Source organism: Salmo salar, chromosome 13, assembly GCF_965601325.2.
Source record: "Salmo salar chromosome 13, fSalSal1, whole genome shotgun sequence".
NCBI classification, from domain to species: domain Eukaryota; kingdom Metazoa; phylum Chordata; class Actinopteri; order Salmoniformes; family Salmonidae; genus Salmo; species Salmo salar.
Window position 1 is genome coordinate 79,044,302 of NC_138303.1, and position 132,806 is coordinate 79,177,107.

Sequence of the window (132,806 nt, forward strand, 5' to 3'; positions counted from 1 at the left end):
TAGTAAAATACAGATACACCCGAAAAAAAACTACTTAAGTAGTATTTTAAAGTAGTTTTAATTAAGTACTCTACACCACTGATGAGGGCAAGGGAGAGTTTGAAGACTGCAAATTTAAAAGTCGTAAAATAAACAAGCGGAAGGGGACGTCAACCAAACAAATACACATAGCGCAATGTTTGTCATTTAATATTTAATCCCGAGCGCAGGGATTTCGGTTTCCGCACGGTGCCTTTTCCTGGATGCTGCGAAAACAGGATTAGGGAGGGTTGAACGGTGTAACAGCACGCCCTATATAACACAAGTAACTGTTATGTATATTGTCACTATTGAACCGACATAGCTAGGTAAAATAAAATTACCTATTACACCAGTTGTAAAACTAGTCTTTGTAATAGCTAAATAATTAACTGAAATGGAGCGCTGGAAAGGCAGAGTAGCTCTAGTGACTGGAGCTTCGGTCGGGATTGGAGCGGCTGTTGCACGGGCGCTTGTCCAACACGGCATGAAGGTTGTCGGATGTGCCAGGAATGTTGACAAGATAGAGGTGAGCAAATATAAAACAATGTAAAAGTGAGAACTGTCGCAATCACTCATAGTAGTAAACTACAACAGTTCCTCGAATGTTTGATGTGCGCCAAATGACCAGTTTGCAGATAGTTGACAGTGGCTAGCCAGCTATCTTTTCCCACTGGATTATCTATGATACAGTAGCTAGCGTTAGCCAGCCTTCTAGCCTTCAGTAACAAATACACATTTGTGATTGACTTTGTTGGACTAGCAAATGGAAATAAATGTCACCGATTAAACATATTTTACGCAATCCTTACATGCGAGTTGCATTGATGTAATGCAATTTGCTGTCATATTCCTTGGTGGGTTTTTTTGTTTAATGACAGCGATTACTCACTGCATTTAACGTAGCATAAAGGCTGCTATTAACATTATTCACAGAATAATTCCAGTCCTGGTATTTCCTATGAAATCTTCATGCACCTTTTTAAAGAACATTTTCAATATATTTCCCAGTTATTAACTGCATAGCTAGTAGTCACTATTATTTATATCTTGTTCAGTTATACACGTTCTCTCTTTCCTCAGATTTAAACAGATGTGGCATATCTTGTCACCATTGTATCACTGTCTTCTAAAACAAATGAAGATTTGGTAAAACTACTGAACAGTGTTGTTTGCAGTGTTACAAACACACACAGTACTATCCAGATTGTGCAATAGGCTTCTTTAGCCCTCCACCCATTTTGCTGATCACATGGCCTTCTGTCATGTCAATCGTAACTGATCCAGGTTAGGGCAGAATGGTCCCCAATCCATGACATTTGTAAAACTGCACAGACACTTAGCCTAGTTCCTCTGGATTAATCAGAAACTAGTGCAGTGACTGAGCCATTACAGGGAGTTGCAACCTATAGCCTAGACCAGCCCTACCCTCCTCCATTCATAAGGAAGACTCCCTCCACTTTGAAAAGTTTGGAGTTGTTCCATTGCTTAGCTACAACAAATTATAATTATATTATTGCATTTTATTAGTCTACAAGTCACTACCTTTTGATAGTTTTGTTGATTGACAAGTTCTGACACCTTGCTTGACCACAAAACAAATAGTTAAGAATACATTACGCAATAGGATATTTGTTCTGTATTAGAATAGGCTTGGTTTTACTCAAGATTCCAGTGGCACTTTTACAACCACAGGCCAGCTCTAGTTGGCCAAATATTTGGCCAAGTGAGGGAAAGATGTCAGATTGTGTGGAGGGTGAAGACGGAGCGACAAGCGTTCAACTCCCCCTCTCTGGGACAGACTGCGTCACTTTTATGAGGCCTCTGAGCGTTGTTTGAGTTGAAGGGAAGGTGGGACAAAGCTGGCATTGTACCCCCTCTGCGATGCCCACACTGGGGACTAGCTGTAACAGTGCCAAGAAAGGTATGCTCTGACTTAAAGTCGGGGTTGTAAACTAGGGCTCTTTCACATATCTCTGTATGGTCTGGATCCTAGAGCGTTTAGTACCCTGATCTGCGCTATAAAGGATGTGTGAAATGCAAACGAACCCTGGCTGAAACGAATCCTGGATCTGCGTGAGTAGCGAGCCCAAGATCCAGGACCAGAGTACCAGGTATTGGGACGCAGCAGTGCGAGTCGCGTTGGAACTTTTTGCCAGTTGTAAACAAGCTAGCTTGCTAACGTCATGTTGAATGTGCATCTCGCAAATCACATCCTTAAACGGTTCTTTTCAGGTCTTATTTTGTAGAATTCTCACAAACGTTCTTGGAAACTGAACTCGGGGAACCGAATTTCATGTGTCCATCGCCATTCAATTTTTCTCTACTTCCTCCTTTGGTGCTCTTTTTCTTCTTGGGTAAAATGGTGTGATGAATACAATGTAGGCGCCATATCCCAAGAGTTCTGCGTTCTTTGAAGCCTGAATGAGTGGAGTTGACACAGGCAGAGAGAGCAGTAAAGGACATTGTTTCTGAGAGGGTAGAAAAGGGGTTGAAAACAGAAAAGGAGAGTATAATGAGATGGAGGGAGATGTGTGGTCGCCCAGGGCTGCCTGCAGGAATGGAGAGATGGTATACTAGCAACTTGGCTTCCAAGAAGCAGCAGCCAGGCCAATACTGAGATCATTGACATTTAATAACCCGTACTCGCATTAAACCCCCCGTGCAAATGAGCGATAGGAAACCAATCGCACAAATGTCACCATTCCGATTTGTTTTTTTTTTGTGCGGGCGCCAAGTTCCCGTTGCCCATGTCGCCTATACCTAAATCCGCCACTGGGTAAGTTAGGCTATATGGAGTACAGACTGATACTAGATGCAAGTAGAACTCATAAGACTCAGGCACAGATCTGCAAGTAGCCTAATCATGTTTTCTGTAGCCCTCTATCTGTTCCTGGCCCACATACTGTATGTAGCTACAGTAGGACTGTGGTGACCACTTACCTTGCATAATGCTATAGTAATTACCAAGGTGTATCAATATAGCCTCTTAATGAAATCCTATGATAGTAGGTTGAGACCTTATGTTTCAGTGACTTAACTAAGAAGATTCAGTAGCAACAAGCCTATGCATTCATGGATTGTATGCATGTGCTAGCCTTGCTAAGTGGTCGTTTACATTCAGGAGCTCTTTGACTGTCTCACAAAAGCAAAGTACCGTGGGCTACATTTAGGCTAGTGCATTTAGATCAGTTGTGTCACAGGCAGGGTGATGGGTTTGTTTTGTTGTTTTCCAGTCCTCTTTGGGTGTTACACAGAATGACAATTGTGATTTATTTCTTAGACCAGGGGTAAGCAGCTCTACTGAACAAAAATATAAACGCAACGTGAAAAGGAGTGGGACAACATTCCACAGGCCACAATCAACAGCCTGATCAACTCTATGTGAAGGAGATGTGTTGCGCTGCATGAGGCAAATGATGGTCACACCAGATACTGACTGTTTTTCTGATCCACGCCCCTCATTTTTTTTTTTTTTAGGTATCTGTGACCAACAGATGCATATCTGTATTCCCAGTCAAGTGAAGTCGATAGGTTAGGGCCTAATTTATTTATTTCAATTGACTGATTTCCTTATATGAACTGTAACTCAGTAAAATCTTTGAAATTGTTGCATATTGAGTTTTATATTTTTGTTCAGTGTAGATTCAGCCAGGGGCCGATTTACTAAGCCCAAGAAGAGATTTTCAAATACAATCATTTCATACCTTGATTGCATTGACACACGATCACATATCTCTTTTTTTTATTTGTGGGAATACTTGTGAAAATATTTCCTAAATTAAACTCTTTCCTTTTTATTTTTATAAACTTTGGGGGGTTGAATGTTTTTTTTAGACTCTCAGTCAGTTTGATTGGTAAATAATGAGAATAGATTCAGCCTAAGCAACAAAGATTGATGCATTTGTCCTGCTTTGCCCTGCCATGTTTCAGCAGTAGGTTTTAGTTTGCAGTTGCACCCACAGATGTCATACAGTGCACTCTAATGTAATACTGTATATGCCATTTAGCATACTAACTCATCCAAAGCAACTAAAGCTCAATTTATAAAAATCTGTGTTGGAACAAAAGCCTCAACTCCCAACACCTTGTCATTTTCCCCACACGGGCTGACAAGCGATTTATACCGGTAAGATTACTTTTGGTCCTCTGTGGCAGGTGCAAACTTAGCATGATAGCAGGTTGGGCCAAAGAGGATTCAAGATTCAGCAGAGAAATTGGGTAAAAAGGCATCCAACTCACAGTCATGACAATATAACTGGACCTTTACTGTACAGTGAGGGCATACATTTTTAGCACCACACTCTTACCAACAGTACCACGAACCACACAGGACTTAACCTATGCACTGAGACTGGTTTCAGTGTGGCTCAGGGCAGGGGCGGGGGGAGGTTGGGAGGTCAGTGAGGGTGTCTGTCATTTAATCTATGAGTGGCTGCACTTTGGGCTCAGCCGATTCCTAGAAAATGTGTGAGTGGTGGTCTGGGCATGATGCAGGTCCAGCAGGAGGATCATGGTGTCATCCTTGGATCTAGTGTGAAATAATTCAGATAGAATATTCCACTGACCTTGGCTTGAAGGGGGTGGGGGGAGGGAATAACAGAGTGGGAGGGGCCCCGGCCCCTTGTCTCAGTTGATGAGATGCAAATTAGATGCAAATCTAATTGATATAAGGCCAATATCAGATTTTCATAAACAGCCCCCCAGCCCAGTCTGTCATATTTGCCAAAGATGGGCCAGTGTACAGTATGTAAAGGTATATTTGGCTTTGCTCAGCTTGTGAAGGGTAGGATCTGATAGGAAGCTGAGGAGGATCGGTCTGGCCCTGGCCTGCTGTGATAGGAGTAGTGTTCTATGCTGCTGTGCCTGGCCTGCATCTTAAATCTGAAGTTCTCTGTGAGGTGTTAAAGGGTAGAAATCTAGGCTATCTACTGGGGTTGCCCAACTTGCCTTGAGGGAACATAGGTCTACAAATCACACAGGCAAAATGCATTTGACATGACAGCCAACTTTTTTTTTATCCTTTTACAGCACCGTAAGGCTCCAGGAGTATGGTTGAATCCTTTGATTAGCTCTGTGTTAATGTCAGCCTGTCAGCAGAGCTTTTGTGGTACATGGCCCTGGTCAGTCCAGACCACTGGTTTCACTGTACCAGGGTTAAAATGCCATGTCCAACAACATTGTTAACTTGAGTTCTAGATTGTTCCTTTGGCTCATGTTCTCTCTCTCTTTCTCTCTGTTTGACTCTTCTACAAGAAAGCAATCAAAGAGGAGCTATTTACCTCAGAAATATATTTGATTACTTAGAATGGCCTCAGAAGACTCCAGAAGAGAAACCAATGACAGGTTATTTTGGTCTCAGAGCTGTCAGAAAAGTGATGTCTCCTTTCCACAAAGAGATTCCACCTGAATCACCTGTGGATTATCGTGACAAACAAATCAGTGTATTTTCTGCTGTCTGTCATGTCAGTGCTCAGAAATAGACTCAGCAGCAATGTGGATGGATTGTGAATGGCCCTCCAATGGGTCACGTAGACAGGGATAGTGAGATGTTTTTCAGGCTTAGGTTTAGTGCCAGTTCGGTCCGGGGGGTGTAAAAAGGTGCTCAATCATGTTTCAAAGGACTGTAGCTGACACTGTAGAAAGTTGGTGAGTCTTTTCCCTGCTCTGGCTCCTCATTCCTGTGGTGTTAGATGGGGCTCAGTAGCCTGCTCCCAGATCTGTTTGTGCTGTCTTACCAAATCCTATGGTCATTGTCATGCCAAATGAGCAATCGACCATAGTAGTTGGCAAGACAACACAAACAAATCTCGGACAAGGCTTGGGGCTCAGTCAGTGGATTGTGAATAGTGTCATCTCTTTGCCCGGCCCCAGTCCACTACCCATTGTATCTGTGAGACTTTCACTGCGGTGCCACTGCCCCCCTGCCCAAAACGCCCCTCTTTTGTACTGTGTTTTCTGGGCAGTTAGCCAGTCTGAAGTTCACTTTGCTCACAGTGAGTAGTTTTCACCCAGCAAAGCAATGCTTTGAAGTGGGTCAGGCCAGTGAGGGGTGCCTTCACTCTTTTACTCACTCTGTCTTTTTTCTCTCTCTGTTTCTATTGCTCTCCCTCTCCATTCATTTAACATTCTAGCTCCTTAACATCAAGTTTGCTTTTATTTTTAAAAGCCTTTTTGGTTTTGATATCAATAAAAAGCGAGGGTTTTAGTTGAGTAGCAAAGGTCCAACACATACAGTATCTTGTAGGAGTTCTGACCCTTTTGTCCTACATTTTACTGTATGCCAAAACTACACAAGACCTTATCATATTCTTGACATAACAAATCTTTAAATGTGACCAATGTATCTCTTCATTTTATCATCCCACATGTAATATTTTGTGGACAGATGAAAAGGTGAGAATCTGTCAAGGCTCACATAGAATTATGTTATTTCGAGCAGCAGTAGTTTCTGGTTTTGGGTTTTTGTCATAGATTATTTGGACGAATCAGGATTGGGCGAAGGTGGTGCTGTCACGTCCTGACCATAGTAAGTGTTTTTTTTCTATGGTAGAGTAGGTCAGGGTGTGACAGGGGATGTTTGTCTATGTTTTGTATTTCTATGTTCAGTTTCTAGTTTTGTTTTTCTATGTTGGTTTTGTTTGGTATGATCTCCAATTAGAGGCAGCTGGTCGTCGTTGTCTCTAATTGGAGGTCATATTTAAGTTGATGTTTGTGCCACCTGTTTTTGTGGGTGATTATTTGTGAGTAGTGTTTGTTTCTCCTCTGCGTCACGGTTTGTTATTTTGTAGATTTCAGTTATTTGATGTATTGCATAGTTTTCAAAGATTAAATAAATATGTGCAACGAAACACACTCTGCACTTTGGTCTGATCCTTTGAACAGCCGTGACAGGTCCTTAAACTGGTGCAGTGATTTTTAAGCCTGCGTGTGGATGATAAAGCCAGATTCCACAGCCACAAAGTCAAATTGGCTATATCGTAAAAATGTATGTTTATAAAAAAATAAATATGGCACCCCCCCAAAAAGTAAAACAGGATATGATAAACTTTTGCGAGAGAATTACTTCTGGGTAACTGATACAATTTTACCTGTTGGGGAAAAGGTTTATTATTATTATTATGACCTGAACAAACAGCTTATTCAGTCTGTGAAAATCCACGTGTCAGCAAGTTGAGGGACCTGCAGTGCAGGTAGGGTATTTGAGTCAGTTCACCTCACAGCTCATCTGCTTATCACTAATTCAATGGCAGCAGTTTGTCTGACTCACAGCACTTTTCCACTGACTTACGATTTTCCATTGGGCTCTAAGCGATTAAACCTCTGCATCTAGTCTATCTGATAATGGGGTGATTTCCCCATGGTGAGATCTGCAATGGAAACACGTTCACAGTACACAACAACACCCTCATACACCTTAAAGTGGAATTGACAGCATTTTAGCAACATTAAATCTTATTAGAATCTGTTCATATACACCCCTAGGAAGAATATTTTCTAAAAAGTGAGCAGCTTTTGCAGTGGTCCGGACTGACCATATGATCATTTTCATAAATTCCTAGAATCTTTGGGAATGACCTACAGTGCATTATTCAGACCCCTTGACTTTTTCCACATTTTGTTACGTTACAGCCTTATTCTAAAATGAATTAATTAAACATCCTCAATCTACACACAATACCCCATAATGACAAAACGAAAACAGGTTTTTACACAGTTTTGCTAATTTATTAAAAACAGATACCTTATTTACATAAGTATTAAGACCCTTTTCTATGAGACTACAAATTGAGCTCAGGTGCATCCTGTTTCCATTTCCTTGATGTTTCTTGATTGGAGTCCACCTGTGGTAAATTCAATTGATTGGACATGATTTGGAAAGGCACACACCTGTCTATATAAGGTCCCATAGTTGAGAGTGCATGTCAGAGCAAAAACCATGCCATGAGGTCGAAGGAATTGTCCGTAGAGCGCCGAGACAGGATTGTGTCGATGCACAGATCTGGGGAAGGGTACCAAAAAATGTCTGCAGCATTGAAGGTCACCAAGAACACAGTGGCCTCATAATTAGAACGCACAGTTTTGATTGATGCAACAGTCAACGTTTGTGCTGGCCACTGTTTTTTCACAGAAACATTTTGCACAAACACACTCCTTACAATGGTATGTCCTGAACGTGACCAGTTTATTTTTGGATGCAATGTTCAGACATTCATAGAAGTAGCACAGCATGACACAATCATCCAAACCGGAAGATGTAGGCTACATTAGTCCTAGCGCTAACTGAGGAAAGATTGACTTAACACAAGTGGTCATATTTCGCTAACTCTCGGCTGACGGAAACCATAATATGAATTAGCTAATAGCAATTACTATTTACAATTAATCACATCACAGGTGAGCTCACCATTGATCAAAATAAGAGTAAAACACTTTCAAAAATGTTTAAGTAATCCGACGATGGGTAGTTTGTGCGAGCCACCATGTTTTTTTTGTTTGTGTGTCAAGCAAAGATAAGAAGACTAGGCAAGATGAGTTTGGTCTATTTGTAGTATGCATGTTGAAGTGGATGTGTCGTTTACCATTATTAAATTCACTTCCGGATGTTTACTCAAAAGATGAGTGAACCATCCCTTCACCTCATTTTGTTAGAACATCTTTGGTCTGACAGACGTTTACGTGACACCCAGAATGCATTGTATAATGTCAACAAACATGGCACCACACATAGCTGGCAAATAGCTTAGCATTAGCTCATCATAATCAGTACAACCTTCAAAAAAGTATTTTGCACACGTGTCCATTACAATCTATGCAAGATGCACTCTATTGTACTTCCACAGTTGTGCACCGGGGCCTCCCACTCCTCTTTCTATTCTGGTTAGAGCCAGTTTGCGCTGTTCTGTGAAGGGAGTTGTACACAGCGTTGTACCACATCTTCAGTTTCTTGGAAATTTCTTGCATGGAATAGCCTTCATTTCTCAGAACATGAATATACTGACGAGTTTCAGAAGAAAGGGCTTTGTTTCTAGCCATTTTGAGCCTGTAATCGAACCCACAAATGCTGATGCTCCAGATACTCAACTAGTGTAAAGAAGGCCAGTTTTATTGCGTCTTTAATTAGCACAACAGTTTTCAGCTGTGCTAACATGACCCTTTTGCAATTTTCTAATGATCAATTAGCCTTTTAAAATAATAAACTTGGATTAGCTAACACAACGTGCCATTGGAACACAGGAGTGATGGTTGCTGGTAATGGGCTTCTGTACGCTTATGTAGATATTCCATAAAAAATCAGCCGTTTCCAGCTACAATATTCATTTACCACATTAACAATGTCTACACTGTATTTCTGATCAATTTGATGTTGTTTTAATGGACAACATTTTTTTGCTTTTCTTTCAAAACAAGGACATTTCCAAGTGACCCCAAACTTTTGAACAGTAGTGTACATATGGTATGCTACAGTAGAAATGACAACATGATATACAGAAAATACGGGACTTACTTTGATTGGAACGCAAGGAAAACAATGAAGACAATGTGAGCACCAGACAGAAAATGTGCCAGGGGGAAAAAGTTTGTGCAAGACTGTGCAAATGTCTGCATACTTGATCTGCGGAAACACTGAGAAAGTGCTTGGGCTCTCTTGAAGAGAGAAGTTTGTCCGGCTCAGTAAAGCCTCAAACACAAATTTCCCACCATAATGAAATGCGCTACTTCTATGTGAGGAGGAACACACCTCAATTCAAACTGTTGTTAGAAAATAAAACGTTGACATTTTAATTTGAAATTGACAAGTTGAAACAGCCTATAGATAATTAGCAGGCAGCGTGTCTTGGTGTGAGGGCAGCACGGGTTAAAGATCCTGTTGCGTAACGATCACGTTTTGGAACAGTAAGTACATTCCGACATCACGCGCAAAAAAAAAAAAAAATCACGCTGGGTGCACCGTTAGAGATATTTGGAACTCACGCATGAAAAGGTTAAAGTTTGTTTTGATGCATAAACTGGCAATTTTATAATTTTGACCGATGTTATGACTGTCTGTCTGTTTCATATCTGCAAAGTAGTTAAAATGCTGTCAGTTCCACTTTAACAGATAATACATTAAAACCAATAGATAGTCATAGCGCTGACTTCATCCACATGTTCCTATGGAAAACTCCCGATAGCGCATGAAGCCAGAAGTATTTGAATTTGAAGCTCGCCATGTTGATGAATGGGGCTGAATGGCACAAAAAAAAATCACTAAGAAACATGGTGAAAGTGAATGTAACTAGCAAAGGATCATGGTCGAGAGAGTCAACCTTAATGTCTATGGAACCTCCTCGTAGCCTGCCAGCCCGTGATTGGTCTGTGTCAGCACGTGGTCCTGTGCGACGACAAATGTCGTAGTCAGAATAGATCACTATTTAATTAAATATCTCCATTGTATATAGCCTCTCTACTGTAATAGCCTGTATATAGCCTCGCTACTGTTATTTTATTGTTGCTCTTTAATTATGTTATTTTTCTGTGTGTGTATATATATATATTTTTTTTTTTACTTTAGTTTATATTAGTAAATACTTTCTTAACTGTTTTGTTGTTTAAGGGCTTGTAAGTAACCATTTCACTGTTGTATTTGGCGCATGTGACAAGTACAATTTTATTTGTAGCTAACTATAAAATAATTAAACGTGGGGATCAAATAATCATAATAAACTAATTTTAGAACACAAAACGGCAGTCTAAAAATATTTTAGGGCGTTCTGGCGATTTGACATTTACATAGGCTTTCTAGGGCAGACCATGGCTTTTGGTACGGTTAGGCTGCTACACAGTAGATGACCAGCAGAGCTCGTGACTTCACTTTCCAGACCGGTCACTGAGGGCCTGAACATCGTCATACACCTTATCCTGACATTTGAAACTCTTCCCCAAAACACATGCTAAGCATATCCTTCATACACATCACATGTGTTGTCGTGTGTCTTCCTGATCTAGGCTACCTTTTTCATTGAACAATACAGTATCATTATTTTATCTGCTTGGTAATACATCATACAGGCTCTGTGAAGGTATTATTTTGCTTGCAACCTTTTCCTCATGATCTGCAGAATTATAGTCGAAAGTTCTGTTACACACACACAAACACACTCACCACTGGGACCAACCAAAACGTCACAGTTGGATGTTTAGCCATAATTACAGTGATGACAGGATATGCTGTGGATGCGGTTGACCAGAAGGCCCACCCACTGTCATACCGGAGGTCACTGGGATCTGAGACTGCAACACCCTGATTGGCTCAGACAGCTCACTGACCCCTTCTCTGTGACCTCTGATTGGTCCAGACAGCTTAGTTCCCTCACTGTGCCGCGTCCTTCCTGTGGTAGTGGCACTAGTCATCTTTTGGGGAGTAGATTTTACCAACATTGACATGTCCTGCTGGAGATCTGGGTCTTGTTCATTGAGCACCAAATGGAAGATGTTTTTCAACAGAAAATGAAAACAAGTGTTTTTATTTATCAATTTCAGATGGAAGGCTACCTCACCGTTTCAGACAGTTTTCTTCAGGTTTGGTGCAAAATGAACATGACCCTGTTCTCTGTGTTCACACTGTGGAGCCGTATATATCTCTCTTTCTCGCTCGTCCACATGCAATAGGCCTACATCATTCTCTTTTTTTATATATATTTTTATTTAGTGTAATCTTCTGATTTGCTCATTTTGTAGTATGCCTTTCTATCCTATCCCATTCTTAACTCCCCCTCTCTCTTTTCAGTACCTGGCCTGGCTCTGTGTCTGTTGGCCCAAAGGCCGGCACATCCTTTCACACTGCTGTGGCTTCAGCAGACGGGATCACTGTCTGCATGGGCTCTCTCCTTCTTAAGTCTCTCAGGCCTGGTTTCAAATAGTATTTGTTTTCTTTCAAATGCTTTAGATGTGCTTGATTGAGGTTGCCTGGCGCAATGGAACCAATGAAATAGTCCCAAAACCACTCCAAGCAAATGCTCAATGTACTATTTGAACCCAGGTCTGCTCTGAAGTGCTCTTTGTGGGAAAGGTTGAGGGGAAAAAGTGGGGAGAAAAACGGTGAAGACAAAGCACCTAAGTGCCACTGAGGCTCTAAGGTTGTAATCAGAAGGATGCCTGTGGTATGGAGAGAGAGATCGAGAGAGAGCGCGTTATGGGGTGCACAGACTGAACTAGGATGCATCACAAACACACTGATACAACAGCTAGGTTAATTGAGTTAATATTTTCGATTGAAAGAGGGGGAGAAGACAGCTGAAGAAAATGAATATAGCTACAGTACAAATTGGATTGCTGCTTTGCTCTCTCTAACAGGACCTAAGCCTAGCGTATGCATTTTACTCCAGCAAGCCATCACAGCTAAGTGTATTGAGTAGACATAAATCCAATTAGTCAGGCCTTTTCTGTGATAAATTAGCCTGTGATCATCACTTAAGTTAAAGTTTAAAAGAGAGCAGATTCCATACCGCCATCAGACATTAATCATAGTACATTATTCAGAGCTGAGTCACACTCCTTGTGTAAGGAAGGAAAGGAGTGTACATAGTTTCACGCCAGGGCATATCCATTTACTATGCTGCTCAATAGCGTGTTTTTAGTGGACACGTTGTGTGCTTGGCTCCAGGCAGGAGCGCTCCAGAGGGAATACAACAGTGATGGGACAGTCATGAGGTTTGGGGGCACGCTGTTCTACTGGAGTAGGTGGGTCTTCAACTCTCTTCAGCCACAGTGATGTAGGCTACATATAGTACCCGGTCTTTAAAAGACAGCCCTTACTAGTAGTCATATTGCAGAACCATAAGAACATGACATAATACTTGCCATGATTTCCCTATGCCAGATCTGTATTACATATGCCTAGACTAAGCTATTTTATCGGTGGTTGTCATGAATGCAATTCTGTGCAAGACAAATGGATATGTTTGGACATCATATTAATCTCATGGTAAGATATGATTAATGTAGCTTAAGCAAATTGACTGCAGTAAAAATACAACATGCCAGCCAGCCTGGCTCTGTTGCGTTGCCTCCCAGGCCCACCATTATTTATAGTAAACCTCTGCTCATATCTGTAGCTTCCTGTGCTCTGTGTCAGTCAGCAGGTAGGATGAAATCCCACCATACTGGTTAGCCTGCTCCAGTGAATGAATTACACAACACCTGGCGGTAGGCCGTGCTGTCTGTCATTAGCGTACTCCACCCCCACCGTGTCATCGCTGTGTCACAGCCATTCACAATATCAATGGGCTGTTACTTTCCAATCAGAGACTAGTTTTTATACTTATTATTTACCATACTTCGTTTAATTCACCTTAATTCTTGCACAGAATCCAGTCTAGCTGACGAGATGCAATTTTCCATTTTTCTTTTCCATTTTTTTTCTCTGGACATTGATTTAGTTATCCTAATGCTGGCTATCCTACAAGGGTAAAAAACTCCAATAACTTTTGAGCGGATTATGATAGAGACATGAGGTTTGGACTGTTGGTTTTCTTAGAGGATTTAAATTGTATTTGTTTGTTCCAAAGCTTCTATAGCAATGCCTTGACAGTGTAATAGGTGTGTTTAGTGGGCTTAATCTGACTGCACATGTAACGAAAAGCGACTAACGAAAAGCTAGTGATGTTGTTTTATAGCCTAATATTGATTATCCCTAGGGAGAAAGGCAATAAAAACCTACTCCCTCCCCAACCTTTGGACCCTTCTGTGGGTGGCTGCTCTTGGATTGTGCTCAATGGCGGTAACAGGGGTTAAAGTTCTCCGTCTCATTTGATTTCTGTCATATGGTTTCTGGAGAGGTCGTTTTTGAGATCAGTGTAGATCTGCAATAAAATATCTCTGGAGGGATGGGAGATGACATGGCCTAATACAGAAGCATGTCTGGTCTACAAAATATATTCCCAAATAAATGTGTGCACTGACATGCATGATTGTTGCTGAAACGCAGATGTTCAGATGAAGGGAATTAAGTAGTTTATAATGCGCACCACATCAGCGCTCAACTCAAACAGCGATGTGTGTAGCCTACTGTAGCTGCTGGCAAAGTTCCCAGAAGATACCGACCCTACCATTACGCTTCTTTACACTGATCTGCTTGGAGGTCGGAACGCATCATGGTTACAAACCTGTTGGGGCTACAGGTTAGCAATGAACCCCGAGTCGGGATTGCTAACAAGGCTGGAAATTCAAAACATCAAAAATCTAATAATTTCAATTTCTCAAACAATCAACTATTTTACACAATTTAAAAGATAAACATCTCCTTAATCTAACCACATTGTTCGATTTTCAAAGAGGCTTTACGGCAAAAGCATAAAGTTAGATTATATTAGGACAGTACATAGCCACAAAAGTACAAACATCCATTTTCAATTCAAGGTCAGGCGTCACCAAAAGCAGAAACCAGCTAGAATTATGCACTAACCTTTGTCAATCTCCATCAGATGACACTCCTAGGACATTATGTTATACAATACATGCATTTTTTGTTCCATCAAGTTCATATTTATATCCAAAAACAGCATTTTACAGTAGCGTGAAATTCTGATTTTTTTCTTCTCTGAAATGCTTCCGGTGAACATAACAAAATTACTATTCGAAAACATTGGTAAATTATAATATTGTCATTCAAAGAATAATATATTATCATCTCGTAATTGCTACCGAATGGCCAGATCTCAAAATAACTTTACTGGGAAATCACATTTTGCAATAAACGGGGTGCTATGCTAAGAACAATAAGCTATGCTATACAGTTAGCATCATCTAATATCGATAATAACATTGTAAATATCCCCTTACCTTTGATTATCTCCATCAGAAGGCACTGCCAGGAATCCCAGGTCCGGAACAAATGTGGTTTCTTTTGACAAAGTTCATAATTTATGTCCAAATAACACCAAGTAGTTAGCGTTCATTATGCTCCCACAAAACGTGGTGGGGGGGGGGTTGTAAAATCACGCCGAAAAGCTAAAAAAAAACCTAGTAAATAATCTATTTACGTTCGTTCAAACATGTCAAACGTTGTTTAGCATTAATCTTTTGGTCCATTTTTAACGTTAAACATCAGTAATATTTTCACACAACCTATCCTATGTCTTGATAAACAATTAATGACAAACTCACGCTTCTCAGATTTATGCGCAGGCGCAAAAAATGAAGTGACGACATGTCAACTTCCTTGCATTCTAATTTGCTCTCTGTTTATCATAGACGCTTCAAACAACTTTATAAAGATCGTTGACATCTAGTGGAAGCCGTAGGTGTTGCGAAATGAATCCTTTCTCACTATGGTATCTATAAAACAATGACACTAAATAGTACAGTCACAAAATTCACATTTTTTTAAATCTATTTTTCACAGGTTTTTGCCTGCAATATGAGTTTTGTTATACTTACAGACACCATTCAAACTGTTTTAGAAAATTCAGAGTGTTTTCTATCCGAATGTGTTAATAATATGCATATCCTAGCTTCTGAGTTGGTGTAGGAGGCAGTTAAAAATTTCTCAATACTGCCCCCGAGCCCCAACAGGTTTTAAGACACCGTGGAGCCGGCGCAAGATATGGGTCGGAAAACGTACCTTAATGCAAGGATGGGATATGCCACTGTACTCCAAATGTTATCTTTATCCACACTGCTCCGTAGAGAAATTTGAAATACTGCTTTTTTTTCCGGAAAACTGCCCTTTTCGTAGCTACTGTAGCATGAGGACGAAAGTTGTTTCTGCAGGTCGCAAAAAGCAAAAATAGCATGACACGAGCTGAATTAAATGTATAAGCTTTGAAAAAAACCTTGGTATACGCTCAGTGCTCCATTGACATTTCAGAGACACGCTTGTTTTTGTGAGACATCTTTGAAAAAGAACAGGAATGCAGAACTAATATGAAAGCGTTCCCCTAAAAAGATCAATTCTACATGTCATGTCTCAAAATCGATATCTACACTGAGGGTACAAAACCTGAAGGGCACCCTGGTCTTTCCATGACAGACTGACCAGGTGAGAGCTATGATCCCTTATTGATGTCACTGGCTAAATCCACTTAGATCAGTGTAGATGAAGGGGAGGAGACAGGTTAAAGAATGATTTTTAAACCTTAAGACATGGGTTGTGTATGTGTGCCATTCAGAGGGTGAATGGGCAAGACAAAAGATTTAAGTCCCTTTGAACGGGTATGGTAGTAGGTGCCAGGCGCACCAGTTTGAGTGTGTCAAGAACTGCAGCGCTGCTGGGTTTTTACACTCAACAGTTTCCCATTTGTGTCAAGACTGGTCCACCACCCAAAGGACATCCAACCAACTTGACACAACTGTGGGAAGCATTGGAGTCGAAATGGGTCAGCATCCCTGTGGAATGCTTTTGACATTGTAGTCCATGCACTGACGAATTGAGGCTGTTTTGAGGGCAATGGGGGGTGCAACTCAATATTACGAAGGTGTTTTATTTTTTTTACCACTTATTTTTCTCTGGCCTCCGTTGATTATAGATGCAAATACCTTTTTAGGAAGTGCTGAAACTCGTTTGCAGAACTGGTTAATGTGACTTTGACTTGAAGGACCCTGGGCGTCTCATCAAGCCCAGGTACTGGTTCACCAGCCAGCCAGACCATCTAACGTTATCTCTGTGCTCCCCATAGTGTACTGTCTTTAGTCATCCTATTTAGCTTGGTTAGCCTGCGTAAGTATGCTGCAGAGCTGTCTGACGAAATAATTGTACTAGTTCTTCGAAGTATTTAAGTCATACTTACACAAACTGTCTATCTCTCTCGTCGTTGTGCACTCTCCTCTCTCATGTGGTCTTTGCGGTCTGTGTGTATCTAACCTAATTTAGCAGGCGTAAAAGTGTTTCTGTCCGAGCCGGAAACAACAGGTGCCATGGATTATGGTCATTGTAGTTAATCATCACGTTTCTGCGCTAAACTAGGTTACCATGCAGAGTTAGGTAACCTGAGACAAATCTAATTACAGAGCTCTTCCTGCATTTCCTGGCTGTTAATGCAAAAAAGGGTCAATGCAGGCAATGCAGGTAGCCATTTGATTAGCTATTTAGCAGTCTTATGGCTTGGGGGTAAAAGCTTTTCACGGTCCTTTTGGTTCAAGACTTGGTGCACTGGTACCACTTGCCGTGCTGTAGCAGAGAGAACAGTCTATGGCTTGGGTGGCTGGAGTCTTTTGGCCTTCCTCTGACACCGCCTGTTATAGTGGTCCTGGATGGCAGGGAGCTCGGCTCCAGTGATGTACTGGGCCATACTCACCACCCTCTGTAGAGCCTTGTGGTCGGGATCGTTGCAGTTGCCATACCAAGCGGTGATGCAGCCAGTCAAGATGCTTTCAATAGTGTAGCTGTAAAACATTTTGAGGATCTGAGGGCCCATGCCAAATCTTTTCAGTCTCCTGAGGGGGAATAGGAGCTGTCATACCCTCTTCACAACTGTGTGGGTTTGTGTGGACCATGTTAATTCCTTAGTGATGTGGACACCGAGGATCTTGAAGCTCTCGACCCGCTCCACTACAGTCCCATCGATGTGGAAGTGGACGTGCTTGCACCTCCATTTCCTGTAGTCCACGATAAGCTCCTTTTGTATTGCTGATGTTGAGGGAGAGGTTGTTGTCCTGGCACCACACCTGTGTTTTAATTTTTAATTGTATTTTATTTTTTACTTTGTTTTTATTGAGGAACACAAAAAGATCTGGCAGTTACAGCACACATCATATGCTCATCAGATTAGTTACATTGACATCATCTTTGAATTAAATAATTTTCAAGTATGAAACCCATTTTCTCTAGTATTCCTGACCTCTCCTCTTGAGTTCTTAAAGCAAAGGTCATACGCTCCATATGGTGTATTTCTTTAATACTATCTATCCATTGTGTCACGGTGGGAGGGTCTTTTTGTAGCCATTTCCTAGTGATAGCCTTTTTACTGGCTACCAGTAGGACCTTCAACAGGTACTTTTCTTTTGTGTATAAGTTATCAGGTATTTCACCCAAGTACAAAGAAATGAATGTTTGTTCTATGTTAAATCCCATTATTTTTCCAATGTTAGATCTTATTTCTCCCCAGTAAGTTTTGATTGCGGGGCAGGACCAAAAGATATGAGAGTGATCCACCCTTGATAGCCCGCATTCTTTCCAACATGGGTGTAGGGAGCCAGTCTGTTTTGATTTCAGTTTAGGTGTTATGAAGAAACGTATAACATTCTTCCAACAGAATTCTCTCCATGACCTTGAGTTGGTGGAGCTTTGTTGAGTCTCAAATATGTTCAACCATGTTTCATCAGTTATTTCAATGTTTAGTTTATCCTCCCATTTCTGTTTAATATAGTTTGTAGATTGTTTCTTTGAGGATTGAATACCAAAGTAAAGATTTTAAATCGTTTTTTTGTTACTCCCCAAGTTGTATGCGTTAGTGAAAACTTGGATACATTTTTGAGGTGCTCGAGGGTCAAATACTTTTATCTCCATTAAGAAATAGTGTCGAACTTGTAGGTATCTGTAAAAATGTTGTTTATTCAAGCCATGTTTTTTACTTAGGTCCTGGAAGTTCTCTAGGTCCCCATTCCTTATAATTGTCCTGGGTGATCTGATCCCTTTCTGCGTCCACTGTTTAAATCTGCTATCCTGAGTTGCAGGGATGAAGCTGAGGTCGTATGCGGGCCAACTCAGCAGTTTGACCTCTGTCTAAATGAATTTGCTTAACTACCCTAAACCATGTCTTAACAGAGAAATTAATCCACTGATTTGTCTACTGTATATTTCTATGACCATGTCATTATTTCCCAAAACTGACTGTATGGGTGTCTCTGTCAAAGTAGTCTCAATGTCTTTCCATTTGGATTCGTATTCTGAATTGCACCAACACACCAGAGGTCTCAATTGGGCTGACACATAATAATATTTTAGGTTTGGTAAGGCCATACCCCCATTTGTTTTGGTAATTGTAATGTTGTATATCTAATTCTTGGTCTCCTACTGTTCCAGATAAACCTTGATATCCGTTTATCCCATTCTCTAAACTGTTTAGGCGGGATTTCTATGGGCAGGGATTGGAACAAATACAGTAACCTCGGCAGGATGTTAATTTTGATTGTTTCAATTCTACTACTGAGATCCAAGGGAAGTAAATTCCACCTGTCCAGGTCATCATATATTTTCTTAATGATGTGCTCATAATTCATGTCAGAAAGTTTGGGTGTATCTTTTGGTAAATTTACTCCAAGATATTTAATGGATGAAGAGGTCCACTGGAAGTTATACTTACTCTTCAGCTCTTCCTGTGGGGTATAATTATATACTAGGGCTTGGATCTTGTGTACATTAAGCACATACCCTGAATATGTTCCAAATGTTTGTAAAACATCCATCAATCTAGGTACACTTGAGCCTGGGTCTTTAAAGAATAACAGAACGTCATCAGCATACATGCATATCTTATGTTCACTGCCTCTTATTGTTATTCCCTCTAAGGTTGGGTCCTGTCTTATTGCCTGTGCTAATGGCTCGATGTACAAGGAGAAGAGCGTGGGTGAAAGATTACAGCCTTGTCTTGCCCCTCCCACTAATTTTATCGTTCGTGACAAATGTCCATTTATCTTTATTCTATCAGTCGGACATGAATACAGTGATTTGATGCACTGTATCACTTCTTTGTTGAAACCATATCTTTCCATAACTTGGAATATATAATCCCATCCCACTGAATCAAATGATTTTTCAGCATCTAGACTGATTTAATATAGCACTTGTCTTATTCTGAGTAATGTGGTCCATGACATGTAGTGTTCTCCTTATGTTGTCCTGTGTCTGCCTATTTCGGATGAAACCAGTTTGACCCCCGTCAATCAATTCTAGGATTATGTCTTTCATTCTTTTGGCTATTATTGACGCATATAGTTTATAATCCATGTTAAGAATTGCAATAGGTCTATAGGAACTGCATTCCTTCTTATCTTTACCCTCTTTTGGGATTACAGATATGATATATCTCCACAATGGTGGAAGTCCCCCCCCCTCCCACAGAGTCCAGTTAAAACAGGCCTTAAGAGTTGTTAGTTGTTCTCTGAAGGCTTTGAACCAGTCTGAAGGGAAGCCATCAGTGCCTGGAGACTTGTTTACTTTTAGATTAGATATTGCATTATTGATTTCTTCAGTAGTTATTTCTGAAGTTCCGTAATTTCCGGACTATTAAGCGCACCTGAATATAAGCCGCACCCACTGAATTTAATTTATTTTATTTTGAACATAAATAAGCCGCACATGTCTATAAGCCGCAGGTGCCTACCGGTACATTGAAACAAATGAACTTTACACAGGCTTTAACGAAACACGGCTTGTAACAAAAATAAATAGGCTTTAACGAAACACAGCTTGTAACAAAAAAAATAATTAGCAGTAAGCTTTAGTTGTCTTTTTGCACTGAGTCAATTCCTCACGCTGCTGTTTCCAACATCTTATCATCGACTCATTAAGACCAAGCTCCCGTGCAGCAGCTCTATTTCCTTTTCCAACAGCCAGATCAATCGCCTTCAACTTGAAAGCTGCATCATATGCATTTCTCCGTGTCTTTGCCATGATGAGGGTGACAAAATGACTACCGTAATCAGAATGATGGGAAGTTTGAGAGCGCTCGATTTAATCTAAACAGTAAACAAAAAAATTGTTTGACCTTAACCCGTTCGGCAATTTCATTGGTCTAATGAAAGCTTCATGCCGCCAAAAAACTGAGCACGTCACAGAATGTGTTTTTTTGGAGAAAAACAACAACATTTAAAGCGGGAAAAATCCATATATTAGCCGCGTCATTGTTTAAGCCGCGAGGTTCAAATCCTGGGAAAAAAGTTGCGGCTTATAGTCTGGAATTTACAGTAAGTCTATAATTTCGCTCTGTCCCAATTGAGGGGAGATCAAGTGAGTTCAAAAAATGCCCTATTGTCTGTGCAGCTGCCTCTGGTTGCTTGTACAGATGTGTAATATGATTCAAATGCATTCTGTATTTCATCCAATTTGCATGTAATCTTCTTTGTTTTGGGGTCTTTTATTTAGAAAATTGGATTCTGTGCTTGTTGTTTACCGAGTCTCCATGCAAGTCATTTTGTTGCCTTTGAGTCTGCTTCCTAATATCGTTGTTTCAGGAACCTGAGCTTTTTCTCTACTTCTTCAACATAAATCTGGTAAATTTCCTGTTTTACCTTTTGAATCTCTCGTGGGTCTTTGAGGGTCTTTGTAATGACTATGAGATCGTTCTAAGTTTCTTAATGTTTCCTGTAATTTCAGTCGTTTCTGTGCTTTTCTTGAGAGATGATGTGGCTATGATCTTTCCTCTAATAACCGCCTTAGCTGCATCCTACAATGTAGCAGGAGATACTTCCCCGTTATCATTATTCTCCAGATAGACGTTCAAATTCTGTCTTTATTGATTCCTTGAATGCAGGATCATTCAGCATGCTTGTATTAAGCCTCCATAGAGTATTTATTGGTTTGCTATCAAGGTGTAGAGTAAGGTAAACTCCATTATAATCTGATAAATCGCTCTGCCCGATCCTACAATCCTTAAGCCTGTGTCTATCAGCATTGTACATGAAAAAGTAATCTAACCTTGAGTATTCAGTGTGGCGGGCTGTGTAAAAAGTATATTCCCTATCTGTCATGTGGATGTCACGCCATACATCAAGCAGTCCTAAATCCTGCAGTATCCTATTGATCTTTTTAACGACTAGGCTAATTTTCCTATTTTGATTTGTGCTGTCCAATTTTGAGTTTAAAATCGTGTTAACCAGAGGTTTCTGTGGCAATTAAATCAAACACCTTCCTGTAGAAGACCATTTCACTCCCCGGAGGCGCGTATACATTAAATTATGTAACTTCCTTGTTATCCAGTTTACCCTTCTATCACCCCGTTGTCAATGTGTCATTAATCATTAGCTAATAGATATGTTATTAACGTGTCTATAAATAACACATACTTTTGGCTACTCACCCTTGCTCAGCACTGGGGGAAAATAGGCGAGACATTTTACCTATTGCAATGTCAACCGTAACAACCCAATATGTCTAAACAGCTCGTGGTAACTATTAAGTCTTAAATCCGATTCAGTGTCTTCCATCTTCTCGTTGAAAATGCCTGAGCCTCTCTCGGATGTGAACGTCCTTTCGCCAAGGTGATTTCCCTCTTTCCGTGACTCTGCTCACCGACAACGATCCACGGGAGGGCCTGCTGGAGTCTTTCTGACGGTGAAGACACCATTCTCCTGGCGGTATACTCCACTGGAATGCCCCTCGACTTCAGGTCCTCAGCCGCTTCGTCTGCATGCTCGTATGTAACCGGGCCATTATCCATAAATACCAACATTTTTGCTGGGAGGAATGGTGTTTGGAAGCGAATACCTTTCTCTTGAAATGGTTTCTTGATGGGGGTGTATTCCTTCTTTCTTTTTTAGTATCTCTCCCGCGTAGTCATGATCAAAGAACACTCATTGGCCTTGAAAGTTAACAGGCTTTTTCCAGGCTGCACATAAGACTTTCTCTTTGACTGAGAATTTTAGGAACCGTACTGCTATGGATCTTGGTGGGGCGCCGCTAGGGGGTTTTGAGGCCAGAGCTCAGTGTGCTCTCTCGATTCTCAGGTCAGTGTCGTCTTCAGGTATTTCTTTGAATGGACCCTCCACGAATTTGGGCATAGTCTTTTTCTGCGCCCTCTGCCACGGAATAAAGTCTTAGAGTTCTGTCACTTTTGCCTGTATTGCGTGATGGCTTTTCAAAGACGGTTGAAGTATTTCCTTGACTGCAGTGTTCCATGTGTCCGTTTCCCCAATGCGCTGTTCTGCATCCTCCATTCTTGTAGATATGCTGTGAATTTCTTCTTTGTTTTCTTCAAGTTTCTGGTTAATGTCCTTTTTTTTTTTTTTTTTTTTTTTTAAGTTTGCACAAATCTTTATTTAACTTGCTGTAAATAACAGTAACATGCAAAACATAAACATAACATAACAGCCAGAGGGAATCCAAAGAAATTAGAGAAAAATTTAAAAAACTATTATATCAAATACAGACATATATCGAATACATTTTTTTGACATATTGTTTTGTATACGTTTTAAAGATTCTACGTACTGTTCCAAATCAGATAAAAAAATTAAGAAAAGGGGCTTTTTCTTCATAAATTTTGATTTATGGATAAAAGATTTTCCTAATAAAATAAAGAGATTTATGACATACTCACGTTCAATTGTGGAATCAGTGTAGTAAAATAATATGTCAAACTTAGTAATATCAATGGTTGTATGCAATTTGCGGCTAAGATATAGTTTTACATCAGTCCAAAACACTTCACTATATAAACAATTACAGAATAAGTGTTCAATAGATTCAGTTTCTAGTTCACAAAAACTGCATTCACTGGTAACGTCAAATATATATTTAGAAATCAAGCTATTACACGGATAGCATCTATGGATTATCTTAAAGGAGATCTCCTTTACTTTATTGGTCACCATAAATCTGTGTGGAGTGAGCCAAGCACGGCGCCAGTTTACATCAAACGATGAAGCCCAACAAAATATCGCAGAGGGAATAGACTTCCTGTAGAAAATATCCCTTATTAAACGATTGTTGAATTTCGTATCTAGTAGACCAATGCCATTCACCTGAATATCGCTTACAATCGGAGATATTCCAAAATATGCATTATTCTGAAGTAAAGTTTTTATCCCACTAGGTATAGCTTTAATAACAGTGTCATATTCCTTGCTTGAAACCTCAAAGTTGTATATTTCCATAAATTCTCTCTGTGTAAATAGATTCCCACTGTTATTAACCAATTGGCTGACAAGAACAATGTTTTTCGAGAACCATTTATGGTTAAATAACATCTTATTTCTATGTAATATTGACCCATTGTTCCAAATAAAACATTTATGAGGTGAAAAGTTGTGTTTATACAACAAAGCCCAGCACATTAAAGCCTGCTTGTGAAAAACCGCCAGTTTCACAGGAATTTTACCCACAATATATGGACATTGTAGTAAAAAATTAAGCCCGCCGAACTTCTGAAAAACAAAATGAGGTATAATATTCCAGAAGCTATGAGGATTTTTTATGTACCTTTTAATCCAGTTGACCTTTGATATCTGATTGAAGAGAGTGAAATCTAAGACATTTAGACCGCCATCACAAACCCTGTTGGTGATAACATCTCTTTTTATCTTATGTGGCTTGTTTTTCCATATGAAGTTGTACAAAAGCCTATCTAAGGTACAGCAAGTGGATTTGGGAATGTCAATAGATGAAAAAAGATAGCCCCTCAGCTTTGGATAAAAGCACCCTTCCTTGAAGACTTAAATCCCTCCCTAACCATGAGGATAATTTCTTTTTGACAGATTCAGTTACAGGGTTCAAATTAAGATCATTCATAGCCTTAAGATTTTTGGTGATCTTTACACCGAGGTAGGTTACAGTATCTTTTTCAGAGATGTTACAATCTGCTGGGTTGACAGCTCCTTTCACAACAAACAACTCACATTTGGAAAGATTTAAAGTCAAGCCTGAGATTTTGGAGAACTGCTTCACGATATCCAATGCTAATCTAGCTTGAGATACATTTTTCAAAAAAAGTGAGGTGTCATCCGCCAGTTGGGATATCTTGATCTCTCTGGACTGGAATGTAATGCCTTCAAATGGACTTTTATGAACTAATGAGCATAACATTTGAGAAACTAACAAAAATAAAAAAGGTGAAATTGGACAACCTTGTCGTATTCCTTTGTAAATGTTAAATCTTGAGGATGTTCCATGACAGAGTTTGATACAGCTATTGCCACCATTATACAGAGTTCTAATAGCATCAACAAAGAAACGACCAAATTTCAAATGCTTAAGACAATCAAAGATAAAATTGTGACTTACTGTATCAAATGCTTTCTGAAAATCCAGAAATAGGATAACAGGGAAGTCATCTAATAGATCACGATACTCAACCAAGTCTAATATCAGCCTCAGATTATTAGATATATGGCGCCCTTTCATAAACCCTGATTGACATTCATCAATCAGATCATTTAAGCAAGACTTTAACCTTTTTGCAAAGATTAAGGCCATAATTTTGTAGTCGTTATTTAGGAGTGTGATTGGACGCCAATTATCAATACTTAGGAGATCCTTGTGTGGTTTAGGTATAAGAGTAATAACCCCTTGCTTCAGAGAGGCAGGTAGTTCTCCCTTCTTTATAGCCTCCTTAAAGGTTTCAAGTAAAAAAGGTGCTATTTCTTCAAAGAAGGTTTTGTAAAATTCAGAGGTTAATCCATCACAACCTGGAGATTTGTTCTTTTTTAACTGAGCAACCCCGTACTGGATGTCCATAATGGATAAATCTTGGCAACAAGACTGATTGAGTTCTTCACTAATCGAATTAACATTCTCTATAGAATCAGGGAGATCCTTAGAGTCACTCAAATTGTTATCTAAGGAGTAAAGATTCTCATAAAATGTAGTGGTAAATTCTGATAACAACTCTCTATCCTCAGTGGTAACCCCATTAATTTTAAGTTTCCGAAGTGTGTTGAGTTCCCCTCTCCTCTTCTCCAAATTAAAAAAGTATCTACTGTTCTTTTCTCCTTTTTCAAGCCATGGTTTTCTAGATCTTATGAAAGCTCCTCTAGCCTTTTCCTCATACAATGTATCTAGTTGATTCTGTAAATCATTCAATTTAGCTTTCTCATTAAGATCAAGATGCTCAATCTCTGTGATAACGGCAATTGTCCTAGAGAGTTCAACTACCTCACATCTCCTTCTTAAAGCAAGCCGTTTTCCATAAGTAATACAGGCTGAGCGGATTTTAAATTTCAGCAGTTCCCAATATTTCCCATATTCTGCATTAGATGTAGCTAAACTCCAGTAAACAGAAATTAGATTCTTAATCACATTTTTTAAATCATCATGCAATAACAATGAGTTATTTAGTTTCCAGTAACCACCAGAGTATTTCTTACCATCATTACTGCATATTCTTACAATCAACCATATGACTTTATGATCCGTCAGGACTGCAGGCAGTATTTTCACCTCTACCGTGTTGGGCACAAGAGTAGAGGTTATCACCCACAAATCAATTCTTGATTGTAAGGAACGATCTCTATTACTCCATGTGTATTGTATCTCTCCAGGGTTTTTTACTCTCCATATGTCAATTAAGTCCAGGCTTTGGCAGAAATTCACCAACTTGTTCACACCAATGTTAGGCCTATGAGGCAATCTATCAGTCTCATTAGAATAAACCATATTAAAATCTCCACCAACTATTATCTGACTGGATGGATATTTTCTCAGAAGATTTTTAAGAATTTCTTCAATTTCCTCTAGAAGTAAGTTATTTGGAGGACTAGAACAGTATCCATATACATTACACAACACAAATAATCTGTCCATGTGGTTGATGACCGCTACTAGCCAATGTCCATTGGAGTCCATTTGAGTAAACAAACATTTCCCTTTGAAATTGTGTGCTAAAATTGCAACCCCAGCTGAATGATTTGTCCCATGGGCCAAAAAAATTTCACTGCCCCACTGATTTTTCCAATAATTATAGTCCTCTTTGCATGAATGTGTTTCTTGAACGAATACAAGATCTGCGTTGCAGTCCTTACAAAACAAAAAAAAAGCTTTTCTCTTCAACAGGTTACGTATCCCCCTGGCATTGATTGACATAAACTTCAAGTCCATATCTATAGAATAGAAAGAAAAATCCTATGCAATCTCAACTTTACCCTCTCTAAAAAGTTGCTTCATATATGTATTAACAGAATTCTTAACTTGTAAAATAGTAACACCATGTTTCAAAAGTAGAACGTTCAGTTTGCAGTGGGGAAGGAACTACCTTGTAAACCTACCGACAGAACAAATCAAATCACCCCGGTCGTATTTCTTTACCGTTGGCGAAAAAAGCTCTGATTCCCCTGTAGTATCCACCGTTTCCTTGATTTCGGGCCTGTTGTACGAGAGGCCACAATTTTGCCTTTGCTGCCTTGTCTGCTGCAGTCAAGTCCTCACCGAATCTAAGTTTTCTTTCTTTCAGAAAGGCGCTTTCCTTTGCTTTCTTCCAAACTGCATCTCTCGCTGTGCGAAAAGCAAACTGGATGATGATCGATCGGCTGACGATGGCATCTTGTTTCTTCCCAATACGATGAGCGACATCCACAGCCATATCCATATATCCATCGGGGAAGTCCGGTGCCACACGGTTACAGATGTCTCTTACTAAGCGCTTCACATTCTCATCCTGGTCCTCGGGGACACCATAAAGCCGTAGCCCCCACCTTCTCCGGTATCGCTCTGCTTCCGATAAGCGCTCTTGCATGTCTGCGATGGTCTTCTCCTGAGCAATGCATTTCTCAGACGTAGCAGTGTTTGCAAGTTTAAGCTCTTCGATACTCTTGTATGCATGATTCAGAGAGGTCTCGAGGTCAACTATTTTTGATGTGTTTTCGCGTATCATTTTCTCCAGACCGTCGGCTCTTTCGTTTACAGCATCGATTATGTTGATCTGTAGTTCGCGCAAAGATAATTCTTTATGTGTCTTTTTGGGTGCAGGACTATTGACTGCATTGTCAGAATCAACCGAATGTCCAGAATCCTCCATTTCTTCTCCTGAGGAGTCAGGTGGCGGTTTTTCTCCAACGTATGAGTGCTCAGCTAGCAACTGCCTTCTCCTCCCTTTGCTCTTTCGCACATTTTTTCCTTCCATTTCTCAAAGTTATGAATCAAATTATCGGTCAACTAAGTGTTGTTCTCTATTGTGTTTACTATAAGCCAAGTTCCGTTACATTTAAGTAAGTTTGAGAGGGATAAAAGTTAAGGTTACTCGGAGCAAGCTGAAATCTCGTCTACACTCGCCGCCATCTTCCAGCGCCTCTTTGGTTAATGTCCTTCTTGAACTATTTTCGTACATCTTCTCAAAGTTCGTCTCGTAAGCCTGTGAGCGCCTCGCGCAATTCCTCGTTTATCACCTCACAAAATTAGGGTTATTTTGCTGCTGCTAACTTATTTGCCCTAGCATTAGCCATCTCTGTTTCGTCTACGATTATATTTCTGCTGTCTTGTTACGGGCTATTGTTGTAGCTCCACGACCTTTCCCTATTTTTCCATTTTGTGTAAGAAATTATAATGCTAAGAGTAAATACTTTAATTTAGGGGGGAAATACCCAACCGATGTGCTGAATGAAAAACTAGACAGCCATTTTCTAAATTGCAACACCGGAAGTCCGGCACCACACTTGTTTGATGGCTCGTCTGAGGTCATATCAGGATTTCTTATAAGTGTCCCCCTCTTTGAAGCGGCAGCTCTAGCCTTTGGCTCAGTGCGGCTGTTAACTGTAATCAATGGCTTCTAGTTGGGGTATGTACGTACGGTCACTGTGGGGAAGACTCGTCGATGCACTTATTAACGATGCCGGTGACTGATGTGGTAAACTTGTCAATGTTATCGGATGAATCAATGAACATATTCCAGTCTGTTTTACGCCTGCTATGTTAGGTTAGATACACACAGACCACATAGAGAAATGTACACAACACAATGATGAGAGAGAGGGATAGAGACAGTTCTTGAAAGCGTGCCTTATCTACTTTGAAGAACTAGTCAAATTATTTTGTCAGACAGCTCTGCAGCATGCTTAGCAGTCTAGCCTATCAAAATAGAATGACTAAAGACTTGTAGCCTACAGTATGGGTAGCACAGAGCTAATGTTGTTTGGCTGCTACTGCAGGAATTCAAAATAACATTCATCAAATAAAAACAAAGTAATATACACAACTGAAATATTGTATTATTTCATAGTAATTTCACATTTTTCTATTGATGTCTAACCAATGTTGACAATGGAATATTTTAAATATTTTGGCAATTTAATGTTCACTGTTTTTGCATTTTGAAATTTCCATTTAAAAGCTCTAAAATCATTTTACTGTCATTATTCATAATGCATTTAATGTATTTTTTTTTCATCAAAATCGAAAACCGTGTTATTTGATTATAACCTCAAAAAGCAGTAATCTCTCAATGTTACTGGAATTTTTGTTACTTTCGGTACTTCTGTCAAATGTGTTATGTCATCTGCTGATTGAGAGGATCAAGTCTGTCTATCAGCATAGCCGATAGAGCCCCTTATAGCGCGAGAGCGCCGTGCCTTCTCCACTTACTCATCGATAGCTTTAGCCTGTCCCGAGGAACCACTGCACTCACAGGGAGTCTGAGCTGCATCACCATTTATGCTGCACAGAAGTTAACACACTTGAATCATGCAACACAGAATGTAGAAATGTTGAAACTATTTGCAAAACAATGTCCATTTACAGGCTAGAACACTTTACAATTCAATGAGATACTGGTAGCTCACAGCTTTGTAGGCTAACTTTCTTACAGCTGAAGCTAACATCAGTTCACTATTCTAGTACCTTGTTTGATAATATGCAAACCATAACGTAAAATATTGCTTATTTCAAAATTGATTGTTAGGAAAAAAGTTATACATTCAGTCAAGATCATCTTTGCTCAAGCATCAAACTGTGTGTGTGAGAATGATTTCATGGGTCTTAGAGACAGTGCACACTTTTATAAAAGACGAGATTGCTTATACTATGTAATTGTTGTTGATCAGTACAACAAAATAAGTCCCAAATGGAAGGGAAACCCATGAAATCAGGCAAAACAAGCTCAATAACTTAATGCATCCACACTCCTATTGAATATGCATTCACCTTTATTGTGAATAGGCCTAGGCTACATCTTAATTTACCCAGTTTATCAATAGACTAGAGATATACCATTCAAATGAATGATTACCATTATGTAATTTCATTGTATTATTGATTCATTAATGCATACATATAAAAAAAAAAAATGATATTCAACTCAAAAGATCAAGTGCCATTCTGTGACTTTGGCTAATACGCCTTCTTTTTTTGCTGTGGTATCGTTTTAGTATTGAGTATCGTGATGGTATTGAGTATTGTGATACTAAACCTGGTATCGATATTGTAGTAATAATTCTGTTATCTTGACAACCCTAGTGTTTGTGTAGTGTGTGTGCTACGTGCTTTATGAAACTGACCTGTAGTCCTACTCTATTTGCCCCATCTAGTGTTTTTAGCAATGCAGCCTGTATCTACAACACTGAAGCATAACTAGGATGATGTTCTTCCCTCCTTCCCTCCTACTGTTTTAATATCATGGAGTACATGGAGGTGAAGTCATAATCACACACAACGACGTTATGCTCTTCTATCCTCGTGTGGACCTAAAATTAATTTCAATTTTTTTCCTTAACCAATAAACTCTAGCCCTAGCCCTAAATCTAACTCCTAAACCCTTACCGTACCCTAATTTTAACTGTAACCCTAACCCCAAAGCTTAAAATAGCCTTTGTCCTCATGGGGTGTGGGAAATGTCCCCACGAGGGAGAATTATTCTTGTTTTACTATCCTTGTGGGGACTTTGACGGGTTTCTTTTTCTTTTTTTTGTCTTTTTTTATTATTATTATTTTTGTTCTATTTTATTTTCATCTTTTTTATTATTATTATTATTATTTTTATTTTTATTTTTTTAGATCCCCACAAGGATAGAATAACCAACCCACACACTGCCCTGAAAATTAATGATCAGCCTGCTATGCCCAACTTTGTTAGGAGAATAGATGTGGCCCCCTAGAGGGAGATGGTGTTGATTATGTAATTTTGTGTATCTGTGTCATGAAGGGATTGAGTTGCTCTGCTCACCTGCCCAGAGGGAAGGCAGACACAAATCGCTGTGAATGATTTTGCCCACAGTGTACTGCCGGCTCACTCCACTGAGAGGGTTTGTGTTGAGTGACACAGTCACAGACAGACATTTGTGTATAATTTGTTTACAGATGTCCTATCATGACCTCAGGTAAATCAGGAATTTAATTTCTATTTTTATATCTACATAGTATCATTCAAATGGCCTTGTGTCCATTACTCCTGATTTTCTATGTTGTGTGGGGGTTATCATGGATGGATGTGTGTGAAGGGACAATGGTGTGCATACATGTGTGTCACATTGCATCCTTAGCACAGAATGCCCCAGTGCTGCAGCAGTGCCCAATGTGTGGGTATTACACACAGGCCTGTAAAACAAAGTGCCTGCAAGCACGCACACACACTACACACTGTGTGAGACTTCCTGTCCCTAGCCCCTGATCACATCCCGTCTACCGCTGCTCTGCTCATTCACATCACCCCTCTTTTCTCCTGGCCAAGGCTGTGCTTCAGTTCACTGCTCCTTTTGGCAATCATCCCTCATCCTCTTCCTCATCCACACTACCCTCGCCCACTGGGCTTCTCCCTCCGTAAGAGTTGGTGTCCATGCCAGGCAGCCCAGGTACACACACAAAATAACTTCTTAGGGGTGGGGGATCAGGGCAGGGTAAAGAGGGGAGCCCCTGTTAGGATGCTGAGGCTATGATTCACAGTTTATTTTATTGCTTGTATTTGTGCCATTGAATTGGAATTCAGTTCACCCCAGTGTTTCCCACATATTAATTTAGCAGCAGCGTTTCAATCGTTGCTGGCACTCCAAAAAAATATGATTTCATAATTTTTTTAAATGTAATTGGTATGGCAAAACGTTTTCAGTAGGGGTGTAACAGTTCACCAAACCCATGGTTTGGTACGTATTACAGTTTTGGGGTAATTTTTTGGTTTTGGCACAGCGGGAAAATTGAAACGCCAACAGTTACTGAAGAAAATGTTTTTTTTTATTTAAAGATGCAATGTGTCACTTTCTGGGCGATCTGACCAAATTCACATATACTGAACAAAAATATAAATGCAACATGTATGTTTCATGAGCTGAAAAAGAACATCCCAGAAATGTACCACACGCACAAAAAGCTTATTTCTCTCAAATGTTGTGCACAAATCTCTCCTTTGCCAAGATAATCCATCCACTTGATAGGTGTGGCATATCAATAAGCTGATTAAATAGCATGATAATTACACAGGTAAACCTTGTGCTGGGGACAATAAAAGGCTGCTATAAAATGTGCAGTTTTGTCACACAACACAATGCCACAAATGTCTCAAGTTTGAGGGATTGTGCAATTGGCATGCTGACTTCAGGAATGTCCACCAGAGCTGTTGCCAGATAATTGAATGTTCATTTCTCCACCATAAGCCACCTCCAACATTGTTTTAGAGAATTTGGCAGTACGTCCAAACAGCCTCAACCGCAGACCACAGGTAACCACGCCAGCCTAGGACATCCACAACCGGCTTCTTTACCTGCGGTATCGTCTGAGACCAGCCAGCCGAACAGCTGAACAGCAAAGAATTTCTGCACAAACTGTCAGAAACTGTCTCAGGGAAGCTCATCTGCGTGCTCGTCGTCCTCACCAGGGTCTTGACCAGTTAGGCATTGTAACTGACTTCAGTGAGCAAATGCTCACCTTTGATGGCCACTGGCACGATGGAGAAGTGTACTCTTCACTGATGAATCCCGATTTCAACTGTACCGGGCAGATGGTATTGTGTGGGCGAGCGGTTTGCTGATGTCAATATTGTGAACAGAGTGCCCCATGGTGGCGGTGGGGTTATGGTATGTGCAGGCATAAACTACTGACAATGAACACAATTGCATTTTATCGATGGCAATTTGAATGCACAAAGATACCGGGATGAGATCCTGAGGCCCGTTGTCGTGCCATTCAACCACCGCCTTCACCTCATGTTTCAGCATGATAATGCACGGCCCCATGTCGCAAGGATCTGTACACTATTCCTGGAATCTGAAAAGGTCCCAGTTCTTCCATGGCCTGCATACTCACCAGACATGTCAACGATTTCGAGCATGTTTGGGATGCTCTGGATCAACGTGTACGACAGCGTGTTCCAGTTCCTGCCAGTATCAAGCAACTTTGCTCAGTCATTGAAGAGACGCGAGACAACATTCCACAGGCCACAATCAACAGCCTGATCAACTCTATGTGAAGGAGATGTAGCGCTACATGAGCCAAATGGTGGTCGCACCAGATACTGACTGGTTTTCTGATCCACGCCCCTACTTTTTAAAAAAATGTTTAGGTATCTGTGACCAACCGATGCATATCTGTATTCCCAGTCATGTGAAATCCATAGATTAGGGCCTAATTTATTTATTTTAATTGACTGATTTCCTTACATGAACTGTAACTCAGTAAAATATGTGAAATTGTTGTATTTGTTTTTGTTCAGTGTAGAAATGTGTGTTAGATCTGTCATTTTCATTGAAAGTAAGTCTAAGAAGCGATAGATCTGTGCACTAAACTCAGCAAAAAAAGAAACCTCTCACTGTCAACTGCGTTTATTGTCAGCAAACTTAACATGTGTTAATATTTGTATGAACATAACAAGATTCAACAACTGAGACATACACTGAACAAGTTCCACAGACATGTGACTAACATAAATGGAATAATGTGTCCCTGAACAAAGGGGGGTCAAAATCAAAAGTAACAGTCAGTTTCTGGTGTGACCACCAGCTGCATTAAGTACTGCAGTGCATCTCCTCCTCATGGACTGCACCAGATTTGCCAGTTCTTGCTGTGAGATGTTACCCCACTCTTCCACCAAGGCACCTGCAAGTTCCCGGACATTTCTGGGGGGGAATAGCCCTAGCCCTCACCCACCGATCCAACAGGTCCCAGACGTGCTCAATGGAATTGAGATTTACATTTACATTTTACATTTAAGTCATTTAGCAGACGCTCTTATCCAGAGCGACTTACAAATTGGTGCATTCACCTTATGATATCCAGTGGAACAACCACTTTACAATAGTGCATCTAAATCTTTTAAGGGGGGGGGGGGGTTAGAAGGATTACTTTATCCTATCCTAGGTATTCCTTAAAGAGGTGGGGTTTCAGGTGTCTCCGGAAGGTGGTGATTGACTCCGCTGTCCTGGCGTCGTGAGGGAGCATGTTCCACCATTGGGGTGCCAGAGCAGCGAACAGTTTTGACTGGGCTGAGCGGGAACTGTGCTTCCTCAGAGGTAGGGGGGCCAGCAGGCCAGAGGTGGATGAACGCAGTGCCCTTGTTTGGGTGTAGGGCCTGATCAGAGCCTGAAGGTATGGAGGTGCCGTTCCCTTCACAGCTCCGTAGGCAATCACCATGGTCTTGTAGCGGATGCGAGCTTCAACTGGAAGCCAGTGGAGAGAGCGGAGGAGCGGGGTGACGTGAGAGAACTTGGGAAGGTTGAACACCAGATGGGCTGCGGCGTTCTGGATGAGTTGTAGGGGTTTAATGGCACAGGCAGGGAGCCCAGCCAACAGCGAGTTGCAGTAATCCAGACGGGAGATGACAAGTGCCTGGATTAGGACCTGCGCCGCTTCCTGTGTGAGGCAGGGTCGTACTCTGCGAATGTTGTAGAGCATGAACCTACAGGATCGGGTCACCGCCTTGATGTTAGTGGAGAACGACAGGGTGTTGTCCAGGATCACGCCAAGGTTCTTAGCACTCTGGGAGGAGGGGACAAGGGAGTTGTCAACCGTGATGGCGAGATCATGGAACGGGCAGTCCTTCCCCGGGAGGAAGAGCAGCTCCGTCTTGCCGAGGTTCAGCTTGAGCTGGTGATCCGTCATCCACACTGATATGTCTGACAGACATGCAGAGATGCGATTCGCCGCCTGGTTATCAGAAGGGGGAAAGGAGAAGATTAATTGTGTGTCGTCTGCATAGCAATGATAGGAGAGACCATGTGAGGATATGACAGAGCCAAGTGACTTGGTGTATAGCGAGAATAGGAGAGGGCCTAGAACAGAGCCCTGGGGGACACCAGTGGTGAGAGCGCATGGTGCGGAGACAGATTCTCGCCACGCCACCTGGTAGGAGCGACCTGTCAGGTAGGACGCAATCCAAGCGTGGGCCGCGCCGGAGATGCCCAACTCGGAGAGGGTGGAGAGGAGGATCTGATGGTTCACAGTATCAAAGGCAGCAGAAAGGTCTAGAAGGATGAGAGCAGAGGAGAGAGAGTTAGCTTTAGCAGTGCGGAGAGCCTCCGTGACACAGAGAAGAGCAGTCTCAGTTGAATGCCCAGTCTTGAAACCTGACTGATTAGGATCAAGAAGGTCATTCTGAGAGAGATAGCAGGAGAGCTGGCCAAGGACAGCACGTTCAAGAGTTTTGGAGAGAAAAGAAAGAAGGGATACTGTTCTGTAGTTGTTGACATCGGAGGGATCGAGTGTAGGTTTTTTCAGAAGGGGTGCAACTCTCGCTCTCTTGAAGACGGAAGGGACGTAGCCAGCGGTCAAGGATGAGTTGATGAGCGAGGTGAGGAAGGGGAGAAGGTCTCCGGAAATGGTCTGGAGAAGAGAGGAGGGGATAGGGTCAAGTGGGCAGGTTGTTGGGCGGCCGGCCGTCACAAGACGCGAGATTTCATCTGGAGAGAGAGGGGAGAAAGAGGTCAAAGCACAGGGTAGGGCAGTGTGAGCAGGACCAGCGATGTCGTTTGACTTAGCAAACGAGGATCGGATATCGTCAACCTTCTTTTCAAAATGGTTGACGAAGTCATCCGCAGAGAGGGAGGAGGGGGGGGGAGGGGGAGGAGGATTCAGGAGGGAGGAGAAGGTAGCAAAGAGCTTCCTAGGGTTAGAGGCAGATGCTTGGAATTTAGAGTGGTAGAAAGTGGCTTTAGCAGCAGAGACAGAAGAGGAGAATGTAGAGAGGAGGGAGTGAAAGGAAGCCAGGTCCGCAGGGAGGCGAGTTTTCCTCCATTTCCGCTCGGTTGCCCGGAGCCCTGTTCTGTGAGCTCGTAGTGAGTCGTCGAGCCACGGAGCAGGAGGGGAGGACCGAGCCGGCCTGGAGGATAGGGGACAGAGAAAATCAAAGGATGCAGAAAGGGAGGAGAGGAGGGTTGAGGAGGCAGAATCAGGAGATAGGTTGGAGAAGGTTTGAGCAGAGGGAAGAGATGATAGGATGGAAGAGGAGAGAGTATCCGGGCTCTTTGCTGGCCATGGCAGAACACTGACATTCATGTCTTGCAGGATATTACGCACAGAACGAGCAGTATGACTGGTGTTATTGTCATGCTGGAGGGTCATTTCAGGTTGAGCCTGCAGGAAGGGTACCACATGAGGGAGGAGGATGTCTTCCCTGTAACGCACAGCGTTCAGATTGCCTGCAATGACAACAAGCTCAGTCCGATGATGCTGTGACACACCGCCCCAGACCATGACGGACCCTCCACCTCCAAATCAATCCCGCTCCAGAGTACAGGCCTCGGTGTAACGCTCATTCCTTCGACGATAAACGCGAATCTGACCATCACCCCTGGTGAGACAAAACCGCGACTCGTCAGTGAAGAGCCCTTTTTGCCAGTCCTGTCTGGTCCAGCGACGGTGGGTTTGTGCCCATAGGTGACGTTGTTGCCGGTGATGTCTGCTGAGGACCTGCCTTACAACAGGCCTACAAGCCCTCAGTCCAGCTTATTGCGGACAGTCTGAGCACTGATGGAGGGATTGTGCGTTCCTGGTGTAACTCGGGCAGTTGTTGTTGCCATCCTGTACCTGTCCCGCAGGTGTGATGTTCGGATGTACCGATCCTGTGCAGGTGTTGTTACACGTGGTCTGCCACTGCAAGAACGATCAGCTGTCCATCCTGTCTCCCTGTAGCGCTGTCTTAGGTGTCTCACAGTACGACATTGCAATTTATTGCCCTGGCCACATCTGCAGTCCTCATGTCTCCTTGCAGCATGCCTAAGGCACGTTCACGCAGATGAGCAGGGACCCTGGGCATCTTTCTTTTGGTGTTTTTCAGAGTCAGGAGTTTTCATAACTGTGACTGACCTTAATTGCCTACGTCTGTAAGCTGTTAGTGTCTTAACGACCGTTCCACAGGTGCATGTTCATTAATTGTTTATGGTTCATTGAACAAGCATGGAAAACAGTGTTTAAACCCTTTACAATGAAGATCTGTGGATTTTTACAAATGTATCTTTGAAAGACAGGGTCCTGAAAAAGGGACGTTTCTTTTTTTGCGGAGTTTATTTATATTCTTCGCGTTTTTAAGTTTAATTTTTGCGTCTTTAACTTTCAGTTTTGTAAACCAGCTGAAAATACAATATTTTGGGTTATTGAAAATATTTCAAGGGTTTAGATGGTACAATGATTCTCTACACTGCTTGTTTTGTCACAAACTGAAATGCAACCAGGAAATGGCTGGTTGGAAATTTGCATATCGCACCTTTAAGAAAATATAGTGTATACACTGATTCCATATAATGCCTGATGAGAGCACAATCAAGAATTTCCAACACATTTTGTTAAATGAAAACACATGATTACTCTAGAAGAAGACTCAAATAAAGTGCAATATGCGTGTGAAATCAATATGTAAACATGGTTCAGACATTATTTAGGCCTATGCTATAAGGTCTTCTTATCTTGAGAAAAATATGTGCACTCATAAAAGGGGGCATGTCTGTAGCACGGTATTTCTCGTTTCCAAGGCTGTCACTGTTAAGTAGCTCTCTGTAGCCCTGGAGGTCCATCCATCTGTAGTAAGCTCAACACAGGGTGCATTGGCCAATTCATTGACTAGAGCGGGTACTACCTGTTTGCTAAAATGGGTGCGAGCAGGCAAAATTCGTAATGTGGCTCAAGAACTTTCACCAGGTGCTAAAACCCCTATTCTTCTCAACCATTGAGAATGGGCGCATATCCACGGCTATAAACATACCTATCGCTCTTGTAATTTCTTTGGCCGGGTCAGGATCAGCTGCGAAGGGCTGCTTGAATGCAGAGGGGCGATAAAGTTTTTTTTGTGTGTGTATGTGTGTTTCTCTCATGCTCCGGTAGTAGGAATACTGGAGTGACGTCAGCGTAAATGTGTCAACAAGTTTGATGTGTTGGCAGCTGCATAGGCTATTCTTGTTGAGCAGTGTCAAGTGTCCACATACTTTCTCTGTCCATTGCCGTTGTAATCTACTGGAAACTATACATGTTCCCCCACCACTCGCCACCGTAGAGAAATCGTTAACGTTGCGCCTCACAAAAGGACAGCTTGAAATACGGCAATTAAGATTTACATTTTGATTACAACGTGCATTTAGTCTAATTGTTTAACGATTAGCCTGAAAAAAAGTTTGCTCATATTTCCTAAAAAGGCACAGGTATATCTTATAGGCCTAGTGTTTTTTTTTTATTTTTGTTCAATATTTGTTTTCTGTATTCATTCGGGTTCACAGTGCGGACTGAACCGAGGTCCCCGCGAATACCTGTAGGGTTACACCCCTAGTTTTCAGTGTAAACTTAAACGACTAAAACCAGATATAAAATATGTATTTTTCAATGGTGGAAAAACTATCCAATTGTCATACTTAAGTAAAGATACCTTCATAGAAAATGACTCAAGTGAAAGTCACCCAGTAAAATAATACTTGAGTAAAAGTCTAAAAGTATTTGGTTTAAAATATACTTAATTATCAAAAGTAAATGCAATTGCTAAAATATACTTAAGTATCGAACGTAATAGTATAAATCCTTTCAAATTCCTTATATTAAGCCAACCAGATAGCACAATTTTCTTTTTTTTAATTTACAGATAGCCAGGAGCATGCTCCAACACTCAGACATCATTTACAACACTCAGACATTAAACTTCCGGCGCCGACAGAGATGGCCGCCTCGCTTCGCGTTCCTAGGAAACTATGCATTATTTTGTTTTTTTATGTATTATTTCTTACATTGTTACCCCAGGTAATCTTAGGTTTTATTACATACAGTCGGGAGGAACTATTGGATATAAGAGCAACGTCAACTCACCAACATTACGACCAGGAATACGACTTTCCCGAAGCGGATCCTCTGTTTGGCCTACCACCCAGGACAATGGATCGGATCCCAGCCGGCGACCCAAAACAACGACGCCGTAGAAGAAGGGGCAGACGGAGCGGTCTTCTGGTCAGGCTCCGTAGATGGGCACATCGCGCACCGCTCCCGATCATACTACTCGCCAATGTCCAGTCTCTTGACAACAAGGTAGACGAAATCCGAGCAAGGGTAGCATTCCAGAGAGACATCCGAGACTGTAACGTTCTTTGTTTCACGGAAACATGGCTCACTCGAGACACGCTATCTGAGTCGGTATAGCCACCTGGTTTCTTCACGCATCGCGCCGACAGAAACAAGCATCTCTCTGGTAAGAAGAGCCTTATGATTAACGAGATGTGGTGTGATCATAAAAATATACAAGAACTCAAGTCCTTTTGTTCACCTGACTTAGAATTCCTCACTATCAAATGTCGACCGCATTATCTACCAAGAGAATACTCTTCGATCATAATCACAGTCGTGTATATCCCCCCCCAAGCAGACACATCGACGGCCCTCAAACAACTTCATTGGACTCTATGTAAACTGGAAACCACATATCCTGAGGCTGCATTTATTGTAGCCGGGGATTTTAACAAGGCTAATCTGAAAACAAGGCTCCCCAAATTCTATCAGCAGATCGATTGTGCTACCAGGGGTAGCAAAACCCTGGATCATTGTTATTCTAACTTCCACGACGCATATAAGGCCCTCCCCCGCCCTCCCTTCGGAAAAGCTGACCACGACTCCATTTTGTTGCTCCCAGCCTATAGACAGAAACTAAAACAGGAAGCTCCCGCCCTCAGGTCTGTTCAACGCTGGTCCGACCAATCGGATTCCACGCTTCAAGATTGCTTCAATCACGTGGACTGGGATATGTTCCGCATTGCGTCGAACAACAACATTGACGAATACGCTGATTCGGTGTGCGAGTTCATTAACAAGTGCATCGGTGATGTTGTACCCACAGCGTCTATTAAAACATTCCCCAACCAGAAACCGTGGATTGATGGCAGCATTCGCGCAAAACTGAACGCGTGAACCAATACTTTTAATCAGGGCAAGGTGACCGGAAACATGACCGAATACAAACAGTGTAGCTATTCCCTCCGCAAGGCAATCAAACAAGCTAAGCGTCAGTATAGAGACAAAGTGGAGTCGCAATTCAACGGCTCAGACACGAGAGGTACGTGGCAGGGTCTACAGTCAATCACGGACTACAAAAGAAAAACCAGCCCCGTCGCGGATCACGATGCCTTGCTCCCAGACAGACTGAACAACTTTTTTGCTTGCTTTGAGGACAATACAGTGCCACTGACACGGCCCGCTACCAAAACCTGCGGGCTCTCCTTCACTGTAGCCAACGTGAGTAAAACATTTAAACGTGTTAACCCTGGCAAGGCTGCCGGCCCAGACGGCATCCCCGGCCGCGTCCTCAGAGCATGCGCAGACCAGCTGGCTGGTGTGTTTACAGACATATTCAATCAATCCTTAACCCAGTCTGCTGTCCCCACATGCTTCAAGAGGGCCACCATTGTTCCTGTTCCCAAGAAAGCTAAGGTAACTGAGCTAAATGACTACCGCCCTGTAGCACTCACTTCCGTCATCATGAAGTGCTTTGAGAGACTAGTCAAGGACCATATCACCTCCACCCTACCTGACACCCTAGACCCACTCCAATTTGCTTACCGCCACAATAGGTCCACAGACGACGCAATCGCCATCACACTGCACACTGCCCTAACCCATCTGGACAAGAGGAATACCTATGTAAGAATGTTGTTCATCGATACAGCTCAGCATTTAACACCATAGTACCCTCCAAACTCGTCATTAAGCTCGAGACCCTGGGTCTCGACCCCGCCCTGTGCAACTGGGTCCTGGACTTCCTGACAGGCCGCCCCCAGGTGGTGAGGGTAGGTAACATCTCCACCCCGCTGATCCTCAACACTGGGTCCCCACAAGGGTTCGTTCTCAGCCCTCTACTGTACTCCCTGTTCACCCATGACTGCGTGGCCATGCACGCCTCCAACTCAATCATCAAGTTTGCAGACGACACTACAGTGGTACGCTTGATTACCAACAACGGAGAGTGGTGTCAGGAAAATAACCTCACACTCAATGTCAACAAAACAAAGGAGATGATCGTGGACTTCAGGAAACAGCAGAGGGAGCAGCCCCCTATCTACATTGATGGGACAGTAGTGGAGAGGGTGGAGAGTTTTAAGTTCCTCGGAGTACACATCACGGACAAACTGAAATGGTCCACCCACACAGACAGCGTGGTGAAGAAGGCACAGCAGCGCCTCTTCAACCTCAGGAGGCTGAAGAAATTTGGCTTGTCACCAAACACACTCACAAACTTTTACAGATGCACAATCGAGAGCATCCTGTCGAGCTGTATCACCGCCTGGTACGGCAGCTGCTCCGCCCATAACCGGAAGGCTCTCCAGAGGGTAGTGAGGTCTGCACAACGCATCACCGGGTGCAAACTACCTGCCCTCCATGACACCTACACCACCCGATGTCACAGGAAGGCCAAAAATATCATCAAGGACAACAACCGAGCCACTGCCTGTTCACTCCGCTATCATCCAGAAGGCGAGGTCAGTACAGGTGCATCAAAGCGGGGACCGAGAGACAGAAGCTGTTTTTCAATCTCAAGGCCATCAGACTGTTAAACAGCCATCACTAACATTGAGTGGCTGCTGCCAACATACTGACTCAACTCCACCCACTTTAATAATGGTAAAATTGATGTAATCAACTTATCACTAGCCACTTTATATGTTTACTTACCCTACATTACTCATCTCTAATGTATATACTGTACGCTTTACCATCTACTGCATCTTGCCATCTGGTGTAATTAAATGTATCACTAGCCACTTTAAACAATGCCACTTTATATAATGTTCTCATACCCTACATTGCTCATCTCATATGTATATACTGTACGCTATACCATCTACTGCATCTTGCCATCTTGATGTAATGTATCACTAGCCACTTTAAACAATGTCACTTCATATGTTTTCATACCCTGCATTGCTCATCTCATATGTATATACTGTACTCTATACCATCTACTGCATCTTGCCTATGCCATTCGGCCATCACTCATATTTTTATGTACATATTCGTATTCATTCCTTTACACTTGTGTATAAGGTAGTTGTTGTGAAATTGTTAGGTTATATTACTTGTTAGATATTACTGCATGGTCGGAACTAGAAGCACAAGCATTTCGCTACACTTGCATTAACACCTGCTAACCATGTGTGTGTGACAAATAAATTTGATTTGAAATGAAATGAAGCATTCGTGTTTCGTGAGTCTGCTAGATATTAGGCAGTAGCAATGACCAGGGATTTTCTCTTGAATTGGACCATGTTTCTGTCCTGCTAAGCATTGAAAATGTATGGAGTAAAAAGTAAATTATCTTCAGGAATGTAGTAAAGTAAAAGTAGTCAAAAATATAAATAAACTACAGATACCCCCAAAAACTACTTATGAAGTAGTTTAAAGTATTTTTACTTAAGAACTTTACACCACTGGTATTTTTCAATAAGATCATCTTTGAGAACTAACAATCACCGAAATAAAAACTAGACAGTCAGGGAGAATCTAAAATTCCCCAAATATGTGGCCAACCACCATTAATTTTATGTTTGAGTCACTCAGATCGCTTAAGAACACGGCAAAAGCCATGGCAAAATGTGTATAATTGCAGGAAATTAGCTTTAAAACATACTTTTTTTCTCTTCTCCCCATGACACGTTTTGTGAAAGTAGTGCGTACAGGGATGCTAGCTAATTAGCTCGCTATCACTACCTGAGTGACGATAGCTAGCTAGCCAAGTGAGCGTGTGAAATAACAATTGCTGACTTGGTGTGTAAACCAAGTAACTTGAGATAGAAATGCATGGCTAGTTTTAACTTTTACAGGGGAATGTAAAATGGTTGCTTCAATGATGGGGTGAAGAAACACCGCTTGTGTTATTCCAGACAAACCGAATAGGGGTTTAGCTCAGAGGTTGCTAGGTGACGTTAGCCCACTAGCTAGCTAAGGCCACCGCTACTGTAAAAATCCTAGGGGATACACTTGCACCCTCATAACTCATTAACTCTGTTGTGACATGTCTTTGTAAAACTAGAGAAATTATTTAATGTTCTATTCAAAGCTTACAAAAACCTTTTAAATCCTGGGTTCTGTGTTGAGATAATGCCTTATCTGTAATCACTGCTTCCCAGTCTTTGGCTCTCTAGGCCAGGGTTCCCCAACTAGCGGCCCATGGGCCGCTTTTATTTCCCCCACCCAAGTTTTCAGAGCAAAAAAATTTAGTATTTTATTAATTTATTGTTGGACATAAGACTGTAAAAACACCAGCAAATCAGCTCCAGGTGATTTTAATTTTGGAAATCTGTTCCAAGGTATTCCCATGCATAATAGAGATACTGTATATGTGATCGTATACAAATGTAAGCAAGGTTTGAAATTATTATGTTTTAGTCAAATATATCTGTCTGGGCTTCTTGCGGTCAATTTGCATTCTACAAATTATTTGTAATTATATTCCGGTCCACTGACCATCCACTCCAGAAAGAAAATCGGCCCACGGCTGAATCTAGTTGATGATCCCTGCTCTAGGCTATATAGAATATTAGTGTGTGTACATGCTTGTCCCCACGTTGCTCCATCCCTGCCCTGTCCTCATGAGACTGAGTGCTCTCGTCCCAAATGTCACAGCACTTTGGCTCGAAAAGAGAGAGAGGAAGAGGCTGAGAATGCCATGCAGTCCTTGGCATCATTCCTGCCTGCCACTACTGCGGCTTCCTGCCTGCCACTACCCCCCCCCCCCCCCCCCTCCCTAGACACACACACACACTCTTCCCTCATCCCTCCCCTATCGTTCTATACTGAGAGCAGTCCAGACAGGGACATCATGTGATGGGTGGCTCTGTGCCCGGTAGGGGGATCTATGTCCAGTCGCATCAGACAGACAGACCCTACATCCTAGAGGCCTGCATTGAGGCTGACCTGGTTGGGCAAATAATACCTAAATACCACAGGGACTGTGGCTCTCCATAGCTCCATGTTTAGTGGAGGAGTAAGGTTCATAAGGGTCACTTTAGTTTTATAAGGATCATCATGGTTAAAAAGGGTCATTAACATATTGCTTATTTCCTTTAGCCAGACACTGAGTCTAAACAGACATGTGTCCCTAAATGAAACTGGTATAATACCAATAATTTGTTAACAACAAGATTGCAGATGTTATGGTCTTTCTATAATCGAAAAATTCAAGTGTTCTTTGTTGATAGACTTCAGACAAGACTAGAGAATTTGTAATTGCCTGGGTCAGCAGCAGCACTCCTATCTTCCTTTTATGGAATATATCAGGATTGATTGTATGGTTGTGGTTCCTTTCGGCCCAGAGTATGTGTGAATGGGTAGGGTGCTAATTTGTTTGGGGTGGGTTTTTTTTCTTCGTTTTCTCATGTCTCCCTTATTACAGCTCAAACCAGTGTGACAGACCAAATTCATTAGGCCTATTACTAATCATTTTATTTGCTGAAATTGTCAATCTAGAAAGTCCAACACATGTTATAGTCTGTAGTTTCTTAACTTCTTATGGCTCAAATCCCGTTAACGGGATTGATTTGACAACATCCGGTGAAATGGCAGAGCACCAAATTCAATTTTTTTAATTAAAAAGCTGAACTTCTTGTTAATCTAGCCACCGTGTCAGATTTCAAAAAGGCTTTACGGCGAAAGCAAACCATGCTATTATCTGAGGATAGCACCCCATCAAACAAACACAGACAATCATATTTCATCCCGCCAGGCACGACACAAAAGTCAGAAATAACGATTTAATTCATGCCTTACCTTTGAAGAACTTCTTCTGTTGGCATTCCAATATGTCCCATAAACATCACAAATGGTCCTTTTTGTTCGATTAATTCTGTCGTTATGTCTCCAAAATGTCCATTTATTTGGCACGTTTGATTAAAAAAAATCACCGGTTCCAACTCGCGCAACATGACTACAAAATATCTTAGAGTTACCTGTAATCTTGATCCAAACATTTCAAAACAACTTTCCTAATACAACTTTAGGTATTTTTTAACGTAAATAATCGATAAAATTTAAGACGGGATAAACTGTGTTCAATAACGGAGGAAAATAAAGAAAGCGCATTCCACGTCGCGCGCATCAAAACATTAGAGAGCTGGATGGATTGTGCTCGGGGTTTCACCTGCCAAATCAGTTCTGTTATACTCACAGACATTATTCAAACAGTTTTAGAAACGTTAGAGTTTTGTCTATCCAAATCTACCAATTATATGCATATCCTTGCTTCTGGGCCTGAGTAGCAGGCAGTTTACTTTGGGCACACTTTTCATCCGGACGTGAAAATAGCGCCCCAAGCCTAGAGAAGTTAAATTCTCACATCACGTGTTTACCTGATTTGTGATCAAAGTCTTATCCCTATTTGTGTGATGTTTGTAGAAGCTGGCAGCTGAGTGCCAGAGTGCGGGCTACAGCGGCACGCTGATCCCCTATAAGTGTGACCTGTCCTGTGAGGAGGATATCCTGTCCATGTTCTCTGCCATCAAGACACTGCACCAGGGGGTGGATGTGTGTATCAACAACGCAGGCCTAGCCCACAATGAACCCCTGCTCAGCGGCAAGACCGACGGCTGGAGGAACATGATCGATGTGAGTGGACAACACACACACACACACACACACACACACACACACACACACACACACACACACACAATGTACATGGGTTCACACACATCACACACACACACACACACACACACACACACACACACACACACACACACACACACACACACACACACACACACACACACACACACACACACACACACAGCCTATGTACGCATGTCTTTCCAATCAACAACGACTGTAACAACATAGTAACCACTGTAACTGTGTGCTGGGCTGTCATACAGTTGTTACTCAACAACTGATCTGCTGTACTTGAGTGTAGCAACCATAGCTAAATAGAGAATAACTGTGAAAAACATGTGGTTGTAGAGTAGAATCAGAATAATCTTTATTCACAAGTACAGTGCATTTGGAAAGTATCCAGACCCCTTAACTTTTTCCATATTTTGATACGTTACAGCCTTGTTCTAAAATTGATTAAATAAAAAAAAGTCCTCTTCAATCTACACACAATACCCCATAATGACAATGCAAAAACAGGTTTTTAGAAATTTGAGCAAATTTATTCAAAATAAAAAAACATCCTTGAGATGCGTCTACAACATGATTGGAGTCCACCTGTGATAAATTCAATTGATTGGACATGATTTGGAAAGGCACACCTGTCTATATAAGGTACCACAGCAAAAAGCAAGCCATGAGGTTGATGGAATTGTCCGTAGAGCTCCTAAACAGGATTGTGTCGAGGCACAGATCTGGGGAAGGGTACTAAAACATTTCTGCAGCAGTGAAGGTCCCCAAGAACACAGTGGCCTCCATCATTCTTAAATGGAAGAAGTTTGGAACCACCAAGATTCTTCCTAGAGCTGGCTGCCCAGCCAAACTGAGTAATCAGGGGAGAAGGACCTTGGTCAGGGAGGTGACCAAGAACCCGATGGTCACTCTGGCAGAGCTCCATAATTCCTCTGTGGAAAGTAAAGGGTCTGAATAATTTTGCACGGCCAATTTTTCAGTTTTTTATTTGTTAAAAAAGTTTGTAATATCCAATAAATTTCGTTCCACTTCATAATTGTGTCCCACTTGTTGATTCTTCACAAAAAATTACAGTTTTATATCTTTATGTTTGAAGCCTGAAATGTGGCAAAAGGTCGAAAAGTTCAAGGCACTGTAAATGTCATATTTCATTTATTTATTTTTTGTATACATTAGCAAATATTTCTAGAAACTTGTTTTTGCTTTGTCATTATGGAGTGTTGTGTGTAAATTGATTAAAAAAAAAATAAATTTTTTTTAAAAAAAAGTAGAATAAGGCTGTAACGTGAAAATGAGGGGGTCTGAATACTTTCGGAATTTGCCCTAGTGAGAAGGTTCTGCCAGCGATATAGACACTGTACAAACTGAATACAGACAAGTTCACATAGACATCGTACAGAATATACAATATTGGAACGGTAAACATAAAACTATAGTATAATCTGATTACAGTGGGAATATGCAATTTACAGAGGGGAGATATATATAAGCAGAGGGAAGGATGCTGCCGTGGCGAATTAATACAGTGTTGTGCGTCGGTGGTGTGATGCGTAGTACAAAGGGTTTAACGAATCCACAACCACACAAACTTCCAGTGTGTGGGTACTTAAACATGATAGGCCTGTTAGATGCAGTGCCAACACACACACTCCCACTCACAAGGAGTCGTCCCATTTCCTGGCATGGAGCTACTACACAGAGGCCCACTTGTAGAAAAAGCCAGGCATAATTTCCCTCCATCTATTATGCTGGGGCTTTTCTTTACACTAATTCATCAAACTCAAGACCATTCCATTCAAGCCACTCAAAAAGTAGTCCCATCCCTACAGAGGAGCTGAGCATTTCTAACGCCTGTCCCATCTGTTGGCATGGCGGCCAAGATGAATGTGTATGCTGTGTATATTTTTAGACAGTGTAATCTGTGTGCTGTCCTTGTTTTGCCGTGCCACCCCCCCCCCCACTATTTCCTTAGTTACGCCGTTGGCGTCAGTCTCAAAGTCACATGATGGAGGAGACCGGTCAGGTTCAGATGACACAATTTGACACAGTGACAAATAATGACACCATCTCTACCTGTGTGACCAGCCAGTAACCAAACAGTATGTTATCTGAGGCCATTTTTGGTCTGTTGTCATTTTTTTTTTTTTATTACCTTTATTTAACCAGGTAGGCCAGTTGAGAACATGTTCTCATTTACAACTGCGACCTGGCCAAGATAAAGCAAAGCAGTGCGGCACAAACAACAACACAGAGTTAAACATTGAATAAACAAATCCACAGTCAATAGAAAAGTCTATATACAGTGTGTGCAAATGAAGTAAGATTAGGGAGGTAAAGCAATAAATGGGTCATAATGGCGAAATAATTACAATTTAGCAAATAAACATTGGAGTGATAGATGTGCAGAAGATGAATGTGCAAGTAGAGATACTGGGGTGTAAAGGATAATTCTTTTTTTTTAAATAACAATATGGGGATGAGGTAGTTGGATGAGCTATTTACAGATGGGCTATGTACAGGTGCAATGATCTGTAAGCTGCTCTGATAGCTGATGCTTAAAGTTAGTGAGGGAGATATGAGTCTCCAGCATCAGTGATGTTTGCAATTTGATCCAGTCATTGGCAGCAGAGAACTGGAAGGAAAGGCGGCCAAATGAGGAATTGGCTTTGGGGGTGACCAGTGAAATATACCTGCTGGTGCACGTGCTACGGGTGGGTGCTGCTATGGTGACCAGTGAGCTGAGATAAGGCGGTGCTTTACCTAGCAAAGACTTAAAGATGACCAGGATCCAGTGGGTTTGGCGACGAATATGAAGCGAGGGCCAGCCAACGAGAGCATACAGGTCGCAGTGGTGGGTTGTATATGGGGCTTTGGTGACAAAATGGATGGCACTGTGATAGACTGCATCCAATTTGCTGAGCAGAGTGTTGGAGGCTATTTTGTAAATGACATCGCATGAGTGAAGGATTCTTTGTTGCGAAATAGGAAGCCAATTCTAGTTTTAATTTTGTATTGGAGATGCTTAATATGAGTCTGGAAGGAGAGTTTACAGTCTAACCAGACACCTAGGTATTTGTAGTTGTCCACATATTCTAAGTCAGAACCGTCCAGAGTAGTGATGCTAGGCGGGCGGGCAGGTGCGGGCAGCGATCGGTTGAAGAGCATGCATTTACTTTTACTTGCATTGAAGAGCAGTTGGAGGCCACGGAACGAGAGTTGTATGGCATTGAAGCTCGTCTGGAGGTTAGTTAACACAGTGTCCAAAGAAGGGCCAGAAGTATACATAATGGTGTTGTCTGCGTAGAGGTGGATCAGGGAATCACCAGCCGCAAGAGCAACATCATTGATGTATACAGAGAAGAGTCGGCCTGAGAATTGAACCCTGTGGCACCCAAATAGAGACTGCCAGAGGTCCGGACAACAGGCTCTCCGATTTGACACACTGAACTCTGTCTGAGAAGTAGTTGGTGGACCAGGCGAGCCAGTCATTTGAGGAACCAAGGCTGTCGAGTCTGCCGATAAAAATGTGGTGATTGACAGAGTCGAAAGCCTTGGCCAGGTCGATGAATACGGCTGCACAGTATTGTCTTTTGTCGATGGCGGTTATGATATTGTTTAGGACCTTGCACATGGCTGAGGTGAACCCGTGACCAGCTCGGAAACCAGATTGCATAGCGGAGAAGGTACGGTGGGATTTGAAATGGTCGGTGATCTGTTTGTTAACTTGGCTTTCGAAGACCCTTAGTTTGGGTCTAGAGTGTCTTCCCCTTTGAAGAGGGGGATGAGAGCGGCAGCTTTCCAATCTTTGGGGATCGCAGACAATATGAAAGAGAGGTTGAACAGGCTAGTAATAGGGGTTGCAACAATTGCGGCGGATAATTTTAGAAAGAGAGGGTCCAGATTGTCTAGCCCAGCTGATTTGTTGGGGTCCAGAATTTGCAGCTCTTTCAGAACATCCGCTATCTGGATTTGGGTGAAGGAGAAATGGGGGAGGCTTGGGCAAGTTGCTGTTGTGGGTGCAGAGCTGTTGACCGGGGTAGGGGTAGCCAGGTGGAAAGCATGGACAGCCGTAGAAAAATGCTTATTTAAATTTTCGATTTTCGTAGATTTATCGGTGGTGACAGTGTTTCCTAGCCTCAGTGCAGTGGGCAGCTGGGATGAGGTGCTTTTATTCTCCATGGACTTTACAGTGTCCCAGAACTTTTTGGAGTCTGTGCTACAGGATGCAAATTTCTGTTTGAAAAAGATAGGAAAGCAAAGGCTAACTGCCTGTGTATATTGGTTCCTAACCTCCCTGAAAAGTTGCATATCATGGGGGCTATTCGATGCTAATGCAGTACGCCACAGGATGTTTTTGTGCTGGTCAAGTGCAGTCAGGTCTGGAGTGAACCAAGGGCTATATCTGTTCCTGGATCTACATTTTTTGAATGGGGCATGCTTATTTAAGATGGTGAGGAAAGCACTTTTAAAGAATAACTAGGCATCCTCTAATGACGGAATGAGGTCAATATCTTTCCAGGATACCTGGGCCAGGTCATTTAGAAAGGCCTGCTCGCTGAAGTGTTTTAGGGAGCGTTTGACTGTGATGAGGGGTGGTTGTTTGACCACGGACCCATTACGGACGCAGGCAATGAGGCAGTGATCGCTAAGATCCTGTTTGAAGACAGCAGAAGTGTATTTAGCGGGCAGGTTTTTCAGGATGATATCTATATGGCTGCCCGTGCTTACGGATTTGGGGTTGTACCTGGTAGGTTCCATGATAATTTGGGTGAGATTGAGGACATCTATCTTAGATTGTAGGACGGCCGGGGTGTTAAGCATATCATTTACATTTACATTTTAGTCATTTAGCAGACGCTCTTATCCAGAGCGACTTACAGTAGTGAATGCATACATTTCATACATTTTTTCCCCGTACTGGTCCCCCGTGGGAATCGAACCCACAACCCTGGCGTTGCAAACACCATGCTCGACCAACTGAGTCGCACGGGACCACACATATCCCAGTTTAGGTCACCTAACAGTACAATCTCTGAAGATAAAAGGGGGGCATTTAATTCACATATGGTGTCCTGGGCGCAGCTGGGGACTGAGGGGGGTCTGTAACAAGTGGCAACAGTGAGAGACTTATTTCTGGAAAGGTGGATTTTTAAAAGTATTTTATTTATTTTAATTTTATTTCACCTTTATTTAACCAGGTAGGCTAGTTGAGAACAAGTTCTCATTTACAACTGCGACCCAGCCAACATAAAGCAAAGTAGTGCGACACAAACAACAACACAGAGTTACACATGGAATAAACAAGCGTACAGTCAATAACACAATAGAAAAAGGAAAGTCTCTATATACAGTGTGTGCAAATGGCGTGAGGAGGTAAGGCAATAAATAGGCCATAGTAGCAGAGTAATTACAATTTAGCAAATGAACACTGGATTTTTAAAAGTAGAAGCTCGAACTGTTTGGCACAGACCTGGATAGCATGACAGAACTCTGCAGGCTGTCTCTGCAGTAGATTGCAACTCCACCCCCCTCTCTTGGCGCAAAATGTTATAGTTGGATGGAAATTTCAGAATTTTTGGTGGCCTTCCTAAGCCAGGATTCAGACACGGCTAGGACATCAGGGTTGGCGGAGTGTGCTAAAGCAGTGGGGGGGAAAAACTTAGGGAGAAGGCTTCTAATGTTAACATGCATGAAACCAAGGCTTTTACGGTTACGGTAGTCAACAAATGATAGCGCCTTGGGAATAGGAGTAGAACTGGGGGCTAAAGGGCCTGGGTTAACGTCTACATCACCAGAAGAACAGAGGAGGGGTAGAATAAGGGTATGGCTTAAGGCTATAAGAACTGGTCGTCTAGTGCGTTGGGGACAGAGAATAAAAGGAGCAGATTTCTGGGTGTGGTAGAATAGATTCAAGGCATAATGTACAAACAAGGGTATGGTAGGATGTGAGTTCAGTGGAGATAAACCTATGCGTTGCATGATGATGAGAGAGGTTTCGTCTCTGGAGGCATCAATAAACATAGGTGAGGTCTCCGCATGTGTGTGAGATGGGACGAAGGAGCTATCGAAGGTATTTTGAGCGGGACTGAGGGCTCTACAGTGAAATAAAGCAATAAAAACAAGCCAAGACAGCAATAGACAAGGCATATTGACATTAGAGTGAGGCATAAAGCAATCACAGGTGTGGATCGTGAGAGCTAAGACAACAACGGGTAAATGGCGAAGAAAGGGCAGAGCGGGTCAGTTAGATACATACAGAACCTGAGTTCGAGGCTGGAGCCGACATGTAAACAAAATGAGGTGCCGTGTTATTGAAACAGTCCAGGGGGCATCAGTAGTGTAGCCGAGTGATCATAGGGTCAAAAGAGTAGCAATAGGTGAGTCGGGGTGCTGTACGGTATTCACTACTACGCTGAGCAAGAAGGGGACACAGCATTTAGAAAAAGCTAACGGGCCGGGGCTAGAAGATGGTTCTGCGGCAATATCGTAACAGAATAGCCTGTTGAGACCACATCGGGCGATCACGTCGGCAGTCCAGTCGTGATGGATCGGCGGGGCTCCGTGTCGACAATATAGGGTCCAGGCCAATTGGCAAAAGGAGGTAACTGTAGCCATAGAATTAGTTGGTATATGGGCCTAGCTCGAGGCTAGCTGGTGCTTGCTTCGGTACAGAGGCATTAGCTAACAGTAGCCACTAGCAGCTAGCTAGGAGTAATGATCCAGTGTAATGATCAAGAGCGGCAGGAATCCAGTGATATGGTAGAGAGAAGCAGAACGATATGCTCTGGGTTGATATTGCGCTGTGCAGACTGGCAGGTGATTGTCCGAGCTAAGGCTGGCTGATTCCGGGGGGAAAAAGGCAAGGACAGCTAGCCGTGGCTAACAAAGACTAGTAGCTAGTTAGCTGGCTAGCTCCTGATGGAACTTCCAGTTATAAGGAATAAAAATAGCAGATCCGTACCACATTTGGTGAGGCGGGTTGTAGGAAAGTATATTTAGTTCATAGATAGAAGTGAGAATAAGATATATACGAAAAAAGACTGGCTATTTACAAGGGATAAGACAAAGACAGATATACACGTCCTACTGCGCCGCCATCTTGGATATGAGGTGTAATTTCACAAGGGGCATTGGCATTGACACTGTGGAGGACAATAACTACAGTCTTATACACCTAGACAGAATATATTTTTGTTTGTGAAGGCAGATACAAGTGCAAGTTTTTGACAGAACCTCTCCTATAGGTGAATGTCCTGGCCCTGTCCATTTGTACCCGCGAGGCCTACCAGTCAATGAAAGAGCGGAATGTGGACGATGGCCACATCATCAATATTAACAGGTAGACTACAGCTTCTTTTCAGCCTGTTAAATGTCTGTTATTACTGACATTTTATATGATTTAAGACTCTCTCAGGAGATACAGTAAAGAGGGCCTACAATTTTACTCTTGGTTTTAGACCGAAGAGAAGTGTGAGGGATACAGGATGGAGGATGTATCACATACATGCCATTCTCACTTTCTCTCCTTTTCTCCCTCCCTCGCTTACTGCTATAGTATGGGGGGACATAGAGTGGTACCTAGTGCAGATGAACACTTCTACTGTGCCACTAAATTTGCTGTTACTGCTCTAACCGAGGGGCTACGGCAAGAGCTGCGGGAAGCAAAGACTCACATCAGAGCCACGGTGAGAATAGCAGCATTATTATTCTTTCTTTTTCATATGAATCTGACAACTGTCTTATACAATTATTAGATAGAAAGTTGATTGTTTTGTGGGTGTGTACGTACGTATGCACGCTTGTGGTGTGTGTTCACCCGTGCGTGCATACGAGTGTCTGTCTGTGTATATGTACATAAACATCAATAACGAGCATGGTTTGTGCCTTCCTCTTCCATAGTGTATATCCCCTGGAATAGTGGAGACTGAGTTTGCCTTCCGGCACCACAACAGTGATCCAGAGAAAGCAGCTGCTGTGTATGAGAGTATAAAGGTAAGGCAGCTAGACTAGGAGAGTGTGGGTGGGTGGATGGGCCTACCTCTTCTCTCAATACAAATACATTAAGAAATTATTAACTAATTAGCATTTTTTTCCTATGCAGTGTTTGAAAGCACAAGACATAGCCAGTGCAGTCACATACGTTCTGGGCACCCCGCCTCATGTCCAGGTAATGTAGTGCTCTGTCTGTCGCTTCTGTCAATACTTGGCTTACTTATATCCTGCCTCTTTCTCAAGTCAAGACTAACTCCTCTTAGATAGACCAATGGTACTATACACAGAGTGTACAAAACATTTGGCTCTTTCCATGACAGACTGACCAGGTGAATCCAGGTGAAAGCTATGATCCCTTATTGATGTCACTTGTTAAATCCACTTCAATCAGTGTAGATGAAGGGGAGGAGACAGGTTAAAGAGTGATTTTTAAGCCTTGAGACAATTGAGACATGGATTGTGTGTGTGTGTGCCATTCAGAGGGTGAATGGGCAAGACAAGGATTGGTGCCAGGAGCACAGGTTTGAGTGTGTCAAGATTTGCAACTATGCTGGGTTTCACGCTAAACCGTTTCCTGTATCAAGAATGGTCCACCACCGAAAGGACATCCCGCCAACTTGACACAACTGTGGGAAGCATTGACGTCAACATGGGCCAGCATCCCTGTGGAAAGCTTTCGACACCTTGTAGAGTTCATGCCCCGACAAATTCAGGCTGTTCTGAGGGCAAAAGGGGTGCAACTCAATATTAGGAAGGTGTGCCTAATGTTTTGTGCACACAGTGTACATTGTCAATGGTCCTGACCTACATAGTCTGAAACACCTCTTTTATAGAGGACATTCATGCAGTTTGTTGAGTTTGTTTGTGTATGTAACCCTGCTTGTCGGCCTCTAGATCGGAGATGTGCAGATGAGGCCGGTGGAACAGGTGTCATAGCAACCGAGCAGGAAGGAATCAGCTGAAGGAGCAGATAGAGCCATGGTGACGACTCCTTAGCGACCCCTGCCGGGCAAGGACGAAAACAAACTAGTATTCAACTGGATTTGGAGTGACGGTATCTGTTTGAGGAGGCGTGTAGGTGGCTGTGTGTGGTGGGTGGGGGGGAGGGGGGTGTCTGGTGAGGAGAGGAGGAGAGGGTGGGCAGGTACTCTTAACCACTACTGAATTACTATGAGTGCTGCAACATGGTCTTTGGTGTATTGCTCTGAAGCCACTGCAAACTTAGGAGAGGAGGGTTGTTGCTCCTGTGGTCATATATTCTACCTGACCATCCTGACAGAGGGAAGAGTATGCCATCAATTGCATATGAATGTTTTTTTTGTTTTTGTAAGTCATAATACATATCTGTTTAAAATGATGGAAGACAACAGTGCTGTTCAATAAAGAATGATAATTATATCTATTTTTTGTATAGGTATTTTAACTTTGATTATTGGTAGATGTGGCTGATATACTGTACTCCCTAACAATAGATGCTCAATCCATTTCTACGGTCTTATGTTTTTAATAACAAGCAGATTTGGTTATCCTGGTATTAAGTCTGCTCGTATGTTTTTCAAAACCCATGTCAACCATCACTAATCAGAAAATGTGTATAAGGGACATTCAAGCACGATTATGCAACCCCATCACTTTGGACCAAGTGCATTTCCCCACTCCCATATGATTTAAATTGTTTTGCACTTTGGATCCATTTGGAGGAGTATAAAGAAAACACTGTCATCTTGTCTAGAGGAAGTAACTAACTTGAGTATACTCTCCCCAAGTGTGTACTTGTATGATATAGTAGATGTTTATCAATAAAAATGATTTAGGAATTGTCAAAGGTGGCTCCTTTTGTGCACCATTATTTGTTTTGATCATGTTAAATCTTTTCAACTTTTGATAGCAATTTACTGTCAATCTAAATAACTACAGTGTTAGTTATTCTGTTAATTGAACAAATATAAACTAGATGGCATAATCTCAGACAGGTTTGTAAACAAAACTGATGATCACAAAAACTTGGCACACCCTTTGGCTCTTGAGTCAGTTGGCTTTTTATTTTGCCTTACATAACATTACAGAGTTGTACAGTATGATTATATCTTGCCTACAATGACAATATTTACTGATTATTCTTATAATACTTATTTTAATAAGTATTATACCTATTTTAATCAGACATCATTTCCTTTCAAACATAAATGTTTTGTTTAAAATGTTATGTAAAATACTCATGACTTTTCCAATAATTTGAGTCACGGAAAGTGACCATTTGTCAGATTGCAATGGATATATTACATAATATATATCCTATTGGTCGATTTCAATAAAACGTCACAATAACATTGTGCGACAGGTAGCCTAGTGGTTAGAGCGTTGGGCCAGCTAGTTCAAATCCCTGAGCTGACAAGGTAAAAATCTGTCGTTCTGCCCCTGAACAAGGCAGTTATCCCACTGTTCCTAGGCCGTCATTGTAAATAAGAATTTATTCTTAACTGACTTGCCTAGTTAAATAAAAAAATAACATCATCCCATTTTCAACAGCGTTTTTAAGAGTGTACCGGGATGGTTGTTGCTAACGTGCGCTAATGTGACTAGAATTACGTAAGTTACAGCAAACTTTCCAGGACATAGACATGTCTTATATGGGCAGAAAGCTTAAATTCTTGTTAATCGAACTGCACTGACCAATTTACAGTAGCTATTACAGTGAAAATAGCCATGCTATTGTTTGACGAGAGTGCACAACAACAAAAAACTCACGTCAAGTGGTTTGATACATTCACCTCTGAAGGTAAATAATGTACTTACATTCAGTAATCTTGCTCTGATTTGTCATCTTGAGGGTCCCAAAGATAAAATGTAGCATAGTTTGTTTGATAAAATAAATTTTTATATTCAAATGTAGGAACTGAGTTCTACAGTTTGAACTCCTGCTGTCTCTGGCCCCACACCAACCCCGCCCGGCCATCTAGATGTGTGAACTTAGTGTTTTTCTGTAGGGAAGCTAATTATCCATCATGTATGACATTCCTGGGAGTGTGTAAACTTACATTTTGTATTAGCATATTTTTGTATGTTCTCTATAGTTATGTACTTAAATATATCAATTGACCAATTAGGCACATTTTGGCAGACTTGATACAAAATATTGTACAGTATTGCAATGCTTCACTGTATCAATCTTAAACTTTGCACACGCACTGCTGCCATCTGGTGGCCAAAGTCTAAATTGTGCCTAAATGCCTATATGATATGGCTTTTCTCTTGCATTTCAAAGATGATGATTTAAAAAAAAAATGAAAATGCATGTTTTTTGTTTGTATTAACTTTTACAAGATCTAATGTATTATTCTAGACATTAATTTCACATTTCCACAAACTTCAAAGTATTTCCTTTCAAATGGTATCAATAATAGGCATATCCTTGCTTCTGGTCCTGAGCTACATGCAGTTGGATTTGGGTATGTCATTTTAGGGGAAAATTGAAAACAGGGTCCGATCCTTTTATTTATGATTACTACTGACAGACATGATATAGGCTACATTGATTGACCACGTAAAATTGGCTAGCTAGCTAATAACAGATCACGTCAATATGGCTAGATAACAAGCAAACTTTCAAGGGATAAACTAGATGACTATATCCAAATGTTGGTTGATTTACTTGCCATCTATAGTGGTGATGACAGTAGTCCGACACAATTTACCAGGACGTGGACTTGCCGATTTTCAAGCTCTTTCCAAAAGCCTAAACTCTGATGATGCAAGCTAATGATGTTGTTTGCTTAGCTAGCTACATGTCAAATCGATAGGCACCTTCATGTATCTGAAATTACATGATCATTGATGTTTACGGATCATGAAAAGCATGCAGTTACTTGCTGTATAACTCTGATGATAGAGGTAAATGTGCACAATTGTTTTGCATGGAATAATGCGGTGTTTGTAGTTCTGACTATTAAAACCAAATAGTCGTAACATTTATGTAACAATCCCTTAAACAGCATGTAGTTGTCAATGGTTTTAGCGGAGCTGTGGGTCTCCTTGCGCCCTGACCCACAGCAGCCAAATCAAACATATTGTGGCATTTTATTGTATAAACAACATATTACATGAGGAATATTTCAACAACATGTTCCAAATGCTGCATTTGTTAGATTATTTTATTAACTGCTGTGCTGATCCATAGCTACTGCATCATACTGTACATGTTTTACTAATATATAGCCCCACGGTGGTGGTGTCATAATACCCATAAAATCTAGCGGTAAACCAGAAATGGTTCCAATAATTTTACCACCATTCATTTTTCCCACAGGGAATTTTTGAAACACTTAAAATAAGGGCTGTGTTTTGTGTAGGATTACTCTGACGTGACGTTTTGATAACCATGTAAACCTCTCTCGGACAAGGTGAATTTTATCAATATATTAGTCTCTATTACTCTGATTCGAGACATGCACTCCCTGCAAGCTCCTGCACGTTGTGTCAATGTAAAACTTGTCAATTTAAAGACATTTAGCCAATTTATTAATGACCAAATTTAGCTAACAGACAGTTAATCGAGAGTCCCATCCAGATCATTATGGCATTTCTAGTTCTTTATGATAGCCACATTAGCAGCTAAAAAGGCATTTCATTTTGGGGGGGTAATACATGCGAATATATTGATAAAAGTCACCTTGTCCCAGTGAGATTTACACAGTTATCAAAAAGTCACGTCAGGGTAAGCCTACATGAAAACACAGCCCTTATTTTAAGTGTTTCTAAAATCCGCTATTGTAAAAATTAACAGTGGAAAAACAATTTTAACCATTTCCTTGTTTGACTGCTAGGTTTTATGGGTATTATGACTCTAACTGTGGTACTCTAGAAATACATGTAATACCTCTTCAGCTGTGTTAACCACAAGGTGGTGCTCAAGTGAAAGTTAACATGCTTGAAGGGCAGAACAACAACATCTATAACTAACAGTTCTCAGACCTTTGTACTTTGGTTATCCATGGCTACATATAAAAAAAAAACATAATACCAAAGTTCAGACAGTGCAACATATGGACAGGTTATCATGTACCAGTACCCACTCATGACCAATTCCGATCTTTCAAAGCAGAGATGGGTAAGCTTTTGGGTCCAGGTCCATTTCTTCTATTTGTTATTACATAATTGACTATAACAGTGTTTTAAAAATATCTGTCATTCACTCCATGAAGGAGAACAACCCACTTCCCCATGAGCAGAAGTCCCAAACAACACCAATAGGAATGTTGTTAGACGGTTTTTGTCACGTCATCTACAGACAGTGTGGTTCCCAGTGCCACTGTGAATCAGGATTGACATCCTTAGTAAACCCTCTCCTGGCTCTCCAAGCCTAGCATAGTCCCAGAATCCCAGGCTGGTACAGAGGCCATCAATAGGGAGAGTCAGTATCAGAGGTTTGTCTGAATGTGAGGCTTCTCTGTTTCTCTACCTAAGGAGCTGATGACTGCTATGTTTGGGTATGTGTCTCCTCCCCTCTCATTCTCCAGTGCATAGGGGGTGATTGACTTTACTAATCTCTGGGGGGAGGAAGACAAGACATTATTAGAAGTCTTTAACAACATATGGATTTGGGCTAATTCTGTCCAACAACTTTGCTTAGCCATTACACCAGAACTAGGCTTGGGCAGTAGACCATATATACCATATACTGGGGCATTTGGAAATTACATTTACATTTTTACATTTTAGTCATTTAGCAGAAGCTCTTATCCAGAGCGACTTACAGTAGTGAATGCATACATTTCATACAATTTCATACATTTTATTTCTGTGCTGGCCCCCCGTGGGAATCGAACCCACAACCCTGGCGTTGCAAACACCATGCTCTACCAACTGAGCTACAGGGATGGTTTTTCAATACCATCAATACCATTGAAACTATTTATTTGAAGTGTTTCGATAAATGTTAATATTTGTAGCTAATTTTTAAGTGAATACCTGCAGTGAACTTGTGCAATATGTTAGGAGATAAAGCAGATTGCTTTCTTTGTTTCACCTGTCACATTATGAAGCTTACCATAGTTCCCCAGAGCAGTTGAGTCCAGCTGTGTATTGACAGGGTTCGCGTTTTATATCGGAAGTCAGTGTTTTTTAGCTTCAATAGAGTGATCAGGGGCATGCAACTTCAGTTTCCTTCACCAAAAATTAATTTGTGCAACACATTCGGCAGAAAATAGCTTCACTTTCATCAGATGACAACAGAAGTGCAACGCTATTTGGCAGGCAGCCACACAAGTAAATGAGCTTACAATGAAAAAGCTGGTATTATTTAGCAAAAACGATGGATGGCCATCATATTTCTAATGTTAATCATAGAAAGAATGTAGCCAGCTACATTTCCTGTTGTTAATCTTGCATTTTACCAGAGAATTCTCCAGGCCACACATTTCTCCAGGCCACACTTGCTGGAGAAATGTAGCTACTGTGAGAGCAAAATTGCAAGATTATGTTATAATACTGTAATTGCATCAAATGGTTGTTTTATGCAACAGAATAGAGGGTTCTTTTAACTCTATTGTGACTGTGTGAACTGAAAGTGGGCCTCTGGGAGATTGAACAATGACAGGAGATTTATTATGTCTTTGGGTGATACCAGAGCATGAGTTAATGTTTATGTTCTATAAGGTACCAGGGAGAGATGGCTTGGGACCAGACCCTGGTTTCTACAAAATGAGAACAGTTTTTACAGCAGATACTGTCTGCTGTGTATTATAAGTAACTTTCATACAAATCTTAACCTTGTGACCCATTCCATACATCTGGTGTTTGCAATGTAGACTGAAGGGGGTGTTTGTCATGTAGACTGAAGGGGGTGTATCTTTGTCTCAGGGCTATCAAAGAATCATCTGAGGGTGATTCATTGACCAGCCATTATTATCGTAGAGCACTCAATCAATTCACTTTATATGTGTGTGTTGTATTGACCTGCGCCCTTATTAATAAGTGAATAAAGATTTAGTTTAAGTATAACGCTGACTTGTATGATAAGTTTGTCTCCTCATTTGATAGTAAAAAAATTAACCACCACACTACACATCACTCAGAGCGCTGTCTGCTGATAGAATGCATTGGTGAATTCTCATCCAAGTGGAGAAGAGCAACTAAAGCACAAAATTAGTCTGATGCCAAGCAGAAATTACAATAAAGCATTTTAGATCATGGGTTTACAAAACACAGCAAGATATTTCTTATGTGTTTTATCTTTTTTTCTGCATAAAAAACACAGAATTCTGCATTAACGCCTCCCCTAAGTTTAACTTGCTAGTTATTCAAGTAAGTGGCTGAATTAATAAGGAGACGGGTCATCATATAGTGTTAGCTTTCTGCCATGTTTGAGAAATCTGTACAGCTTCCACTGCTATCTTGATTTCCTTGCGTTTTTTTCTCCTCTCCGTTGTCGGCCCATTCTCCGAGTAGAGCAGGCAGGCCCATTGCCCTAGCGACTCCAGACTCCAGACACCGCGTGTACACATGCTTCTCCAGAACCAGTACTTTTCTTCCTTCAGACAAGCATTCCTCAAAACTTTGTTCATTTACAAGCGAATGTGAATGAGAGACATTGTGCAAATATCCAAACTCACCAAAAATGACATTCGGTAGCGCCTACCTATATATGTATAATTTTATGAGCTGGATTGCCTGTCTTTGCAATTAGTTTATTTTCGTTTGTGTTCGTTAGCATATTTAGCTAGCAGCTTCCATGGAAATTCGCAATTATTGTGCTAATTCTGCATTCTGGTAATAGATGCCCAATGGCCTTTTTTGCATTTTTTGGTGCCCCCAAGTGTACTAAGCTGGTAATACCGTAAGTCCCGGGATGAGAGAAGGACAGTATGACAATATGAAAATCTGGATACCGCCCCACCCTATCCAGAACCTCTTGACAAGGTTGCTAGATGTTGTACTAAGGTCAAAATAATGCTATAGGTAGAGAGAGAGAGATTGATGTATAGTAATACAGTACCTCAGTGAAGGTGCCTGGCAGAACCCACAGTGTGTGAAGAGCCCCGAGTGGGATCCAGATTATGGACGCCATAGCGATGACCCAACCAATCCCCTGAGCCCACGGGGGATACACGTAGTCCTCATAGCGAGCTGGTTTAAACTGGATGATTGTGAACACCAGGATAATCTGTTGCACCAGAGGAGAGAGAGGGATGAATCAAATACCTTTATCAATTGCATTCAAAGTATACCTACTCTCAAAACCAGATGTGCCCTTGTCAATTTTTTGGACATTAGACAATGTCAACTGTATGGCGTTTTATTTGTAGACACTATAGTTCTGTTAGGGTGAATGATGATGACTCACAGTGATCAGAAGAGGAGCCACAAACATCCAGCACACTTTGAAGAAGATATTAGGCCTGTTTCCTGTCATCTCCTTTAAGTTTGCCGAAAGCCTCCTAACACCTGTCAGAATGAATTTATTAATTTCATTCCTGTAATGACTAACATGCATATGTTAGACACACACTGGTCTCACCATAAAGCCCGCAGATGGCCAGCACCTCAAAGAAGGCCAGGAACATGAGAGACACTATGGCCGTGTAGTGGTCCATCAGCTGGAATACATAGATCCCCACCTGGTCAAAGAGAGAGAGTATTTAATAGCAGCTGTAAGAAAGAACTAATCTCTTTGGACAGAACATTACATCAGTGACGTAACATATGCTAAAATAATCTGGGATGCAACTACTAATGAGTAAAAGTAGTTCCAGTGCTTTGGCATTCTGTCACTGGTTATTTAGAAGTATCAGGATTGGGTGAATGTGGTGCTTAAAGTGTGGGCAAGGTTTTCAAGCAATGATTTCAAGCTATGATTTCAAGTGGAAAGTTTTTGGAAGGAGGGGGGGCTTTGGCTGAGATTTAGCATTTAAAAAGTTGGAGACTAAGCTAGTCTTGTTAGTACCTTTTCTCATACATCTCCACCTAGAACCTAATCAAGCATCTGATGCAATTATATACGATTTTAGTTCTGAGTTTCTGAGATTAATAAAGACTTAACCACACTACATTATTAAAATATAATCCTTTTTTGGTTCTATATATAGCACGATTTCATCTAACAGTGTACAATTGGGTAGAGTATAATTATATTACCCTAAGTGCACTTTATTACTAGTCTAGTCCAATACTTGTCCTGGATTATTGCTGTGCTGGAGTTGTCTGATGAGTGTACACCTATATGGCCTAGGCGTTCACTCCAGGGTACCTGCATGACATGGGGTATCCCCAGCAGAAAGGCAGTGCTGCAGACTGCCAGAACCAGCATCTCCTTGTGTCTCAGAAACTTCATCAGGGGCCCTCCAAACTCATCCATTAGGCTGGTCACCATCACCTCCACCATGGCAAACTGAGAAATATATATACTTTTTAAAATCATAACATGGTAACATTCCGACATGGAGATACCAATATAATAACGTCTTTTAGCATATTTATTTTTTGTTCATATACAGTACACACCAGATACAAACATACACATACAAACAACAAATTACAGACGGACACAAACAACAACATCTCATCTGCTCAGACCCGCATATTCACACCCCCATCCCTGGTGCCTGCAATATTGTTTGCCACATGGCCTTAAATTGTGCCTATTTGTTTTTCTCAGTCGCCCATACTATTTCAATAAAAAATATAGATTTTTCCATTGTGTTAATGATGGCGAATTGATTGATGTCTACATTTTCAGTATACGTTTTTTCAAGTTGAGTGATGAAAAGAGAATTGTCCAGCCCATTGGGTATCTCACTACACTCCCATATTCCATGTCTGGAAATATGCAGACAGACGGATTGCATGTAAATTTACATTGTAATACTTCTGACAGCCAACTTTCTAGATCCGCCCATAACTTTATTGCATTCCTAGAAAGCATGGATTATTGAGTCCTTGTTAGTTTTACACTTATAATAAAGGCTTTCTTACTGCAACTATCTGGTAACAATGACTTGGCATTTTTTCATCTGTGTCAAAAATACATAATGCCCTTCAGTTTGAATCTTGACATTCTCTTCTCATCGTTTAATGGCTGTTTTATGAGGCCATTCGGCAGATGGCGATGAGTCTTGTGACTGTCCTTTCAACCTGGCAGGTAGGACAAACCTAAACAAACTGAAAACTCAGAATCACTATCTGCATGTGAAGGATAGGCTGTCAAGTTATTATAAAGGCACAGATTTTATTTTTTTTGTATTATTATTATTTATTTTTTTGCTGCTGTTCCTCACTATTATCTATGCATAGTCACTTTACTCCTACCTACATGTACATATTACTAGGGATGCACGGTATATTGGTGAGCATATCGGAATCGGACGATATTAGCTAAAAATGCCAACATCGGCTGGCAAATGCCAACAAATGCCAACACCCGATGTTGGCAAAACCGATGTCAAAGCTGACGTGCATGCCTATATAACGTAGGTAGATGACGTAATGACGCCACAAAAAATACAGTGCTACACAGAACAAAAGCAAAAAAATACTAAGAGCACACATCCAACAACTAAACAAGTTCAAGTCGAGCAGTCATTAGAAAGAGTAAGAACATGTCAGCGAGACAACTCAAGGGCGAAATCCATTAACGGCAAGATAATGGAATTCATTGCCCTTGAAAATCAACTGTTCTCTGTTGTGTATGATGTTGGTTTTCGCCGACTGGTCGAGCACCTCGAGCCCCGGTACACACTACCAAGTAGGCGCTGTCATGACGTTGGCCTGTGGGTAAGGTTTATGACCCCCCCATAAATACCTTTCTCCCTTCCCCTCTCTTTCTGACCCTACTGAAGGACTTGAATAGCCTGTGTTAAATATAGAGAGTCTGGGAACATCAAACAAATGGGGAAAGGGAACCATATTTTGGTAATAAAACCAGTTGGAAATATGCTTGGGAACGTAATGAGTATGGATGTCAGTTTGGTTGTCATCTGAGACATTATGACTGATGACAGGACGACATAAACTGTACCTGAGAAAGTATACACCCTCTAGTTATCAGAGTAACATGGAATTGTTATGCAATTGAAATGTTTGATATTGAAATTGTTTGTTAGGAGAATAAATGTAATTTTAGCTTCCAAATGAGAGAATTGGGTTTTCATAAGGAAAGTGCCCTGCTTGATCAGTGGCCCACCCCTGTGAAGAGACAGGGGTTATAAACGATGAAACACATCCTTCCCCCTCTCCACTATATAAGCCTTTGACGAAAAGATAACCATTGTTCCAGTACGTGAGGTCTGCAGCCTCTACGTTAGAAGGACACACGTCAAGTACAGAACTAAGCCAACCTCGGCGTGAGCTTTGGTGGCGAATGGTATGAACTTTGAGCTTATTCACTACAGAAGTGATACTTCCTAGCCGTTGAGTTAGCAGCGGCCGCTGTAGACGGGGGCTATGAAAGGACGGACGACGGATCCAGTCTAACAGACAGACAAAGATACCACCACGTATCCAATTTACCACCAGAGACATTCTTCCGAGGACAGGAAGATCTGTTGGCCAACCCGGCCAGCATCTACGACCAATCTACCGAAGCGCAGCTCAGAGTAAATATTTATTGCATTTTCCTTTTCCAAATGGGCGGTAATTTAGAATGCATAAGATAATGTATTTACAATAGCATAGCTGCTGTTTCTTTGTTCCTAAGTCTTCCCGCTCTTTCATTCAAGCCCAACCCCCTTTCCTTTGTGTAACCAGCCATCATGTATGACATCATTTGTATTCGATGTATTTGTAATTCTGTGTGATTAGTTTAGGTATTTAGTAAATAAATAATTAAACCCATTTTGTATTGCTGATTCAACTTGTTTGCCAGGGTTCGTGAAGATAGCCAAGAATTTACAACTTTCATTATGAGACTGAAAATAAGATAAGGGTTAATATTGACTGCTATCGATGTAAAATATGACTAAGTATTTTAAGAGTTTATTCGGAAGATAACGGCTCTATAAACGTTCTTCCGTGGTGCCCCGACTTTCTAGTTAATTACATTTACATGATTAGCTTAATCAGGTAATATTAATTACAGAGAAAGGATTTTATAGGTTAGCATGTCATATCACTTAATCCGGCATAGCCAAAGACACGACAGCGCTATTTTTCAGATGTTTACCTACCGGAGTTAAACAGTATTGTTGAAACGTACATCTATGAGCTACCGTAAATTCTGGACTATAAGGCGCAACTTTTTTCCCAGGCTTTGAACCTTGCGGCTTAAACAATGACGCGGCTAATATATGGATTTTTCCCGCTTTAAATTTTTTTTCCCCAAAAAAACACATTCTGTGACGTGCTCAGTTTTTTGGGCGGCATGAAGCTTTCATTAGACCAATGAAATTGCCGAACGGGTTAAGGTCAAACAACTTTTTTGTTTACTGTTTAGATTAAATCGAGCGCTCTCAAACTTCCCATCATTCTGATTACGGTAGTCATTTTGTCACCCTCATTATGGCAAAGACACGGAGAAATGCATATGATGCAGCTTTCAAGTTGAAGGCGATTGATCTGGCTGTTGGAAAAGGAAATAGAGCTGCTGCACGGGAGCTTGGTCTTAATGAGTCGATGATAAGACGTTGGAAATAGCAGCGTGAGGAATTGACTCAGTGCAAAAAGACAACTAAAGCTTACTGCAAATTTTTTATTTTTTGTTACAAGCCGTGTTTCGTTAAAGCCTATTTATTTTTGTTACAAGCCGTGTTTCGTTAAAGCCTATTTATTTTTGTTACAAGCCGTGTTTCGTTAAAGCCTATTTATTTTTGTTACAAGCCGTGTTTCGTTAAAGCCTATTTATTTTTGTTACAAGCCGTGTTTCGTTAACCTGTCTGGGCTTGCGTCCCACCCTAATCAACAGCCAGTGGAATCGCGTCGCGCTAAATGCAAAACCTCATAAATGCTATAACTTCAATTTCTCAAACATATGACTATTTTACACCGTTTTATAGATACACCTCTCCTGAATCGAACCACGTTGTCCGATTTCAAAAAGGCTTTACAGCAAAAGCAAAACATTAGATTAAGTCAGCAGAGTACCCAGCCAGAAATAATCACACAGCCATTTTCAAAGCAACTAGCATGCATCACAAATACCCAAAACACAGCTAAATGCAGCACTAACCTTTGACAACCTTCATCAGATGACACTCCTAGGACATCATGTTACACAACACATGCATTTTTTGTTCGATAAAGTTCATATTTATATATAAAAACAGCATTTTACATCGGCGCATGACGTTCAGAAAATCTTTTCCCTCAAATGCTTCCGATGATCAGCGCTACAATTTACAAAATTACTATTCGAAAACATTGTTAAAATGTAATATTGTCATTCAAAGACTTATAGATTAATATGTCTTGAATGCCATCTCTTTGCCAGATTTAAAAATAACTTTACTGGGAAATCACACTTTGCAATAAACGACGTGGTATGCCCAGAAAAAAAGTCTAGGCTATAAATGTTGGAGCCATCTTGGAACGATCAACCATCAAAAATACTATTGTAAATAATCCCTTACCTTTGATTATCTTTATCAGAAGGCACTTCTAGGGATTCCCAGGTCCATAACAAATGTAGTTTTGTTCAAAAAAGTTAATAATTTATGTCCCAATAGTGTTAGCGCGCTCTGAAGGCTAGTGAAAATGTACCGTGTGCGTCTGACTTGTCGTCAGGAATGAGCAAAGAAATATATTTAAGTTCGTTCAAACATGTCAAACGTTGTATAACATAAATCTTTAGGGGCTTTTTCAACCAGGGCTTCAATAATATTCCATTGGGACGGTTGCATTGTCTTTCAAAACGTTTCGAAAAGGGAGAGTACCCATGGGCGCCGACGTCACAATGGTAATGGTCCATCCCCTGTGACCAAGGTAAACATCCTCTCTTTCAGTCAATTTTGATAGTAGGAGGCTCAAACCACTTTGTAAAGACTGGGGACATCTAGTGGAAGCCATAGGAAGTGCTAAATGAATCACAAGCCCCTGTGTGTTTCAATGGCAAATGTTTGAAGTGATATCCACACATCAGATTTCAGTTTCCTGTCAGGATTTGTCTCAGGGTTTTGACTGCCATATGAGTTCTGTTATACTCACAGACACCATTCAAACAGTTTTAGAAACTTTAGGGTGTTTTCTATCCAAATCAAACAATTATATGCATATTCTAGTTACTGGGCAGGAGTAGTAACCAGATTAAATCGGGTACGTTTTTTTATCCGGCCGTGCAAATACTGCCCCCTAGCCCTAACAGGTTTAAAGCCTGTGTAAAGTTCATTTGTTTCAATGTACCGGTAGGCACCTGCGGCTTATAGACATGTGCGGCTTATTTACGTTCAAAATATATATATTTTTAAATTCAGTGGGTGCGGCTTATATTCAGGTGCGCTTAATAGTCCGGAAATTACGGTACTTGCTATGGGCGTCACTGCTATTAGCTTCATGACTGACATTTTGACCAGCGATGTCAGCCCCATGAGCATGCCGAGTCTGACAGCACAGTGGGTTGACAAGGATTTTGTACTGAGGAAAGCTGAATTGCATGCTCAAGAATGTGCTGGTTCTCATACCGCTACTGCCATTTCAATGGCATTTGAGAACATGTTTGAAACTTGGAAACATGAACACACTCTTAGAGCCATTCGAACAACTGACTCGAGAAATAAGCTCATCAACTGCGTATGCAGCAGATATGATACCCTCTGTCATGGAATTGAAACACCTGCTCAACAAAACTGCCGACACAGACCATGGGGTTAAAACTTACAAAAGTACTTGAGGCTGTGAACAAGCGATTCGGTGGCATTCTCGCTGAGCCTCTTTACTGTGTTGCCACCATGCTCGATGCTAGGTACAGTGAGGGAAAAAAGTATTTGATCCCCTGCTGATTTTGTACGTTTGCCCACTGACAAAGAAATTATCAGTCTATAATTTTAATGGTAGGTTTATTTGAACAGTGAGAGACAGAATAACAACAACAAAAAATCCAGAAAAACACATTTAAAAAATTTTATAAATTGATTTTCATTTTAATGAGGGAAATAAGTATTTGACCCCTCTGCAAAACATGACTTAGTACTTGGTGGAAAAACCCTTGTTGGCAATCACTGAGGTCAGACGTTTCTTGTAGTTGGCCACCAGGTTTGCACACATCTCAGGAGGGATTTTGTCCCACTCCTCTTTGCAGATCTTCTCCAAGGGACTGTAGTGACAACGAGGGACTGTAGTGACAACTCTTGCATTGAGATGCAGTGCCTTAGACCACTGCGTCCATGTGTGTTTTAACTATTTAACTGTACTAGAATGCTTAAAAGGCCGCTAAAATGTTAAATATCGGCTATCGGTATCGTTTTTTTTTGGCAAGGAAAATATTGGATATCGGTATCGGCCAGAAATGTCATATCGGTGTATCCCTACATATTACCTCAATTACCTCGACTAACCTGTACCCCCACACATTGACTCGGTACCGGTACCCCCTGTATATAGCCTCCTATTGTTATTTTACTCCTTTTTTTATTTACATTTAACTTTTGTTTATTTAGTAAATATTTATTAATATTAAAGCATTTCACGGTAAGGTTGTATTCGGCACATGTGACGAATACAATTTGATTTGATTTGATATTGCATTACTTTCTATTGGAACTGTAACTGCTGTAGTTAAAGATAGATTTTTGGTTCCTGGAATCATTTGTGACAGACGATTATACATTTTACTGGATATTGTATTCATATATTTATAGTAATTACCATAACTTAACCATGTGGCCAAACAAAGAGAACGTGACCAGGGCAGCAGGTAGCCTAGTGGTTAGAGCGTTGGACTAGTAACCGAAAGGTTGCAAGATTGAATCCCCGAGCTGACAAGGTTCTGCCCCTGAACAAAACAGTTAACCCACTGTTCCTAGGCCGTCATTGAAAATAATAATTTGTTCTTAAATGACTTGCCTAGTTAAATAAAGGAAAAAATTCATTAAAAAAAGACAACGTGAGGACAAATGCATCTGTTTCAAGTAGAGAAAAGTGTATTTAGTATCATGTGATAGTGGGTTTAGGTTAGGTAATGTACAGTTAGCTACCTGGCTGTCCAGCCCAAGGCACAGGAGCATGAAGAAGAACAGAATTGCCCACAGCGGAGCCACTGGCATCGTTGCAAAGGCTTGTGGGTAAACAACAAAAACCAGTCCTGGACCTAGATGCAAAATAATTCAGAACACACATGCATTGTTATTATGACTTTGGTGTCTAAACTCTTTTATGGAACAATCTTGGTGAAATTAGTATGCTTTGCCTCAAATACATGCACTGTAACTGGAAATGGTACATTTCCTAAATGAAAATGTGTGGTCTTGCGTCAGCTGTCCAAGTATTTCCCCTCCCTAAATGATCTTTAGTTTGCTTACACAAACTCACCATCTACAGCCAGCTCACTGACAGGTATGTTCTGGAGATGTGACATGTAGCCGAATGCGGAGAAGATGACAAAACCTGCCAGAATACTGGTCAGGGAGTTGGTGATGGAGATAGCCAGGGTGTCTCTGTGGGGAAAAAAGGGATGTGATGGATGAATCAATCCAGTACGCTGTCCGGTGTCCATATTAGGACAGCACCTGCTGAGATTGACCTAATATGGACACCGTAACAATGTGAAAATATATTTGAACTGACTTTTAACTGATTTGACCTGACTACAAACTCTCCTCAAAGTGAGCTTCTCACTTTAATATGTTGTTGTTGAAGTTGTTATAGCTGGACATGGCCATGAGGGAGCCAAAGCCTATCCCAATGGAGTTAAAGATCTGAGCTGCAGCGTTGACCCAAACCTGGAACAAAACACAAGGAATTCCGTCTAATAATGTACTGTACCTCTAATAGCACCATAAAACTCATCCACACTGATAGAATAACAATGTTATGCTAACAATCACCCTAGCTGGCAGTTAACCATAACACATCCAAGCTCTTTACCAGCAGCACCCGACCTCGACATGTCTTCACAAAAACTCCTCCCGAGCCCCTCTTCTCCTGAAATGATTTAGATCCTTATCTATGGCTTATTTAAAATCAAATCAAAGTTTACTGGAAATGCTTGCGAAATGCTAATGTTTCTAGCTCCAACAGTGCAGTAATACCTAGCAATAAAAAAGCAACACAAATAGTCCCCAAAAATAAAATGTAAATAAAGAAATTAATAAATATCAGAAAAAGCTATGTCTGGAATATTTATACTGAACAACAATATAAACGCAACATGCAACAATTTCAAAGATTTTGCTGAGTTACAGTTCAAATAAGGAAATCAGTCAATTGAAATAAATTCATCAGGCCCTAATCTATGGATTTCACATGACTGGGCAGGGGTGTAGCCCAGGAATAGGCCCACCCACTTGGGAGCCAGGCCCACCCACTGGGGACCCAGGCCCAGCCAATCAGAATTAGTTTTCCCCCACAAAAGGGCTTTATTACAGACAGAAATCCTTCTCAGCATCCCCCTCAAATGTTCCCACAGGTGAAGAAGCCGGATGTGGAGGTCCTGGGCTGGCGTGGTTACCCGTGGTCTGCGGTTGTGAGGCCGTTTGGACGTACTGCCAAATTGTCTAAAATTACATTGGTGGAGGCTTATAGTAAAGAAAGGAACATTGAATTCTCTGGCAACAGCTCTGGTGGACATTCCTGCAGTCATCATGACAATTGCACGCTCCCTCAAAACTTGAGACATCTGTGGCATTGTGTTGTGTGACAAAACTGCACATTTTAAAATGGCCTTTTATTGTCCCCAGCACAAGGTGCACCTGTGTAATTATCATGCCCCCCCCCTTTGTTCAAGGACACATTATTCCATTTCTGTTAGTCACATGTCTGTGGAACTTGTTCAGTTTATCTCAGTTGTTGAATCCTGTTATCCTGTCTCAGCCTATTTATGCTGCAGTAGTTTATGTGTCGGGGGGCTAGGGTCAGTCTGTCACATCTGGAATATTTCTCTTGTCTTTTCCGGTGTCCTGTGTGAATTTAAATATGCTCTCTCTAATTCTCTCTTTCTCTTTCTTTCTTTCTTTCTCTCTCTCGGAGGACCTGAGCCCTAGAACCATGCCTCAGGACTACCTGGCTTGATGACTCCTTGCTCTCCCCAGTTCACCTGGCCGTGCTGCTGCTCCAGTTCCAACTGTTCTGCCTGCAGCTATGGAACCCTGACCTATTCACCGGACGTGCTACCTGTCCCAGACCTGCTGGAACCCTGACCTATTCACCGGACGTGCTACCTGTCCCAGACCTGCTGTTTTCAACTCTCTAGAGACAGCAGGAGCGGTAGAGATACTCTCAAAGATCGGCTATGAAAAAGCCAACTGACACTTACTCTTGTGTTACTGACTTGTTGCACCCTCGACAACTACTATGATTATTATTATTTGACAATGCTGGTCATTTATGAACATTTGAACATCTAGGCCATGTGCTGTTATAATCTCCAGCCGGCACAGCCAGAAGAGGACTGGCCACCCCTCATAGCCTGGTTCCTCTCTAGGTTTCTTCCTAGGTTTTGGCCTTTCTAGGGAGTTTTTCCTAGCCACCGTGCTTCTACACCTGCATTGCTTCCTGTTTGGGGTTTTAGGCTGGGTTTCTGTACAGCACTTTGAGATATCAGCTGATGTAAGAAGGGCTATATAAATAGATTTGATTTGATTTGATTTATGTTCATACAAATACTTACACACGTTAAGTTTGCTGAAAATAAACGCAGTTGACAGTGAGAGGACATTTCTTTTATTCGGACAGTTTATTTGGACAGTTAAGCTACTTTTTTTACTTGGCTCAAAACATAGAAATTAAAGCACTTTATGTATCTAATCCCCACATTTGACGAGGTCATAAATATTTAGAAAAATTTGCTTATAGTGTATAAATGCAGTCTAAGGTTTAGTGTTTGGTACCGAATTCCTTGCACACAATGACTACATCAAGCTTGTGACTACAAACTTGTTGGACGCATTTTCAGTTTGTTTTGGTTGTGTTTTGGGTTATGTTTTGCCCAACCAGCGACTCACTACCTCATCCTAATTGTGCAGTACAGGGGGCTCTGAAAAAACGTTAAGAGGTTCCAGAAATATCCAAATGCGTAATTTTAGAAACGGAAAATCTCTCAGTATAGTGATGCAGGTCATTAGATGTTGTGTCATTCCGAACTTAATCCGCAACGTTATATTCCATTTTATTATGAGATTTTAGTAGCAGGCTACACAGAGAATGGAACAGCTCGAGCTGCGCAAAATTGAATATAATGTTGCGGATAAAGCTCGGAATAACAATTTCATGTGTACATAATTTCTGCGAAAGCCCTGTATGTGCTAGCCCTGTCCTTTAGCATAGCACCAACCTCGGTGTTAATCCAGGCCTTTTGATTAGGGAGGTAAATCACTGGTTGGGGTAAATCTCTCAAAAACAGTGCTAGCTGTGCCACTAGAGATCCTGCTTCGAGTCCAGGCTCTGTTGCAGCCGGCCGCGACCGGGACACCCATAGGGCGGCGCACAATTGGCCCAGCGTTGTCCGGGTTAGGGGAGGGTTGGCCCGGCAGAGATGTTCTTGTCCCATCACGCACCAGCGACTTCTGTGGCGGGTCGGGCGCAATGCACGCTGACACGGTGGCCAGGTGTACAGCGTTTCCTCCGACACATTGGTGCGGCTGGCTTCCGGCTTAAGCGGACATTGTGTCAAGAAGCAGTGCAGCTTGGCTGGGTTATGTTTCGGAGGACGCACAGCTCTCAACCTTCGCCTCTCCTCTAGTCCGTATGGGAGTTGTAGTGATGGGACAAGACTGTAACTACCAATTGGATATGATGAAAAAGGGGGTAAAACAAAAATTATAATAAAAAAGAGAAAAAGTATTTTTTTTAAGTTTCTCAAAAACAAGTGAAATCAAGAGAAAAAATATTCTGGACCCTTCTATAACATATCATTTACATAAAAAAGAGAGATTTGGTTGTAAAAAAGCTAACTTTGCCTTTAAGGTTAGGGATCGGGTCTGTACCTCCGTCCTCTTACCTCCAACTCCAGGAGTTTCTCCCAGTTTGGCACGATGAAAAAGCGGATGCCTTCCATAGCTCCTGGGAGCTGGACATTGTTTATCAACAGAGCTAACAGGATGACATATGGGAAGAGAGCCGTGAAGTATACCACCTGGAGGAGACACACACAAACAGTAGTAAAAATATGATATTATAAAATGTTCACAATGGCCAAAAATCAACAAAAACTTGGACTAACTCTGAATCAATGTAAAAGAGCCAAACGTTATGTTGACGTAAGAGTAAAAAATTACTGAACAGAGATAAGAACATTTACTCACTCCTCTTTTTTTACTTGGAAAGCATATCATCGAACTAGTCCTGATCTCTCTCTCTGTGTCAGCATGTCTATCTGTCTCTTTCTCTCTCTTTTACCTTCCCTGTTGACTTGACCCCCTTGAAGATGCAGAAGTAGAGGAGGATCCAGGCCAAAAGGAGCAGGAGAAAGAGTTCCCATCGCAGCACCCCGCTCTCCTCCACTCCCCCTGTCCTCTCCAGCATCCTATAACTACAACACAATTGCTTTATTTTTTGCTGTCACAGTACCCAAGGCTGCCAGCGCACTCCCTGCAGATCTCCCCACAAGCATCCTGGGGGTTCAAACCGGCAACCCTCCAGCTCCCAGTCTGCTTCTTTAACCTCAAGCCTACCACCACACCCATAACACACACAGAGACACAAACAACAGCTCTGATGTGTAAAAATAAAAAAGCAGACACTGAATATCCCTTTGAACATGGTGAAGTTATTAATTATGCTTAGGATGGTGTATCAATACACCCTGTCACTACAAAGATACAGGCGTCCTTCCTAACTCAGTTGCCGGAGAAGGAAGGAAACCGCTCAGGGATTTCAACGTGAGGCCAATGGGAATTTTAAAACAGTTACAGAGTTTAATGGCTGTGATAGGAGAAACTGAGGATGGATCAACAACCAAGATACTCCACAAAACTAACCTAAATGACAGAGTGAAAAGAAGGAAGCATGTGCAGAATAAAAATATTCCCATGCATCCTGCTTGCAACAACGCAAGTAAAACTGAAAAAAATGTGGCAAAGAAATTAACTTTATATCCTGAATACATTTTTTATATTTTAGTCATTTAGCAGACACGCTTATCCAGAGCAACTTACAGTAGTGAATGCATACATTTCATACATTTTTATTTATTTATTTATTTATTTCTCCGTACTGGTCCCCCATGGGAATCGAACCCACAACCCTGGCGTTGCAAACACCATGCTCTACCAACTGAGCCACACAGGACCATACAAAGTGTTATGTTTGTGGCAAATCCAACACATCACTGAGTACCATTCTTCATATTTTCAAGCATGGTGGTGCCTGCATCATGTTATGGGTATGCTTGTCATCGTCAAGTACTAGGGAGTTTTTTTAATAAAAAGAAACGGAATAGAGCTAAGCACAGGCAATATCCTAGAGAAAAACCTGGTTCAGTCTGCTTTCCAATTGACACTGGGAGAGAAATTTACCTTTCAGGAAGACAATAACCTAAAACACATGGCCAAATATACACTGGAGTTGCATAACAAGATTACATTGAATGTTCCTTAGTGGCCTAGTTGCAGTTTTTACTTAAATCGTCCTGAAAACCAATGGCAAGATTTGAAAATGGCTGTCTAGCCATGATCAACAACCAACTTGACAGAGCGTAAAAAGCAGAGTGTGCAAAGTTGTCATCAAGGCAAATGGTGGCTACTTTGAAGAATCTCAAATATAAAATATATTTTGATTTATTTAACACTTTTTTGGTTACTACATGATTCCATATGTGTTATTTCATAGTTGTGATGTCTTCACTATTATTCTACAATGTAGAAAATAGTATAAATAAACAAAAACCCTTGAATGAGTAGGTGTGTCCAAACATTTGACTGGTACTGTATATGTTGGGTCAATGAAGGGTAGATGGGAACTAGGAATATGGAAAGTTACTGAGAGTAGAAGCTTCATATTCTGTTCCATGTTTCTGAGGAGAGAGGTGAAAGGCCATTGTTAGTCTCTGATAAGGCAGGCCGGCTGCGAAACTAGGGAGGAGTAAGGAATGCGTCTCGAGGTCAAATCAACAGATGAAGTGAGAAGAAAACTCTGGGAGGGGGGCAGAGAAGCCCACCACAATTTTTATGTTTTTATTTTTTATTTCAACCTTTATTTAACCAGGTAAGCTAGTTGAGAACAAGTTCTCATTTACAACTGCGACCTGGCCAAGATAAAGCAAATGACTCTCCTACTGCAGTACTATCTGACACATACACTTCCAAACCCACAAATGTTTTAGTAACAGGCAGCGCAATGACGACACAAGCGAGAGGAACCAATTAAATTCCTGCCTAGCAACAGAGATGTATTGGTTGTCTAGATGTGTAAGGAGTTGTCAACGCCCATTAGAAGGTTATAAATATACAGTGGCTTGCGAAAGTATTCACCCCCTTGGCATTTTTCCTGTTTTGTTGCCTTACAATCTGGAATTAAAATCGATTTTTGGGGGGGTTGTATCATTTGATTTACACAACATGCCTACCACTTTGAAGATGCAAAATACATTTTTTTTGTGAAACAAACAAGAAATAAGACAAAAAACAGAAAACTTGATTCGGCTCGAGTATGGGGAAAATATAGCAAATTGGATAAAATTGGTCAGCATTTCCATGTTGATGGAAAATTCCTATCAGATAAAGAAATCAGAGATGCTGTTGTGGCATGGCACAATGGCATCAATGACAAATCGCAAGCTCAATATACAAGCGTTTTGATGTTGCCGTTTTATCAACAGAAAAGTAGAACCGATAAAGCTCAAAATAAAGATATGCAGGGTCATATGCAGGGACATAGTTGTCCTGGACTGGATCATAGATCCAAGGGACCCTGGAAACCATAGAGAGGTGCGCCCAGTTCGTACTCATGCAGTTGTGATGACTTATTACCCCGGGCTGATACTCCCAGAGGGAGGGAACCCCATACTGCCAGATGGCCAACCTATAACACGACTCCAAATTAAACACCAACACCAGCCGCTGAGTATTGTTGAAATGCGTAGTATAATGAAAGAAGCACCTGTCCCAGTTAAAGAGGGTCAGGAATTTATCAGTTTCCTAAGGAAACAGTGCCGAATTTTGATGGTGATTATGATCATGTTGTCCGTTCCCTATTGCCAAGAGCAATGTTGGCACAATTAGTCGGAAACTACCCTGCTCCCGCCTGGTCGTCCGCTTGTGTGGCATGTGACCAAGCATCCTCGCAAGAACAAATTTTATTATTTGTGACAGATATTGGAAATATTTTGTTTCTGCCCTGACCAAAATTAGTAGATGCACTCAGAGTCAAAATGAGGGGGTACGTTAGTACGTTGATAGGATGGAAGACGCGTTGCGCACTAATCTGGCACTAGCAGATCATTTTAATGAAGATGCGGGAATTTGTACCTCCACTTTGAACGCAGGGTTGAAACCCACCGTCAAAACTGGTATTGCAGGGTTGGTGGGCCAACACTCCACACGGTGGAGATAGTTCAAGCTGCATTGAGAGTGGAATCTAATTCCGCTCACTTAGCAGTGCGTGTAGTCGCTGCTAAACATACTCTTGAACTCATTACCGGTGCCTGTGTAACAGTATAGCTTCCGTCCCTCTCCTCCTCGCCCCAACCTGGGCTCGAACCAGGGACCCTCTGCACACATCAACAACTGACACCCACGAAGCATCGTTACCCATCGCGCAACAAAAGCCGCGGCCCTTGCAGAGCAAGGGGAACAACTACTGCATGGTCTCAGAGCGAGTGACGTCACCAATTGAAACGCTATTAGTGCGCACCACCGCTAACTAGCTAGCCATTTCACATCGGTTACACCTGGGGTAAGAAAAATTAAATCAAACGGAGAGGTAAATCTGACAACAAATACATTCTGCAGCGAAAAGCCACCGATGCGGTGCATTTGGCCATTGGGTGAGAGACTGTACAGTGGTACCTGAGCCCTCTGTGCCGGCTCATTGCGGCTGTGCGGACATTTTCTTCACTGACTAGTGACCAACAACAAGCACTCCTGAAAGCGGCCGCAGTTGTGAGTAACGCATAGGGGAATGTGGCCTCTGAGCCGTCGACAAATTGGCAAAATTTACGATGGAAAAGTATTGCATTTAGCGGGGTAACAGGGACAGAATCTAAAGCTATGCAATTACTACCCATGCTGTTTACAATAGGTCCAGTAATAATACTGGGCTCATTCTTTATGGTAGCGAGGGTAAAATCGATTTTGGGTTTGGATAATCTTTGCGAAATACCAGGGCAATTTTTGCATTTGTATTTGTTATGGATCCCCATTAGCTACTCTTCCTGGGATCTGGCAAAATGAAGGCAGTTATACAATTTTAACAACATTACATTACATTCATTACAGAATTCACAACACACTAAGTGTGTGCCCTCAGGCCCATGCTCCACTACCACAAATCTACAACACAAAATGTGTACGTGTTTGTATAGTGCGTATGTTATCATGTGTGTGTATGCATGTGTCTGTGCCTATGTTTGTGTTACTTCACAGTCCCCGCTGTTCCATAAGGTGTATTTTTACCTGCTTTTTAAATCTAATTCTACTGCTTGCATCAGTTACCTGATGCGGAATAGAGTTCCATGTAGTCATGGTTCAATATATTTTGTATTTATTATGGATCCCCATTAGCTGCTGCTCTTCCTGGGGTCCAGAAAAATTAAGGCAGTTTATACAATTTTAAAAACGTTACAATACATTCACAGATTTCACAACACACTGTGTGCCCTCAGGCCCCTACACTACCACATATCTACAGTACTAAAACCATGTGTATGTATAGTGCGTATGTTATTGTGTGTGTGTGTATGCATGTGTCTGTGTCAATGTTTGTGTTGCTTCACAGTCCCCGCTGTTCCATAAGGTGTTTTTTAATCTGTTTTTTAAATCTAATGTTACGGCTTGCGTCAGTTACTTGATGTGGAATAGTGTTCCTTGTAGTCGTGGCTCTATGTAGTACTGTGTGCCTCCCATAGTCTGTTCTGGTCTTGGGGACTGTGAAGAGAACTCTTGTGGCATGTCTTGTGGCTTGTAGTACTGTGCGCCTCCCATAGTCTGTTCTGGACTTGGGGACTGTGAAGAGACCTCTGGTGGCATGTCTTGTGGAGTATGCATGGGTGTCTGAACTGTTTGCTAGTATTTTAAACAGACAGCTCGGTGCCTTCAGCTTGTCAACACTGCTTACAAAAACAAGGAATGAGGAAGTCAATCTCTCTTCCACTTTGAGCCTTGAGAGATTTACATACATGTCATTAATGTTAGCTCTCCATTTACTTTTAAGGGCCAGCTGTGCTGCCCTGTTCTGTTTTCCAAAGTCCCTCTTTATGGCACCTGACCACATGACTGAACAGTAGTCCAGGTGCGACAAAACCAGGGCCTGTAGGACCTGCCCTGTTGGTCCTATGAAGGCAGAGCAATGCTTTATTATGGACAGATTTCTCCCCATTTTAGCTACTGTTGTACCAATATGTTTTGACCCTGACAGTTTACAATCCAGGGTTACTCCAAGCAGTTTAGTCACCTCAACTTGCTATATTTCCACATTATTCATTACTAGATATAGTTGAGGTTTAGGGTTTAGTGAATGATTTGTCCCAAATACAATGCTTTTAGTTTTGGAAATATTTAGGACTAACTTATTCCTTGTTAACCATTGCGAAACTAACTGCAGCTCTTTGTTAAGTATTGCAGTCATTTCAGTCACTGTAGTAGCTGATGTCTATAGTGTTGAGTCATCCGCATACATAGACACACTTGCCTTACTCAAAGCCAGTGGCATGTCGTTAGTAAAGATTGAAAAAAGCAAGGGGCCTAAACGGCTACCCTAGGGAATTCCTGCTTCTACCTGGATAATGTTTGAGAGGCTTCCATTATAGACCACCCTGTGTGTTCTGTTAGACAAGTAACTCTTTATCCACATTATAGCAGGGGGTGTAAAGCCATAACACATATGTTTTTCCAGCAGCAGACTTTGATCGAGAATGTCAAAAGCTGCACTGAAGTCTAACAAGACAGCCCCCACAGTCATTTTATCATCAATTTCTCTCAGCCAATCATTAGTCATTTGTGTAAGTGCCGTGCTTGTTGAGTGTCCTTCCCTATATGCGTGCTGAAAGTCTGTTGTCAATTTATTTACTGTGAAATAGCATTGTATCTGGTCAAACACCATTGTTTCCAGAAGTTTACTAAGGGTTGGTAACAGGCTGATTGGTCGGCTATTTGAGCCAGTAAAGGGAGCTTTACCATTCTTGGGTAGCGGAATGACTTTAGCTTCCCTCCAGGCCTGAGGGTATACACTTTCTAGTAGGATTAAATTGAAGAGGAGTGGGAATATCGTCCGCTATTATCCTCAGTAATTTTCCATTCAGATTGTCAGACCCCGGTGGCTTGTCATTGTTGATAGACAACAATACTTTTTCCATCTCTTCCACACTGACTTCCACACTACAATTTTTGTCTTTCATAATTTGGTCCGATATACTTGGATGTGTAGTATCAGCGTTTGTTGCTGGCATGTCATCCCTAAGTTAGTTTATCTTGCCAATGATAAAGTCATTAAAGTAGTTGGCAATATCAGTGGGTTTTGTGATAACTGAGCCATCTGATTCAATGAATGACGGAGCCGAGTTGGCTTTTTTCCCCAAAATGTCCTTTAAGGTGCTCCAAAGCTTGTTACTATCGTTCTTTATATCATTTATCTTTGTTTCAGAGTAATAGTTTATTTTTATTTAGCTTAGTCACATGATTTCTTAATTTGAGGTATGTTTGCCAATCAGTTGGGCTGCCAGACTTATTTGCCATACCTTTTGCCTCATCCCTCTCTACCATACAATTTTTCAATTCCTCATCAATCCAAGGGGATTTAACAGTTTTTACAGTCATTTTCTTAATGGGTGCATGCTTATTAGTAACTGGAATAAACATAAATGTGCAAGCGCAGCGTCTGGTTGCTCCTCATTACACACCACAGACCAGCAAATATTCTTTACATCATCAACATATGAATCACTACAAAACTTATTCTATGACCTCTTATACACTATATTAGGCCCAGCCTTTTAGATCTTTGGTTTTCCTGGCTATTATATTGTGATCACTACATCCTATGGATTTGGATACTGCTTTAAAGCAAATTGTGTTTCTGCAGCATTAGTAAAGATGTGATCAATACATGTTGATGATTTCATTCCTGTGCTGTTTGTAAATACCCTGATAGGTTGACTGACAACCTGAACCATGTTGCAGGCACTGGTTACAGTTTGTATTTTTTTCTTGAGTGGGCAGCTTGATGAGAGCCGGTCAATATTTATATCACCCAGAAAATATACTTCTATGTATTTCTGTTTTTTATTTGTAATAAATGTGCAAACATTTCTTTTTTTTTTTTTGCTATGTCATTATGGGTAATGTATGTAGATTGACAAGGAACATTTGTTATTTTATCAATTTTAGAATTAGGCTGTAACGTAACAAAATGTGGAAAAAGTCAAAGGGTCTGAATACTCTCCGAATGCACTGTATATAACCACAGTTTTGTTGATAAAAATGGAGCTACTCACTTCCCATGCATCCTATTGGTAAGCGCATGCGCCTCGTGCATCTTTCCCACTCACCATTATTTACGATTCATTCATTATTATCTGTAGTCATGGTAGTATCCACATTAATGTAGAAGTGTTCAACAACATATTCTTATATGCAATATAAGTGACTCCAAAATGACACAATACATTATTTACCATTCATTTCTATTGGGCACAACATAATTCCGAAACAACCAAAACAAACTGCAAATGCATCCAACAAGTTTGTAGTCACAAGTTTCATGTAGTCATTGCATGCTAGGAATATAGGACCAAGTGCTAAACTTTTGACGAAACTTTTATACACTATAAATGAATTTGTCCAAATACTCACAACACCTTCAAATGGGGGGACTAGATACATAAAGTGGGGCGGCAGGTAGCCTAGTGGTTATAGCATTGGACTAGTAACCAAAAGGTTGCGAGATCGAATCCCTGAGATAACAACGTAAAAATTGGTTGTTCTGCCTCTGAACATGGCAGTTAACTCACTGTTCCTAGGCTGTTATTGAATATAAGAATTTGTTCTTAACTGACTTGCCTAGTTATATAAAGGTTTTTTTTAAAAGTGCATTCACTTCTAAATGGTAAAAGGTGTATGAACATACCTTCAAATAAAAGGTGACATTCTGTACTGTCACATCATTCAGTATACAACATTTGATCTAAAATGCTAGAGTATAGAGCCAAATTAACAGTTTTAGCTTCACTGTCCAAATAAATACAGTACATCGGGGAGTGTACATAGAGGAGTATGGCTCTGGGCTAGCCCACATTGAGAGTGAGACCTACTTGAAGAACTGCTGGCTGGCGGTGGAGGAGTGTGAGCTGGTGTTTGGGTTTATGCGATCAGTGCAGTTGGGGGTGTTCCATGTGTTGTTGCAGCTCTGCCAGGGCAGCGGGCTCTGGAAGGAACTGAACAGGTAGTACAGACCCCATGTGATGATGATGTTGTAGTAAGTGCACATGATGAAGGAGATGGCCACGGTCGCCAGGCCCACTCCTAAGGGATGGGCAAATAACATTGTCATTTTTGTCATTTACAACTTATATGAATCTTAAAATACTTTAGTTAGTTACAACCTTATGCATAGACTAGAGTTATAACTGAACTGCAGGGAAGAGGAAAGCCTGGTTTATGGTCATCCTGTGCTCCAGTAGTGAGTCAGCAAAATGTTTATGACCCCTTTGGACACCAGTGCCATTTCATAGGTTTAAGTTTGACTGACGGTTTTAGTTTGACTATGCCATTTTTAGTTTGACTATGTTAAAACTCGACACTAAAATGATGCTCCAGTAGAGGGGGGGGACAGATACTGTATGTTTCAGTACCTTTCAGCAGCGGGCAGGCTTTAGCCAGGGCCTGAACAGGCCCTCTTCTCATGTACTGTCCCAGAATCAGCTCCATGTAGAGCAGAGGAATTCCCATCACCAGCAGCATCAGCAGGTAGGGAACCAGGAATGCACCTGACCAGGACATAAAGCAGCAATATATCAGCAACACAGTAACTTTAGTGGGACTAAAGTATGTTTCTTGAAATTGGAAGAGGATTGACAGTAACTCAGTCCAAAGGGTATATGTTAAAATTTTAGTTTAAAATAAAATAATGTGGCCTCCCAAGTGGCGCAGCGGTATAAAGCACTGCATTGCAGTGTTGCGGCATCACTACAGCCTGGGGTTTGATCCCAGGCTGTGTTACAACCGGCCATGACTGGGAGTCCCATAGGGTGGTGCACAATTGGCCCAGTGTCATCCGGGTTAGGGTAGGGTTTGGCTGGGGGGCTTTACTTGGCTCATCACGCTCTAGCAACTCCATGTGGTGGGCCGGGTGCCTGTAAGCTGACTTCAGTGTTCAGTTGAATGTTGTTTACGCCGACACATTGGTGCAGCTGGCTTCTAGGTTAAGCGAGCGGGTGTTAAGAAGCACAGCTTGGCAGGTCATGTTTCGGAGGACAGATGACTCAACCATCGCCTCTCCTGAGCCTGTTGGGGAGTTGCAGCGATGAGACAAGTTCATAATTGGATTGCAATTGGATATCATGAAAAAGGGGGTAAAGCTTTTTTTTTTTTTTAAATATGCAACCTCTAGCCTCTCCCTGTAGGCAATTTCAAGAAACATACTTCAGTCCCACTTGGACCTTCTCATCATTGAAAACAGGGAGACATGGAAATGTTTTGACTAGCGTGTCTTTGTGCCCCCAAGTTATATTTTCACAGCAAGTTTAACAATGCCATGTGTTGATGAGTCAGTGGTGCATATGTGACCTGGTCTAATCTTTAATAAAGTCATTCACCCCCCCAGCCAAACTCATTGCCTCTCACGTGCGGAATGAACTGTGCTTTATAACTTCCAGACGAGGAGTTAGGTTGTGTTTTTGTAGCTGTGTAAAGAAAGGATTGCTTGTTGGGTTCTCAGGGTTCAAGGTAATTTTAATTGAAGCATTACATGTTGTTGTTATGCCATTCTGAATTAATTCTGATCGTTGGACAAAATGTAATACCTGGTAAAATTCTTAATTCTCTCTCCATGATAACTACAACTCAATAAAATTGTATTCATAACCAATGACAGTGACAAGTGGCATGTCATTATGGCATTATTCAAGTATCTCACTATAAAATGTGGTGGATCATCATCTTATGTCATAGTACAAAACTCTACTCTAAGATTATGCTTTCCTCCACAGTACTAACCATTAATATCACCCTGACATTTTCTATCAACATGACAACAGAAAAATGCTATCATATACCCAGACAAATGTAAAACTTTCATTCACGAACATATATATATTCTCAACAATATAAATTAATAAGGGGACGTAAGTCTGGTTATGCTATATAGTCATTGAGTTTTAGTCTTCTATCAGAGCTGACTCATCAGAAATGTCCTCTCACCTCCTCCACTCCTGTAGCACAGATAAGGGAACCGCCATATGTTCCCCAGCCCTACAGCACAGCCGATCCCAGCCAGGGTGAACTCGATCTGCCTCTTCCATGTGGGCCTGCCTGGCTCCTGATCCACCGTGCCTTGGTCCAGCTCCATCTCCAAGGTTGGGTCTTTCTGTCTGTGTCTTCTCTGTGACTTGACTGACTGGGCCCAAAATGTCATGGGAGGCTTGGTTTGAAAATAAATGAAAGACAGTCACATAATCATCTTTTATGACTCATTAATGATTAGCTGAGTGCAAAGGAACAACTGTAAGGTAAAACACATATTTCCCAAAGTTTCCCAGCAGTGCCATTCAAATAGTTCAACATGACAAGTGAATTTCCACTGAGAACATTGTGAGTGCACATATTGTATAAAGAAACTCCCCTTTAAGGAAGCTAATTTTAATAATTGTGGGTCAGTGTGTACTAGTGTTTTAGAAGGTTCCATGAAGTGCAGTCCAAACATGTTGTGACATTCTGCTAAACATTGTAGTACACATGGAACCAACAGCCTTTGTCATTTTATATTTATAGTTCAGATATGATATAACTCTACTAGAGTGGTAATAGTAAGCCTATGATATTAAGCTATATAAGAATGCAAGCTTGCCCTTCAAAAGGTCCATTACTGGGGTCATTGCTGGGGTCGTTGGTCGGCAATTTGTTTCTGATAACCATATTGTTTACTGCAGTTTTCTTTGATAACAAATGTCAACAGGGCAGGCAAAGGTTAACCAGGACTCTGCTTTTCCTGTGTCATTATTATGCAAGCTATCAACATATCTCTATAGCCTAAAGTGCAATCGGAAAATATTAAGACCCTTTGACATCTTCCACATTTTATTACGTTACAGCCTTATTCTAAAATTGATTAAATTATATATTTTCCTCTTCATCAATCTACACACAATACCCCATAATGACAAAGCAAAAACAGGTTTAGACATTTTTGCAAATTCATTAAGAATAAAAAACTGAAATAACTTATTTTCATAAGTATTCAGACCCTTTGCTATGAGACTTGAAATTGAACTCAGGTGCATCTTGTTTCTATTGATCATCCTTGAGATGTTTCTACAAGTGTTACGGCTGTTGTAGAGAGGGGACCAAAGCGCAGCGTGGTAAGTGTTCATTATCATTTATTTAAACAATGAAAACTCTAGAACAAAGAAACAAATCGAGAAGCCAAACAGTTCCGTCAGGTAACGAATACAAAACAGAAAATAACTACCCACAAAACACAGGTGGGAAAAGGCTGCCTAAATATGACTCCTAATCAGAGACAACGATAGACAGCTGCCTCTGATTAGGAACCATACTTGGCCCAACACAAAGAAATACAAAACATAGAATGCCCACCCCACACCCTGACCTAACAAAATAGAGGAATAAACTGTCTCTCTCAGGTCAGGGCGTGACAACAAGTTGATTGGAGTTCACCTGTGGTAAATTAAATTGACTGGACATGATTTGGAAAGGTACACACCTGTCTATATAAGGTCCAATAGTTGACGGTGCATGTCAGAGCATAAACCAAGCCATGAGGGCTAAGGAATTGTCCGTGGAGCTCCGAGACAGGATTGTATCAAGGCACAGATCTGGGGAAGTGGTACCAAAACATTTCTGCAGCATTGACAGTCCCCAAGAACCCAGTGGCCTCCATCATTCTTAAATGGAAGAATTTTGGAACCACCAAGACTCTTCCTGGAGCTGGGCAATCGGGAGAAAAGGACCTTGGTCAGGGAGGTGACCAAGAACGCGATGGTCACTCTGACAGAGCTCCAGAGTTCCTCTGTGGAGATGGGAGAACCTTCCAGAAGGACAACCATCTCTGCAGCACTCCATGAATTAGGCCTTTATGGTAGAGTGGCCAGACGGAAGCCACTCCTCAGAAAAAGGCACATGACAGCCCGCTAGGAATTTGCCAAAAGGCATCTAAAGGACTCTCAGACCATGAGAAACAAGATTCTCTGGTCTGATGAAACCAAGATTGAACTCCTTGGCCTGAATGCCTTGCGTGACATCTGGAGGAAACCTCCCACCATCCTTATGGTGAAGCATGGTGGTGGCAGCATCATGCTGTGGGGAGGTTTTCAACGGCAAGGACTGGGAGACAAGTCAGGATCGAGGGAAAGATGAACGGAGCAAAGAACAGAGAGATCCTTCATGATAACCTGCTCCAGAGCGCATAGGAGCTCAGACTGGGGCGAAGGTTCACCTTCCAACAGAACAACGACCCTAAGCACACAGCCAAGACAACACAGGAGTGGCTTTTTATTTTTTTTATTTCACCTTTATTTAACCAGGTAGGCTAGTTGAGAACAAGTTCTCAATTACAACTGCAATGTGGCCAAGATAAAGCAAAGCAGGGCGACACAAACAACAACACAGAGTTAAACATTGAATAAACAAACATACAGTCAATAACACAATTGAAAAAAAGTATATACACCGTGTGTGCAAATGAGGTAAGATAAGGGAGGTAAGGCAATAAATCGGCCATAGTGGCGAAATAAATACAATTTAGCAAATAAAAACACTGGAGTGATAGATGTGCAGAAGATGAATGTGCAAGTAGAGATACTGGGGTGCAATGTAGCAAAAATAAATAACAGTATGGGGATGAGGTAGTTGGATGGGCTATTTACAGATGGGCTATGTACAGGTGCAGTGATCTGTGAGCTGCTCTGACAGCTGGTGCTTGAAGTTAGTGAGGGAGATATGAGTCTCCAGCTTCAGTGATTTTTGCAATTCGTTCCAGTCATTGGCAGCAGAGAACTGGAAGGAAAGGCAGCCAAAAGAGGAATTGGCTTTGGAGCTGACCAGTGAAATATACCTGCTGGAGCGTGTGCTACGGGTGGGTGCTGCTATGGTGACCAGTGAGCTGAGATTAGGTGGGGCTTTATCTAGCAAAGACTTATAGATAACATGGGGCCAGTGGGTTTGGTGATGAAAATGAAGCGATGGCCAGCCAACGAGAGCGTACAGGTCGCAGTGGAGGGTAGTATATGGGGCTTTGGTGACAAAACGGATGGCACTGTGATAGACTGCATCCAATTTGCTGAGTAGAGTGTTCGAGGCTATTTTGTAAATGACATCGCCGAAGTCAAGGATCGGCAGGATACTCAGTTTTACGAGGGTATGTTTGGCAGAATCCGTGAAGGTTGCTTTGTTGCGAAATAGGAAGCCAATTCTAGATTTAATTTTGGATTGGAAATGCTTAATGTAAGTCTGGAAGGAGAGTTTACAGTCTAACCAGACACTTAGGTATTTGTAGTTGTCCACGTATTCTAAGTCAGAACCATCCAGAGTAGTGATGCTGGACAGGCGGGCAGGTGTGAGCAGCGATCGGTTGAAGAGCATGCATTTAGTTTAATTTGCATTTAAGAGCAGTTGGAGGCCACGGAAGGAGAGTTGTATGGCATTGAAGCTCGTCTGGAGGTTAGTTAACACAGTGTCCAAAGAAGGGCCAGATGTATACAGAATGGTGTCGTCTGCGTAGAGGTGAATCATAGAACCACCAGCAGCAAGAGCAACATCATTGATGTATACAGAGAAGAGAGTCGGCCTGAGAATTGAACCCTGTGGCACCCCCATGGAGACTGCCAGAGGTCCAGACAACAGGCCCTCCGATTTGACACACTGAACTCTGTCTGAGAAGTAGTTGGTGAACCAGGCGAGGCCGCCATTTGAGAAACCAAGGCTGTCAAGTCTGCCGATAAGAATGTGGTGATTGACAAAGTCGAAAGCCTTGGCCAGGTCGATGAATACAGCCGCACAGTATTGTCTCTTATCGATGGCGGTTATGATATCGTTTAGAACCTTGACCGTGGCTGAGGTGCACCCATGACCAGCTCGGAAACAGATTGCATAGCGGAGAAGGTACGGTGGGATTCGAAATGGTCGGTGATCTGTTTGTTAACTTGGCTTTCGAAGACCTTAGAAAGGCAGGGTAGGATAGATATAGGTCTGTAGCAGTTTGGGTATAGAGTGTCTCCCCCTTTGAAGAGGGGGATGACCGCGGCAGATTTCCAATCTTTGGGGATCTCAGACGATACGAAAGAGAGTTTGAACAGGCTAGTAATAGGGGATGCAAAAATTTCAGCTGATAATTTTAGAAAGAGAGGGTCCAGATTGTCTAGCCCTGCTGATTTGTAGGGGTCCAGATTTTACAGCTCTTTCAGAACATCAGCTATCTGGATTTGGGTGAAGGAGAAATGGGGGAGGCTTGGGCAAGTTGCTGTGGCGGGTACAGGGCTGTTGACCAGGTTAGGGGTGGCCAGGTGGAAAGCAAGGCCAGCCGTAGAAAAATGCTTGTTGAAATTCTCAATTATTGTTGATTTATCGTGGTGACAGTGTTTCCTAGCCACAGTGCAGTGGGCAGGTGAGAGGAGGTGCTCTTATTTTCCATGGACTTTACAGTGTCCCAGAACTTTCTGGAGTTTGTGCTGCAGGATGCAAATTTCTGTTTGAAGAAGAAAGCCTTTGCTTTCCTAACTGACTGTGTATATTGGTTCCTAACCTCCCTGAAAAGTTGCATATCGCGGGGGCTATTCGATGCTAATGCTGTACTCCACAGGATGTTTTTGTGCTGGTCTGTTCCTGGTTCAATTTTTTTTGAAAGGGGCATGCTTATTTAAGATTGTGAGGAAAGCACTTTTAAAGAATAACCAGGCATCTTCTACTGACGGAATGAGGTCAATATCCTTCCAGGATACCCGGGCCAGGTTGATTAGAAAGGCTTGCTCGCTGAAGTGTTTTAGGGAGCATTTGACAGTGATGAGGGGTGGTCATTTGACCGTAGACCCATTACGGACGCAAGCAATGAGGCAGTGATCGCTGAGATCCTGGTTGAAGACAGCATAGGTGTATTTGGAGGGCAGGTTGGTTAGGATGATATCTATGAGGGTGCCTGTGTTTACGGATTTGGGGTTGTACCTTGGTTGGTTCATTGATAATTTGTGTGAGATTGACGGCATCAAGCTTAGACTGTAGGATGGCCGGGGTGTTAAGCATGTCCCAGTTTAGGTCACCTAACAGCATGAGCTCTGAAGATAGATGGGGGCAATCAATTCACATATGGTGTCCAGGGTACAGCTGAGGGCAGAAGGTGGTCTATAGCAAGCAGCAACGGTGAGAGACTTGTTTCTGGAAAGGTGGATTTTTAAAAGTAGAAGCTCAAACTGTTTGGGCACAGACCTGGATAGTAAGACAGAACTCTGCAGGCTATCTCTGCAGTACATTGCAACTCCGCCCCCTTTGGCAGTTCTATCTTGTCGGAAAATGTTATAGTTAGGGATGGAAATTTCAGGGGTTTTGGTGGCCTTCCTAAGCCAGGATTCAGACACGGCTAGGACATCCGGGTTGGCAGAGTGTGCTAAAGCAGTGAATAAAACAAATTTAGAGAGGAGGCTTCTAATGTTAACATGCATTTTATGGTTACAGAAGTCAACAAATGAGAGCGCCTGGGGAATGGGAGTGGAGCTAGGTACTGCAGGGCCTGGATTAACCTCTACATCACCAGAAGAGCAGAGGAGGAGTAGGATAAGGGTATGGCTAAGGGCTATAAGAACTGGTTGTCTAGTACTTTCGGAACAGAGAGTAAAAGGAGCAGGTTTCTGGGCGTGGTAGAATAGATTCAATGCATAATGTACAGACAAAGGTATGGTAGGATGTGAATACAGTGGAGGTAAACCTAGGCGTTAAGTGATGATAAGAGAGGTTTTGTCTCTAGAGACATCTAAACCAGGTGAGGTCACCGCATGTGTGGGAGGTGGGACAAGAGGGTTAGCTAAGGCATATTGAGCAGGGCTGGAGTCTCTACAGTGAAATTAGACAATAATCACTAACCAAAACAGCAATGGGCAAGGCATATTGACATTAGGGAGAGGCATGCGTAGCCAAGTGATCATAGGGTCCAATGAGTAGCTGGACGGGCTGAAGACACAGCGATTCAGACAGCTAGTGGGCCGGGACTAGCAGGCTAGCAGAAGGGCCTTAGAGGGACGTCGCGATGGAAGAAGTCTGTTGTAGCCTCCTCGTGCGGATTACGTCAGCAGACCAGTCATGATGGATCAGCAGGGGTCCGTGTAGTAAAAGGATCCAGGCCAATTGGCAAAATAGGTACAGTAACCCAAGAAATTGACTGATGGACCACTTCAGCTAACAGTCCGGTATGCTCTAGACAGCTAGTGGGCCGCGGCTAGATGGCTAGCAGATGGGCATTCAGGGGACGTCGCGACGGAGGGGCCTGTTGAAAAACCCCTCGGGCGAAATACGTCGGTCGTCCAGTCTTGATGGGTCAACGGGGCTCCGTATCGGCAATAAAAGGGGTCCAGGCAAATTGGCAAAATAGGTATTGTAGCCCAAGGAGTGGCTGATGGACCTCTTCAGCTAGCCGGAAGATGGGCCTAGCATAGGCTAGCTCCATGCTAATTGGTGCTTGCTTTGGGACAGGGACATTAGCCAGGAGAAGCCAATCAGGATAGCAGCTAGCTAGCTGCGATGATCCAGGTGAAGAGGTTTAGAGCTTGCGGTAGGAATCTGGAGATATGGAGAAAAGGAGTCTGATAAGCTCTGGGTTGAATCACACTGTGTAGACTGGCAGGAGTTGTTCGGGCTAAAGGTTAGCTGATGACCGCTAGCAGTGGCTAGCTGACTACTAGCTAGTAGCTAGTTAGCTGGCTAGCTTATGTTGGGGGTTCCGATTCTAAATTAAAGAAAATAGCAGATCCATACCGCATTGAGTGAGGCGGGTTGCAGGAGAGTATGTTGAAGTTGAGGTTAAAGAAAAATATAAAAAATATGTGCCGAAGAAAAAAGATATAAAAAGATACGTATAATGATAAATACACGGGACACGACAAGACGAAGACAAAACACGTCTGACTGCTACGCCATCTTGGATTGGCTTTGGGACAAGCCTCTGAATATCCTTCAGGGGCCCAGCCAGCCTGGACTTGAACCCAATCGAACATCAGGAGAGACCTGAAAATAGCTGTGCAGCGTCGCTCCCCATCCAACTGACAGAGCTTGAGAGGATCTGCAGAGAAGAATAGGAAAAACTCCCCAAATACAGGTGTGCCCAGCTTGTAGCGTAATACCCAAGAAGTATTGAGGCTGTAATCGCTGCCAAAGGTGCTTCAACAAGGTACTGAGTAAAGAGACTGAATACTTATGTTAATGTTATATTTCAGTATTTTTTTTAATATACATTTGCAAACAAATTGAAAACCTGTTTTTGCTTTGTTTTTATGGTGTATTGTGTGTGGATTTATGAGGATTGTTTGAATATGTCTGTAACGTAACAAAATGCGGAAAAACTCAAGGGGTCTGAATACTTTACGAATGCACTGTACATATAACTTACAAAGATTATAGAAGGTTATTTGTGTAACCCCGGTTCTCTGATCTTATGAGTTAGATATCTCACAATGGGGATTCTCAAAAGCGTCTGTTGGAGACAGGTGGAGTGGCGAATCAGATGAGCCTCTCACCTTCCTTAAAAGGAACCACTCTCCCGTCCTCTGGTTTTTCTCAAGCATGCTTCTCTTCTTAGTGCTCTTACGAGCAGGGGAATGCGGTGAGATATCTCACTCATAATATCAGAGAACCAGGATTACGCAAATGATCTTTCAATTATTTGTTTCAATTTCTCACAATGAGGATATGGCCAACTCCCATATCGCAAAGACATGCTTTCCAAAGCCAGGGTAGTCCCAACATCAGCAACCCTCAGAGGCTCCGAAACTGAGGGTTGTAGGCACCAAGGATGCAGAAACAACCCATCGGGAAAAACCTCATAACAAAGTGAAGGGAACCCCAATACGTTGCACACAATCTACATTTTATTAAATATTTCCCCAAAAACTTCTCTATAGGACAGGGCCCTTCCAGGCCTCTCTGAAGGCTGTCACCCACGCCATTATAAATCAATATAATAGCCTATGATCTGACAGGATATTCTCTCAAAAAGAGAAGGGCCCACCCTCTTCTGAAGGAGGTAGCCCAATGAGCGCAGAGCATAACACCCTTGACTGAGCTCTTCTTAAATCCACGAAGATGCAAACCGGGCATACTGGACCGCGATGGCGAAAAACCATAAGCTCCAAGGTGCTACAATGGGAAAAAAGCCGACCCGGGCCAAAGATGGGGGTTAGATACATTAACCTAAAAAAAAATGAATAGACTGCAGAATCGAACAGCAGCTGGTAGACCACACATATGCTTAGGGACACCAAGGGCAGTAGTAAAGCAAAAGATGGAGGATTATTACCTCTCCACACTTTTCAACAGCCAGTTGTGAAAGGATCTTAAGCACAATAGCCACGACCCAGGACGAGCTAAAGGCTTAGAGACTGGGAGTAAGCGACGAGACTCCCTTAGAGATGACAGAACAGTTATTGACAAACTGTATCACTGTTGGGGCTTTGAAAGGCAGAGAAATTGGCTAAAGGACCTTAACAACGATGAACCTTCTCTCCATCCCAAAAATTCTGCAAGAAGCATAGGACCATGGAAAACAGAGTGTAGATAGGAACAATCTGTTTAGTCATACGACTTCTCCAAGAAAAAAGCAACAACTGTAAAACAGAGACCGTGCGAAAGGGGCTAGCACTCTTTTCCAAGAGTTGCAGGCCTGTCTATTTCTTATATATCTATAAACACTGTATACAGTATATACACTACATGATCAAAAGTATGTGGACACCTGCTCGTCGAACATCTCATTCCAAACTCATGGGCATTAATATGGAGTTGTTCCCCCTTTGCTATTACAGCCTCCACTCTTCTGGGATGGCAATTAACTAGATGTTGGAACATTTCTGCAGGGTGTTGTTTCCATTCAGTCACAAGAGTGTTAGTGGAGTTGGGCACTGATGTTGGGAGATTAGGCCTGGCTCGCAGTTGGCATTCCAATTCAGGTGTTCGATGGGGTTGAGGTCAGGGCTCTGTGTAGGCCAGTAAAGTTCTTCCACACTGATCTCGACATGCCATTTCTGTATGGACCTCGCTTTGTGCGTGGGGGCATTGTCATGCTGAAACAGGAAAGGGCCTTCCCCAAACTGTTGCCACAACTTTGGAAGCACAGTATAGTCTAGAATGTCATTGTATGCTGCAGCATTAAGATTTCCCTTCACTGGAACTAAGGGGCCTAACCCGAACCATAAAAAACAGCCCCAATCCATTATTACTCCTCCACCAAACCTTACAGTTGGCACTATGCATTGGGGTAGTTAGCATTCTACTGGCATCCGCCAAACCAACATTTGTCCGTCGGACTGCCAGATGGTGAAGCGTGATTCATCACTCCAGAGAACACATTTCCACTGCTCCAGAGTCCAATGGCGGCAAGCTTTACGCCACACCAGCCAATGCTTGGCATTGTGCATGGTGACCTTAGGCTTGTGTGTGGCTGCTCAGGTCATGCAAACACATTTCCTGAAGCTCCCGACAAACAGTTATTGTGCTGATGTTGCTTCCAGAGGCAGTTTGGATTTGGTAGTGAGTGTTGCAACAGTGGAGATACAATTTTTACGTGCTACTCTCTTCAGCATTTTGGGTCCCATTCTGTGAGCTTGCGTGGCCTACCACTTCGCTGCTGAGCCGTTGTTGTTCCTAGACGTTTCCACTTTACAATAACAGCACTTAAAGTTGCCCGGTGTCTGTATGTGGCCTCGCTAATTTTATAGCCTCTCTACTGTATAAAGCCTGTCTTTTTATGGTTGTTTTATTTCTTTACTTACCTATTGTTCACCTAATACCTTTTTTGCACTATTGGTTAGAGCCTGTAAGTAAGCATTTCACTGTGAGGTCTGCACCTGTTGTATTCGGCGCACGTCACAAATAAACTTTGATTTGATTTGAAGACTCTGTCGAGGTCCCAGTCCCATTACCCGGCACACAGATTAGAGTTCTTCACTCTTAAGTGGGCTGTGTGTGATAAGTTCACCCATTGGCTGAAGGGGAATAGATTCACAGTCCTAACAGATAACAACCCCCTGACCTATATAATGACGACACCAAAGCTAGACACCTGTGAGCAACGGTGGATCTCTAAACTGGCACCCTTCGACTTTGACTTGAAGTACATCCCTGGGCCCCAGAATGTCAGACCTGCTTAGTCGACAGCCGTTCATTGGAGCTAGGAAGGCAAGTGTGTTCCCAGAATATGGAGCAGAGTATGTGATTTCAGAGTCCATCCAGGAAGCATTCAAACTGTCAGTCAACGTCCAAGGTGGCAAGATTCTAGTTCAAGTCTCTTCTGAAGGAGTGAAAGCAGTTTTGGAATCCTGTCTGGAGTGGGATGTGAGTGTGCCAGTGTGCAGCTTCCAATTAGCCCAGTATTCTGCCAGCATCCTTCAGCATGAAGGGGGAGCGGCTACTCTTCCAGTCCTTTCTTCTGATGTGATGCGGAGAAAACAGAAGGCGGATCAGGTGGCATACTTTGTTGAGAGGAGGAGGAGACCTTCGTGGAGAGAGAGAACTCATGAGACTGCCCAAGTTTTGAGAATGCTGAAGCATTGGGATAAATTGTAAATCAAGGACGAGATCCTCTACTGAAGATCTAAGGACAGAGTTGGCAAGAAGAGGCACCAGCTGGTGGTGCCAGACTCCCTTAAAGCCATTGTTCTGAGGGGAACCCATGACGAAGCCGGCCACCAAAGCCAGACTAGAACCCTCCATCTGGTACGTCAAAGGTTCTTCTGGACTGGGATGGACAGGGAAGTGAAGAAGTATGTCTCCTACTGTAAGTGCTGTGTGGTTGGCAAGACAATGGAGCCAGAGGCTAGGGCACCATTGGAATCTATACAGACCAGCACTACGTTGGAACTGGTGTGCATAGACTTCTGGTCAGCAGAAGGAAGGGATGGAGAGTGCGTTGATGTAATCGTCATCACAGACCATTTTACGAAGCTGGAACATGCGTTTTCTTACCCGAACCAGCCAGCAAAAGTGAATTCCCAGAAGTTATGGAACCAGTTCTTCTGTGTCTATGGTTTCGCCAGCGGATACACTCAGACATAGGAGCAAACTTTGAGAGTCACTTAATCGCAGGATTGCTACAAGTGTCAGGAGTCAAAAAGTCCCATACCACTCCATATCATCCTATGGGCAACGGTCAGACTGAAAGATTCAAACGCATGAACGGTAACATGGTCCGATCGTTGCCAGCGAGAGCAAAAGAAAGATGGCCCCAGATGATACAGATGCTCACCTTCTCATACTACTCTACCACACACGAAAAGACAGGATTTGCGCCGTTCTATTTGATGTTCGGCCAAGTTCCACGGCTGCCAGTGGACATCGTGTTTGGAAGCACCTTGAAAAACGAAGACGTGTTGACTCATGACGAGTATGTCGACTCGTTCCAAAAATACCTGCGAGAGGCTGTCAGGATCACCAAGGCCAACACCACTGAAGCTCAGAAAAGCAAGCAAGGCAGTATAACAAGAGAGTGAAAGGTACTGCCCGGGAGATTGGAGACCAAGTTCTCTTGGCAAACCGAAAGGAAAGAGGAAAAGGAAAACTTGCCGACTTGTGGGATTCAGCGGTCCATGTGAAAACATGGAAAGACACACCGACAGCGGTGACCAAAGACTGGTATTTGATATGGATGAGGATTCAGAGGATCGAAGGACTGCTGCCTGGATTCTCGATGGCCAGAATCCTGAAGGGCCCACGGAAGCTGAAGCCCAAAGATCTTCAGGACTGGAAGATGGAGTAAACATGAGAGAATCTGATCCTCAAAGCCCACGGGAGGACATGTTCTCTGGAGAAGCAGTTATCTCAAGCACAGGAAGCTCCTCAAGGATGCCTAGTGATGATTCAAGTGATCCTTCCGAAGATGACACAAGTAGAAAAGCGACGTCAGTGAGCAATCTAGATGGCATCAGCAGTAGACATGCATCAGTCAGCGGCTCTGGATGCATAAGATCTACGAAGAAGAGAACGAGTAACCAGAGAGGAAGAGCACAGAAACAGCCAGACGTCTGAGTTCACTGATACAGTCCTGAGACCCAGTGAAGGCATCTTGAGAACTCGAACTGGAAGAGTTGTGAAGCCTGTCAGAAGACTTTTAGAGTCAATCAGTCAAGTGATTGCGGAGCCTGACAAAAGAGAGCATCTAGATGCCCTGATTCAAGTCCTATCAACTTTTGTTGATGTGACAGTACCCCAGTGAAACATAGAGGCCCAGAGGATAGATTAATAGAGAAATAGAGCTCAAGAAAGAATCAATAAGGGTATGAGAAATACTTTATTAGAGCGTCATAGGTTATATGTATAAGAGCGTATTTCTAGTCTCTTTGCTGTCCTTCTGGATGACTTTTGGTCCAGGTACCACTGTGGAGGAAGAACTCGTACCTTATGTCTTAAAGTTTGCTGAAATTAGGAAGGGGTGCGTGTAAGAGAGTTAAAATGGTTATTCCATCAAACTTCAAATTATTAGAATAGTACACAATGCAGAACAGAACATCCAGGTTAAGGGTCAGTGGCCCAAGCCCGCGAAGAGGAATATTCCAAGTTCAGACAGAAGGGGTGGAGTCAGATCGCTATGATCGCCAGGAACTTTTTGGGGGGTTTCTATTTTCAATTGTTGCGCTACTAGTACTGCCTGTTGATGTTAAGTAGGCAGCTACAGTAGCTGGATAATATTAACATCTTCGGGTTTTACTTCATTAAATGTATTTTATTTAATCTGGATGCTTACGTCACCTACTAACACCCTGGTACTACCCGTAGCTCCCGTTCTCCTCAGTCCGAGAAATTACTGAGAGAGAAAGAACAAATTGTCAGATGGTGCGTTGGAGACTGATGTATTCCTGTCCTGTCTTTTCATAATATTATTGCAGATCAACATAAAAGCCCAAAAAGACAGACGTGGTGTCGCACTTAATTTCTTGGTTCCTCTGTGGTACATATAAAGACCGCTACATTTATTGTATCTTATCTTGGACCAAGTTTTGAACAAATCAGATAATATTCTGACAAAACACTAATCCCACCTCCAAATTCCATTTATGCCTAAAATCAAATTGATCCAAATCAAATCCTTTGAACGAACTGATGTTCCTTTGCCCACACTGTGCGGAAATACCTTTTAGACCAATTGCAGATGAGGGTCATACAGTATGTTGATGGTTCCTTCAAAATGCAGGTGAACTGTGATTTATTGGTAATACTTATTCCTAGGCACAATGATACAAAATAGATCAACCTGCTGGTCAAACACTTGACATACTGTACACAGTAGGCCTATTTCAGCGATAAACAGCCCACAACCACTATGGAACACGTTCATTCCACGAGTCCCCGACCCCATCACCATTTATTGTAGTGTAGTGTCGCCTGCTGGTGAAATTCTACACTTGTCTGTATGTGCGTGCATAAACAAGTGCGGTGGGCGATGTGCTGACGCCCAAATGTTCATTACAATCGGACGAATACTAAGCCACTTTAACAGAGGAAAACAAAAAGCGCTAAAAGCGGATCGAGTAGCCGTACAAATAATCAATGAGGGGATTCGATTAATCTGTCGCGGGCGCCCGGGTAGACGTGTTTTGTACTGGTTGAAAGTTCATCGCATTCCCTTTGGAACCGGGATGCCTTCCGGGCGTGAGCAAGATGCCCCGTTCAAAGCCCGAGGCGAATTCTGCTCAAAACAAAAGTTACGTAATTAAGCATGTGAAGTAATGAGTAGGATTATGTGTTTTCACATGCAAACGTGATTGGTTTTGATAAAAACGCTTTAAATGCCTTCCCAATGAAAACTTGTTTGAAAATTCAAACATATATTTTATGGAACAGAACAGAGATGTATGTTTCTTGGCGATGCACCATGCTGCCTTTTTGACATGACCGAGAGGCGCAGATTACTGTTACATTTGAGACGGGCGCTCCTCCCTCACCATTAATGCCCAGTTACGTCACGTGCCATAGACCGGTGCCCCGCGGTTCAGTATAATCGAATCAGCCTAGTGTCGATAAAAACTGTATAATAAAGCAGGGGTTACGCAAGTAGATTTCAGGTCCGGCACGCGCCAAACGTGTGTTTGTGGTCTGCAATAATACCGTAGACGAAGATTTTTAGGCGACACACGCACTTGGTTCGGGATACACGTTTTGAAATAACATGGGTAATTGTCATACTGTTGGACCAAATGAGGCCCTTGTTGTTTCAGGTACGTACCGTTACATTCATCTTTGTAAATATTAATTTAACGTGTAAGTTAATGTTACGTTCACTTGTTATTTACACAGTGACATGCACATTGGCGCGTGATTATCGCAGTGGATAACCTCGTCATTGTGTCATTACCAATTCTGAAAATGTAGACAGTTACTATATTCCTCTGACGTTAGCTAGCTAGCTAGATCACAGATAGCTGACTCACAGTTGCCGCGTTCAAAACAACTGGGTACTCGGAATCTCAGACTTCAGTGCGTTCAAAACAACTGGGAACTCGGGGGGGAAACGAGCTCGGACTGGAAAAAATCGATTTGAACGGTCACCCAACTCGGAATTCCAACTCGGGAACTCGGGCCTCTTTTCTGGTGCTCCGACTTTCCGACCTGAATTATTTTCCCGAGTTTCCAGTTATTTTAAACGCTGCAGTTATGTGTTCCTCCGGGCAGGAGATGAGTACGTATATATTTTTTATTCTAGATGCCACACTTCTCCGACACACCATGTGATTGTAAACAGCATCGCAATCGCACTTATGTCGTTATGAATTAAGTAATTGATGCGCATTTCTAGTTTGGGGAAGTAGGAACGTTGTGATTATGAATGACGGGCTCTGAGTCGTGAGGGGAGGGAACATGATAGTGGGGGGTGCCCATTCCCTTATGTCAGGCTGTCTGTGATGTCAGGTCTAATACGTTTGACATTTTAGCCATTTAGCAGGCGATTTTACCTAGAGCGATTTACAGTTACCTATACATTCAGACCACAAATGTCATGCCAGATTTACGTAATACAGATTAAATGGTATGACATTTGGCCTGGTGTGATAAAGACACAGTGATTGTAGCTAATGGAATATTACCCATTAAATACAGTACAACTCTGAACGTATTATAAATAACTTTGGCTAAAAAGCAAGGACATATTAATAGTTTTTAATAATTATGTTCGAGAGGTAGTTTATTGTAGAAAGATATGCTTTTTGCATCTGAAAATGTAATTTCTGGATACTAGACTGCCTGTAGCCTTCTATTTGCAGTGTGGCAATATGAGAGAGCGGTTGTCATGACTCGTGACACGTGAAACCTGAGCAGACCAATGGAATTTGTGGAAGTATTGCTTTATTTCATCCATATGAGTTAAGTTAGAGACAGATGTAGCGTGAGGTCTTTTAAGGTCTGGAAACGGACGCAGTCTTTACAGACCCTGATCTGTAGCAGCACTGGATAACTGCAATTAACTAAGTTATGTTGTTAAATGTAGTTGTGTATATGCCTTGAAAGATTACAATGCCATTTTCAGGCAGTTTCAAGGACAGAGCTCGCTCGGTCCACTAGGATACATGAGTAGCTAGGCTATGTTATCTTGTTTTTTTTGTAGAAAGTTACACAATAAATTAGGCATGATATCATAATCAACCCTTTTGATTGTGTTTTATTATTGAGACTGATAGTATGGTGAGTACAAATCACTCAGCAAAATCAGATTTGATTGTTTATGTAGCGTTGGTTAGAGAAATAATCAGATTTGTACTCGTCTTGTACAGATTGCAGTAGTTTGACTGTGGTTTGGGGTGTAGCCTACTACAGTGCATAGTAGTTTGTTTTCATAACCTCTTTGAGAAACCAGTTTCCTGTCTACATGGGCCGAATACAATGTGAAATGCTTACTTACAAGCCCTTAACCAACAATGCAGTTCAAGAAATAAAGTTAAGAAAATATTTACTAAATAAAGATGAAAAATGTATAAAATAATAAGGCTATGTACAGGGACCAGGGGTACAGGTTAGTCAAGGTAAGTTGTACATGTAGGTAAGGGTAAAGTGACTATGCATAGATGGTAAACAGCAAGTAGCAGCAGTGTAAAAACGGGGGGGGGGTGTCAATGTAAATAGTCTGGGTGGCCATTTGATTAATTGTTCAGCAGTCTTATGGCTTGGGGGTCTTTTGTTAAGGAGCCTTTTGGACCTAGACTTGGCACTCCGGTACCGCTTGCTGTGCGGTAACAGAGAGAACAGTCTATGACTTGGGTGAATGGAGTTTTTGACAATTTTTGGGGCCTTCCTCTGACCATGATAGTTTGTTGGTGATGTGGACACTCTCGACCCGTTCCACTACAGCCCTGTAGATGTGATTGGGGGTGTGTTCGGCCCTCCTTTTCCTGTAGTCCACGATCAGCTCCTTTGTCTTGCTCACATTGAGGGAGAGGTTGTTGTCCTGGCACCACACTGTCAGGTCTCTGACGACCTCCCTATAGGCTGTCTCATCATTGTTGGTGATCAGGACTACATTCTTACTACAGAATGAAAGAACAGCTCTTGGATTTTCCATTGCGTTGAAACCAGAGGGATGAGTCACCAGATGACTATGAGAACCCAAATGTCAGGACGAATTATGGTCACATGATCTACACTACAGTGACCCTAACTTTTCCTTTTGTCACTAGATGACCATGCTGCAACTGACTGAAGAGTTGATGTGCAAGCAAGCTGTTGAGCAAGTACATGAGCTGTCTTTGTAACTTTAGGGTTATGGTTTGGTTTAGGTCTGGGGTTAGGTTTAGGGGGTCAAAGTTAGGTTAACTTCTCTAGGGCCGGCGGGACGAAATCGTCCCACCTACGTAACAGCCAGTGGAATCCTGTGGCGCGTTATTCAAATACCTTAGAAATGCTATTACTTCAATTTCTCAAACATATGACTATTTTACAGCATTTTAAAGACAAGACTCTCGTTAATCTAACCACACTGTGCGATTTCAAAAAGGCTTTACAACAAAAGCAAAACATTAGATTATGTCAGCAGAGTACCCAGCCAGAAATAATCAGACACCCATTTTTCAAGCTAGCATATAATGTCACATAAACCCAGAAGACAGCTAAATGCAGCACTAACCTTTGATCTTCATCAGATGACACACCTAGGACATTATGTTATACAATACATGCATGTTTTGTTTAATCAAGTTCATATTTATATCAAAAACCAGCTTTTTACATTAGCATGTGACGTTCAGAACTAGCATACCCCCCGCAAACCTCCGGTGAATTTACTAAATTACTCACGATAAACGTTCACAAAAAACATAACAATTATTTAAAGAATTATAGATACAGAACTCCTTTGTGCAATCGAGGTGTCCGATTTTAAAATAGCTTTTCGGTGAAAGCACATTTTGCAATATTCTGAGTACATAGCCCAGCCATCACGGCTAGCTATTTAGACACCCACCAAGTTTAGCCCTGACCAAACTCAGATTTACTATTACAAAAGTTTGATTACCTTTGGTGTTCTTCGTCAGAATGCACTCCCAGGACTGCTACTTCAATAACAAATGTTGGTTTGGTCCAAAATAATCCATCAATATATCCAAATAGCGGCGTTTTGTTCGTGCGTTCAAGACACTATCCGAAGTGTAAATAAGGGTTACGAGCATGGTGCATTTCGTGACAAAATATTTCTTAATATTCCATTACCGTACTTCGAAGCATGTCAACCGCTGTTTAAAATCCATTTTTATGCCATTTTTCTCATAAAAAAGCGATAATATTCCGACCGGGAATCTGCGTTTAGGTAAACAGACGAAAGAAAACAAAGCATTCTGTCGACGCGGGCACGAGCCTGAGTCTCACAGTACTGTAACCAGCCACTACCCAAACGCGCTACTTTTTTTCAGCCAGAGCCTGCAAAGCCACGATTCAGCTTTTTGCCGCCTTCTGAGAGCCCATGGGAGCCGTAGGAAGTGTCACGTAACAGCAGAGATCCTCTGTAATGGATAGAGATAATCAAGAAGGGCAAGAAATTGTCAGACAGGCTACTTCCTGCATGGAATCTTCTCAGGTTTTGGCCTGCCATATGAGTTCTGTTATACTCACAGACACCATTCAAACAGTTTTAGAAACTTTAGGGTGTTTTCTATCCAAAGCCAATAATTATATGCATATTCTAGTTACTGGGCAGGAGTAGTAACCAGATTAAATCGGGTACATTTTTTATCCAGCCGTGTCAATACTGCCCCCTAGCCCTAACAGGTTAATGTTTCACCGAGTCGTGGCTAATTGACGACATGCAGCTGGCGGGGTTTACGCTGCATCTGCAAGATGGAACAGCTGCCTCCGGTGAGACAAGGGGTGGCGGTCTGTGTATATTTGTAAACAACAGCTGGTGCACGAAATCTAATAGTAAGGAAGTCTCGAGGATTTCCTCTACCTCAGGAGAGCAAATCTTATCTCATGATAAGCTGTAGACCACACTATTTACCAAGAGTTTATCTATATTCTTCATAACTGTCTATTTACCACCACAAACCGATGCTGTCACTAAGACTGCACTCAATGAGCTGTATACGGCCATAAGCAAACAGGAAAACGCTCATCCAGAGGCGGTGCTCTTGGTGGCTGGGGACTTTAATGCAGGGAAACATAAATCCGTTTTACTAGTATGTTAAATGTGCAACCAGAGGGGGAAAAAAACTCTAGACCACCTTTACTCCACACACAGAGATGCGTACAAAGCTCTTCCTCCATTTGGCAAATCTGACCATAATTCGATCCTCCTGATTCCTGTTTACATGCAAAAACTAAAGCAGGAAGCACCAGTGGCTCGGTCAATATAGAAGTGGTCAGATGATGCAGATGCAAAGCTACAGGACTGTTTTGCTAGCACAGACTGGAATATGTTCCAGGATTCTTCCGATGGCATTGCGGCGTACACCACATCAGTCATTGGCTTCATCAATAAGTGCATCGACAACATCGTCCCCACAGTGACTGTACGTATATACTCCAACCAGAATCCATGGATTACAGGTAACATTCGCACTGAGCTGCCGCTTTTAAGGAGCGGGACTCTAACCCAGAAGCTTATGAGGAATGCCCTCCAACGAACCATCACAGAATCAATACATGACTAAGATCGAATCGTACATCACCGGCTCCTGCGCTCGTCGGATGTGGCCGGGCTTGAAAACTGTTAGACTACAAAGGGAAGCACAGCCGTGAGCTGCCCAGTGACATGAGCCTACCAGATGAGCTAAATTACTTCTATGCTCGCTTCGAGGCAAGCAACACTGAAGTATGCATGAGGGCATCAGATGTTCCAGACGACTGTGTGATCACGCTCTCCGTAGCCGATTGTGAGTAAGACATTTAAACTAGGGATGCACCAATATGACATTTTTGCCGATATCGATATTTTCCTTGCCAAAAAAAACGATACCGATATTTACAATTTTAGCAGCCTTTTAAGCATTCTAGTACAGTTAAATAGTTGAAACACGCACTGACCAGTTATTTTTTTGGCATTTACGCATGTCCCCATTACCAGTAAAACTTAATCAAAACCTATTTCTTTCACTTACTTGCTGTCCTGACTTGTTCATTTGTTCAGTCGTTTCATTCTCAACTCATACATGTCAAGCAGTGAAGTTTCAGCTCTGTCTGTCGCCGCTCTTCCTCGGTGCGCACTGTCATCGTGTCCGTTTCCATCTTGTCCAGCTGTGTCTAACAATTCACGTAACCCCGGTTTCTTGTCTGCATCAAAGTAACGGTCCTTGTACCTAGCATCGACCATGGTGGCGACACAGTAAAGAGGCTCAGAATGCCACCAAATCGCTTGTTCACAGCCTCTAGTAGTCTTTTCCAAGTTAACCTCACGGTCTGTCGGCAGTTTTATTGAGCAGGCGTTTCAATGCTATGACAGAGGGTATCATGTTGTCGGCAGCAGACACAGTTGATGAGCTTATTCTCGAGTCAGTTGTTCGAATGGAGCTAGAAGTGTGTTCATGTTTCAATCATGTTCTCAAATGCCATTGAAATGTCAGCAGTGGTAGGAGAACCAGCACATTCTTGTGCATGCAATAAGGCTTTCCTCAGTACAAAATCCTCAACGACCCACTGTGCTGTCAGACTCGGCATGCTCATGGGGCTGATATCGCTCGTCCAAATGTCAGTTTTGAAGCTAATAGCAGTGACGCCCATAGCAAGTAGCTCATGGATTTACGTTTCAACAATACTGTTTAAGTCCGGTAGGGCAACATCTGAAAAATAGCACCTACTTGGTAGTGTGTACCGGGGCTCGAGGTGCTCGACCAGTCGGTGAAAACCAACATCATACACGACAGAGAACGGTTGATTGTCAAGGGCAATGAATTTCATTATCTTGGCGTTAATGGATTTTGGCTTTGCGTTGTCTCGCTGAAATGTTCTTACTCTTTCAAATGACTGCTCGACTTGTTGACTGCTCGATCCACACAGCAGACATTGTGGGCTAGGTTAGGAATGCTGTGTTGCACGTGTAGTGCTATATTTTTTTGTGGCGTCATTGTCATCTACCTACGTTTATATAGGTATGCACGTCAGCTTTGACATCTGTTTTGCACATCGATGTTAAACTAGACATCGGGCCGACGTTGGCATTTTAGGCTTATATCGTCCGATTTCTGATATGCTTACCAATATATTGTGTATCCCTACTCTAAACAGGTCAACATTCACAAGGCCGCAGGGCCAGAACAGATTACCAGGACGTGTTCTATGAGCATGCGCTGACCAACTGGCAAGTGTCTTCCCTGACATTTTCAACCACTCACTGTCCGAGTCTGTAATACCAACATGTTTCAAGCAGACCACCTTAGTCCCTGTGCCCAAGAACACTAAGGTAACCTGCCTACATGACTACCGACCCGTAGCACTCATGTCTGTAGCCATGAAGTGCTTTGAAAGGCTGGTCATGGCTCACATCAACACCAGTATCCCAGAAACCTTAGACCCATTCCAATTTGCATACCGCACCAACAGATCCACAGATGATGCAATCTCTATTACACTCCACACTGCCCTTTCCCACCTGGACAAAAGGAACACCTTTGTGAGAATGCTATTCATTGACTACAGCTCAGCGTTCAACACCCTAGTGCCCTCAAAGCTCATCACTAAAGACCCTGGGACTGTACACCTCCCTCTGCAACTGGTGGTGAGGGTAGGTAGCAACACATCCGCCACGCTGATCCTCAACATGAGGGCCCCTCGGGTGAGTGCTCAGTCCCCTCCTGTACTCTCTGTTCACTTATGACTGTGTGGCCAGGCATGACTCCAACACCAAGTTTGCCGACGACACAAGTGGTAGGCCTTATCACCGACAATGATGAGACCGCCTATAGGGTGAGGTCAGAGACCTGGCCGTGTGGTGCCCGGATAACAACCTCTCCCTCAACGTGACCAAGACAAAAAAGATAATTGTGGTCTACAGGGAAAAAGAGGACAGCGCACGCCCCCATTCTCATCGACGGGGCTGTAGTGAAGCAGGTTGAGAGCTTCAAGTTCCTTGGTGTCCACATCACCAACAAACTAACATGGTCCAACCACCAAGACAGTCGTGAAGAGGGCACGGCAAAGCCTATTCCCCCTCAGGAGACTGAAAGTTCAGCAGCTGCACCATCGAGAGCATCCTGACTGGTTGCATCACCGCATAGTTTGGCAACTTCTCGGCATCTGACCATAAGGCTCTACAGAGGGTAGCGCGTATGGCCCAAAACATCACTGGGGCCAAGCTTCCTGCCATCCAGGACCTCTATCCCAGGTGGTGTCGGAGGAAGGCCCTAAAAATTGTCAGACTCTAGCCACCCTAGTCATAGACTGTTCTCTCTAATACTGCACGGCAAGCGGTACCGGAGCGCCAAGTCTTGGTCCAAAAGGCTTTTTAACAGCTTCTACCCCCAAGCCAATAAGACTCCTGAACAACTAATCAAATGGCTGCCAAGACTATTTGCATTGCCCCCCCCCCCCCCCCCCCATCTTTTACGCTGCTGCTACTCTGTTTATTATCTATGCATAGTCACTTTAACTCTACCCATGTACATATTACTAAGCTGTGCCCCCGCACATTGACTTTGTACTGGTACCCCCTGTATATAGCCTCGCTACTGTTATTTTCTCTTTTTTTTCTTTACTGCATTGTTGGTTAAGGGCTTGCAAGTAAGCATTACACTAAGGTCTACACCTATTGTGTTTGGTGCATGTGACAAATACAATTTGATAACTGTCCATTATGAATAGACCACACACTAGTAACACGTAAGATATTCTCTTAGAATAAAAAAATGTTTAATAAAATGGGTCCTTTTTCAAAGAAACAAAGGCCTAGCCTTAGCGCATGAATCAACCGAGCCAAAATGTGATGCCATGCTTTTTAAGGGGTAAATTCTCACTCATTCCCATGGTGGCCTCTAGTATGTGGAGTCTGTCTGGCATCTGAAGTATTCTGAGGGAAGCAGAGCAGCAGCTGTGACTACAAGTCAGTCACTCCACTCACTGAAATAATCCATCCGTCCAGGGTCTGTTTCAGCATTGCTCCTCTCCACTTTGGAGACCTGCATTAAGACGTCCATCTTGTAATATGGCCCACACCCCTTATTACAAAATGTCAGTATGCAATGAGTGCTGAATGTCACTGGGAGTCTCTGACCAGCACGTAGGGCTGGGCAATATTGCATAAAAAGTCATCTAGATTTTTAAATTGAGTGGCATTTCACTATATATACATGCATGCATAGTACATTCAGATCCCTTGACTTTTTCCACATTTGGGTAAGTTACTGCCTTATTTTAGTTGTTTTTATTCCTCATCAATCTACACACAATACCCCATAATGACAAAGCAAAAACAGGGTTTTAGAAATTTTTCCTAATGTATAAAATTTTTTTTTTCTGGTATCACATTTACATTCAGACCTGTTCCTCAGTACTTTGTTGAAGCACAATTGTCAGCAATTGGGTATGATGCTACAAGCTTGGCACACCTGTATTTGGGGAGTTTCTCACATCCTTTGCAGATCCTCTAAGGCTGGATTGGGAGCATCGCTGCACAGCTATTTTCAGGTCTCTCCAGAGATGTTGGCTCGGGTTCAAGTCTGGGCTCTGGCTGGGTCACTCAAGGACATTAAGAGATTTGTTCCAAAAACCACTCCTGTGTTTTTCTTGGCTGTGTGCTTAGGGTCGTTGTCCTGTTGGAAGGTGAACCTTCGCCCCAGTCTGAGGTCCTGTGCGCTCTGGAGCAGGTTTTCAAGGATCGCTCTGTACTTTGCTCCGTTCATCTTTCCCTCGACCCTGACTAGTCTCCTAGTCCCTGCTGCTGAAAATCCTCCCCACATCATAATGCTGCCACCACCATGCTTCACCGTAGGAATGCTGCCAGGTTTCCTCCAGACATGACACCTGGCATTCAGGCCAAATAGTTCAATCTTGGTTTTATCAGACCAGAGAATCTTGTTTCTCATGGTCTGAGAGCCCTTTAGGTGCCTTTTGGCATACTCCAAGCGGACTGTCATGTGCCTTTTTACTGAGTGGCTTCCGTCTGACCACTCTACCATAAAAGCCTGATTGGTGGAGTGCTGCAGAGATGGTTGTCCTTCTGGAACGTTCTCCCATCTCCACAGAGGAACTCTGGAGCTCTGTCAGTGACCATCAGGTTCTCCCCCGATTGCTCAGTTTGTCCAGGCGGCCAGCTCTAGAAAGAGCCATGAGGGTTCCAAACTTCTTCCATTTAAGAATGATGGAGGCCACTGTTCTTGGGGACCTTATATGCTGAAGATGTTTTTGGTACCCTTCTCCAGATCTGTGCCTCGACACAATCCTGTCTCAGAGCTCTACTGACAATTCCTTCGACCTCATGGCTTGGTTTTTGCTCTGACATGCACTGTCAACTGTGGGACCTTATATAGACCAGGTGTGTGCCTTTCCAAATCATGTCCAATCAATTGAATTTACCACAGGTGTTTCTACAATCAAGTTGTAGAAACAGTGCAAGGATGATCAATGGACACAGGATGCCCCTGAGCTCATTTTCGAGTCTCATAGCAAAGGGTCTGAATACTTATGTAAATAAGGTATTTCAGTGAATTTTTTTAAAATAAATTTGTAAACATTTCTAAAAATGTTTTTGCTTTGTGTGTAGATTGATGAGAATTGTTTTATTTAATCTATTTTAGAATGAGGCTGTAACAAATGTGAAAAAAGGGAAGGGGTCTGAATACTTTCCAAATGCACTGTATTTGTATGTTTAGTGTTACATTTCTTGATCAGTCTTTCTTGATCAAAATGTCTGCCCCCATCGCTGTGAACATCTCAGAGCTCTAGCTTGGATTTCTGAACTTATGAACTCGCCTTTCATCTCATATTAGTCTTTCTTGTCTGTCTGACAAATGGAAAGTGTTTTTTTTGTTTAAAATCGATGAATTATTTTAGATTAATGGCTATAAATCTCTCCATGTGCTACCGTGATGAAACCACTCTCTCTACAATGTTGCTCCATCCTCAGTTTTCTCCTATCACAGCCATTAAACTCTTAACTGTTTTAAAGTCACCATTGCCCTCATGGTGAAATCACTGAGCGGTTTCCTTACTCACAGGCGTCCTTCCTAATCTCAGTTGCCGGAATCTTTGGATGGTTATCAATACACCCAATCACTACAAAGGTTAATTAATAACTTCACCATGCTCAAAGAGATATTTAGTGTCTGCTTTATCTTTTTTACCCATACAATTATCTGTATGTGTGGGATGCAGGGATAATGTAGTTATTCAAAAATCATGGTACACACTATTGCACAGAGTGAGTCCATGCAAATTTTTACTCAACTTATTTAGCCTTGCCATAACAGGGGTTGAATACTTGTAAAACTTTCAATAAACATAATTCCACTTTGAGATGATGGGGTATTGTGTGTAGGCCAGTGACACAATCTCAATTTAATCAATTTTAAATGCAGGCTTTAACGTGGAAAAAGTCAAGGGGTGTGAATACTTTCTGAAGGCACTGTAAATAGCCTTTGCGCGTGATGCCCTTGCAGCTAAACTGTCATTCTATAGGCCTAATAGTAAGTTAGAGATTGTTTGCAGTCAAGACAAGCCAGCAGCTCCCCCTCGTGTGTGTGTGGGGGTGTCGTGAAAGCTGGACATTTCTGGTCAACAGCCAGAAATGCTTGACGCTCTTAGATGTTACTGCTTGCTGTGAGTTTTTTTAAACCTGTATTGCTTGTGGTTTATCAGGGCCAGAATACCTTTTTTCACACACACACTATAAAATGATTGAATCACACAAATCATGTGAGAAACAACAGCAGACATTTTATTAATGTGAAATGAAACCTTGTTGTCATGATCTGCAAGGAAGCTTAGAAAGTCTTGTGTTTATTAAAGAAAATGCTAGGCTATTTATTTTGGATGTGGTTCATACAAGGAATGATTCTTTAATTTCCTCTCAGGTCTACAGTACCTTAGGCAAACTGCATTTCCTCAAATTTGGGAGGGATATTGCACATGCTTGTCTGGGTAGATGAACAGACAATGTTCCCTTGGCATGAAACATTTCTCTACAGTGTGCCCTATTGAACACGACCCTGGTTGCCCTTACAGCTGACAGTCATTCTCATGTCACATCCTGACCATAGTAAGTTGTTATTTTCTATGGTAGAGTAGGTCAGGGCGTGAAGGGGGTTTTCTAGTTTAGTTTTTCTATGTTCTATATTGGGTTGTTCTAGTTTTGTATTTCTATGTTGGGCTCTGTTTGGATGATCTCCAATCAGAGGCAGCTGGTCATCGTTGTCTCTAATTGGAGGTCATATTTAAATTGGTGTTTGTCCCACCTGGGTTTGTGGGAGATTGTTTTTGAGTACGTGTATGTTCACTCTGCGTCACGGTTTTTTTTTTGGGGGGGGGGGGGTTATTCACTTTAATTATATGTATTGTAAAGTTTCACAGTGAAAATAAAATGTGGAACGACACACACGCTGCACTTTAGTCCACTGCTCCTTTTGACAACCGTGACATCTCTACACTCCTCAAATGAATTTGCTCCTTCTGCAAGGCAGCTATAATAGACTGGTGGGTTGTTGAGCAACAAACCCGAGGTGTGCACAACTGGTGGGGTTAACTTAGAAACAAAAGATTGACAACATTTAAATTTATATTTCCTCTACATTTTATTGAAAACATAAATACATTTGCACAATGTGCACTTTTCTCTCAAATACATTGTTACTTGTTATTTAGCTAGGTAAGAATCTTTTGTTATATTAGCATAGACGTGATGAGTCAAAACACCTTAAGACATGGTATCAATAACAAGATATGAGTTGCCTACGATTCCCCACATGGCAGCTTCCTTGTCATAGCTAGGAACTATTTGACCATCAAGAATCATAACACAGTTCTGCCCCGTCAATGCGCCATGCATCGCTTTCGTGACGTCATCTAACCTGTCGGAAGAATGAAGGGAGTGGCCAAATAATCCCCTTAATGTGATAGCTGTCTTTGTTAGTGTATTTACTCTAGACTTTATCATAGCCTGGGGGCCGACAACTACTACCAGTAAAAACCCTTTTTAACTGCCATTTGTTAGCACAATTGTGTTTTCCAGAACTTGATTTCTCATTTGCGTGTGAGCTAACTTTCCTGCAGTAGAAGTGTCACCACCACCATCAATTGGGGTTTGTTGGTGTATGTGGAGCAAGTGTTGAAGTGTAAGTGCCAGGGGAAGTTCTTAGTGAGAGGGTTTAGTTTGTGGTCTACAGAAGGCTTGTTGTGATTGTAAATCAGTTAAATAACTAGTTTCTACATGAGGCCTAAAACACTCACAAATACACTGAACTAAGAGGGGAATAACACTACATACAATATGACACTGTAATAGGTTAACACTAAATTGGGTTTGTTTGTAGGCATGTGGAGGGGTGGTACAGCTTTGGTTGACTAGATACCCTATGACTTTATGGTTCATTGATATAGTACTGTAGCAAAGCATTTCAATCCCAATCTACATTCAGTTTGTTATTGACCTATATTCTAACCACTACCACCCACTCCTCCCTGGTATCTCAGCTCTTCAAACTCAGGTCTGATACCATGATACTGGTCTGGTTTACTATGGTCGAATAATAGTGTAATACTCTGATAATGATACTGCGGTGCAATGACAATGACTGTGTAAAATACAGTACTATTTCTATGGTGTTATCATTAGTGGTTACAATGTCATGCTCATGTTGTCTGTGTTGACCAACAGGTGGTTGCTGTGGCTCCGATGGGAAGACCTATGTGGTGGGAGGCTGGTCATGGGCCTGGTGGCTCATCACAGACATCCAGAGGTAAGGAAAGGGTGTAACCCATTCACAGGATTTAGGTAGCCTACAGTTTGGAATTATACACCAACGCAATGGAGTGATTTAGGTGCCAACAAACTGTATTTGAATTCAATATTTCTGAATTTGTATTTAGATATGCCTATTGAATTTGAATTCAATATTTTGGGGTTTGTAATGAACAAAGTGAACCATTGAATTAATAAATTGAACTTGAATAAATATTGCATTCAGTTTTAAAATTGGATATTTAAATAGAATATGTATTTCAATATTGCATTCATTGTCTGCTTAAAACTAGACTTGATAAATGTTGAATTTAAATATTGAATTGCAAAACTGAATGCAATATTCAGTTTCAAATCCTAAAACACAAGTTCACTTTATGAATTCAATGATTACATTTTGTGCATTACAAATTCATAAATATTGAATTCAAGTACAGTTTCTGTTGGCACTGAAATCGCTCTACACTGCCCAAACATCCATTTGTGCCTATTGTTTGTTGGTAGACAAATGAGTATTTTTAAACCTCAACGCCATATTTAAAACTGCCCATTTATCCTGACATCTACACCACACATTTAAACATCTTTCCAAGCTACATTAGATATTATAGTCTCTTCACCAACACAAAGGAAAATGAGCTTTGTTATATTATAAACTGGACAAGTGGTTTGTGTGTGTAAACACAGCGCATCACTGCACCCACTACTCAGCTGCTCTCGAACACAACATTGCGGCTAACAACCCCTGTACACACTACAGCACAGCATTGAAATGGAAAGACAAACACTGACAGAGGTTAGGGAAGGTCAGGTGCAGTTCAATCTCGCAGAATTCTGTTCTCCTGTAGAGACGGATAATATTACAGTTGGCCTGTATTTAACAAATCAACATTTTAGCTTCCACAGCGCATATGATAGTTGTGAAATCAAGTCGGAATGATTAAAACATTTGCAGTGATAGTTTTTATATCTCTGAACACAGCAAATCCCATTACAATTTATTTGATGCATTTTCCCTTAACTACATGTACAGTATTGTTAATGTTATGAATTTAATGTATTATGTGTATGTTTGTTCCCTCTTTGTCTCTTTGTTTCTGCCATGCTAACTAACATGCCTTGCCTGGTATGTGTGTCTCTCTCTGCCCTGCCGTGTCTTGGGGATGATGTCCGAACTAGCTTAAAGCTATAAGGACAAGTTGTGAATCCCAAACCACCCCCTCTCTTCTACCAACTCGCTCAGAGGGCCCTCCGTTATCACGTGTTGCTAACGAAACTTCAAGGGTGACTTCCAGAGAGTGGCGATGGGCTCAATACACCCATCAACTTCAGGACACACTCCTGACTTGAATGATGCAATTCATGTTCCACTTTTAAATAATAAAACGAGCATGAAATTCAAATTAATAAACCCCACCCCCGTCGTTTTACAAGATATAAACCTCAGTAACATTTCATTTGGAGGTATTTCGTCTGTTACATGTGTCAAGTCTTGAAATAAGTCATCAACAAATGCATGTGACGTATAATTAGGCACGCCTCTTCTTTTGTATGAAATTCTAACATTTTGCAGTGTGTTAGCAACACTGATGCCTGCAACCTGGCTGGCTCGGTCTAAATGGCGATCTGAGGGTCTAATTAGCCCCTGCACCTTCAATCATTTTCACTCCCTCAGATTTGGGACACTTGTGCAAATGGAGGAGGTGCGCGTAAACGTGCAAATGGAGGGGCGAGGGGAGGGGGGTGATTTGGGATTCAGCCAAGGGCTTTTGTCTAGTAGTTGCTAGGATACCTGCCATTAAGGCTCTAAATAAAGTGAAGTAGAGGCATGGATGGCTCAAGTGTTTGTTGCCTGTGGCGCTCTTTTAAGGTTGTTTTCACACTTGGTCCCCTTCAGAAAAAATTTGTGCCGTTTTTGGATATTGATTAGTGATTGTCAAGGATGCACAAAGTTCCGATTTTGATTTATTTTTTATTTTTTTTGCATTGTGCTCTATAGGCTAAGAGTTTCAAACTTTATTCGATTGTGGGGGTTGGATAGTGTAAAGCACTAAAGATAAGACAAAATAATTGTAATCAAGTCGCTCTGGATAAGAGCGTCTGCTAAATGACTAAAATGTAAAATACTATTAACATGTAAATATGTTAACAATAATATTTACATATAGCAGAAGAATAACTGCAGATGAAATAATGCTGTCATTGAAAATTGTACACCCAATGAGAAGACAACATATTTGATGAGAATCACAACTAAAATCAATTCTCGCTCTTAAAGGGGCAAGCTGCCTAAGCTTTAAGAGCTAGAATTGATGTTAGTTGTGATTCTCATCAAATATGTTGTCTTCTCATTGGGTGTACAATTTTCAATTACAGCATTATTTCATCTGCAGTTATTCTTCTGCCATTTATTCTGTTAAATTTAAATATTTTTGTTAACATATTTACATGTTAATAGTATTTTACATTTTTGTCATTTAGCAGACACTCTTATCCAGAGTGACTTGATTATAATTATTGTCTTTATCTTTTAACTAAATGCAATCTATTAGCTTCCAAAATGTAAGTAGGTACAGTGCCTTGAGTAAGTATTCATACCACTTGATTTATTCCACATTTTGTTGTTACAGCCCGAATTCAAAATTGATTAAATGTTGTTGTTTTTTTCACCACATCTAAACACAACACCCATAATGACAAAGTGAGAACATTGAAGTCAATACTTTGTAGAAGTACATTTGGCAGCGATTACAGCTTTGAGTATTTCTGGGTAAGTCTCTAAGAGCTTTCCGCACCTGGATTGTAGGCTACTGTGGCTATTTCATCATAATGTACCGTTGAAGTTGGAAGTTTAAATACACTTAAGTTGGAGTCATTAAAACTAGTTTTTCAACTACTCCACAAACTTCTTGTTAACAAACTAGTTTTGGCAAGTCGGTTAGGACATCTACTTTGTGCATGACACAAGTCATTTTTCCAACAATTGTTTACAGACAGATTATTTCACTTATAATTCACTTTATCACAATTCCAGTGGGTCAGAAGTTTACATACACTAAGTTGACTGTGCCTTTAAACAGCTTGGAAAATTCCAGAAAATGATGTCATGGCTTTAGAAGCTTCTGATAGGCTAATTGACGTAATTTCAGTCAATTGGAGGTGTGGCTGTATTTCAAGGCCTACCTTTCAACTCAGTGCCTCTTTGGGAAGTGCCTCATGGGAAAATCAAAAGATATCAGCCAAGACCTCAAAAATAATTGTAGACCTCCACAAGTCTGGTTCATTCAGGCAATTTCCAAACGCCTGAAGGTACCACGTTCATCTGTTCAAACAATAGTATGCAAGTATAAACACCATGGGGCCACACAGACGTCATACCGCTCAGGAAGGAGATGCATTCTGTCTCCTAGAGATGAACGTACTTTGGTGCAAAAAGTGCAAATCAATCCCAGAACATCAGCAAAGGACCTTGTGAAGATGCTGGAGGAAACGGATACAAAAGTATCTATATCCACAGTAAAACGAGTCCTATATTGACATAACCTGAAAGGCTGCTCAGCAAGGAAGAAGCCACTGCTCCAAAACCACTATTAAAAAAAGCCAGACTACGGTTTGCAACTGCACATGGGGACAAAGATTGTACTTTTTGGAGAAATGTCCTCTGGTCTGATGAAACAAAAATAGAACTGTTTGGCCATAATGCCCATCGTTATGTTTGGAGGGAAAAGGGGGATGCTTTCAAGCCGAAGAACATCATCCCAACGGTGAAGCACAGGGGTGGCAGCATCATGTTGTGCGGGTGCTTTGCTGCAGGAGGGACTGGTGCACGTCACAAAATAGATGTTATGAGGCAGGAAAATTATGTGGATATATTGAAGCAACATCTCAAGACATCAGTCAGGAAGTTAAAGCTTGGTTGCAACTGGGTCTTCCAAATGGACAATGACCCCAAGCATACTTCCAAAGTTGTGGCAAAATGGCTTAAGGACAACAAAGTCAAGGTATTGGAGTGGCCATCACAAAGCCCTGACCTCAATCCTATAGAAATTGTGTGGGCAGAACTGAAAAAGCATGTGCGAGCAAGGATGCCTACAAACCTGACTCAGTTAAACCAGCTCTGTCAGGAGGAATGGGCCAAAATTCACCCAACTTATTGTGGAAGCTTGTGGAGGCTACCCAAAACGTTTGACCCAAGTTAAACAATTTAAAGGCAATGCTACCAAATACTAATTGAGTATGTAAACTGCTGACCCACTGGGAATGTGATGAAAGAAATACAAGTTGAAATCATTTTCTCTACTATTATTCTGACATTTTCACATTCTTAAAATAAAGTGGTGATCCTAACTGACCTAAGACAGGGAATTTTTACTAGGATTAAATGTCAGGAATTGTGAAAAACTAAATGTATTTTGCTAAGGTGTATGTAAACTTCCGACTTCAACTGTAGACCTACCAGAGTAGCCTAACATCAAAAACAATGGAAATGGCTGTTCTATCATTCAGTCTACAGTAGCATCCAATGTGTGGTGTTCAATGTAGAACTACATTCCATGAAACTTTAGAAGAAAAAGAAAACATGCAGGGCTTGACATTAGTCCTTCATACAAGGTGACTGAAAATGTTTTGTTCAAGAAACCACTTTGTAGAGTACGGGCTGAATAGTGTGTGAATTCAATAAAATCCTACTCTGATGCGTTCTGCCTACAATAAAATCTGTTACATAGTTTGTTTTATTTCGGTATGAAAGTGGCTAATATTGCGTGTCACAATTGCCACAGTAAAGTGAAATGTAGATATTGCTAATACATTAGCACCGCATATTGGCTTTGCTTGAGTTACCCTGCCAATGCATTGTTTGGGCCATTTAAAATATAGATAGATAGATATCTATCTATCACAATAAAAAATAAAAAATAAATTCACAATAAAAAAAATATCTATTTCACAATTTGAGCTAGGCTATATGATCACACTGGTAATAGATCCGTTGTATTACTTGTGAAGCAAAGTTGAGTGAGCATACATTTTAATCATTTGCTTTTTTATTTTACTGGGCTGATGGTACCTGCATCTGATGGTCAGTCTCAGCAGAGGGAGAGCAGCAGACTGAGGGTCCGACTCTCAACATCCATCCGCTCTCCCTTTCCTCCACTGACACTGACCAAAACGGGACACAGTCTTCCAGCTGATGGTGAATCTTGAGTCACACCACATTATTTCTGCCTTGTGTACAAATTAATGTTGTTACTCCTATGAATGAGAGTGAAATATTCCTCGATATAAAAAAGCCCAAGCCACTAAAAATAACAATGCAAGCCTATAGATATTCATTACTGCTGCAGTAGTTGTTGTAGCGCTGAGTGGAAATGGGAAGAACAAGCATTTTATGGCTTATGCAAAGTGTTGACAGTGCTGAGTAAGAACTTAAACATGAACTCACTAGTCATGGTTTTGAAATCTCACAACCTGTAGCTTTCTTTAATGCCTGCTACGTTACTGCAGACACGGTAATCTGAGCCATCGGGTAGGCCTATAGTGCACTTAATTTGCTCTCTGGGCCTGCAAGGAAGCCACCATTTTCCTTTAGACACATGAAATGGTTCAAAATGGCAACAGTTCACCTACTCGGTGTGCAGAGCAGCTGAATTGGGTGCACCTACCGCCAACAGCCCTAGACAAAAAATGTAAAATAGGAAAACAAGGCTTTTATCGTAGTTTATTTTTACAGAAGTGTTCAATCTCGTGCTTCTCTCTGTGGGCAGATATTTCTGAGCTGAGCGGTAGTCTTGGCTAGTGCGCGCACAGCTTAGAGGGAACATTGTGTCGGAAGCTTTCCACAGAGCTGCTGGCCCGGGTTGATTCCAATGCTTCCCACAGTTATGTCAAGTTGGCTGGATGTCCTTTGGGAGGTGGACCATTCTTGATACACACACACACACACACACACAGGAAACTGTTGAGTGGAAAAACCCAGCAGTGTTGCAGTTCTTGAGACAAACCGGTGCGTCTGGCACCTGCCATATCACATAGCACTTAAATATTTTGTTTTGCCCAGTCACCCTCTGAATGGCATACATGCATAATCCAATTGTCTTGAGGCTTAAATAATTATTTAACCTGTCTCCTCCCCTTCCTCAACACTGATTTTAAAGTGGATTTAACAAGTGACATCAATAAGGGATCGTAGCTTTCACCTGGGTTTACCTGGTCAGTCTATGTCATGGAAAGAACAGGTGTTCTTAATGTTTGTATAATCAATGTAGATTTGGCCTTATTTTTTTAATTATTGTTCTGCTGAAAGGTGAATTCATTACCCAGGGTCTGGTGGCAGGCAGACTGAGCAAGGCTTTCTAGGGTTTTGCCTGTGCTTAGCTCTATTCTGTTTAGTGAGTTATTTTTTTCTTTTTTTTTTCAGGATAAAAAAACAAAAAAACATTGTCTTTAAGGATTACAAGCATACCCATAACATGATGCAGCCACTTTCATGCTTGAAAATATGGAGCGGTACTCAGTAATGTGTTGTATTGGATTTGCCCCAAACATAACAGGACACTTTGAAACTTCTATTCAGGACAAAATGTTAATAGCTTTTCTGTAGTTTTTGCAGTATTACTTTAGTCCCTTGTTTTTTTTTCTTGGTTTTTTTCTACCTATAGTTGCCCTTTGCGAGGCATTGGAAAACCTCCCTGGTCTTTGTGGTTGAATCTGTGTTTTGGCATGCCATAACAAAGGGGTTGAATAATTATTGACTCAACATTTCAGCTTTTCATTTTTAATAATTAGAATTAAAAAAAATCAAAACACAGTTCCACTTTGACGTTATGGGGTATTGTGTAACAATGTCAATTTAGTCCATTATAAATTCAGGCTGTAACACAGCAAGATTTTTAAAAAGTTAAGGGGTGTGAATACTTTCTGAAGGCACTGTATATCTAGCTGTCTGATAACACGTCCTGATGGAATGGCTTGTCCTGCACTTTGTAAAAATCCAGAGTGCATTAAGTGAATGTTGGAAAAAGTTGTGGGTTCCTTTCGAAACATAGCAATGTTGATGCAAAGAGGACTTGGACCACAAAATAGATTAATTGAATTGGCAAAAGAGTTGAGGCCTCATTCAAAGGCAAGGGCAGTGTGAATACAAAGAGGACTGAGTTCTTTAGTTTTTTTTGAGGGGGGGGTTTACCCCAGAGTTGACTTAAAAAATACTGAGATCGGTTCTTTTGAAGAGGACTATATTTGAAAACACCCTAAGAAAGAAGATCTCCTAATCTAGCCTGGTCCCTGATCGGTTTGTTCTGTTTGGCATGCCAACAATGACCATAGAAGTTGGCTTTACAGCACAGATTTCCAGCCTCTAGTTGGACCTCACATATTTCCCATCGATGATACTAATATATTTTTAACACCTTTCCTATAATTTTGGATGATGAAATAAATATGAGAAAGGACATCCACGTGCATTTTTTTTTTTTTTTTTTTTTTTGCCATCCCCATCTGCATTAGCTGGTAGCCATTAGTTCTTAGCCGTTACCAGCTGGAGAATGGGTCAGGCCCTGAAGGGGGTAACCATAGCTCCCAGCCTCTTCCCGTTAGTGATGCAGCAATCTTATTAGTGTCTCTGGCCCAATGAGACTTTGATCCCTTTCTCCCATAACACAGACAGAGAAGGAGTCAGAGGCCTGGGGAAGTGATGCTGCAGCCAGCCCCTCCCCTGACTCGGTCTCTCTCAGACATGGACACTGAAGCTGAGAGACTGCTAACCTTAACTCTTGTTGATGGGGAGCTTCTGAGGACTCGGCCAGCTTCTAAATGCACTTCAGCTCTGTCAGTCAGTGGATCTAACATTGATTTGATGTTAGTGTTCTTAGCTATGTTGTAGACATAGTGTGTGTGTGTGAGAGCAGTGAAACTCATTTTGGGCTGAATATTCACATTGTATTATTATTACTACTCAATCAATTGCTTTGTTGTCAATACTGTCTTAAACCTTTTCAGCTTGAGATCCAAATGAGAAATTAACAGTCCTCTCATAACTCACATGCCCAGGGCCCACTTTGGGTCCCGACCCATAGTTTAAGAAACCCTGCTCTAGACTTCTTTAGCGAGCCTCAACAAAGCAGTAGAGATTGTCATTAGGGACTTGCATTTTTGAGTAATCTCTTGTGCCTTAATCTCAGATGTGGTTTTAAGAATGCTGCTGGGTTGACCAATCCTTCCCCGTGACTCTTGCCCTTTGTCCTAGTTGTTGCTGTCTGTTGTGTTGTGGAGAGAACTGACTGGCTGTGCTGTGTTCGTGCTTGTAATGTAAACACCAGCATACTAGCATTAGATCATTGATCGACTGGAGAAGCCTTTGGTTCCATCTGAAGCTCTCTGACTCTGGTGGTTAGGTTACACAATGGTTCCTTTTTTGCTGTAGAGTCTGGTCTATGGCGTAGGCCTAGACTAGAGATACCGATGCCACTTCCTCCTAGAGTATATTCTCGTTCTAATCCCTCCCCTCTCACCCCTGACCCTACTCTACTGACATCCCTAACAGCTACTGTACGCATATACTACACTCACTGTCCTGCCTCTCCTATTCCTACAACTCTATCACCTGCCTAGGATGTCTCTGGAGATAATGACCATCCTCTGTCGCTGTGAGAATATCGAAACCTTGGAGGGTGTCCCCCTGGATGTGACAGGGGTGGCTCAGGTAATTCTTCAGACAGCCACGAAAAGACTACAAAGACCAGAAAGACAACAGTCGGGCACGGACTGACTGGTCAAGAACCAAACAAAATGTCAGAGGCAAACGGGTGGACTAACTGGCTAACTAATGTCTCTCTCTGTTTTTCCTTCTTTCTCCATGTCATGTTCTCTCCCTTTGCACTGGAAGGGAGAGAGAGTCAGCGGTCTGTCATTAACCTGTTCTATGGGCTTTGCTACACAGCTAACCTCTGTGTTCGTTAACTCACTCCTATGGGCTTTGGCAACAGGGTCCCCATAATGAATGCTCTGAGAAAGGGATGTAAAGAAGGGTCCCACCATTGCTAGCTATTACACTGTTGATAAACAAGTTAACATGACTTGATATTTATTTCAATATGGTGATTCAATTCACATCACAACTACATTTGAGAATCCAATGATATTTTGAGCTCTGGGAAAAAAAGCATTCTATTTCATCCTGTTGTCACATCCCTGGAGGAGGAGTCCTTTGAGTGAATGTTAATATTTTATTTCCTTCACTTTTTGTGTTTTTACTCCCCTTATATTCATTTGCTATCACTTCCCTCCAGAACATGCCTATTTTTATTTTTTCCACATTCTCCACAGGATAACCCTTGAGATTATGACCCTGCAGCCCAAGTGTGAGGATGTAGAGACAGCGGAGGGTGTAGCTATTACTGTCACTGGGGTGGCACAGGTAAAGCACCTACCTACTGTACCACACCTACCTTCTGAGAATGGACTGGAATGCCTCTTTCAGCTCAAGGCGGGTTGGGTTCAGCCTCCATACATCTTTGCATTTTAGTCATTTAGCAGAAGTTCTTATCCAGTGCAATTTACTGGAGCAATTAGGATTAAGTGTCTTGTTTGAGCACATTGACAGATTTTTTTTCACCTAGTCTGCTCAGGGATTCGAACCAGTGACCTTTCAGTTACTGGTCTAACTCTTAATTGCTAGACTACCTGCCATCCCCAAGGGGGATTGGTGCCATGGCTGTGACGGAGGGTCAATCATTCTCCTGATAGAAGTTATGATGACAGAAGAAATGCCTCCAATTATTAACATTGCATTATTATAAATTAACTGCAATATCCATGGTTTCAAACTTGTGGAAGTATATTGTACATGTCTATATATAAAAAAATAATACTTTTTTTTTTAAACCTAATTGACTATACAACTAGAAATATATGTCAAGACAACATTTTCCAAAATGGAGATGTATGGTTCTTTGTTGCAAGAGTTCAGTTATTTCAGACCCCGTTTACTTTACACTAAACAAGAAAGCCTGTGTAAACCGATATGGTGGAATGTAAGAAATGGTGTGTCCGTGGTCAAGTGTAATGGAGTGAACACCATACTTCATGAAGTCTCTCATTCCTGGCTGGATACGTCATTTTGCAAACCGGATTTGTTATAGATTTCTTAAAAAAAAAAAAAATGTAAACATCTCCGTGCTGCAAATGATTTGGCCCATGTATATTACTAATTATAAACTGGGTGGTTCAAACCCTGAATGCTGATTGGCTGACAGCTGTGGTATATCAGACTGTATACCATGGGTATGACAAAACATTTATTTTTACTGCTCTAATTATGTTGGTAACCAGTTTATAATAGCAATAAGGCACCTTGGGGGTTTGTGATAAATGGCCAATGTACCATGATGGCTGAAGGCTGTGTCCAGGCCCTCTGTAGTGCGTCGTGCCTAAGAACAGCCCTTAGCCGGGGTATATTGGCCATATACTACACCTTCTTGGGCCTTATTGCTTAAATATACCCTATATATTGCTCAAGCAGGAATTATAGTGATGAATCTAATGTCCATGAATATCAGGTGGAACTAGCTGTTTGTGGAGAATTATTGACCTTCATATCAAGGCAGAAACAGTCTAGACATTGCTTGTAAATCTCTGCCTTTGAGTCTTCCTTGAAAGGGGTACAAGGGAGCTGAATAAAGTCTGACATGTTTCTTTTGACTCCCAACATTTACATTCTTTTGTGTTCACACTAATTTCCTTTTTGTATTGTAACCTTTTCTGTGCCAAAAGCCTGATTCATTTTGTTAGCCCCCCTAGTGCCAATCTGCAGTGAAAGTCTGATTAACAGTGATTTTCAAAGTTATAACTAGCAAATGTTAATTCAATGTGAGTATGCAACTTCAAGTTTCCCTGCATTTTATTTTAGATTTTATTTATTAATTCTCACTGGACATTTGTCTTATTTACGACTAATCTAGTGTATGTGTAATTTTTTTACAACCAATTCAATTACTTCTAAACTGCAGAAGTAATCGAATTTCTAAACTTCAGTAGCCACAAGTTGTATGATGTTCCATTTCTTACTTTCCCAGTCTGTCTAGTAGGCATGACTACAATGTGCCCACTGATGCAGAGGAAGCTTTAACGCTGCACTTCCCTAATGAGGTCTAAATGATTGGATGAGCCTAAACAAGCCTGCTGTCCTGGTTTCTATGGTAACAGGAGTTATGTGGCACCTGAAGATTAGTCTTTGAAATGTGTTTTTCAATGAGACACTCCCTGCTCAAAGTAATGGGATTGGCTCAGTACAGATGTGGATATACCCACCTTCCTTTTGACCTTTAACACACCCATAGGATGTCTCTTATTTCTCATATGACCTTTTACTACAATATTGATAGCTCTAAACAGGTGTCCACATGATTGTGAAACTGGAAGAGTGAGTTCTGTCTCTTGGCAACCTCTCTGGCAACCTCCTAAGTGGGCGGCTTCTATTTTAACCAGATAACAGGGCCCTCCCACATAACATAACACAACGAAAGTAGTTTCCCACGAAAGTCATTAATGTGAAAGTAGGTTGTTTCAATAAGCACTGCAGTCAGGAAACATTTGTATTAGTTCCGATCATCAGGCTCATATTTTCTGTTTTTTTTTTTCTTTCGCTTTGTTTTGCTTAAATACTCTGCCCACCCTTTTTAGAGTATGCTGGAGGAATCGTGGCGTTAGCAGGGGGGGTTGGGGTGTAAGGGTGGCGTAGGGCACATTTGCACGGGTTCTCATCTCTGTGCTGACCTTTCCTTGGCACAGCTCCCCCTGTTGTCTCTGTCAGGTGGCCTGCTGATGCGTTGGTTGTCTGTCTGTCTGTCTGTGGTCGTTTTATAATCAGTGTTATCATGGAATGATTGCCATCTCCCCTCCAATTATACTGTGATTCCTCACAGACCATTTCTGAGTGCATGTCTCATTGGAGTCTATGTCCAGTCACATCTCTCGCCTCAGGGACCAGCTCACTCTCTTTCCTTTCAGCTGCAGCGGACAACACAACCGCCATTGATTCAAAGATTGGTTGAATAGGGCCAATCTGAGGATATTTCATCTGGTGAATCAGTTTATCCTCAACTTTAGCACTACTGTTGTTTTTATTGGTAAACCTGAAAAGAAAATAAGTGATGTCCCCCACATAGCCTCTTCATAACAGGACGGGCTCACTCGGTCCTCACGAAGACCAGGGTGGAGCATTTTCCTTCGATTCCAAATGTCCTCTCCTTGTCAAAACCTCAGAGGGAAACAGGGCATTGGAGATCTACTCTGATTTTCTATTCAAGTTTTCCTCGCGTCCTGATGTTTTGAGAAGGAGGCGAGCGGAGAGGAATCAAGGAAAATACTTTTGAGATTCACTCCAGATCAGTGTTTTGCGCAGGACAACATTTCCACAACATGACTAATGACTCCAGTCCTCAGTATGAATAGATGTTTCTTAGTGGAGTTTGGCCTTGAGGAGAGTAAGACCGCAAACTGTTGCCTGACGTAAGAAAAATAAGTCACTAAGAGTAAGAGCTCTAGGGTAATCATCTCTTTACTTCTAACCAGCCATGTGAATCATGGCAGGGTTGTCTTACTAAGGCCAGTCATTTGGGTGTGGTTCTGTTTGGTAATACTATCCATAACATGTTACCTGACCCTGGACGATATGATGCATTGGTAGGGAGGTAGGTAAGGGGATCGCTTATGGAAGGGTTGTGTTTTATTCCTGCAGGACTATGTAGGAAGAATTTATAAATGAGTGGTTATAATGATGTGCAGTTTAGAAATAGAACTGCAGAGTATGTACATATTTTGGGAAATAAAATAAGTATTATTGGCATACATGGCATTTTAAAGTAACTGTCCAGCAGCCAAATCTTTGCAGTCTCTGTAATAGCCGTTCAAATAGCAAAATAAATTATTACAATTTTTAGACACATTTTCTCCTTTCCTCCACTCCTAACTGCATTTGCTGCCAAATTAATAGAAAAGGTGTCCCCATTCAAGTCTATGATGGAATAATGGGTGGACTGGTGGCCATTGCGAGTGTACCCATATGAGAAAAGCAGGAAGTGTACCTATCAATGGTGCTGTGATTTTGTTGAGTCAACTAACATTACAAAAATATATTCCATTGCATGAGCCACATCAGTTAACGTAATTTGAATGAACATTCTACATTACCATGAAAATGAATGCATCACAATACCAGGCAGCCATTGCAAGTGTACCATGAGTTTCCCAGTCAAATTGCCAGGGTTAGAGGTTCCAAGCCCATTCTATTCATCATTTGCTACAACGCCTTTCTTGTTTCAGCAAGGGGCAACAAAGTTTCATTACATTGTTTAGAGTCCATGTTATCTCAGAAACGTACTCCACAGGAATGCCCTGCCGTCTTCAGTCGGCTGTTAGTCCATATATATATATATATATATACACACACAGTACCAGGCAAAAGTTTGGAAACACCTACTCATTCCAGGGTTTTTCTTTATTTTACTATTTTTGACATTGCAGAATAATAGTGAAGACATTAACTGTGATATAACACATATGGAATCATGTAGTAACCAAAAAAGTGTTAAACAAATTCTTCAAAGTAGCAACCCTTTGCCTTGATGACAGCTTTGCACACTTGGCATTCTCTCAACCAGATTCATGAGGTTGTCACCTGGAATGCATTTCAATTAACAGGTGTGCCTTGTTAAAAGAATTTGTGGAATTTCTTTCCTTAATGCGTTTGAGCCAATCAGTTGTGTTGTGACAAGATGGGAGAGGTATACAGAAGATAGCACTATTTGGTAAAAGACCAAGTCCATATTATGGGAAGAACAGCTCAAATAAGCAAAGAGAATGACAGTCCATCATTACTTTAAGACATGAAGGTCAGTCAATCTGGAAAATTTCAAGAAATTTGAATGTTTCTTCCAAGTGCAGTTGCAAAAACCATCAAGCGCTATGATGAAACTGGCTCTCATGAGGACCGCCCCAGGAAAGGAGTTACCTCTGCTGCAGAGGAAAATTTCATGAGAGTTACCAGCCTCAGAAATTGCAGTCCAAAAAATGCTTCACAAAGTTCAAGTAACAGACAGATCTCAACATCAACTGTTCAGAGGAGACTGTGTGAATCAGGCCTCCATTGTCAAATTGCTGCAAAGAAACCACTACTAAAGGACACCAATAATTAGAAGAAGAGACTTGCTTGGGCGACCGGTGGAAATCTGTCCTTTGGTCTGATGAGTCCAAATTTGAGATTTTTGGTTTCAACCACTGTGTCTTTGTGAGACGCAGAGTAGGTGAATGGATGATCTCTGCATGTGTGGTTTCCACCGTGAAGCATGGAGGAGGGGGTGTGATGGTGTGGGGGATGCGATGGTGTGGGGGTGCTTTGCTGGTGACACTGTGATTTATTTAGAATTCAAGGCATACTTAACCAGCATGGCTACCACAGCATTCTGGAGCGATACCCCATCCCATCTGGTTTGTGCTTAGTGGGACTATCGTTCGTTTTATAACAGGACAATGACCCAACACACCTCCAGGCTGTGTAAGGTCTATTTGACCAAGAAGGAGAGTGTTGGAGTGCTGCATCAGATGACCTGGCCGCCACAATCACCCAACCTCAACCCAATTGAGATGGTTTGGGATGAGTTGGACCGCAGAGTGAAGGAAAAGCAGCCAACAAGTGCTCAGCATATGTGGGAACTCCTTCATGACTGTTGGAAAAGCATTCCAGGTGAAGCTGGTTGAGAGAATGCCAAGAGTGTGCAAAGCTGTCATCAAGGCAAAAGGTGGCTACTTTGAAGAATCTAAAATATTAAATATATTCTGATTTGTTTAACAGTTTTTTTTTAGGTACTACATGATTCCATATGTGCTATATCATAGTTTGATGTCTTCACTAATATTCTACAATGTAGAAAATAGTAAAAATAAAGAAAAACCCTTGAATGAGTAGGTGTGTCTGAACTTTTGCCTGGTACTGTGTATATATTTTATTTTCATGATAGTCTTCATCCATAACTGTCAGTTACACGATTATATCACAGATGGAACAGTGAGCCAGATATTTCACCGGATGTATAAATGTGACTCATCCGGTTGGTGTTACCGCTAACTAACAAATATGGTGATGAGAGGAAGCCCAGTGTGAGGAGATGGAATGAGATGGATTTTTGCGGAGATTCTGCAAATTTTCTCATTGATGAAACATTTATCTCCATAAAGTTTTCTGTTTCCAAAACTAGAATCGATCTGTAACAGAGTGGTCTGCGTTTTGTAGACTTTAGCCTTTGCCAAAGTCTTCAAAAAATTTTGTTGTTTAGGAGTGCAAGGGCGAATTGAGTTATTGCACACACTTCACAGAGTAGGTGTTCCCTAACGGAAATATGAAAATAAATGCTAGAATGCGCCAATAGGATCTCACTGTGCTTTGGCCACATGAGTATAGGATGAGTCAACAGACAATTAACTTTTAAAAGTAAGATTTTCACTGGACAGTTACTTTTTAAGAAATAACCAATAATCACTTAGAACAGGAATGGGCAACTTTGATGGGGGTGGGGGCCACAAATCTGAACTCATCATGAGGGCCCACAGTTTTAAAGTAAGTTTGCTTCAATTCTACAGTTGCCCATCCCTGACTTAGAATAACCGTAGTTGTGTCTCTGAAATGCTAACAATATTATCATGCTGTCAGCTGACAATGTTGTCTATTACCCTGGCTCCAGGTGAAGGTGATGGTAGACAATGAGCTGCTGGGCTATGCCTGTGAACAGTTCCTGGGGAAATCTGTGATCGAGATAAAGAGTGTCATTCTGCAGACCCTGGAGGGTCATCTACGCTCTATCCTCGGTAGGGACCTTCTGACAGAGACACAGGCTGCTGTTCAGTACTTTTGCGTCTCTGATGACTTTATTACTATTAGGTCATGCTATAGAACTTTTAAAAAGTTTGCAAGCTCTCTGGAAATAACATGCCATGTAATGTACTACTCAGACTTTGAAGTCTCTCTGATTATAGGATACTAACAATTTAACAATGTTTAACAGATATAAAAAAAAAAAAATCACCAATTCAGATGAATCCATATCAGAGCATCTGTGGTTCATGACCCACCCAGATACTGACCCCAGGTCTGTGTTCCAGGTACTCTGACAGTAGAGCAGATCTACCAGGACAGAGACAGGTTTGCTGCTCTTGTGCGGGAGGTGGCAGCGCCTGATGTGGGCCGCATGGGCATCGAGATCCTCAGCTTCACCATCAAGGTAATATACAGGGGCACAGTCAGGTCCTATTTGGGCACGTCTGGCCTTTTGAAATGTAAATACTCTTAGTGCAGCTTTATACACTCTTATAGTGACACCACTAGCCACACAATGATCGAGTGCCTCTGTGTTTTGTGCCTGTCAGGATGTGTATGATAAAGTGGAGTACCTAAGTTCCCTGGGGAAGAGTCAGACGGCCGCAGTACAGAGAGATGCCGATATTGGAGTGGCCGAGGCAGAGAGAGACGCGGGAATCAGGGTAAGAAATTAGATTCCCTTAATGCGTTGCAAGACATTGCAGCATTTACTCAATGTTCCCTGTCCTCCTCTTCTCACCATGTTGTTTCTGCCCTCTACAGGAAGCAGATTGTAAGAAAGAGATGATGGACGTCAAGTTCCAAGCAGACACCAAGATGGCCGATTCGAAACGAGGGCTGGAGATGCAGAAGGCTGCTTTCAATCAAGAAGTCAACACGAAGGTATCCAACATGGTCATCATTGCTCTAGATTAGGTTCACCATTAGCAGTTAATCGATGACGTCAAATCTAGGCCTAATGTGAAAGCCCCTTATTAAAGATTCACCCTGGTCATATTCATTAGTGCACACCAAAGCAAAAAGTTTTACAACGGATAAAGGACTACCTGCACAAGTTCAGGTATTCCCTATTCGTTTCAGCCCGTTTGAGTCCATTTAATTCTTGGTGAATATGACCCATGCCTCTTCTCCCCCCAGAAAGCAGAAGCCCAGCTGGCCTACGAACTGCAGGCTGCCAAGGAGCAGCAGAAGATCCGTTTGGAGGAGATAGAGATCGAGGTGGTTCAGAGGAAGAAGCAGATCACCATCGAGGAGAAGGAGATTGACCGCACAGAAAAGGAGCTCATCGCCACAGTCAAGAGGCCGGCCGAGGCTGAAGCCTACAAGATGCAGCAGCTGGCCGAGGGACAGAAGTGAGTGACCAATCACTGAGTGCATGGAAAATAAGGGCAATGTGTATGCTTGTTGGAATTCTGGATGCAAAGCAAGGTGTCATACTATAGGAAGTGAGTGAACCACTACTGAGCCTAGAGTGTCTGCCTTTCAAGTCAACATATGCAGCATACTGGGTGTAAGTTACACCCAGTTAGCCTCTTCAAAATCCTACCCAAAATTCAAAAACCGATCAGTGTCTAGGGCAACTTCATCTCACACTTACAGTAGTAGCTACTTGTATGCTTTGGGTGTGTAGAAGCTTGTCATACTATAGTTTAATGCAATCCAGTCTGCAATCCAATGATGTTATTAGAGTTTAACCCTTCACGTGCCCTCCTACCAACCCCTGAACAGGATGAAGAAGGTGCTCACGGCCCAGGCCGAGGCAGAGAAGATCCGTCGTATCGGTGAGGCAGAGGCTGGTTCCATAGAGGCTATAGGGAAGGCTGAGGCTGAGAAGATGAGGCTGAAGGCTGAGGCCTACCAGCATTATGGAGATGCTGCAAAGAAGGCTCTGGTCCTAGAGGCCCTGCCTAAGGTCAGTGTGTCACGACACGGGCATTTAACGTTGTGTGGTAAGGGGAAGTTGTCACAGAGCTGCACACAAGCATTTGATATAGTTTGTGTCTACTTATGGACATGAAAAAATACAAGAGTTGATCAATATATGAATGTTATTTTTTTGAAATCGCAACTTACCGTTTGATTTGGTTTAAATATGACAACTAGAGGCTGTGTTAGATGAGTTCTCTCTGAAGAACACCCAGGTGAAGAAGGTTTGTGTCATTGTGTTGGTACAGATTGCTGCCAAGGTGGCGGCACCCCTGGCCCGGACCAATGAGATCGTCATCCTGAGCGGGGACGGTAGCCGTGTGACCGGCGAGGTGAACCGCCTATTGGCTGAGCTCCCTGTGTCCGTCAACGCACTCACAGGGGTGGACCTGATGAAGGTGAGAGAGGGGGGAGGGGTTCAGTAGAATGTAGAGAGAGATAGCCCATATTCACAAGCACTGCAGGTGTGAACACATTCCATAAATCCAGCCTCCGTTAGCTATGTTTATAACGCTGAATCTACACTATGCATAAACATTTGCACATTCGTACACCATAGAAATAAAATGTTGCTTTGAAGTCCAAGTCGAATTGCAGTAATTCCAGAGCATACTCCCTACAGATCCCCACCATGTTTAATCTCTGACTACACTGAGTCTGACTATGACTATCTGTGGTTGCGTCCCGAATACCTCACTATGTAGTGCTCTACTTTTGCAATGGGCTCTGGTTAAAAGTAGTGCTCTAAATTGGGAATTGGGTGCCATTTGGTACAAAGCCAGAGTTATGTGCAGATATCCAGGCGATGGCAATGGGCCAACTCTTGTTGATTGTCACTACGTCAAAGGGCTCTACATTGTTCTAGCTAAGCCTGCAGCTAACCCAGTCTCTCTCTTATCATCTCACAGATCCCTTTGCTTCAGAAGATGATCAACCCTCAAGCATAAAAACAATCCTGTGCACCTTGACTCAATACATTTCTTTATGCACTCTTTAAATCAACTGCCTTCACCTAGAAACACTTGAAAACAAGTATAGTTTGTTTTTTTTTTACTACAAGAGTCTAGATGTTTTCATTTTCCTAAATCCCTGGTGCCTTAGCTCTATAGGGCCAGATCATCTGTATGTACCACTGCTTTTTTGTTATACATGTTTGTTTGTTTTGTAGTTACCCCATTCTGTTGTACTAACACTTGTCTACATTGTAGAAAAGGGACATTCATCATGGTTTTCTGGTCTGAAAGGTCTCGTCAGGTCTTCACCTTGTGTCTTCATTGTTATTCTTTTGTTCATTGTGTTACATAATGCTTTGGATGTGCCTGTGGTTTTGTATAGTTACTGAAAGTATTTCAGATATTTTGTCTCAAATGTTACTTTTTTTCATTCTAATGTGCAGTCAGTGCCTGTTTACCAACCAAGTGGCTAAACCTCAGGAAAAGTAATGGTTTGGCAATTCTATAGTGTAGTGATACTACAGTAAATCTCCATTTACCATCTCAATGAGAAATGTAGAAATATTGTCCTCCCCATCCTCATGTCATCTGCCTTGAGAGCAGAAACATTGGCATTCTATCTTATTCTTCACTAGAATCTTTCATTTCATTCTTCATCTTAGGTATGGGAGAGGTGTGCATTCTTAGAGTAAACAAGACACAGAAAACATAGACATTAACACATGTGCATGGATCTACAAGTCTGTATGAAGCCATATACTGTCAAAGTTAGCCTTAATATAGAGACCCAGGAGTCCTGTTAGCTTTCCTGATCATCTGGATTACCTCAATCAATCTAAGCTTTAATACTTGTTCTTTCCAACTATTGATACATCATATGCATGATATGCATTTCAGTCTCTTAGGGTAGCCAATGTTGTGTTATATCATCTTATGGTTACATTCTGTTAAATTCTTTATAAACTATTATGTAACTTATCTCTACAGTTTACCAGACTCTTTACTTTCACGGTTTTACAGGGTGCTGCCTATTATCTTTTTCTAGGAATGCAATGCTGCCACGACCTGTCGACCATCCAATCATTCATCAGTTTTCTCCACATTCCTTACCCAATCTGCTTCAAACACAAGAATACATTTGTTTGTTTTGCCAACTATTTGAATTGGACTGTCTTGATGTGGAGTTCATTTTATGTTGGCTTCATTTTATGTACATTTGTTGTAGCTTTTTAGGGGAAATCTAACCACTTTCTGAATCTGTGACCTCAGCATCATCATTTTTTCTAATATGATTTTTTTTTTACAGTAATGTTAACCTGCTGCCAACTGTGGTATATCTCTGGTCTGGGGGATAAATGTCATTATCTAATCCCTACTGATCACCAAAAGAATACTGTATTTATTTTATTATAATCTCCGCTTGTAAGATTTACATAGTAGTAGATTAGACTGTAAAATTTGAGTGATAAACAGTGTGAAACAGTACTGTAAATGTAGATGGGAACCTGTATTCTGTTTCATGAAATGGCTGGTTTGAATTGTATAAAGTCAGAACACTTCAACATTTCCATCTAGACACACTGATGGCTTTCCCTGGTCAAATTGTGTTTTTGTTCAGCTGAAAAACTCCCGTTGTATGTTCTTTTTTGGCACCTAATTGTTGTGTCAACGCTCTTTCAAAAATGTCTCATGTATTACTATGAATGGATGGTGTAATTTCAGCAGGGTAGAAGCAACTTTCAGATCAGAAAATATACCTTTCGGATCTAGAATGTAGGTGGAAGACCAAACATTGTATGCCTTTATCTATAGAGTATCTGTAATGAAACATGTTTAAATTGATCACCCATTATTGAAATGTATCTATTCAGACTCAATAAATGTTTGTGTGAATTCGTCCATTTTCTAGACTGTTAAATAATACTGGAAAACTGGTCTAGCATGGATATTTTAGCACGTGAACATCACACTCATATCCTCGACTCTGTGGCAAAGTATTATGTGCTGCCCTATAATAAATGTTCTGCCTCATACAGTTTCCTCAGTATTCTTTCAGAGAATTTGTTACCAGTGGCCTGTTACATTATCCTCGTCCCATACAGTATGTGCTGTAGTGGATGTAGCCAACTCTTCTGGCATGACAACGATACAGACACTAGCGGATGGGCTAATGTTAACATCAAAACATCAGGAGTCTAATTGTCATGTTCTATTATTTGATAAGCTACTGTTCTTCTGCAAGATGTACCTGTACATGCACAAAATCTCACATGATTTACAATGTCCAGAGAAAAAGGGAGAATATGTGACATTCTGAGTTCTAGTTCTGACGTGATGCTTATTATTAGTTCTCTTTACTAATTATACAAATCAAATGTCAGGGCAGAATAGTCTCCAGTTCCTTATCCTAGCAAACCACTTGCCTATC

At 41.8% G+C, this 132,806-nt stretch overlaps 3 protein-coding genes across 8 annotated transcripts; 2 read left to right on the forward strand and 1 right to left on the reverse strand.

Annotated features, from left to right (window-relative positions):
* Window positions 1-216: 216 nt before the first annotated feature.
* Window positions 217-55,448, forward strand: LOC106567994 (dehydrogenase/reductase SDR family member 11). The gene is made up of 7 exons (XM_014137961.3): window positions 217-547; window positions 45,404-45,613; window positions 52,876-52,970; window positions 53,187-53,316; window positions 53,531-53,623; window positions 53,733-53,798; window positions 54,518-55,448. Exons 1-7 carry the CDS (start codon window positions 416-418, stop codon window positions 54,557-54,559), a joined length of 768 nt encoding a protein of 255 aa, XP_013993436.1. The 5' UTR covers window positions 217-415; the 3' UTR covers window positions 54,560-55,448.
* Window positions 45,962-84,533, reverse strand: si:ch211-283g2.1 (sodium- and chloride-dependent GABA transporter ine). Of its 2 annotated transcripts, none has more exons than XM_082960349.1 (13): window positions 84,268-84,533; window positions 82,701-82,835; window positions 82,161-82,371; window positions 74,096-74,228; window positions 73,698-73,832; window positions 70,379-70,482; window positions 70,073-70,197; window positions 69,739-69,851; window positions 62,868-63,008; window positions 62,139-62,238; window positions 61,965-62,065; window positions 61,617-61,784; window positions 45,962-46,563 (listed from the first exon to the last, which is right to left on the reverse strand). In XM_082960349.1, exons 1-13 carry the CDS (start codon window positions 84,479-84,481, stop codon window positions 46,537-46,539), a joined length of 1,707 nt encoding a protein of 568 aa, XP_082816475.1. In that variant the 5' UTR covers window positions 84,482-84,533; the 3' UTR covers window positions 45,962-46,536. The 2 variants fall into 2 exon arrangements, with proteins under 2 accessions (XP_082816475.1, XP_013993435.1); XM_014137960.3 differs by lacking the exon at window positions 45,962-46,563 and adding an exon at window positions 55,645-59,169.
* Window positions 84,534-98,234: 13,701 nt separating this feature from the next.
* On the forward strand, window positions 98,235-132,409 carry LOC106567991 (flotillin-2a). 5 transcript variants are annotated; one of them, XM_014137952.3, is made up of 11 exons: window positions 98,235-98,486; window positions 111,548-111,629; window positions 120,242-120,332; window positions 127,366-127,489; window positions 127,784-127,902; window positions 128,048-128,161; window positions 128,262-128,381; window positions 128,637-128,851; window positions 129,228-129,411; window positions 129,674-129,823; window positions 130,334-132,409. In XM_014137952.3, exons 1-11 carry the CDS (start codon window positions 98,438-98,440, stop codon window positions 130,370-130,372), a joined length of 1,287 nt encoding a protein of 428 aa, XP_013993427.1. In that variant the 5' UTR covers window positions 98,235-98,437; the 3' UTR covers window positions 130,373-132,409. The 5 variants fall into 5 exon arrangements, with proteins under 5 accessions (XP_013993427.1, XP_013993426.1, XP_045549511.1 ...); XM_014137951.3 differs by lacking the exon at window positions 120,242-120,332 and adding an exon at window positions 120,956-121,046 and having other exon boundaries at window positions 98,236-98,486; XM_045693555.2 differs by lacking the exons at window positions 98,235-98,486; window positions 120,242-120,332 and adding exons at window positions 98,777-98,947; window positions 120,956-121,046.
* Window positions 132,410-132,806: the final 397 nt, after the last annotated feature.

Coding starts and splice junctions, on each gene's coding strand:
- LOC106567991 (XM_014137952.3), top strand. CDS start 98,438: ATGGGTAATTGTCATACTGTTGGACCAAATGAGGCCCTTGTTGTTTCA. Junction 128,162..128,261: donor AGAGAGACGCGGGAATCAGG/GTAAGAAATTAG, acceptor TGCCCTCTACAG/GAAGCAGATTGTAAGAAAGA. Junction 128,382..128,636: donor ATCAAGAAGTCAACACGAAG/GTATCCAACATG, acceptor TTCTCCCCCCAG/AAAGCAGAAGCCCAGCTGGC.
- LOC106567994 (XM_014137961.3), top strand. CDS start 416: ATGGAGCGCTGGAAAGGCAGAGTAGCTCTAGTGACTGGAGCTTCGGTC. Junction 53,317..53,530: donor AGACTCACATCAGAGCCACG/GTGAGAATAGCA, acceptor CCTCTTCCATAG/TGTATATCCCCTGGAATAGT. Junction 53,624..53,732: donor CTGTGTATGAGAGTATAAAG/GTAAGGCAGCTA, acceptor TTTCCTATGCAG/TGTTTGAAAGCACAAGACAT.
- si:ch211-283g2.1 (XM_014137960.3), bottom strand. CDS start 84,481: ATGACATTTTGGGCCCAGTCAGTCAAGTCACAGAGAAGACACAGACAG. Junction 82,372..82,700: donor AGCCTGCCCGCTGCTGAAAG/GTACTGAAACAT, acceptor CCCATCCCTTAG/GAGTGGGCCTGGCGACCGTG. Junction 62,239..62,867: donor GGATACCCCATGTCATGCAG/GTACCCTGGAGT, acceptor CTCTTTGACCAG/GTGGGGATCTATGTATTCCA.